This window comes from Polypterus senegalus, chromosome 9 (genome assembly GCF_016835505.1).
Source record: "Polypterus senegalus isolate Bchr_013 chromosome 9, ASM1683550v1, whole genome shotgun sequence".
In the NCBI taxonomy this organism is placed as follows: Eukaryota; Metazoa; Chordata; class Cladistia; order Polypteriformes; family Polypteridae; genus Polypterus; species Polypterus senegalus.
In genome coordinates, this window is record NC_053162.1 from 121,551,430 (window position 1) to 121,695,608 (window position 144,179).

The 144,179-nt window shown below is 38.9% G+C and overlaps 3 protein-coding genes and 1 long non-coding RNA gene across 8 annotated transcripts in view; 2 read left to right on the forward strand and 2 right to left on the reverse strand.

Annotated features, from left to right (window-relative positions):
* The window catches only part of LOC120535687 (vesicle-associated membrane protein 2-like), a 60,422-nt gene extending 56,563 nt beyond the window's left edge, over positions 1 to 3,859 (forward strand). The window contains exons 5-6 of one of the 2 annotated variants that reach the window (XM_039763669.1): positions 286 to 330; positions 2,400 to 3,859. In XM_039763669.1, coding sequence (XP_039619603.1) covers positions 286 to 302 — 17 coding nt within the window. In that variant the 3' untranslated portion in view covers positions 303 to 330; positions 2,400 to 3,859. The remainder of the gene's footprint in view (positions 1 to 285; positions 331 to 2,399) is intronic. The other variant, XM_039763667.1, reaches the window with a different exon arrangement.
* Positions 3,860 to 57,363: 53,504 nt separating this feature from the next.
* Positions 57,364 to 76,615, forward strand: LOC120535688 (von Willebrand factor A domain-containing protein 1-like). Its single transcript, XM_039763670.1, has 6 exons — positions 57,364 to 57,665; positions 59,728 to 60,279; positions 60,457 to 60,723; positions 60,858 to 61,142; positions 61,250 to 61,567; positions 76,526 to 76,615. Exons 1-6 carry the CDS (start codon positions 57,587 to 57,589, stop codon positions 76,582 to 76,584), a joined length of 1,560 nt encoding a protein of 519 aa, XP_039619604.1. The 5' UTR covers positions 57,364 to 57,586; the 3' UTR covers positions 76,585 to 76,615.
* Positions 76,616 to 82,713: 6,098 nt separating this feature from the next.
* LOC120535689 (tapasin-related protein-like) lies at positions 82,714 to 116,813 on the reverse strand. 4 transcript variants are annotated; one of them, XM_039763671.1, is made up of 11 exons: positions 116,422 to 116,813; positions 115,549 to 115,815; positions 113,207 to 113,479; positions 97,512 to 97,697; positions 95,713 to 95,880; positions 90,099 to 90,202; positions 86,874 to 87,102; positions 86,541 to 86,639; positions 86,296 to 86,339; positions 86,140 to 86,166; positions 82,714 to 85,654 (listed from the first exon to the last, which is right to left on the reverse strand). In XM_039763671.1, exons 1-10 carry the CDS (start codon positions 116,456 to 116,458, stop codon positions 86,158 to 86,160), a joined length of 1,416 nt encoding a protein of 471 aa, XP_039619605.1. In that variant the 5' UTR covers positions 116,459 to 116,813; the 3' UTR covers positions 82,714 to 85,654; positions 86,140 to 86,157. The 4 variants fall into 4 exon arrangements, with proteins under 4 accessions (XP_039619605.1, XP_039619606.1, XP_039619607.1 ...); XM_039763672.1 differs by having other exon boundaries at positions 82,714 to 85,725; XM_039763673.1 differs by having other exon boundaries at positions 116,522 to 116,812.
* Positions 116,814 to 125,861: 9,048 nt separating this feature from the next.
* On the reverse strand, positions 125,862 to 127,127 carry LOC120534986. The gene is made up of 3 exons (XR_005634835.1): positions 126,973 to 127,127; positions 126,201 to 126,301; positions 125,862 to 125,948 (listed from the first exon to the last, which is right to left on the reverse strand). It is a non-coding gene; the product is annotated as an uncharacterized LOC120534986 (long non-coding RNA).
* Positions 127,128 to 144,179: the final 17,052 nt, after the last annotated feature.

A 144,179-nucleotide genomic window follows, 5' to 3' on the forward strand; every position in this document is an offset into this window, starting at 1 on the left:
ACATACACTCCACCTGAACCCAAACCTACAGCACATGTTTAAGTATGGGTGAGAGTTGTAGAAGTAACGTCTTAGATTAAACACCATAAAAAGGGAGAGAGGGTAAGTGAACATGAGGTACTGGATTCCGTTCTAGGATTAACCAAGATGGGTCGCAAAGAGACTGATATTCCATTTGTAGTTTTAGAGAAAATGTAATGTTTACTTCACTTTCTTTAATTGTTCTTCTAAGTATTTCCTAAACAACTGTTGTTCTAAATTATATGTTGTGCTCCATTCTTTCAGTTTACTTCTGCACCTGAAACTCCTGCCATCACCATCTCAGCTTAGGTGAGAAGAGAGAAGAGAGATGGTGATAAATGTGAAAAGCTTAAATAAGCATTGTGAACATTAACATTTTATGTGTTTGTCATCTAGCACAAGAAAGCTATTTTGCTGATGTTCAATTATATGCCATTCATGTTTTATTTGCATCTCAAGTTATGAAGATATATAAGTTGGGGTGGTTTGGTTTAAAGACAAGATATATTGAAATTATACTTGAATTACTTTGAATCTGTTGTTCCCAGTCCTGGTCCTGGGAAATCATTGTTGCTGCTTAGTTCCAACAAATATCTTAATCAGAGACTAAACTAAATTAAATGTTCCTATCCTTAAATGCCATTAAGTTTAATGTTGGTTAATTATAGAATTTAAATATAGTATGTATATTTTATACACAGAAACATAATTATCTGTGTTTATTTATTATGAGTTTTGTCTTGCTTGTAGCAAAATGTGTTTGTTTAAAACAGTTGTTTAATTAAGAATCCATCTGGAAGCAAGACACAATTGGTTTGAGTTGAAATCATGGATCAGGATTTTAAAAAACCAATAGACAAAATGCCTAGGCGGAATGAACAACATGAAGGAATCAATACCAAAAGATCAATAACTTTGAGAAACCAAAGCCAAACATTAAGCTAAACTGAAACTCAGTCATAAATTGCTCTAACAGCGAATCCAAAATCCTGGATGACAGAATCATCAAAGCACCAAGTTAAATACAGTTGTGGTGATGTGTTGCAATTTCTGTAATTCACAAGATGGCAATGGAATATTGTTGCCAAAAACAAAAGGCAGGATGGTAGCAACCTCAATTAACCAAATGGTGGCATGAAAATAATAAAATGCAATGAAAAATTAATAACGTTCAAAATGGAAGAGGGGACATAAAATTCTGCTTGCTTCAAAACATTTTATTCACATCAGCAATAAGCTGTTTCTGTTTAGGAAAATTTCCATGTACCCCTCAGGGTGTCTGTGCTGTATAAATGTTTCAGCCTTAAAAGAACTTAACAGAAAGTTTATTACTATATTGAAAATAAAAATGGACACTGAGGAGAAGATACTAGTGTACTTGAAGGTTTAAAAAACATATATTAAATGCACTTCTTCCAGGTTGTAATGAACATATTTGCACACTGCTGAAGTAAGGAAGCTACTTTCAATGCAATGTCACTGAGGTTTGGGTGCAATGTTGGTCACTTCCGACACTGATTTTATTCTTCTAATGTCTGTCATCTTCTTTTCATTGGTAAGTAGTGCACTGGTTGGACTGCCAATTCACAGTACTCTTAATTTCTGTTAGCAAAGAATGCAGTCTGTGACAAAAAAATAATCTTGTTTAATAAGCTCCAATTACTCTAATATGAATTCTGAACTCCTGGATAATCCTAAGGTCATTATAGAGCCTATATAAGGGATTGTTTACCCAAACTTAAAAATGTCATAATCACTAATATATATGGATGAGAGGAAAATGCAATTTGCAGTCTGTTCAAATTATTCATAAATATTTTGTTAATAGATCAAAGCCTATTCTAGTTAAATTAAATGATATTGGGCACAATATCACAGTGCTTTCTTATGTAGGATTGTGCCTTATCCTTATTTATAAATCTTGACGGTAAACCTACAGTATAGCTTTCAAAGATTATAAATACTACTTTGCAAACTGTTGACCTCATCTTTGGTGGGTTAATAATTTAGGATCTTAATGAGCTCAATCCTAAAAATAACATATAAACAAGACAATGTGTGATAATGAGACATTAGCCTACTCAAACTCATATGAGATACCCTCACAAGGAGCTTGTCAACTAAATATGGACAAATATACTGGACTTAACTCTGTATTTATTTGGATTTTAACTGCTGCATTGTTGTGAAATCTCTTAAAATTACCTCAGAAAGAAAAAAATTGTATTTCTGGCAAAAGCAAGTAAACTTCAGCAAGGTTGTAAATGAAGTTTTAGATTGAACTAAAATATTAGAACATGGATTACAGCCATCCATCAATGATGGCAGCAGTCTGAGCAAAGCATTGAGATGTGCCTTTTCCTTGTTATCTGTTCCAGCTCCTCTAGGGGCATACTGAGGCATTCCAAGTACAGCTGAGAGAAATCTTCTCTCCAGCATATCCTGGGTCAGCCCTGAGGTCTCCTCCTGGTTGGACAAGCCTGAAACACTCCCACAACCCTCAGCTTTAGGAGGAGTAGATGAGTTTCTCCTGAATGTTTGCATGCCATAGGACTACATTTGTTTTAATAATTGTATGTTTATGAATTGAACAATTCCTAACTAATACATTATTGGCATTTCAGCTACCTTTTTTATGATTTGCTGTTCACAAACCAATAAAGTGTGAACATAAATATTTTTTGACTTTTTTGTCTAATCAGTCTGTGTTTGGACTACCTCGAGATATTAGAAATCTGCAGTTTCACACAACTGTAATGTCAATCATGTATCTGCATATAGCAGAAAGAAAGAAAGAAATATTACATAGACCTAAACATATTACTCAACAAAAATAATTTAGAAACTTCAGTATATGACAATCTCATACTTAATATTTAATCTGTAATAAAGGTTAGAGAAGATAAAAATGGTAATGAAACATCAAGCTAGTTGCTGACGTTGAATCTGAAAGAGTGCCCTTAGTGTGTGATCTTTTATCATTATGCTTTTTTTCCTTTTCCAGCAGTATATTTACTTAATGTTGTCTGTAGCATCATGGTATCTTTACTATTAAAAACATATGGATTAAAATATTACTCACATCAATGCTGTTTATTTTTCATATTGATTTTTTCTTAAATATTTTAATGAATGTGTATTAATGAAAAATAATTTTACCTCAAGAATAGCTGTATTTTCATCAAGCAGACTTTTTGTCTCTTTTCATTTAGAATTATCATAGTGCCTTTTGAGTGGTTCAGTAGGTTTATCATTAATAATCTTAGCAGCATTTTCATTGCTTAAGTGCATTATTACCTTTGATTGATAAAATACTTGAATGCTGTGTTCTTTCCAAAGTTTAATTGAGAAAGTCTACCATTTGTTAAATTCATTTAATCTTTAATACATATCATTTACCATATTAATTTTTATTAAAATACTTTAACATGCTTTAAAAAGGTAAAATCTCTGACAATGTTCAATAGATCAAATTAACATAAAAAAGATAGTCATTGTATTGAGATTACATTAAAACAAAGTGATTACTTGAATTATTGACTAACATGATAAAAGACCACTCAGAAGACAGAGCACTCTGACATCAAGATTGGTTATTAAATACTGTATAATAATACGCTATAAACATTTATATGTTACATACTGGTGTAAGCAAATAAGCATCAAAAGAGTGTCATGTGATGTATAACAATCAAACTAAAGCATCACTTTATGCCGTATATAGCTTTTGGAAATATGCAAATAAACAATGTGTCTTCAAGATAAGTGCTCTCTGGATATACATCAATAAAATGATAAATATCAATAAAATGATAAAATTGATCATTGTGTATTATACTGTTTTTTCCCCCTGCATTTATTATGGAGTTGGCATACTTTCCCTATGTGTAGGTCAGTTTGTCCTGTAATATTATAACAAAATAAGTTTTAATAAATTTGATAGAAGCCTAATTTATTAAGATAACTCCTTTTACTGAAATCAACATACAGAATACATAAAACCTTTAAAAAGATATTGTCATCAACTGGAAACTCTGTTGTAATGATCTCCGCACCTTTAAGTCATCAATCATTCTTTAATGACCACATCTCCATACAGTAGTTTCAGATGTTTCATGTTTTACATTGAAAGTGACACAATTCAATCTGAGTTGCAAAAGTGCAGTTATATATAGTAAAGGAAGCACAGACACAAGCATAAGGGTTTGGGGTTTGAGCCCTGTATACTGTAACAAAAAATAGGTCTCCTTTCAGACAAAAGCATGAAATCATAAGACAAAATGGAGGTGTTTGGACGGACAATATAAAGGGATGGACCGGAAGTGCAGTTCTTTGTTTAGCCCGGGTCGACTTATAGCGGCGGCGTTTCGTCTTTTCTATGGAAAAAGAGAGAGAGGTTAGTACGCTGCCTTCGTCCCCTGGCCGGGCTTGTTGCGGTGAGCATCAGGTCCTTCAGCTGCTCCTGATGCACTCGTGTGTGACATGACCCCCCCACCCCATCGGGTCAGGCGGACTGAAACGAGAGGTCGTGGACCCGGGAGAGAGCATCTGCATTGGCCTGGAGGCCACCCCGGAAATAAGTGACAATAAACTTGTAGGGCTGCAAGTCCAAAAACCACCTAGTGACCCGGGGATTCGAGTCCCGATGCAGAGCCATCCACTGGAGAACGGCATGGTCCGTCACCAGGGTGAACTCCTGACCCCAGAGGTAATACGCCAGTACGTCACCGCCTATTTGATGGCCAAGGCTTCCCTGCTCGACCGCCGCATATCTGGTCTCCCGGTCCAACAGTTTCCGGCTGAGGTATATGACGGGGTGCTCAACACCATTGATGCTCTGGCTCAACACGACGTCGAGACCTGTGTCCAAAGCATCCGTCTGGAGGAGAAAAGGATGAGAAAAATCAGGTGTTCTCAAAACAGGTGCCGAGCTGAGGGCCATTTTTAAGTCATTGAATGCTCGTTCCGTCTCGCTATTCCACACCACTTGAAAAGGGGCCTGCTTCTTTGTCAGTTCCGTCAAGGGTGCTGCCCTCTAGGAAAAACCGAGGTACAAACTGGCGGTAGTAACTCGCTAGTCCCAGGAAGGCTTGCACCTGCTTCTTGACCATAGGACGGGGTCATTCCAGGATGTCTTTGACTTTGGTATACTGTGGTTTTACCAGCCCCACACTAGGTAGCCCAAATACTTTGCCTCGTTCAAGTCAAAATAACACTTCCGGGGGTTGATACGGAGGCCGGCTCTCGCTAGCGTCAGGAGGACGGTGTAAACCTGCAATACATGCTCCTCCCAGGTGCCGGAAAAAATTACCACATCATCAAGGTAGGCGGCACAATAGGACTGGTGGGGCCATAACACTCTGGCTACCAGACGCTGGAAGGTCGCTGGTGCCCCGTGCAGTCCAAATGGGAGGACCTTGCAGTGCCAGTGTTCACTAGGGGTGCTGAAAGCTGTTTTCTCTTTTGCAGATGCCGTTAAGGGAATTTGCCAATACCCTTTGGTCATGTCAAGGGTAGTCAGATAACGGGCCGTCCTCCCCAGCCTTTTGAGTAATTCATCTATTTGGGGCATAGGGTTGGCATCAAACTTGGAGACCTGATTGAGGCGTCTGAAGTCATTACAGAATCTTCAGGAGCCGTCCAGCTTAGATACGAGGACGATCGGACTGGACCAGGGACTATGGCTTTCCTCAATAACGTCCAAGTCTAACATTCGCTGTACCTCTAGCTCCACCTCCGCACGTTTCGCCTCTGTGAGGCGGTAGGGTCATTCCCTGACTACCACCCCTGGGACTGTCACAATGTCGTGCTGAATCAGCGCGGTCCGCCCTGGTGCATCACTGACCACTTCCGGGACAGACCGGATCGCACCAATGAGCTCCTGTCGCTGGTGGGGACTCAAATTAGGGCCGAGGTTAAGGTGATCTTTTTCCCAGAAAAGGGAGAGGGCCGGCCCAGAGAGGGACGGCTCCTCCCTGTCCCTCCAGGGCTTTTACAGGTTTACATGCTAGACCCTCTCGCTCGGATGACGATTCGGCTGACGCACCAAATAGTCCACGAGCCCTTTTCTCTCTTTAACCTCGTACGGACCCTGCCAATGGGCCAACAGTTTGGAGTGTGAAGTGGGCACGAGCACCATTACTCGGTCCCCGGGCTGAAACTCACGTAGGGACGAGTTTCTGTTGTAGTTGCGGGCCTGCGCTGCTTGAGCCTTAGACATGTGTTCCTTTAGTAGGGGTCGAATTATCTCTAGCCTATCGCGTAATTGTGCAATATGTTCTAGGATATTGGTGGAGGGAAGTGCCTCTCCTTCCCAGCCCTTTTTCAGTACATCCAGAATACCCCGGAGTTGGCGTCCATAGAGGAGTTCAAAAGGGGAAAACCCGGTGGAGGCTTGGGTCACCACGCGGTAAACGAAAAGTAATAGGGGTAAAAGTTAGTCCTATTTCCGACTGTCCGCGCTGACTACCTTGCGGAGCATCTGTTTCAGGATCTGATTAAACTGTTCCACCAGATTACGAGTTGTGTAATCGACCATTATTAATATGTACTTTTGGCCTCATGTCGAAGGTTCCAGGGGTCCCACCAGATCGATACCGATCCTTTCAAATGGCACATCAATGAGGGGGATTGGGACGAGAGGAGTGCGGTCCCATTCCGGGCAAACTTCAGGGAATCGTCATTCCACTGTTCTCTCTTAAAGGATGCCGGCGTGAAGTGAAATTGATACTCCCACTGGCGAGGGGATCGGGAGAGACGTCCTCCTGTGACGGAGCCTCATCCGGTTGTATTTCCGGGTCGAGGTCCGATGGCGAGGGAGGTTCTCCCGCGTCATCAACAGTTGCCGAAGTGCACGGCGTGGGAGCAGCTGGGAGGGGACCTTGTCCTTCCATGATTAGACCCAACCTGGCTTTTGGAGTGGTAACAGTTCCACCACGGTTGCTTTCCGACCAGTCTTGTCCCAATATAACTGGGAAGAGGGTTCGGGCAACACAGCAACAAACATCTTTCTGGGTTCCCCTTCCCAGGTTATGTAGCAGTAGACGAACCTATATGACCTGGTCTTCCCATGTATACAGGTGACCCTTGAGTTCGGAGCAGTCCACTGTTGCGGTAAAACATAACGGTGAGCAACAATGGTGATGTTAGTTGAACAGTGCCACCACCGAGTGCCCATTAATTAACAACACTCCTATATTTTTAACCGCCAGGGGATTAGACAAAGCACAGTACCTCTCACCCCTGATCCAGCTGCAGTCCATGGGCTCATGATTCAGGGGACAGGAACTGACGATGTGCCCCACCTCACCACAGCTGAAGCAGCATGTGGTGGAGGGGAGCCTGTCGCGTGGTTTAACCGCAGCCTCTGGACCGCAGCGGGTGGCCTCTAGTATGGCCACTCGTCCCGGTCGGACTCCGCGAGCCGGCTTCTCCACCTCCCCGACTCGGTTCACCGCTAGCTGTCACTCGAGTACCTCGAGAAGACCATCCATGTTTTTAAATGGGTGTCTCCGGACCTGCTGGGTGAGATAGTCTGGCATGGCGTAAATAAAGGCCTCGCAGACTACCAGCTCGACCACCTGTTGAGCCTGGTTGACGTCTGGCCGTAGGTGGGCCATTGGGGTCACATTGCCAGTGCCGCCACTCCCTCACCTTCTGGTCGGAGGTTACGCCGTAGCCCTTAAAGATCTTGGCCTTCAAAAGGGTGTACTGGGCGGCTTCCTCCTCAGGAAGATCATGATGGGCCCGCTGCTCCGGGCCTTTCAGGTACGGGTCCAAAATAGCGGCCCACTCCGAATATAGCGAGGTATGACTCAATGTCATCCGTCTCCGAGAGTGGAAGAATAGGAGGAGGCAGCGGTCGCGTGGGCTCCAGCTTTATCATCTCTACTGCAACAAGTCGTCTCCTCGCATCTGAGAGTTCCACCTTCATGGTGGTGTGATCCACCTTGAGGGTTTGGAGTTCGCTGGCCAAAGTGTTCAGGACTGTGTTTAGATCTTGCCCTTCAGTCATCTTTTTGGGATTTCGTTATCCTGCCGACTATGCCACTGTAAAGGAAGCACAGACACAAGCATAAAGGTTTGGGGTTTGAGCCCTGTATACTGTAACAAAAAATAGTGCTCCTTTTAGACAAAAGCATGAAATCATAAGACAAAATGGAGGAGTTTGCACAGACAATATAAAGGGGTGGACTGGAAATTACACGTGATGGATGCTGGGAAGTCGTGGTGGAGTATGGGAGTTCGACGTCATCACTGTGGGACCAAAAGGAAGAAAGGAACCCGGAAGTACAGTTCTTTGTTTATCCCGGGTCGACTTATGGCGTGGCGTTTCGTCTTTTCTATGGAAAAAGAGAGATAGAGGTTAGTACGCTGCCTTCGTCCCCTGGCTGGGCTTGTCACAGTGCGCGTCGGTTCCTTCAGCTGCTCCAGATGCGCTCGTGCGTGACAATATAAATATATATATATATATAGTGGTCCCCGGCCGGGGCTGGAGTCCGGCTGGGACGCCCAGGAGGACGAGAGGAGGGCTTGTGCCTCCTCCAGACCACGAGGGGGCATCCTTCCTGGTTATGTTGGGGGCCTCAGGTAGCCCTGTAGGGGCGGCGCCCCAGTGCCTTATTATCCCGGGAGCTCGGCACTTCCACCACACCAGGAAGTGCCGGGGGGAAGACGACAAGGGACACCCGGATGGCTTCCGGGTGCGCAGCCGGCACTTCCGCCACACTGGGGTGTGGCCAGGACTAATTGCCGGGAAGCAGCTGGAGCCCATCCGGGTTACCATAAAAGGGGCCACCTCCCTCCAGTCATTGGTGGATATCGGGAGATAGTTGGCAGAGCTGGAGAGAGGACAGGAGGCGGCCAGAGGAAAGGCACAAGGACTGTGAGCCCTGGACTTTGGGGGAATTGGTGCAAGAGGCACTGGGGTTGCATGTGAGCACAAAACATTGTAAATATTGTACAATAAACGATGTGTGGGTGAACAATATGATGTCCATCTGTGTGTGTCCGGGCCAGCGTTCACAATATATATATACTAGCAAAATACCCCTGCTTTGCAGCGGAGAAGTAGTGTGTAAAAGAAGTTATGAAAAAGAAAAGGGAACATTTTAAAAATAACATAACATGATTGTCAATGTACTGTAATTGTTTTGTGACTGTTATGAGTGTTGCTGCTATCAAGGATTTCATTATCATTATTTCTTTCAATCAGGTTCGTATTTGGAGGATGTGTTGTGTTAAAGTTACATTAAGTGTTTGTCAACCGTTGTAAAGATAACAGGTTTCATTCAATCAAATGTTCACTACCCAAATCGGTATTCGTGAAACTAAGATGTTTAACATGCATTTCGGGTATTAAGTTGTGGATTTGCCTGCGAATATTTAGTGGCAGCGTGTCTATGAACTTAATTTAAACTTAAGCTTTACACCTTGCTTTCCTATTGATATGTCTACAAAGGCTTGTTCAGATTCAGAGGGTTGTTCCTTTCTTACTGCATCAATAAACAGCTCATCTTCCTCTTTATCTGAGACATCACACACTGCATGCACAGGTTTACCTTTCCCAGTTCTGCAAATCTTAGCGAAGTGGTTCAATTTACCACATTTTTTACACTTTCTTCCTTTAGCTGGACATTGACTTTTTCCACCGTGTGCTTTGTTTCCGCTGTAGCTGCACTTATAAATATGCTTGTATGCATCACTCGCTTCATATTCTTTTGCTGCCTTCTCAATTGTGTAATGCGTTTTTTGTTCAGTGCTCTTTGGAGCTCTTGTTTGTTGTCTGGGTACTGCGTTCACAGTCAGTTCACGTGAGCCGCTCGGAGGTTCTCAGCTGCGCTTGTGCTATCTCATGCAATCTTGCGATGTCCACGGGTTTATTTAATGTTAGCTCAGACCCGGCACTTAAAAGTTTACCTTGCACTTTCGCTGAGTTTGTGCCAAACACTGTTCTATCCCTGACCATCTCATCTTCGTTTGCATAAGCACAGTCCTTCACCAGCAATTTTAACTCCATTACAAAGTGATCAAAAGTCTCATTTATACCCTGCGTCTTCTCATTAAACTTGTATCTCGCGAATATCGTTTTCGTCTTAGGCATGACAAAGCCTCAAAACGGTCATAATACGTTTTCAGTACCTTCGCTTCCTCCTGGGTGAGAGTCCATGTGTTAAAAATGTCTCTTCCTTTTCCCCAGTCCACAGGAGCAGGTAGTTGCATTTCTCACTCTCATCTTTGCCTTTTAGCGGGCCAGAAAACATCAGCTCCACATGCTGTCGGAACTTTTTCCATTCTCCCGGCAGGTTAAGAGAATCCCAGTCAATTTGTGGCGAGGGAACTCCAACAAAATCCATGACTGTCCTCTATTCTGACACCATGTCTTGTTTTCACAAATTGTGAAAAATGAAATGATGGCAAGACTTTCTTTTAAAGTATGCAGGGGAACTTTATTTATTACAGCTCTTACATTCACGGCATCCGTGCTCTAAATTAACTTCCTCAATAGTAGCCTTGAGGTCTCTTTTTCTGGTGCCTTCCTGATGACATAGGTGCCTAAACCATGCCTGATAATAATACATTTCAATGACATATAAATATTACAGTGATCACCTTGATAGACATCTCGCCATCCAAATTGCTATTCGTGAATCTAAGATATTTAACAGGCATTCCGGGTGTTAGCTTTTTGATTTGCCTGTGAATATTTAGCGGCAGTGTGTCTATGAACTTGTGGAATTTCCCGCAAATATTTAGCAACAGCATCCCTATGAATTTGTGGATTAGCCTTGGAGAATTAGTGATGAGTGAGTCAGTCAGTGAGGGTTTTGCCTTTTATTAGTATCTATACTAATAAAAGGCAAAGCCCTCACTCACTCATTCACTCACTCACTCACTCACGCATCACTAATTCTCCAACTTCCCGTGTAGGTAGAAGGCTGAAATTTGGCAGGCTCATTCCTTACAGCTTACTTACAAAAGTTGGGCAGGTTTCATTTCGAAATTCTACGCCTAATGGTCATAACTGGAAGGTATTTTTCTCCATTAACTGTAATGGAGTTGAGCTGGAATGACGTGGGGGGGCGGAGTTTTGTGTGACATCATCACGCCTCCCACGTAATCACGTGAACTGACTGTCAGCGCAGTGCGTAGAAAACCAGGAAGACCTCCAAAAGCGCTTAAGAAAACATGCATTTTATAATTGAAGGCAGCGAAACAATAAGAAGCGAGCGAGTGACATATACTACCATATTCATGAGTGTTGCCAGCTCGGAAAGAAAGCAAGGTGTAAACCTAAACTTTAAATTAAGTTCATAGACAGGCTACCGCTGGCGTTTTACATACCCACAGGTAAAACGGGATACAAGTTTAATGAGAGGACGCAGGATATAAACGAGAGTTTTGATCACTTTGTAACTAAGTTAAAATTGTAGGTGAAGGGTGTGCTTATGCAAATTCAGAGACTGTGTTTGTGGGGATTGACAGTTAAAGGCGGGTGGGGAGTCACGTCATCATCTCCCCTCCCACCTCATTTTGCTCTGAGCTGAGCTCATGACTAACGCTGTCTTCCGAAGCAACTTCGTCAGACTGCCACCAAATACTCACAGAAAAATCCACAAGTTAATACACACACTGTCTCTTGAGTTTCTACACACTGAATCCTCCAGGCACTACTTACAAAAGGTCACATTGACAATCGTGTTACATTATTTTTAAAATCTTTCCTTTTCTTAGCACAAGCACAGCCGAGAAGCTTCGATGCATGTGCTCCATAGCGTTAAAAAAAATGCATTTAATCACACTTTGCATTACAAGCAAAGGGAGCTTTTGTCAATGCATGATTTCCTGGTACACGGATTACATTGATCAGCATCACGATTCATTTTACCCTCGCACCACCTTAGTTTGAGAAGAAGTATGAAAAATATGAGGTTAACACAGAAAAACAGATCACCAATTCAAGCTTTATGAATAATCGATTCGCCATCAATAATTGTTTTGGTAAAGCCATCCTCCTTCCATTTTATAATTTTTCCGCCACTAGCCATGATTAAAAGAACGGTAAAAAAGTAAGAGCAAAGCGAGGGTGACTTATTTAGGCAGGCATATATATGACAGCAACACTCATGACAATGTGAATCTTGTTACGTTAGTATTAAAATGTTTCCTTTTCTTTTTCATTACTTCTTTAACACACTACTTCTCCGCTGCGAGGCGCGGGTATTTTGCTATATATATATATATATATCATATAATATATGAATGACCTCCAAAGAGTGCTGAGACTTTTGATATCATGAACGTGTCTGCAAACTGGGGTCTCCTGCCCAGCAAAAGTCGAGCAGCCAGCGTGCGTGCATAGCTGTGCCGGCCTTTGAGACGTTGACTGCGCTTCTGCCTTAAGTCAAAGTGAGCACTTTTAATTTTTCATCCTCCCCCTGCGCTATAGCCCAGACAAGTGCAAACACGGGACCCCTTTTCTACACCACGGCAAAATAATATTAAGGCGATTCACACTTTCTTTTGCACGTATACAATTATCAGGTACTCACCTCGAATTATGAAGACACGCACACGAGTGCAGGACTGACAGTGCCATCACAGCCGATTAATGGCGGGGGCGTCTCACCAGTCTACACAAGACCCACCGCGACTGTCCCCAAAAGGCGATCATAACGTCAGCGAACATATCTCTCTATACTATATAAAAGAAAAAGGCAACTTTCCTTTCTTTACACCTTTTTCCTTTTATCCCAAACCAAAGCCTTTCTCTCTTAACACTGCAGAGGACACAAAACTAATTTTCTTTAAATGCCGGTAAGGCACATTACCAGAGGCACAAATTTGAGCGTTCACAAAGAAAATGTAATTTCAATGTACCTGTACTTCTTAAAACGTTAATGTTTTACTGTTTAATAACTTATAGACTATAATTTATTATTTTTCAATTGCACTCAGTGACCAAACCTATACACACACATATAGACACATACAAACATACACACAAGTATATGTATATGTATGTGTATATATATATATATATATATATATATATATATATATATATATATATGTGTATATGTAGATATGTATATAGATATGTAGATATGAAGATATGTATGTGTATATATGTATATATATATATATATGTATGTATGTATGTATGTATGTATGTGTGTGTGTGTGTGTGTGTGTGTTGTGTGTGTGTGTGTGTGTGTGTGTATATATATGACAGCAGCAATCCAAGCTGTGAGAAAACAGTAAAAAGGAGGCGTGTCAGACGTCGTGGTACATTTTCTGATGCAGCTGCGAAAACAACTTTGTGGCGCTGCGCCAATACACAAAACAATTACTTTGACAATCATGTTACATTATTTTTAAAATGTTTCCTTTTCTTTTTCATAACTTCTTTAACACATGACATGCTGTGAAGCTGGTATTTTGCTATATATATATATATATATATATCACAGCGACACTCATAACAGTGACAAAACAATTACATTGACAATCATGTTACGTTATTTTCAAAATGTTTCCTTTTCTTTCTCTTTTCTTCTTTAACACACTACTTCTCCGCTGCCAAGCGCGGGTATATATATATATATATAGATAGATTATGAGGGGCCGTTCAGGCGGTGCATCTTTTTTTCTGTGGGAAACAAAGAGAGAATGGATAGTACCCCACCACTCCCTCCTGGCATGTGTCTTCCCGATCGTATTAAGGTTCATCCAGCGGCCCCCTACTCACTGGCGTGTGTGACAATATATATATATATATATATATATATATATATATATATATATATATATATATACTAGCAGAATACCAGCCAGCAGCGGAGTAGTACTGTGTTAAAGAAGTTATGAAAAGAAAAGGAAAAATTTTAAAAATAGCGTAACATGGTTGTTAATGTAATTGTTTTGTCATTGATATGAGTGTTGTTCTCATATCTATCTATATATATATATATATATATATATATATATATATATATATATATATATGTATCTATATATATATGTTGTTCTCATATCTATCTATATATATATATATCTATCTATTATGAGGGGCCGTTCAGGAAAAAAAGATTGGTTTGTAAATATATACATTGGTTCAGATATTTATATCGGTTCAGATACATTGGTTTGAATATATACATTGGTTTTAATACATCCATTCAGATATATATTTCGGTTCAAATATATACATTGGTTGGGATGTATTGGTTGAGATATATACATCGGTTTGAATACATCCGTTCAGATATATACATTGGTTTGAATACATCCGTTCAAATATATACATTGGTTGAGAAATATATATTGGTTGATATACATTGGTTTAAATAGATTGGTTTAGATATATACATCGGTTCAGATACATCCGTTCTGATATATATATTGGTTCAGATAGATCGGTTCAGATATATACATTGGTTGGGATTTATGGGCAGGCACAACGCGTCACCCATGTTTAGCATCTCCCTTTGCTTCATCATTGCTTCAACACTGTTGTAATTATTGTGAACATTTTATACAAGCAGCATACGCTTGTCTGTCGCGTTTTGTTTAGTAAGCCCTATTTGTTGGGGGTCCTCGATTTCAAAGCACTTTTTTTTTCCTTTCATTATTTAAATCACTCGCGCAGATACCGCCTCTTCGCCTCTCTCCGTCCCACCCCGGGTCATTGTACCCGCCTCACTCTCTCCCTCTTGTCCCACCCATGACAGATTCTTCTCAAAAGCAGAGTTACCAGAAAGCATTAATCGCAACCACAGTACGTCCCATTTTTTCACCTCATCAGACGCTGGTTTATCATTGGTGGAAAGCCGCCCGGTGATATCTGTTATTCCGTATTGGCAGCATTTCATTAAAGGGCGATCTGCTTCAGCAAGGAACTTAGTCCTGTTTGCTGAAAGGATGTTATGAGGAAAACACTGGAATTGCTCTGTTTCTTTAAATGTTGATCAGGGATCAAAATGACCAGAATATTCCCCCATCACAAATAACTGATGTTTAACTATTTTTATAGTAAAACTAACAAAACCACACACAACACACGCACACACACACTCACACTCACAAATCATGGGTCGCACGTACTACTGATTAAGCGTATCTGTCAAGGCGATTATTTTTCACCCATAAAACAGATTCTTCTCAAAAGCTGAGTTACCAGGAAGCATTGAATGCAACCGCAGTACCTCCCATTTTTCACCTCAACAGACGCTGGTTTATCATTGACCGAAAGCCGCCCGGTGATTTCTGTTATTCCGTATTGGCAGCATTTCATTAAAGGGCGATCTGTTTCAGCAAGGAACTTAGTCCTGTTTGCTGAAAGGATGTTATGGAGGAAAACACTGGAATAGCGCTGTTTCTTCTGAATGTTTATCAGTGATCAGGGACCAGAATGATCAGAATATTCCTGCTTCACAAATAACTGAGGTCTGTTTTATTGTAAAACTGAGAAAACCACACACACGCGCGTACACAACACAAATACTCAAACTCACACATCGTGGGTCGCACACACTACTGATTAAGTGTATCTGTCACGGAAGATCATTTTTTTTACCCAATAAAACTTTAGTTCGTCAAATTTAGAAAGCAGCGAGGTGATTTCTATTATTCCTTATTGGCAGCATTTAATTTAAAGATGATTCACGTCAACGAGGTGAAAGAGTCTCTTATTTTGACAGGGCGATCTTTTTTAAGGCTTAAGCATTTTTGATTGACTTACAAAAGAAAATAGCTATTACTTACCCTCTTTGCTTCAAATTGGCTTTTTAAAAAACTTTTTGATGTAATTTGTTTATGACAGTATAAAATAAAAAAGTAGTGCTCAAAATTATAATGCACGTATCTAACAGGAAGAGGTGGTGGTAAGAGTAAGATTGCTGACTCGCAGTTAAATGATCACTGGTTTGTGTCCGGGGGGCTTCCTTTCTGTTATTTTATTTATTTACCTATTTATTTTACAAATTGCTTTGAGTAGTAAGAAAGGCGCTATAAAAACGTAAGGAATTAATAACAATTGTATTATTATTATTATTATTATACGTGTGAATGCATGATCAAATTCAGCCGCTGCGTAGTGGGGTAAGAATAGGGACAATACCACGAGTTCATTGAAATAATTACACAGCAAGGTGCACACGCAATGCAAACATAATGTGTATATTATTGAAGTAAAGGTTCATATAAATTAATTATATACAACTTTTTAACAAGTTGAGAGATGTCAGCTGGTTAAAATGCACGAAATTATACATGTATTGCTTTATAGTCCACACATAGTGTATGTATATTATTAAAATAATGATATAAAATCCTATAAAATGGTATAGAATCTGCGTCGTAGACTTATTTTGTGTCAAATTTCTTCAAAGAAGTTTTTAATTAGTTTGCTTTAAAAAATCTTACGGCAAACATGTGAACCGTTGAAAATCGCTGATCTTAATCAATTTGTTTTAACGCATGCTCCGTGCAAAATGCTGTCATATCTGTTAGTAAACATGCACGCGCAGCGATGTCCTGATGTCTGCGTTCTAAGGCTGCAGGTATTAAACGCTATTGACGTTTTACCGGGGTGCTCTGTGATTGAGGGCGGACAGTAAACTTTGTTAAAATGATATCGAAAAATACCAGTCGTCAGTTGTGTTTTTTAGTCGTTTTGGCGTGTTTACTGTTCTGTTACCAAAAAATTCTTCAACGGGGATCATCAACAAAGAAACGTGGATAGTAAGATTTAGTAAAATATCAGTAATAATAATACATTGCTCGACACCTAGTAACACTTTACAAAGACATTTAAAAGACAGCTCGTTAAAATAAATGTAGCAGTCCATTGTCACGCTATAAGTGACAGCTTGCTCTTAAACATTTACACAGGTGTTTTTTCCTGGGAATAAAAAAGGGGGAAAAAATCCACGGGAAATGTTTTGTTGTTGAACTCAAATTTCACCTCCGCCATGTGAGCCATTAAAACTATTGGAATGAAAACGCATGTCTCATCCACTGGTCGGGACGCTCGTTTTCCATGGCTGCTGTAGAGCTGTAAAATGTGTGCCCTCTGACTGCTGATTATACAAAATGAACACCGGATAGTTAAAAATATGTAAAATTGATTTTAAAAGGTTGTAGATATAGTTTTCTATATAATCTTCTCCACTATGTGTCTGCATCCTATTCCCTACAGGCAACACTCATTTCCATGGCTGGAGCAGATCCATGGGCTTGTGTGCACCCTGTCTGCTGCTTTCAAAATGAACCCTGGATAACTAATATTGTCTGAAATCCATGGTAAAAGATTGTTGAAAGTCATCTATATCACTTTCAAGTCTACTGTGTCCCATTATCCTCTCCACTCAAAGGGACACTCACTTCTACAGCTGAGCTTTTGCGTCAGAGTTGTGAGCTTCAACTGTTGCTTGCAGAATGAACATTAGACAATTTTTATTGGATTGGCTGTTTTTCATTATATTAATATTAATTTATTTATTCATTCAGCCTCTGTTAAAAAAAGAAGCACATTTTCCCTTAGAGTACAAGTTCTATCTATCTATCTATCTATCTATATGAAATACATGAGACTTGGAAAAATTCATATTATTTGTCAAATGAAGTACCAAATATCCACATTTGTAGGACAAGTCAATTAAAGAGTCCGACAAACAGCAACTGAGATATTAAAACATTTTATTGAATCTGTTCTGACAATTATAGTCTTTTAATTAAAATAATGATTATAATTATCAGAAAACGTAGCCATTTTAATGTCAGCATAAAACCAGGCCAGTAACATTTTTTTGAAATAATTTCAGCAGTTTTATAAATTCCAGAATGTACACCAATAGCACTGGCATGAACTTCCTTACAAGTATCCTTTGTCTCCTAAACTCAACAAATAACTTTCATATTCCTCCTGTTGCTCTGCTTGTCTTTTTTGACAATAGTAAAGGTCATCCTCTTGAAAAAATTATATTCACGCAGCAATTAAAAATATGGTTATAATGTAAAACACTTCAAACAAGCCTGTAAAATGTACATTTTCTTTGTTTAAGTTGACTTCTTCAATGGATCTAACACTTACAACATGGGGCACTACAACACACATACACAAATATCTTTTAGTATTGTTTTAATATAGCCTTGAAAATTGTTAGTATCTGTCCTCTATCCAAGCCACCCATTTACAAAAGAGATTTACAGGCTTGGGCCACAGGACAAAAAATGAGACGGAAAGAAATGCCAATCTAGTGCTTGCCACATTGACGCTTGCTCATACTACTACAGTTTAAAAGTGCCACCCAACCTGATGCCAACTCTTTCAGATGGGTAGTGAAACCCGGAAAATGTATCAATGGACACAGGAAAAAAGTTAAAAGACTTATTCTGACAGTGACCATGTTGGGGATTGTTCATCTGTGAAGTGGCAGTAAAAATTAAAAAAAAAAATGTAAAAACCTGATTACAAAATATATTAAGAAAACTCAAAAGGTATATAATGATTAATTTATGAAAACTCCATAGAATACTTTCTAATACATGTTTTTCCTTCAACAGTCATGCTAATGTCAGAATTTGTGTGTTTTATCACTTATACTTTGTGCACATATTGAAGCTGTTTTATGGAAAACGCAAGCACACGAGTAAATAATTATCAGCGGTTACAATTTAAATGTATATTTGCAGTATATACTGTACTGTATCCTGAAATGCCAAATTAGAAATGAGAAGATGATGAAAAGTTATATTTTGTTTAATATACTTTAAACAAACTGATCACAAAATGTCCTAATCAGTTTGACTTTGTTGGTACCCTAGAGTGGCACATATCCTGGAAGAAGTCCTATCAGGTTTATTTGGATTTAAAAAACCAAAATAATAATAATAATAATATATTACATTTATATAGCATTTTTCTGGCTACTCACAGCGATTTTCATAGACATACTTAAAAAAAGACAGTGTAAGCGCTTGATTTTTTTTTTTAATTAGTGGATGAGTAAGGACATAGTAAACAAAAAATGATATAGAAGACTTCCTTCAATCTCTTTAAATAAACTATGGACAGTTTTGTAATTCCAGTGTTAATTTACAAGCAGAAGATGGGGGCACGCGTTTCTACATCATAGACCAAGCTGTGGAAATAAGTGTCTCCTCTGCTAGAAGGGATTAAGAGACACACTCGATATGAAAACGTTATAAAAGACTGTCTAATAGACTTATTAAAGAAACTGTGCACAATTGTAACTGCCTGGTGTTCATTTTGTAATGGACCACAGCAGATAAGGAATGCCACAGGCTGCTAAAAGTTTTTTAAATACATTTGATGAGTTTTAATCTCCCATGAAAAACGGTGCAGAGAACTCCTATGTGTTTTATAGGATAATTGCACCTGCTGTGAAAATGAGAATCCTCTCCAATGTACAGGAGGTGAAAGGGTGGGTGTGATAGGAAATTTATTTATTTATTTATATAGAACTACTGTATATTTCATTCCAATAGTTTTAATGGCTCACATGGCGGAGGTGAAATTTGAGTTCAACAACAAAACCTTTCCGTGGATTTTTCCCCCCTTTTTATTCCCAGGAAAAACCACCTGTGTAAATGTTTAAGAGCAAGCTGTCACTTATAGCATGACAATGGATTGCTACATTTATTTTAACGAGCTCATCATTTTACCAAAGTTTACTGTCCGCCCTCAATCACAGAGCACCCCAGTAAAACGTCAATAGCGTTTAATTTACCTGCAGCCTTAGAACGCAGACATCAGGACATCGCTGTGCGTGCATGTTTATTAACAGATATGACAGCATTTTGCACGGAGCATGCGCTAAAACAAATTGATTAAGATCAGCGATTTTCAACGGTTCACATGTTTGCCGTAAGATTTTTTTAAAGCAAACTAATTAAAACTTCTTTGAAGAAATTTGACACAAAATAAGTCTACGACGCAGATTCTATACCATTTTATAGGAATTTTACATCATTATTTTAATAATATACATACACTATGTGTGGACTATAAAGCAATACATGTATAATTTCGTGCATTTTAACCAGTTGACATCTCTCAACTTGTTAAAAAGTTGAATATAATTAATTTATATGAACCTTTACTTCAATAATATACACATTATGTTTGCATTGCGTGTGCACCTTGCTGTGTAATTATTTCAATGAACTCGTGGTATTGTCCTTATTCATACCCCACTACGCAGCGGCTGAATTTGATCATGCATTCACACGTATAATAATAAATAATAATAATAATAATAATAATAATAATAATAATAATGTTATTATTATTATTGTTATTAATTCCTTACATTTCTTACTACTCAAAGCAATTTGTAAAAATAAATAAGTAAATAAATAAAATAACAGAAAGGAAGCCCCCCGGACACAAACCAGTGATCATTTAACTGCGAGTCAGCAATCTTACTCTTAACCACCACCTCTTCCTGTTAGATACGCGCATTATAATTTTGAGCACTACTTTTTTATTTTATACTGTCATAAACAAATTACATCAAAAAGTTTTTTAAAAAGCCAATTTGAAGCAAAGAGGGTAAGTAATAGCTATTTTCTTTTGTAAGTCAATCAAAAATGCTTAAGCCTTAAAAACGATCGCCCTGTCAAAATAAGAGACTCTTTCACCTCGTTGACGTGAATCATCTTTAAATTAAATGCTGCCAATAAGGAATAATAGAAATCACCTCGCTGCTTTCTAACTTTGAAGAACTAAAGTTTTATTGGGTGAAAAAAAATGATCGTCCGTGACAGATACACTTAATCAGTAGTGTGTGCGACCCACGATGTGTGAGTTTGAGTATTTGTGTTGTGTACGCGCGTGTGTTTGGTTTTCTCAGTTTTACAATAAAAACAGACCTCAGTTATTTGTGAAGCAGGAATATTCTGATCATTCTGGTCCCTGATCACTGATAAACATTCAGAAGAAACAGCGCTATTCCAGTGTTTTCCTCCATAACATCCTTTCAGCAAACAGGACTAAGTTCCTTGCTGAAGCAGATCGCCCTTTAATGAAATGCTGCCAATACGGAATAACAGAAATCACCGGGCGGCTTTCGGTCAATGATAAACCAGCGTCTGTTGAGGTGAAAACATGGGAGGTACTGCGGTTGCATTCAATGCCTCCTGGTAACTCAGCTTTTGAGAAGAATCTGTTTTATGGGGTGAAAAAATAATCGTCCTTGACAGATACGCTTAATCAGTAGTACGTGCGACCCACGATTTGTGAGTGTGTGTGTGTGTGAGCGTGTACGTGCTTGTGTGTGGTTTTGTTAGTTTTACTATAAAAATAGTTAAACATCAGTTATTTGTGATGGGGGAATATTCTGGTCATTTTGATCCCTGATGAACATTTAAAGAAACAGAGCAACTCCAGTGTTTTCCTTCATAAAATCCTTTCAGCAAACAGGACTAAGTTCCTTGCTGAAGCAGATCGCCCTTTAATGAAATGCTACCAATACGGAATAACAGATATCACCGGGCGGCTTTCCACCAATGATAAACCAGCGTCTGATGAGGTGAAAAAATGGGACGTACTGTGGTTGCGATTAATGCTTTCTGGTAACTCTGCTTTTGAGAAGAATCTGTCATGGGTGGGACAAGAGGGAGCGAGTGAGGCGGGTACAATGAGCCGGGGCGGGACGGAGAGAGGCGAAGAGGCGGGTATCTGCGCGAGTGTTTTAAATAATGAAAGGAAAAAAAGTGCTTTGAAATCGAGGACCCCCCAACAAATAGGGCTTACGAAACAAAACGCGACAGACAAGCGTATGCTGCTTGTATAAAATGTTCACAATAATTACAACAGCGTTGAAGCAATGATGAAGCAAAAGGGAAATGCTAAACATGGGTGACCGCGTTGTGCCTGCCCATAAATCCCAACCAATGTATATATCTGAACCGATCTATCTGAACCAATATATATATATCAGAAGGGATGTATCTGAACCGATGTATATCTCTAAACCAATCTATTTTAACCAATATATATATTTAAACCAATGTATATCAACCAATATATATATCTCAACCAATGTATATATTTGAACGGATGTATTCAAACCAATGTATAAATCTGAACGGATGTATCTCAACCAATGTATATATATCAGAACGGATCTATGCAAACCAATTTATATATATTTCAACCAATGTATCTAAACCAATGTATATATATGAAAGTATGTATTCAAACCGATGTATATATCTCAACCAATACATCCCAACCAATGTATATATTTGAACCGAAATATATATCTGAATGGATGTATTAAAACCAATGTATATATTCAAACCAATGTATCTGAACCGATATAAATATCTGAACCAATGTATATATTTACAAACCAATCTTTTGTTCCTGAACGGCCCCTCATAATAGATAGAGATATATATATATATAGATAGATATGAGAACAACATATATATATATATATATAGATACATATATATATATATATATATAGATAGATATATATAGATAGATATGAGAACAACACTCATATCAATTACAAAATAATTACATTAACAACCATGTTACGTTATTTTTAAAAATTTTTCCTTTTCTTTTTCATACCTTCTTTAACACTACTACTCCTGCTAAGCTGGTATTCTGCTAGTATATATATATATATATATATATATATATATATATATATATATATATATATATATTGTCACACACGCGTGAGTAGGGGGCCGCGGATGAACCTTAATACGATCTGGAAGACACATGCCAGGAGGGAGTGGCGGGTACTATCCATTCTCTCTTTGTTTCCCACAGAAAAAAAGATGCACCGCCGCCATGACTCTGCCTCCTATAGTTCCCGCACTGCGTTACTTACGCCCTTCCTCCGTCCTCCACATATGATGTCATCGATCCCATCATCCACCACGGCTCCTTCCCAGCATTCCTCCACTTCCGGCCCCTCCTCCTTATATACGCCTCCGACGCCATTTTCTGTTGTCAACTGTTTGAGTTTGGTTATCGACTTTGACCTTGGAATTCTGTGTTTAAACTGTGGATTATTTTTCAGTATACGGGGCTGGAAACCCCAAATCTTTATATTTGTTGGTTCTTTCTTTACAATATATATACATTACACGGGCACAGACAGGCAGACATGTTCTTTTCCACCACCACACGTTTATTTACAACGTCTATTTACAAAGATCATTGCACACACAAACCGCACAAAGTCCTGGCCACACAATGCCTTCTTCTTTGGGTCGCCTCCACACTCTCTTCTTCTCCTTCGTTCTGATTCCACCCGACTCCAGCCTCGAATGAAGGGAGGCGGCCCCTTTTATCCACACACTTATCCATGTGCTCCAGGTGCTCCCCGGCAATCACCCGCCGACACGCCCCAGTGTGGCAGAAGTGCCGGCTGTACTCCCGGAAGCACTCTGGGTGTCCCTGCTTCTCTTCCCCCTAGCACTTACTGGTGTAGCGGAAGTGCTGAGGTCCAGGGCTCTAAAGACATCGGGGCGCCCCCTGGCAGTGACCACGGGTCCCTACAGGGTTGGGCTTCCAAGCCCTCTACCCTTGGCCCCCAAAGCAACCAGGGTGGCAACCCCCACAGGATCCCAGGAGGGCGCACGCTCTCTTCTGGTCCTTCATGGCATCCCGGCCGGGTCGTCGCCCCTGGCATCCCTGACAGTGCCCAACAGCCAGCGAAGACCACTCGGGAGGAGCGGCACGTCCCGCGAGGGCAGCTTACGCCCGAAGCGGGTCCTACTCCTGAGCCACCGGGGTCCAACTCGGCACCCTGGGGCCTGCTCCTTCGGCACTCTCTCCGAGGACGCCGTGCCCCTTGGGTTGGAGCCACTTGCACCCTCCTAGCCTCCACAGCCGTGGCGACACCCCTTCGCCAGCGGAGAGTCCTTCTGACAGATGGCCCGCCTCCTGAGGGCAGGTTCCCAACGAAGCGGGTTCTACTGCTTGTCCAGGGTCCGGTCCTGAAACGAATGGAAACAAGGGGGAAGAGCCGCTGCCTGGACACCCTTCCTTGGTGTCCCTCTGCGTTGCACAGTGGCACCGCTCTCCCCGCCGACCCGTGTTGGCACCCCCCCGCGGGTTCCATGTCCCTCCTGTCGGTGAACCAGACGGGTCTGCCTGCAGTCCTTTCCTCTCCACTGACCTCATAGGTTCCCTCTGCACCCGCAGAGGGTGGCCAGGACTCGGACGTGTGCACCCAGCACCACGTCCCTTTCTATCGGAGGAACCGGCATTCACCCTTCTATTCCTCCTTTCGCTCTGGGATGCCCTGATGGTCTGAATCTCCTTATTAGATAAAAAGAGACTCCTTCCCATCTGCGTCCCTGTAGAGCGGCGCGAGACTGCCGCCGACTCGGGGCAGAGGGCGCTAGGACCTGGGGCACTCAACAGCCCGTGTCCTGCCAGCCCTCTCGCTGTCTCTCCCCTGATCGTGCACACAGCCCCTTGCATCACATCCACTGTCGGAGGTCTGCTTACTCAATGCTGATCATTGGTATCACAGCCAATTTCAGCAGACCCTCCTTTATGCTGTACGGGGACGGCTGTACTCACCTTCCCCACCGTACACCTCTGGCTGAAGAATCCGCCATCTAATCGCCATCAACAGCTCTTCAATTGACGCAACCGCCTTCATCTCCAGTACCCACAATTCTGCATGGAGGGCACGTAGCACCTGTGACAAATGCTGCTCCATGGGCTGAAGGCACGCCTCCAGTTCCAACAGAGCAGCCGGCAAAGACAGGAAGTTAACCAACACTGAGCCTACCTGTCCGTCAGCCCCAGACGCCGGCAACTTCCTGTGGGCCTCTTCCTCCGACTATGGCAGATGTGAACTTAACCCGGGCACAGACAGGCAGACATGTTGTTTTCCACCACCACATGTTTATTTACAATGTATATTTACAAAGATCAGTGCACACACAAACCGCACAAAGTCCTGGCCACACAATGCCTTCTTCTTCGGGCCGCCTCCACACTTTCTTCTTCTGCTTCGTCCTGCTTCCACCCGACTCCAGCCTCAAATGAAGGGAGGCAGCCCCTTATATCCACACCCGGATGTGCTCCAGTGTGGCGGAAGTGCCGGCTGTACTCCTGGAAGCACTCCGGGTGTCCCTGCTTCTCTTCCCTCCAGTACTTCCTGGTGTGGAGGAAGTGCTGAGATCCAGGGCTCCAAAGACATCGGGGCACCCCCTGGCGGTGACCACAGGCCCCTACAGGGTTGGGCTTCCAAGTCCTCTACCCGTTGCCCCCAAAACAACCAAGGTGGCAGCCCCCACATGATCCCATGTGGGCACACGCCCTCTTCTGGTCCTTCATGGCATCCCGGCCAGGTCGTCGCCCCAGGCATCACTGACAACAGTATCATATCATCTGCGTGTAGAGAAATTTTCTGTTCAAGTCCTCCTCTGATAATCCCCTTTATCTCTACAGTGATCTGACAGTGGCTCAATAGCGATTACAAAAAACCTTACCAGGTTACACACATATCTCCTTTCAGGATCAGATATTACATCTGATACTACAAATGAGACTGTTCTATGTATAAGAATTCCCACACCTCTAAGTTTTCTTTGTAAGGATGAAATTGGCCAGTCCAGTCTTTTTGCAGCCCGAACTGATCTTTGCTTAATAAATGGGTCTCCTGTAAAAATACTATTTTAGCGTTTAGACCTGTTAGGTGAGAGAATACTTTAAAATCAGGCCTTTAACATTCCAGCTCACAAAGTAAACTGCCTGGTCATGGAGACAATGATTTTGAGTTTTTGATGTCATTTTGTAGTCTTAACTGAAAATGAGATTACTTTGACGTAAATTTCCAATTTTCCCAGGAGTTATTGCTGTGAAGCCTATTGTTACGTTGGCTCTTATCATTATAAAGATTGAAAGGATAGATTATAAATAGCTTGCTCTCTTTCTCTCCCCACCCCTCCATTTTGTCTCCCCACTTGAGGCTAGACCACACTTCTCAAGGTCCCAATCCTCTGACATACCTAGAGACAGAGCATGTCCAAAACAAAACAAGCCTCCCAGCAGAGGCGTATGAGGGTTAAAATTGAGATATCTATTGCCAATACAGTGCAAATACTATAAGCATATAATATAGTCTTTAACAGTATTAAAATAGTAACATAGTAAACCCAGGAAATGGTTTTAAAAAGTCACCCTGGATAAGCACAGCAAGCCCTAATGCAATAATAACATTAACACTAGACCAAGGGTATGATGGTAAACAGTCACCAAAAAAAAAACAAAAAAAAAAAAAACAAAAACTTGAAAGTGACCAAGAAAAGAAAAGGATGTATAATTACAGTACCAGTTTCATTGCAAGTGGATCAGACAGCTGGTAAGATCTTCTTTGTTTTCTTAATTCGTTTTCGGCTTCCTCCGTAGTGGTAAAGATATAATGCTTGCCTTGAATGTCCACTTTCAATATGGCAGGATACAAGAGGCTGTGTCTGATCTCAGCTTTCCTTAAGTGCTGTTTAATATTGTAAAAAGCGTCTCGTTTAGCAGCTGTTGAGGGTGAGAAATCAGGGAAGATACGAATGTGGTTATTTTCAAATATAATCATATAATCTCTTGTTTCTGTCTCAGAAGTGACATTACATTAAATTTTGGTTGTCATTTCTCAAAGCGGATGACAAGCATCCTAGGTTTAGAGATGTCTGATTTAAAGTCCTCTCCTATTATTTTTGGGAATAGTTCAGCTACGAATTTCACTGGGTTTAAACTGTCACAATTCTTAGGTAGACCTTCAATTCTAATATTATTTCTTCTGCATCCATCTTTCAGAGCAGCTAGTCTGTCTCTGAGTTTTTTGTATTCGGAATTCGCAGCTGTTGCTTTCCATCAGCGGTTGATGCCAGATGTTTGGCTGTTTCAATTCGAGTCATGAATGTCTGCTTAACGTCTTCTAGCAAGTGTTCTCAGTTTAGATACATTTTCCTGAATATGTTCCTCAATTTTTTCCAGCATTCCTTTAAAGGCTGCCTCAAAGCGATTATATATATGTTTCTCCATGTCTTTATTATCCTGCCACAGCCCATGCAGCTCCAGCCGCAGCTTCTCATTTGTCTAGAGCATGCCATTTATTTCTTTCTGTATATATTTCTGAATATCTTTCTTGAGCTCATTTATGGCCAAGGCCATTGTAGCAATCATTACCTTCATCGAAACTATGCCACAACTTAACACACACTGTAATCAAAAGCTAAATGTGCTCTAATGAAATATTAAAGTGTGTGGCCATCAGTGTCAGCGCTGCATTTTATTCCAAAAAAATATGTAAAATGTATTGTTTTTCTTTCATCAGGCATGCCACGACGGTTAGGAAACACTGTTCCATATACGTCAGTCTATCTTTGTAGCAAGATGTCAAATAGTACTGGTGAAGTATAAAAATTGTCCATTGTTACACAGTAACCTTGATCCAGCAGAGCATCTATCAAAGTCAGCACCAATGACGTAGCGACGCCATACTGATTGTACATTCGGATCAATCATTGCCCCTTTCCCTGTGCGCAGAACTGAATTCAAAATATACCCTGTTTTAGATTCACAAAGCTTGTAAAGCTTTATCCCAAATCTTGTTATTTTTGATGTCATGTACTGTATCTATTACTGTCTGCCCTTATAAGCCATGAGACTTTCATCGATGCTGTCAAATGCAGGTAAAATGCAGATATTTCATAATTAGTGAATACCTACACCTACACTCAGACATACCTACACCTACACTCAGACATAATTTCTTCAAAGAATGGCAGCACTTACAGCACTTTTACAGCCCAAGTGATTCTCAGTTCTAATGCTTATGGAAGACTCATCTGTACAGTTGCCCGAGTTTCACTCGAAACTCATGCTTTTACCATGATTTTTGCAACCTGAGCAACGCTCAGGTCTAACACTAAGGAGGCTGCTGTTATGAACTCCTTAAGTAAGAATAAAAAACAATAAAGGTCTTTAGTGATATACAGTGGTGTGAAAAACTATTTGCCCCCTTCCTGATTTCTTATTCTTTTGCATGTTTGTCACCCAAAATGTTTCTGATCATCAAACACATTTAACCATTAGTCAAATATAACACAAGTAAACACAAAATGCAGTTTTTAAATGATGGTTTTTATTATTTAGGGAGAAACAAAATCCAAACCTACATGGCCCTATGTGAAAAAGTAATTGCCCCCTTGTTAAAAAATAACCTAACTGTGGTGTATCACACCTGAGTTCAATTTCCGTAGCCACCCCCAGGCCTGATTACTGCCACACCTGTTTCAATCAAGAAATCACTTAAATAGGAGCTGCCTGGCACAGAGAAGTAGACCAAAAGCACCTCAAAAGCTAGACATCATGCCAAGATCCAAAGAAATTCAGGAACAAATGAGAACAGAATTAATTGAGATCTATCAGTCTGGTAAAGGTTATAAAGCCATTTCTAAAGCTTTGGGACTCCAGCGAACCACAGTGAGAGCCATTATCCACAAATGGCAAAAACATGGAACAGTGGTGAACCTTCCCAGGAGTGGCCGGCCGACCAAAATTACCCCAAGAGCACAGAGACGACTCATCCAAGAGGTCACAAAAGACCCCAGGACAACGTCTAAAGAACTGCAGGCCTCACTTGCCTCAATTAAGGTCAGTGTTCACGACTCCACCATAAGAAGAGACTGGGCAAAACGGCCTGCATGGCAGATTTCCAAGGCGCAAACCACTGTTAAGCAAAAGAACATTAGGGCTCGTCTCAATTTTGCTAAGAAACATCTCAATGATTGCCAAGACTTTTGGGAAAATACCTTGTGGACTGATGAGACAAAAGTTGAACTTTTGGAAGGCAAATGTCCCGTTACATCTGGCGTAAAAGGAACACAGCATTTCAGAAAAGAACATCATACCAACAGTAAAATAATGTGGTGGTAGTGTGATGGTCTGGGGTTGTTTTGCTGCTTCAGGACCTGGAAGGCTTGCTGTGATAGATGGAACCATGAATTCTACTGTCTACCAAAAATCCTGAAGGAGAATGTCCGCCATCTGTTCGTCAACTCAAGCTGAAGCGATCTTGGGTGCTGCAACAGGACAATGACCCAAAACACACCAGCAAATCCACCTCTGAATGTCTGAAGAAAAACAAAATGAAGACTTTGGAGTAGCCTAGTCAAAGTCCTGACCTGAATCAATTGAGATGCTATGGCATGACCTTAAAAGGCGGTTCATGCTAGAAAACCCTCAAATAAAGCTGAATTACAACAATTCTGCAAAGATGAGTGGGCCAAAATTCCTCCAGAGCTGTAAAAGACTCATTGCAAGTTATCGCAAATGCTTGATTGCAGTTATTGCTGCTAAGGGTGGCCCAACCAGTTATTAGGTTCAGGGGCAATTACTCTTTCACACAGGGCCATGTAGGTTTGGATTTTTTTCTCCTAAATAATAAAACCATCATTTAAAACTGCATTTTGTGTTTACTTGTGTTATATTTGACTAATGGTTAAATGTGTTTGATGATCAGAAACATTTTGGGTGACAAACATGCAAAAGAATAAGAAATCAGGAAGGGGCAAATAGTTTTTCACACCACTGTATATATATATATATATATATATATATATATATATATATATATATATATATATATATATATATATATTATATATATATATATATATATATATATATATATCGTAGTATGAAATTGAGCACAGATCAGTGCATATATAGAAGATTTAGAACAGGATTTATTTTCCATTGCAAACCAAGCCAGTGTAAATTTATAGACTTTTGCTAGTTTCCAATATTTTATTTAATAAATACTTGCAGCCTAGTAATAAAGTTAGGTACTGTCACCTTTTTGTATTATGGCTGTTTGGATTTTCAGAAAAATGATGTTATAATTAGGATTAGGATTAAGGTTTTCCTCCAATTAGCTGTGAACCACCCAATCTCACTGAGACTGCTGAGGTTATGAAACAGCTGATGGTAGAGAAGGCTGAGGGGATCTGTGGTATCTGGGGTGAGTTTCTCCAGGCTGGTCGTAAGGCTGCCTCTTGGCACTGCAAGCAATCTTTGCTTCCATTTGGAAGACGGGCATCATCCCAACTGACTGGAAAATGTGTTGCATGTGTTGGTGAAGAAAGATTCACTTATCTTGACTATGCTGATGATGTGTGATCTTTGCGGAGTCAATGGAGGCTCAGATTGGGGCTCTCAAGACACTGAGCGAGGAGTCTGAGTGTCTGGGCTGGCGATTGTCCTGGTTAAAAACCAAGATCCAGGCCTTTAATGACCTCTTGGACACAGCCATCCCTCTGTGGAGAGAGTGTTGACCTTGTCAAGAGGTTTACGTACCTCGCCAGTGACAGTCATGTCTCTAGTGAGTCTTCCTATGAAGTCATTAAATGGATTGGGAAAACTATCCTCAAAAAACAAATACTACCTAATAAAGTTTATCATAATATAATTTTTCAGACCAGTTTAATCAAATTCTGGGTCATGGAGAGCTAGAGACTCTGTCGAAAGCTCCAGGTGACACAACAGTCCATTGTAGGGCCCATTAATGCACACAACAACACTTACATTCATACAGAAGCCAGTCTGAAATCACAAATTAAGCTACAGTAGTATGTGTGTTTTTTGGGATGTGACAGGTAAATGTGCCATTTGGTGAAAAACCCACAGACAAGGTAAGAACATGTATATTCCACATGGACTGGATCTATGCATGGGATTTGACCCCAGGATTTGAATCAGTGGAGCAGCCCTGTTACCACTGCCATGAAAGTGAAAAATAAGCCAACACACAAAACCCATGTGTGAAAACACATTAACACTCTTTCAGTTATGAAGGTAGCTAGTGCCAGGTGCTGTTAATATAGTGTATTTTATTATTTTCTGATTATGGATTTATAGGTAAATAGATTTATTTATAGTCGTTATTTTCATGCGGAATAGGAAGTAATTATAAGTTATGTCCTTTTATGCCCAGAACTAAAAGAAGGTGCAATTACTTTTTTACTTTTTCAAACAACTATATCTGAAAAAAATTACACACCTAGAATGTATGAGTTAGAATTGGAAACACAAACAAAACATCAGGATTGATGAAAAAGGGTGACAGTGACAGGTAAGGCAGACTGAGTAGATAATTCCCTGGCCAAATATAAAAGATGCTTAGGGAAAAAGTTAGAAATAAATGAGCAGATCAATGAATAGAAACATAGGAAAACAATAACTCCACAAAGTCAACTATAGTGGAAATTAAAAAGTAAGTAAATATAATGGAATGTGCAGGTTGTTTGAGATGATTGCTTGATTTTATAAATAGCTAAAGTGCTACTGGAATAATTGAAAAAAATAGGTAAAATAAGAATTTGTATAAAATAAGACTAGAGTGAGATGAGGTATTTTTATATACTTTGTTTAAAATAAAAATTATATTCAATTGACTAAAATGATAGAAGAAACTTGCAAATGAAATAAATTAGGAGTGCTCTTGAGGCATGTAACAGCAGTAATCAACATAAATTAAAGAGAAATAGAGCCCAAAAAAACTGATGCAGTATCAGACAAAGCTGCTAGCTTTCACTTTTATTAAAATGAACTAGTCAGTCTGCTTCAGACTCTGTTGTCCACTGTTATGTGCTTACCAATTTAATTCTAGTGCTCAAAAAGTCAACCAAAGATCATTTTTTATCCCTTTCATCCTGTTGTAGGTCATGGGAAACCGGAGTCTATCTCATTATCATCAAATATAAGGCAGGAGCCTTTTATATATGCAAAACAAATGTAAAGGTCACTGCTAATTTTGAAAATATATAGCTCATTAATTATTTGTATGACTTTACTACATACAGTATTACAAAAACAAACATTTCCAGTTTAATGAATGTCTGAATTCTTACTGTACATGACAATATGTGACATTTTCACATTACTATGTATAAAACATAGGAAGGTAATCATCTATCCTTAAAAGCCATATCTGTTACAACATTATGCTATTTTTAGGAGAGCACATTTTTGTGTTGTGATTACAGCATTTACTTGGAAACTTCACAAGTGTCATTTCAGTCTAATTTTATAACTAAGTTCTTTTTACCAGAGGACATTAATTCAAACATGTAACAAAGTTTCCATACACACCCATAAATGAGAACCCGGAGACCTATTGCTAAACTTTTCTGTTGGCTTTGGCTGTGCTGTTTACATAAATTGACCCTCTAGAAATTTGTTTTCTGAATCAAAATTACAAAAAGTGTCAAACTATAAATACAGAATCAATAAAGTAAACTTAACTGGAAAGGTTTAGTGCACTTTAAACACGACCAGCTTTTTCACACACACAAGTGATTTCAGCAAAGTAAAGTATGGAAAATGTTCATATAGTGTGTTCTTCTGTGACATTACATCAAGGTACAACTCGGGTATGAAGAGTATTTAGTTTATGAAACTAAAGGCTGCAGCTGTGGAGTACATGAGCCTATCCCAAAAGAATCAAACATAAAATCTGAACTATTTCTGGATACGGTACCATTCCATCACAAAGCCTATTTGTGCATACACATACACACATTAAAACACACAGGGCAATTTAGAAACTATAGTCTTAAACAAACATATTTATAGATGTAGGCAGAATGTACAAACTTCACAAAGACAACAAACAAGTTCAAGATTTGTATGCATCCATAAGGCAGCATGATTAATCACTGTTCTGTGTGATGCTTAGTTTATGCGTTTCATATTTTAATGATTAATCCTTGATAAATTATTAGTTACCATATAAATACACACATATATATATATATATATATATATATATATATATATATATATATATATATATATATATATATATATATATATATACACACACTAGGTGGACCAAACCCCAGTTGCGGCCAGAATATTAGTAAAATCTGTAAATGTACAAAAGAAAAATTATTTATTGGAGTCAAAATCACGAAATTATATAAATATGTAAAAGAAACATTAATTATTATTTAACAGAGTAAAAATCATGAAATGAGAATAAAATATTTACTTTCTTACTGATTGGAGTATTCCCGTTAAATTGAGCTCCACTATGCTCGATGAGTATTTATAAGAGACTAAGTAAGCAGTCCATTTGTTTTAACAGATAGATTTGTTTTAACTTATAGATAAAAAAACATTTTTTTAAAAATGACTCATTTAAATAACAGGAATAATCACATGAAAACTAAAGTGGTATGCAATGGGTCATCATAACTTTCGACCTTCAGCTAACTAAATCATCTAAATACAAATGTTGGGGTTATGAATGGATAATTTTTTTTTAATAGTTTGTTCTTGTGAAAGAAAGTCTGCTCGATCAAAAGTAATGTAATTTATTAAATTAAATTATTTAAACAAATTATTGAAATAATCCTTCCATCCATCCATCCTCTTCTGCTTATCCAAGGTCGGGCTGCGGGGGCAGCAGCTTGAGAAGAGAGGCCCAGACTTCCCTCTCCCCGGCAACTTCTTCTAGCTCTTCCGGAGGAATCCCAAGGCATTCCCAGGCCAGCCGGGAGACATAGTCCCTCCAGCGTGTCCTGGGTCTTCCCCGGGGTCTCCTCCCAGTTGGACGTGCCAGGAACACCTAACGAAGGAGGCGTCCAGGAGGCATCCTGATCAGATGCCCGAGCCACCTCATCTGGCTCTTCTCGATGCGGAGGAGCAGCGCCTCCCATAGCTCATGACCATAGGTGAGGGTAGGAATGTAGATCGACTGGTAAATTGAGAGCTTTTACTTACGGCTCTGCTCCTTTTTCACCACGACAGACCGATGCAGAGCCCGCATCACTATGGATGTCTATCTCACACTCCATTCTTCCCTCACTCATGAACAAGATCCCGACATACTTGAACTCCTCCACTTGGGGCATGATCACGCTCCCAACCCTGAGAGGGCACTCCACCCTTTTACGGCTGAGGACCATGGTCTCAGATTTGGAGGTGCTGATTCCCATCCCAGCCGCTTCACACTCAGCTGCGAACCGATTCAGAGAGAGCTGAAGATCATGGCCTGATGAAGCAAACAGGACAACATCATCTGCAAAAAGCAGTGACCCAATCCTGAGTCCACCAAACCGGACCCCTCAACACCCTGGCTGCGCCTAGAAATTCTGCCCATAAAAGATATGAACAGAATCGGTGACAAAGGGCAGCCCTGGCAGAGTCCAACTCTCACTGGAAATGGGTTCGACTTACTGCCGGCAATACGGACCAAGCTCTGCCATCGGTTGTACAGGGACTGAACAGCACTTATCAGGGGGTCCGTTACCCCATAATCCCGGAGCACCCCCCGCAGGATTCCCCGAGGGACACGGTCAAACGCCTTTTCTGGTTGGGCAAACTCCCATGCACCCTCCAGGACCCTGCTAAGGGTGTATAGCTGGTTCACTGTTCTGTGACCAGGACGAAAACCACACTGTTCCTCCTGAATCCGAGGTTGACTATCCACGGACCCTCCTCTCCAGAACCCCCAAATAGACTTTTTCAGGGAGGCTGAGGAGTGTGATCCCTCTGTAGTTGGAACACACCCTCCGGTCTCCTTTCTTAAAGAGGGGGACCACCACCCCGGTCTGCCAATCCAGAGGCACTGTCCCCAATGTCCATGCGATGTTGCAGAGACGTGTCAGCCAAGACAGACCTACAACATCCAGAGCCTTGAGGAACTCTGGGCATATCTCATCTACCCCCGGGGCCCTGCCACCAAGGAGTTTTTTAACCACCTCGGTTACTTCAGTACCAGAGATGGGAGAGCCCACCTCCGAGTCCCCAGGGTCTGCTTTCTCATTGGAAGACATGTTAGTGGAATTGAGAAGGTCTTCGAAGTTCTCCCCCCACCGACCCTAGCGTCCAGTGAAGTCAGCAGCGCACCATCCCCACCATATACAGTGTTGACACTGCACTACTTCCCCCTCCTGAGACGCCAGATGGTGGACCAGAATCTCCTCGAAGCCGTCTGAAAGTCGTTCTCCATGGCCTCCCCAAACTCCTCCCACGCCTAAATTTTTTCCTAAGCAATCACGAAGTCACATTCCGCTTGGCCTGCCGGTACCTATCAGCTGCCTCCAGAGTCCCACAGGACAAAAGGGTCCGGTAGGAATTCTTCTTCAGCTTGACAGCATCCTTCACTGCCGGTGTCGACCAATGGGTTCAGGGATTGCCGCCACGACAGGCACCGACCACCTTACGGCCACAGCTCCGGTCAGCCGCCTCAGCAATAGAGGCACAGAACATGGCCCATTCGGACTCAATGTCCCCCACCTCCCTCGGGGCGTGGTCAAAGTTCTGTCGAAGGTGCGAGTTGAAGCTACTTCTGAAAGGGATCTCTGCCAGACATTCCCAGCAGACCCTCACAACACGTTTGGGCCTACCAGGCCTAACCGGCATCCTGCCCCACCATCGAATAATGATTTATTGAAATTAAAAACCATGACTTTTTTGATATTAAAAACCACAACTTTCTTGACATTTTAGCTTATAATTTAAAAATGGAATAAGAATCTGAAAATCTAACAACCTCACATTAAAGTTCAATAAATTCTGAAACGAATGATACCAAACATATATATGTAGGTTTTAAAATAAGCGTGACAAAAAACGTGACATAAGAACATCACAAACAATCGTTGCACTTTTAGGCTTAGGATTTTATATATATATATATATATATATATATATATTGTCACAAGAACGAGACATGGACAGATAAAGAGTTGGGGCAGCCACCCGTATATTGTGGTATCCTGGCTGCAAAGTCGTTTTTCTTGTAGAAATACAGAGCACTGAAGTGCATACAACCGAGTCCAAAACAAGACTGAGGAAACAAAGGAAAGGGGGCAGGTTTTAAAGGGGGAGACAGGAAGTGAGGTCGTATGGATCTGGCACGTGGTCTTCCACCATTGGCTCGTAGCCGGAGGTGACATCAGAGGGACTGGAGCTGGTGTGGCCGAGTTCCATTGGCTCAGTCCCGAAGTGATGTCAGGAGATCCAGGTGAAATCCCGGGGATGGTCTACAGGCAAGGAGAAAAGAGTCAGTGCACTCTGCCACACCCCGGCATGCCTCGAACTGCCTTCACTCAAGCCCTTTAGCTGCCTCCCATGCGCGTGTGTGACAAGGCCCCCTTAGCCCAGACCCGGCGGGTCGGGCGACCTAACCGAGAGGTCGTGAACCCGAGAAAGAGCATCAGCGTTGGCGTGAGAGCGCCCGGACGATGAACGAGCGAAAACTTGTGCGGCTGCAGGTCAAGAAACCACCGGGTGACCCGCGGATTCGACTCCTTGTGGAGGGCCATCCACTGTAGGGGTGCATGGTCCGTGACAAGGGTGAATTCCCGGCCCAACAGGTAGTACCTCAGCTGAGTAATCGCCCATTTAATCGCCAGAGCCTCCCTCTCCACCGCAGCATACCTGGTCTCCCGGTCCAACAGTTTCCGGCTCAGGAACATGATGGGGTGCTCCACACCATCGACGCTTTGGCTCAGCACGCTGCCCAGGCCTGTGTCCGAAGCGTCCGTCTGGAGGATGAAAGGCAAAGAAAAGTTAGGTGCCATCAAAACAGGTGTGGACGTAAGGGCCTGCTTTAAGTCACCAAATGCAGCGCCTGTTTTTTCAGTCCATGCCACAATGTTCGGGCCCTCTTCTTTGTTAAATCAGTCAAGGCGCCGCTCTCTCCGAAAACCGGGGTACAAACCGGCGGTAGTACCCGGCTAACCCGAGAAAGGCTTGGACCTGCCGCTTGGTTCATGGACGGGCCATTTCAGAATGGCATCAATTTTGGAGCACTGTGGCCTTACGGTACCCGACCCACCAGGTAGCCTAAATATTTGGCCTCGCTTAATCCAAGAAGCATTTCCTGGGATTAATCCGAGCCCGCCTCACCAAGTGTCCGTAATACCGCTTGGACATGCTGTAGGTGTTCCTTCCATGTGCTGGAATAGATGACCACGTCATCCAGGTAGGCAGCACTGTATGAGTTATGAGGCCGAAGCACTTTGTCCACCAGACGCTGAAAGGTTGCTGAAGCCCTGTGTAACCCAAATGGAAGGACACGATACTGCCAGTGTCCGCTAGGGGTACTAAACGCGGTTTTACCTTCGGAGTCCGTTAAAGGAACCTGCCAGTACCCTTTCGTCATGTCAAGTGTGGTCAGGTATTGAGCCTGTCCAAGCCTCTCGAGGAGGTCGTCCACGCGTGGCATTGGATAAGCATCAAATTGGGAGACTTGATTAAGCCGACGGAAGTCATTGCAGAACCTCCAACTTCCGTCAGGCTTACCGACGAGCACAATGGGGCTGGACCAGGGACTATAACTTCCTCAATCACACCTAGCTCCAGCATGCGCTTGATCTCAAGCTCCACTTCAGCCTTTTTGCCTCGGGAAGGCGATACGGGCGTTCTCGGACAACAACCCGGGCTCTGTCACGATGTTGTGCTCAATCAGAGAGGTCCTTCCGGGTTCTCACTGACTACCTCCCGAACGGTCCGGATAACTGTTTCCAGCTCCTGCCGCTGTCTGGGACTTAAGTCCGTGCCGAAGTTAAGGTCGTGTGTGTGGCGAAGAGTGGCGGGGCTGGCGGAGGAGGGATCGGGGTCCCTGTCCTTCCACGGTTTCAGCAGGTTCACATGATAAACCGCTCCTTTGGCCGGCGATTGGGTTGACTCACCAAATAGTCGACCAGTCCCTTCCTCTCCTTAACCGTAGGGGCCCTGCCAGTGGGCAAGCAATTTAGAGTGGGAGGTAGGCACTAGGACCATGACCCGATCTCCGGGCGGAACTCCCGAAGAGGCGTGCCGGTTGTAGTACCGGGCCTGTGCTGCTTGAGCTCCTCCATGTGACTTTTAAGGACAGGCGAATCTTTCCAAATCTATCGCGTAACTGCGATATACTCCAGTATGTTTGTGGAGGGAAGAGCCTCTTCTTCCCAGCCTTCTTTCAAAATATCTAATATGCCCGAGGTTGTCGCCCGTACAGTAGTTCAAAGGGGAGAACCCGTGGAGGCTTGTGGGACTTCCGATAGGCAAAAGGACGAGGGGGAGGAGCTGATCCCAGTTCCTTCCATCCTCGCTGACCACCTTACGCAGCATTTGCTTGAGAGTTTGATTAAACCTCTCTACTAATCCGTCGGTTTGAGGATGATACACGAGGTCTTTAAATGCTTTATTTTCAGTAATCTGGCAGTCTCCTTGAACGTTTCCGAGGTGAAGGGGGTCCCCTGGTCCGTCAAGACTTCTTTGGGGATCCCCACGCGAATACCCTAGTAATTCCCGTGCGATGGCTTTAGAGGTAGCTGAGCGCAACGGAACAGCTTCGGGTATCGTGTAGCGTAATCCACGAGGACTAAAATGTACTTGTGTCCTCGGGCTGAGGGCTCCAGGGTCCCACCAGGTCGACCCCGATTCTGTGGAAGGGAACGTCAATCAGTGGAATAGGAACGAGAGGAGCACGGTCCCTCCTAGGAATTTGTCGCAGTTGACACTCCGGGCAGGAAGCGCAAAGCGACGAACCTCCTCATTAATTCCTGGCCAGTAGAAACGGAGCTTGATCCGCTCCAGAGTTTTTGGTGCCCAGGTGGCCACCTAGGAGGTGGGCGTGTGCTAGCTCGCAGACCTGCCGCCGGAAGGTACGCGGCACCAGCAGCAGCCTCGTCTCCTGCCCGTCATGCATTGCTACACGGTAAAGGAGGTCATTATCTAGCACAAAGTAGGGGCCCTGTGGCATCGACTGATTAGTGCGCTGGCCATTGACAAGGACCACTGCATTTTTTACAAACTTCAGGGAGTCATCATTCCATTGCTCCCTTCTAAAAGAAGCCGGCGTTTCTTTAAATTGGAACCGCAACACGGAGAGAGGGTCAGCGTCGACCTCAATGGGCGTGGTTTCTCCCGCTCCGCCGCGTCGTTGGTGGATGACGTGTTAGCCAGCGACGGCCCGGGAGTTGCCACGTCAGTCAGGGCGACGCCGTCTCTCTCTGCCGGCTGATTACACGGCGTGGAGGCAGCTTGAGACGGGTTATCTCCGTCCATAACGAGGCCCAAATTAACCCGGGAGTGGTATGTGTCTCACCGCTTTTGATTTTAGACCAGTCCGCCCTAGTATCACCGGGTGTGGAGGATCAGGTAGGACGCTACGGTGAGTTTGAACTGACCCTCCGTAACTGATGACACAGCGGCAGACCTGTACCAGCGGATGTCTCCGTGGACACAGGTTATACCGGTCTTAAATTTTAGCCACTGTTGCGGTTGCACAAAGCGGCGGGCAACAATGGAAATGTTGCTGCGGTCGAACAAACCTGTGGTCTTGTGTCCGTTGGCGATCACCACGCCAGTATGTGGGACCGCCAACGGATTAGCAGAGCACACCAACCCCTCCTCGCCCTCCACCTGCATTCCTCCTTGCCCCAAGCGGTTTGCGCGCGCTGCACCGCGGACGCCTCTGAGCTCCGGATTGTACAGGGAGGGGCTAGGTCTTGGAACGTACCCCGGCTGGGTTTGACATGAGGACGGTTCTGCTCCCCCAGAGTGTGAGGCCGCCCTCTGCGTCTCCATAAGCTCTATGAGCTCAGACATGTTCTTAAACCGCCGCCCCAAACCGGCTGGGTGAAGCCACGGGAAGCGCTTCCAGGAGCAGATAGCAAGCTACCTGCTCTATTATTTGGTAGGGCGTGTTTTCAAATGGCGTAGCCAATGCCCTACCATTGCCCATAAGGACCAGGCTTGTCTGTTGGTGGCCGCTCAGGGTCCAACCTCCATTTTTATTTTATTCACCTGCCAGTCTGGGGCACCCCTAGGTGGTAAATGGGGCTTTGGTTTCGCAGGGAGGCAGGCACTCTCCCCAGAGAGCATACTGAGTCCCTTTGCCTCCCTCCAGGGCAGCCCAATTCTGTGAGCCCCACCCGCACACTCCTGGCCTCTCCAGATGGCCTAGTTATGAGTGCTGGGAGCGGAGCCCGCACCGGTCACGCCGACCCGGGCACCCTCCCGCCTGAAGACTCGGCCCGCATGCGCTCCCACCTGGGTATATTGCAGGTCCTGTCCCCTTCTCTCTGGGACTTCTCCATCCTGCCGACTACGCCACTGTCACAAGAACGAGACATGGACAGATAAAGAGTTGGGGCAGCCACCCGTATATTGTGGTATCCTGGCTGCAAAGTCGTTTTTCTTGTAGAAATACAGAGCACTGAAGTGCATACAACCGAGTCCAAAACAAGACTGAGGAAACAAAGGAAAGGGGCAGGTTTTAAAGGGGAGACAGGAAGTGAGGTCGTATGGATCTGGCACGTGGTCTTCCACCATTGGCTCAGAGCGGAGGTGACATCAGAGGGACTGGAGCTGGTGTGGCCGAGTTCCATTGGCTCAGTCCCGAAGTGATGTCAGGAGATCCAGGTGAAATCCCGGGATGGTCTACAGGCAAGGAGAAAAGAGTCAGTGCACTCTGCCACACCCGGCATGCCTCGAACTGCCTTCACTCAAGCCCTTTAGCTGCCTCCCATGCACGTGTGTGACAATATATATATATATATATATATATATATATATATATATATGTGCGTGTGTGTGTGTGTGTGAGTATGTGTGTACAGTATACTGTATATACACTATTAGTGAAAAGTTTTACAGCACCTCAGTTTTTCTTCATATTTAATCAGCTGAAATGCAATTATTGGCCTAAAATGGTAAAAAGGTAAGCAGCTAACTGCCAGAGGTTTTAAATATAAAGTTTAGGTTAGCAAAAACTGAAAAAAGGTAATATTAGAATATTACAAATGGGCATTCTTCATGGAATAACCAATGGGTTACAATTTACATAAGTTCTTTAGAAATAAAAATAAATTAAACCTTGCAAGTTGAAGCAAACAATTTGTGCATGTGTCCCAACTAGTATTGAATACTTAAAAACCCTCTGTCTGTCTTAAAGCACAGTTGGTATAGACTGTGTTAATACACCCTCTGCAGTACTATTTGGACATGACACTGATATTATTATTATTTCCATAAATAAAAGGCCTGCACTTCTAAGGGTAATAATGCTTTGTCTCATCTCATTTATTAATTGCAGTTTTCTTGCCATTATCACTGGAATATTGTTTAAGTAGTACTTCACAGGCCAGTCAAGCACAGGCACTCTTTTTCTACGAAGCCCTGCTATTGTAGTCCATGCAGAATGTTGTCTGGCTTTGTCCAGCTGAAATAAGCATGGATGTCCTGGGAAGAGACATTGTCTTGATGGCAACATATGTCCTACTATTACGTTAAAAAAGTTTTCCATCATGTCTGTGTTATTCAGCTTTGATCACTCCCATCCACACAATCATTACTCTTTCTGCACACATCCTCTCTTCGTACCACCCCATGACACTCATACAGATGGTTATAATGGCAAGGTAGAAAAGCAAATAATCTATTCAAGAGCTTCGACTTTTCAATCGCCATAGAAAAAGGACGGTGTGGGATGTAAGCCGGACATAGACAGGTAGACATCATTGATTGCACCTCAACACATTTATTTACAATTATTTGTAAGTCAGTAACACACACAACCCAGTGCCGCAGCACCAATCACCCACAAGTCCAGGTCCTTACACAATGCCTCTCTTCTCTCTTCTGGCCCACCTCTACACTTCTCTGCTCTGTCCTCTTCCACCCGACTCCAGCCATTGAATGGAGGGAGGCAGCCAGGGCTCCTCAGGGATTGGGGCGCTCCCTGGCGGTGACCACAAGCCCCTATAGGGTTGAGCTTCTATGCTCTATTCCCGTGATTCCCAAAGCCACCAGGGCGGTCGCCCCCTCGTGGTCTGGAGGAGGCACAAGCCCTCCTCTGGTCCTCCTGTGTGTCCAGGCTGGGTAGCACCCCCAGCCACTCACCACAGTGTTAAGAACTAATAATGAACATCGAAAAAAAGAAAATGACAAAAAAAAGCTGTATATAAAAATCAAGAACAAAGAGAATCGTCCAATAATCAAAAAAGAGAAAAATATCCCAAACAATATTTGAACAGAAATGCGAAAAGCATTGTTAATAGAATGTAAGTTAGAGGATAAAGTAATTCATAATATTGTAACAGTCTGGAAAAGAAATTACCACCAAGGCAGTGTGTCCTAAACAGCCATGCAAATGGGGTTACTTAGAGTGCTGTGGAGTGGGGTGGGCAGAGGAGCCACATCTGCCACACTTAAATAAAGTAGCCACTGGGATGCTGGGGTGGCGGGAAATTCTTAAGGAATTTTCTTTTGCCATTTTTTTTTTCTTCTGAGGTTTCATTGTCCAGTTAAGGCAACTGAGTAATAAAACCTTTGTTTTGGACTGCTACAATCACTTGTTTTTGTAGTTTATTTCCCCTGCCTAGAAAGGGACATTAAAATGTTGCTTTTGATGAGGCGTTACTGCAATTTAAATTTTTATTTACTTTTCATTACATTTTATTACATTTTACTTTTTAATTTCTACTTTGGCTTATATATTTGTACTTTTTACTGCACTTTATTATTTAATATGTAAGTTAGGCCTTAATTTACTTCCAGGCTGGATTGCATTCTGTTTGAAATTAGGATGTTATGATAATGTTTTCTTTAAAAAATGGTTTTCATCCCTTTCTTAAGCACATTCTTCTAGGTTGACAGTCAACTTTACATTCATAGTGTAAGTGTGTGGAGCTGTTTATAAGTGTGCAGAGCAATACTCTGATATCTCATATATGCTTAGTTCCTGACTGACATCTTTATGGCAAGGATGTGCTCTGGCATCCACTATCCTTCTATTCTGTTAAGTAGATTTATTAACAAAAGGGTGCATCATGAATTTCTGAAGATGGATTGAAGCAGAGCAAAGCAGTTTGTGTTAAGGTTAATTAGAAATAGTGATTTTATTGACAGTGTGTTGTGAATGTTTGTAAATGTTATTGAAAGTCAATTTCAGCCAAAATGAAGATAATGCCCCTCTTCCTAAAAATATTTGAAAGCATGAACAAAATTTAAAGTGAAGTATTTAGCACTTTCTAAAATGAGATCATACAATGCTCATCATTTCATTTGCAGTAAACTGTTCATGGAATTCAATAGGCTTCTGCAGTTAAAGTAAGCACAGTATAAATGTGCACTGCTGGAATAATTAAAATAATTAGCCTATGATGCAGTGAGGTTTCCAGTGTAAAAGGAATCCCTGATTAAAGTTTAGAATCTCAAATAGAGTGCCTTCACAAAATATGAGTCAAAACAGACTTATACATTTTAGTTGCCATGCATTTAATCCAAACATTGGTTTATTTATAGAATTCAATATCTGGCTGTGAAATTGTTCATGTAAGGGAGGCAGAATTTTGAGGTAAGTTCTGTTTGGAAAATGAACATGGAAATATTTATTTAAATTCGGGGTGGGATTATGTAAACTTATAGCTCATACTTTGTAATTCCAACAGTTGTGCAGTGTGCACTTTGAATGGAAAGCCAAGGAGCAGTGAAGGGATATTAGAACACTACTTGCAAAATGAACTGTACAGTACACCTTAACATAGCTAACAGCTGCTCCATTCACATAGAATCTGTTAATGTTTTCATAAGCTCCACCATCTGGTTTGATCAAGAATCATACACTACAGTGCTAAAAGATTCCATTTGAAATGCAAAAAAAAAAAAAATTAAAGATGATGCCATTGGTTTGCTACAATAAATTTGTTAAAAAAGAATGAAATATGTGTAATAAGAATATAACAAATATGAGAAAAATGTTGATGGGAACAGATCATTCAGCCCAGAATAGCTCACCAATCCTTATTCACTTAACTTTTGCAAAATAATGTATCATTCAATCTTCTAATTTCTTCCCACACTGCTTGGTAAGTTATTCCACATATACATTTTCTATATGTGAAGAAAAACTTTCTAATATTTTCTAAACTTTCTAATATGAAATGTATTCTTATCAGTCTTCACTGGGTGTTCTTGTCAATTAACTAATTTACCAATAACAGCTGAAAGTCACTGTACTAATGATGTTCATATTTTTAATACCTCTGTCATGTCTCTTGTTAGCCTCTGTTTGCTAAAACTAAAATTATTCAACTAATTCAATTTTCCTTTTTAGCTCATACCCCACAGCCCTGGAACGAGATTAGTCGCGAGATTAGCTTTCTCTACTGCTGTTATGTCTGCATTGAAAAAATGTTTACAATAACCGTATACAATTTTCCTACTGTAAATTCCAGACTTTATACAATTTTTTTCCCGGATTCAGAAATGTTTCCTGCTGGTGTTCTGGACTACTCAATTCAGGACATAAAGATGTCAAGTTATTAAATGTTTTAGTAATTAGATACCGTTATGGCAAAATAAAAATGAATTAATGCATTTTTATTTATCTTCATTCCACTTTCTTTTCATTATACAATACAATACAATACAATTTATTTTTGTATAGCCCAAATTCACACAAGAAGTGCCTCTTGACCTCCCCCCAGCATTGATTCTCTAAGAATACAAGGAACAGCTCCCAAAAAAACCCTAGTAGGGAAAAAAATGGAAAAAACCTCGGGAAAGGCAGTTCAAAGAGAGACCCCTTTCCAGGAAGGTTGGACGTGCAGTGGGTGTCAAAAAGAAGGGGGTCAATACAATACACACCAAAAATATTTTAAGCATTGTTTTGGGGGTTTTAGAGGCCAAATAAATTCACTGTTTTTTTTTTTTTTTAACTTGTTTTTATAATGTTAATTATGAAATGTATTCTCCCTTGGGGTGGCACGGTGACACAGTGGGTAGCACTGCTGCCTCGCAGTTCACTTCCCAGGTCCTCTCTGCGTGGAGTTTGCATGTTCTCTCTGTGTCTGCGTGGGTTTCCTCAGGGTGCTCCGGTTTCTTCCAAGACATGCAGGTTAGGTGCATTGGCAATCCTAAATTGTGCTTGGTGTGTTGGGTGGGTGTGTGTGTCCCAAACAAATCCCAGGCAGACACACAATGCAAGCAGGTCAAAAAACACAATCTAAGAAATAGAGCAAAATGATCACAAAACCAGAAAAATCCAACAAAAAACCATACTCACTTTAAACTCCTTTATATACTCAATCCATTACTGGTATGGTAACCTTCAGATAAAAGTGGAGGGAGGACCCAGCAGTTGTAATGTCAGGTTGGCCCTGCCTCCTGGGGTTCCTTCCACTCACAAAAGACACTATCAATAGGACAGTTTATAAATATTGAATCATAAATCAACATGACAGAGGTTACATAAAAATACAAAGCATAAAAATTCCAATTTAATAAAAAGCAATAAAATACTCTATATATAAAATGAGACAGACACATAACAGCTGTAAGGTAAAGAGGAATATTTAACCCTGCCCATGGGCACAGGTGGGACTCTGATTCATAGAAGGATCAATAAAATAGGCCATAGTCATATGTGCAGTGCACAGGAAGGGAGTTGGCCCTTAAACTATGACACCCCATTGGTCCAATAGGTACAGTAAACAAGAATAAGGCCGGCTTAAATATGCCAGCATTCCAACAATTCCATGTCTCTGCCATCTATTAATGTGCATCCAGAGAATGTGTTGGATCAAAGACTAATGCCCGTACTGCCTACAGCTGGTATGCACCTCCTTGAACCCGGGTTATTGATAGTCATAGAATGAGATTAAGTAGGGCAAATGAAGACGCATCACAACGAGGGGTAGGTGTAAAAGTGCTCAGTGCATTTTATTAACAAACAGTGTTCAAAACAAAGAGCAGTGTACTCTTCATTAATAAATAATTAATTATAAAAACAGATGACTCTGTGAAAGTCAGAATCAGTCAATAAATAATCCAAAAGCAGGTTAAAATTAAAAGGATAAAGTCTGGACTTCTCTCTTCTGAGCCTTGAACTCCACCATGTAGTATCCTCAACCTAGAGCTACAATTGCTTGACCCCCCAGCTACCACAGCTGGTCACTGTTGGGGCATTCCAAGCCCCGATACATCATCCTACCACCACCCTCCAGTCTGATCTCAGAAGCCTCTCTGGTTGCTGCTTTTCCGTGGATGCTCAGCAGGTGCGACACATGCAAAAATGAAAACGCCACCTAAATTCTAGGCACATTGAGGACTACACTCCTAACCAGAAGAGCTGCTATTTATCAAGACTGCACTGTTATGGGTACATCTATTTACTCTGCTTCTGTTTCTGGTACATTAAAAAGTTTAGTTTAGAAAATGTTATTCCATATTAAATGAATAAGAGAGTAAAGGTTTTTAATCCCAATTCCCTGCTTCATCTTGGACTCTTTCTAATAAATCATGGGGTCGAAAGATAAGATAAGAGAAGAAGTATTTGAAACATAGACACAGTGTACCCTAATTCATCCAATGAAAAATCCAATTAGGAAGAGTAAAAATAGAACAGTTGCTTGTTTGTACCTTCAGTAGTTAGTTTATACTAGGCTGACCCGCCTTTTAAGGTGACCGACTTTTAAGTTGACCACTTCTTAAGGCAATTCAATATGTAGATCAATTTGATATTTTATATAAACTCATTAATTTGGTTATATTGCATTTGACCGGTATTACTTTAATACTCATAGTTTCTGTTATTTTTGTGATGAAATTTAAACTTTTTTTCTATATTGAGGTCACCCTTTTGAACCCCCCTGATATTTATTACGCGGTGAGGCATTTGTACTCCATCAACATTAATTATTTCCAGAGACATAATTTTGTCTATTTTTCCAGCGCATCGCACACAAAAGCAAGGGAACGATGGGAGCACCAGAACTCTGCTCACATCATGTCGCCTGCCGCAAGCTGCAAGTAGTAAGTCTGTGATAAGCAGAATACCGCTTCGCTTTCCACTCACGGGACGGAAGGACAATCCCGACCGCTTTTATATAGTAAGAAAGAAGAAGAAGATATCGCACAGTCTGGAGTAGAAAATCATCTTTTACCTGGAAAAACGAAACTACAAATCCCATCATGCATTGCAAAATGGATGGGGTGTGTGTGAAACGGAAGGACAATCCCGACTGCTTTTATATAGAAGGATAATAGTAGCATATTGCAGATAAGAACCACTAATGAGCTGATTAACTAGATTAAATATAATTTGCATGCATATTATACAATATTAAAGTGAGTGTTTTCATGGTGTTTTTCCAGCTTATCTATTTTGATCATCTTTTGACCCAAGGGCAATTGAAGAGGTGGAGTTCTCAGAAGTGAAAACACAACTAGTACAACAGCGTGTACTAATTTCTTTTTTTTTTTTTTCTATGACAGCTGGAGGTGTTGTTTAGATAATGATCACAGCAACTATATATTTAGGGAGAAGAAAGCATGTGTCACACACGTGCGCATGGGAGGCAGCTAAAGGGCTTGAGTAAGGGCAATTCCGAATCAGACCGGGATGTGGCAGAGTGCACTGACTCTTTTTCTCTCTTTCCTATAGACCATTCATGGGAGATTCCACTTGGCCCTCTTGATGTCATGTCCGGGCTTGAGCCTATGGTTGAAGACCCTTAGCCCGACCCCTTTGACCTCACTTCCTCTTTAAAAGCTTCCACCATTTCCCTATTCCCTCAGTTCTGTTCTGGACTCAGTTTTGTGCACAGCAGTGCTATCATTTATGACAATTTGCAGCCAGGAAACCAAATATACCGGTGGCTGCCCCAAACCTTGCTATGGCTCTTTGTGGAGTTTGTGACACATGATATAATGTCCGAATTAAATATAGCTAAAGTCTCAATAAAGAAAGAGACAAAAACACTGTGAAAGTTCGAATAATAAAGACACAGAAACTTAAATCCTGAAAACAGGAAAAGAAGAGGGCAACTTTTTCAAGTGCATATCAGTGGAAGAGGTTACTTCTAATTTTCAAACAATATATGCTGATGATGGAAAGTAACATTCTGAATTCTAGTTTGCAAAAACTTCCTTTTTTCAATACTACAAAATTGTACACTAATTAATTCAATCATAAAGGCTGCCATAATGGAGTCATGTGGAGAGGGAGCACTATTTTATCAATACTTTTGCTGACAATGACAGCAAGGAGGTCAAAATATAATATAGAATATTATTTTTTGAAAATAAATAAAAGGGGGAAAGAATAAAGGACAACATACTGTAATAAAAATACCCCAGAGCTTGTAGTCTTTCTTGGCCTGTATATACAGGTTTGTAGACTACCACCTAGGATGGCTTGCCCACTTTCCTCCAGCCACCATAAAGCACTCCCAGTGATCCTCTCTCCCTCTCCATCTGTCTCACTGATTTCTTTTCATCTTTCCAGCTCTTGCTCATTGACATCTAGAGTCTACTTCAGGGTTGACTCAATAACCCTTTGCTTCATGTGCATCATGGGATCCTTTATAGTAAATCACTTTCTGGGGCAGGCACTGTAATACTTTTTGTAACTGGGATATTTTGGGTGTAGAGCTCACTCTTATGTCCTTAGGTTTTTCTGAATCAATGATTGTTTAAGCAAGAGACATCCGGAGGACAGGGCTTTTGCTGCCTGACCTCTTCAAGGAACTTCTTCAGACTATAAATTGCCCTCTGCAGGCCTGGAGATGTTTATAATGTCTCTCAGCTTATTTCTACAAGGAGGGGTCAAGCATTCTTGGAAACTATTGCCTGCTCTTTAGTATCTTAAGGAAGCAGTATTTGTTTCATTTTAGGAAGCATTTCTCTCTCTTTTTATCTTGTGTGCTTCTGTCTTTATTTTGAACAACAACATGAGCTAAACAGTGCTTCATTTGTTTCATTGTGTCTTAGCTTTATTGCACTTAGTAATGATACATAGTTTTCTTTCACATTCAGTTATGTAAAATTAATGGAAAAAATTGTTTCACCTGGTATTTTGCATTTGTAAAACTCACTAAAAAGAGTGTTTTAGAATTTTTTTAGGGGTGTAAAGAAAGGAACATTCTGCTCTTTAAGAGTCTGGCAATATTGTGCATGCCTTATGGACCCAGAAATTCATCCAGGAAAGGTCCAAATGAAAATAACCGTGGAAAGATGCCTTTTGGTGACTCAACATGGCTAAACACATCCCACTGTGAGAAAAAAATACTTTTTTCTAAGGAAAAGATATAATCTAACTAATACACTGAAGATGAAATCCCAGATGAGATCTGATTTTTGCAAGAGATATTTAAACTTTGTTAAAAAGATATCTTCTCATTAGCTTGTTAGGACTGCTACTGTCAGCACTGCTATGAGGTTGCAGATGCAATGAAAATAAAGGATAAAGGGGGGACGTTGTTTTTTGTGGATACTATGATTACGAAACTGAATTGTTTAGTTGTTTCTTTTTTTGGCAAAGCAAAACTCATTTTGTATTGCATGTTCAATTTAAATTGAATGGCTGGCTAATCAGTAGAATAGATTAAAAGTATTTCAGGCTAGGACCCATGTGGTCCACCCAGTTCTGAAGTTTAAGTGCTGAAATACACTTATCTTTTTTGAACTGTCTCTATCTGCATTATGCTGTCAGCTCACTACCAAGTTATACTACAACAGTTAACACCCTCCCAAGGAAAAAATATGGGGGGCGCCTGAATCTGGATATGCTACATATGAAGCAACAAACTTGGAGTCTTTAAATTTAAGATTATACTCTTCTTCAATTAAAACCATTTCTAGAACTCCTCACACTCTATTTAAGCACGCACAGGGGGACACATTGTGACGGTACCTCAGATCTCTTAAGGAGCTGAATTTGATTCTTGACCTGGCTACTGTCTGAATAGATGTTGGATGTTCTCAATATGTCTGCATGGGGTTTCTTCTTCTACTCCAGTTTACTGCTATATAATAACCACATTTATATTTAGGTAACTGTCAGGCCTAAACTGGTCTTAGTGTTGATGTGTGCACAAGTGTGTGCTTGATTGTTCATGACAGTTTTACAGGACTGGTTGCTTATTATTTAACACCTGATATTGCTTTGATAGACTATGAATTCCTGTTAACCTGTAATGGAGTAAAAAACCTTGTAATATGGTGGACAGAAAAGCTGACTGCTCTCTACAGCATTTGCAATATGGATTAGCTAAGCCTGGTATTTAGTGCTTTGGTTACGTATTTGGAAACAGCAAAATAAAATCTTATGTCTAGAAGTGGAAGCCATCATATTCAAAAGAAAACAAAGAAGAAAAACAAAGAAGCAATTTTAGATGTTTTTTATCCTTATTAACAGCCTTCCCCAAATCAGCTAACCTACTCATAGATCTTTGAAAACATTCTACAATACTGGACTTCTGAAAGTAATGACATGTACAGTATTTGTACTTAAAACATTACATTTCTAAATTTTCAGCTCTGTGATGTCCAAAGTGCAAACTACTTTCTACTTTTCGTGACATTACTGGCCAAACAACAGGAGCAGCCTTCCTGTAAGGGGAAAGGGACAATAAATAAACGATAGGTCCTGTTTCTGAGAAGGCGGCCGTTTCCCAGGGAGCTCAAGTGCTTAGCTGTCGAATTTCAGTGTCTGGCAAAGAAATGAGCAGTAGACAATTTAAAATATTACTTACTGGATAAAGACATCATTGTTGAAGCTAACCTTCAAGCATTACAATGGATTTTCCAAAAGAGAAATTCAAATGATAGAAGCAAATTGTACATCTCAACTTTGTCTTTCAAGTTCACGGTTCATTTCATGCCTAGGATGGGAACTGAAGTTACTGATTGCATGTTCCAACCATATGCACTATTAAATCGAAGAACAGAGCATTGTTCTTTAAAGAAATTAGTTGACACTGGCATTTGCTGCTTTGTTCTTAAAATACTTTGAACCCAGTTTAATCTTACCTGAACAATGTCCTATTGCTTTTAGTAGAGTAGTTCTAGCCAATGAATTTGCCTCTTTGGTGTTTAAGTGTTATAATGATCTGTAGAAATGTCTAAAAAAATGAACCAAATAAAATGACAAAAACAAACATGAATGTGGGAGACTGGAGCCTATCTGCACTGACAGCAGGGTCCAAGTCCATATCTTGGATGTTGAGTGGGAGCAACTCATGACAGAAACACAGCTTGGCTACTCTTACTATGAGCCAACCATCTTTTAAGGTATGTCAATCCATTGCAAGACACACTCATATACAATCTCCTCAGTCAAATAAATTGAACTTGAAATTGTCAAATAACAATGTCATACTGTGCAATATCAACAACAAAATTTATTTATATATCACATTTTCATACAAACAATGTATGACAAATTGCTTTACAAGATGTCAAAGAGAAAGTTATAAGAAAAGAAAAACAAAGAAGATAAGGCAATAATATTAAAGAATAAGTAACAAAGGAAAAAAAAAACAAAATGTGCTAAATCTAAACGATCTTAAAAAACAAATAATTATAATTAAGTAGAAGAGTAGTGTCCTTATATGCAATGTCATGATGTAAGTCTCTAAGCACAGAAAAAATAAATCAAACCTTAAGTTAGCCTAGAGAAAAAAAAACAACAAAATTTCCAGGGGTTCTAAAACAAAAGACTGTCCAGCCCCCATTAGGCATTCCACCCAGTATAAATATTCTGTGGCAGATGGCTGGGGGTTGTGCCCAGCCGAGATGCCTGGAAGGACAGGAAGAGAGTCCATACTTCCTCCGGTCTACAAGAGGGCATCTGCCCTGGGGCCTCATGCATAAACAGTACGTACACACAGAAATGTTGCGTAAGAACGTTTCCACGTTCAAATCGCAATGTATAAAACCCAGGGAATAGCCATAGTATTCCAAATGCCATAACTGCTTTAGCGTTATTACTCTCACTGCACCATCTTCTTCTTCTTTTTCTTCTTTCAGCTGCTCCCTTTAAGGGTTGCCACAGCAGATCATCTTTTTCCATATTACTCTCATTGTACCACTCGGAGTATTTATATCACTGTATCTGAGTGGGGAATCACAGCAGCAGCTGATCGGAAAGAGAATTATCGGTATACAACATCAAGCACACGCTTGCCGTTCAGCCACTGCAAAACATTTCAAAGCCTTTCCTGTACGGACTTCACAGTTCAGAAACAGTTTCATCCCAAGAACTATAAACGCACTCAATCAATTGCTTCTTGTAGAACTGTTTATACTTATAAGTACAATTACTGTAACCACTGTAAACTTGCACTACAGTTATAATATTGCACAACCTGTGCCACTTTATAAAGCACATATTTACATATGATGATGATATCATTTTTAAGATGAAATGTAGCAAAATATGATATTATACAGATAAAACTTTAACTTCATTTAAATAATCTGTATTGTTAATGATTAAATATGCGAGGACACGGTGCCGCAGCACTAGAAAATTCATGTATTGTTCCTGCCTTGTGCGCTGTACATTTGCTGAGGCTGGCGCGACACTGGAAGGATAGACGTATAGAATAATTAAACATGTACTATGAAGATATTTCAATGTTCCTTAAAAGTTTTGAAGAATCGTCATTGTAAGCTTACAGATGGCTTAACATCTATTAGAGAGCTGATTGTGTGACGATTGGGTATTTGGGGAAAGAAAAGTAAGGACAGGAATTGGAGATTAGTACGTTTGAAAGAGACAGTACTGCTACAATAAATTATTTCATCGAACGTCACGTATGGTGCAGCAGCATCTTGTGTGAGACATGAACAATCACTGCTCCATCGTTTATTAACATGCTTTCATTCCAATCATCATGAAAATTATATCACATATACACCTCAGTATTTTAATTATTCAGAGAGCTGTAATATCACGAATGTAATAGATTCTGTGTCCTGTCTGAGGAAGAGAAAGAACGGAAGTACGTAGTGATTCACATACATAGAGCACACTGAAGATCAAATACAAAACAAAACATTTAACATGCTACTTTAGTTACGATGGGATTTGAGAAACTAGTAAATTAAATGAATTTAAGATTAAGTTTGTGATGTTCTACTTTAATGACAAAATAAAACTACATGATTAAAGTGGAAATTTTGAGATTAAAGTTGACATTTTGTGCTTTTTTCCCACTGTGTGCCTATTTTTTTTTTGTCTGTACCCTAATAAGCTCAGACAGTGAGCTACAACTCGCCTTTTCATGGAGACTTTGATATGTGACTTTTTTTATTTTGGCACTGTGTGACTTTGTGAACTTGAGCTTTCGAGGTTCTCCAACACGCTATGTCACTCAATCAACTTCCTTTTGTTGATTATACCACTGTTTAAATCAACAAATAGTATGTTTTTCCTTTGCCTCCACTTGGTATTCGCTGAAATTCTTATATTTTCCCCTGTGTCTTTTCACAGAATGCTGAGCTATTTATATCGATTTGCATATTCAAAGAGGCATAATTCTGGCAGGAGTTGGGGCAGGACAGCAGGCGCGTGCACAAGCATTACTTTTCACGCTGACTGGGATTTATAGAGCAGAAGAATGCGGAAGTTGGAGTATGCACAGATTCCTGCATCTGGATTTTTCTGTGCGTAAGCACATTTCGGCTTTTGTGCTTACGCCATGTTATAGTGCGAATTCTATGCACAGCGTTATGCATGACGCCCCTGGTCTGTATGGGGGCCACGTGAACTGAGCATGGAAGCTCAACCCTATTGGGGCCCATGGCCACCACAAGGGGGCGCCAGAGGGAGTGGAAAGCCAAAGATGCCAGCACTTCCACCACACCCGAAAGTGCTGCCGGAAGGAATTCCAGGGACACATGAAGTGCTTCTGGGTGCTCATGCAGCACTTCCGTGACACTAGGAAGTGTCACCGGAAGACCATCACAGAGCTCCTGGAGCACATCCGGGTGGCTATAAAAGAGGCTACCTCCCTCGAGTAGATGTGCCAGAGTCAGGAGAAGCTGCCTGGGAGAAGCAAAGGAAGAAGAGTGTGTTGGTGTTTTTCTTTTGTGTGTTTTGGGGACTGTGTAGGTGTAGACATGCCCCTCACGGCTGAAGAAAATAAAATCTTTTTGTTTCATTTTTATGTGCCTCCGCAGTCAGTCTGTGTTGGGTCGATGCCTATATAGCATCTTTGCCACAATTCTTAATTCACTCCTCTTTGCTTCCAAGCTTCATATCAGGGGATCTGATGAAGTTGGTCTCATGAATAGCTGAATCAATCCACCTTCATTACATCATCACAGGTGACTGCAAGGTACCTTAATCAGGTGGTGGTGGCACAAATTGTCATCACAGAATAACTAGAAAACACAGCAGAGAAAAGTAGAGGTTAGTAAAGATTGCAGATCCCTGAAGAATATGATAATTCTATGCCAATATAGTTTAATACAAGTACAACTACAATGCGGATATAAAAAGGCCATATTAAAATACAGTAATTGGTTTCTAGCAGTTTGTTTTAAATGCTTCACAGTATTAACTTGGTGAATTTCTGTTGGTAAAGTATTCAATATTTTAGGTGCATAACAGCAAAAGGCTGTCTCACCACTTATTTTAAGCCTGGCTCTTGGAATTATAAGCAGACCACCATTAGAAGATCTAAAGTTACGGCTTGGAGAGTTAAAGGACAGTGATTCCGAAATATAGGATAGAGCAAGATTATTTCAGGCTTTATACACCATGTGGATATTATTATTGAAAAATATATTTGTGTGATGGGGTATGAATTGTATTTTATGGTATTATTATTAGTAGTAGTGGTAGTAGCAGTCCATTTGAGTTAATGCCATAAAACAGTATAATAGATTCATTCCTTGTGCGCCCTGCGGTGGGCTGGTGCCCTGCCCAGGGTTTGTTTCCTGCCTTGCACCCTGTGTTGGCTGGGATTGGCTCCAGCAGACCCCCATGACCCTGTAGTTAGGATATAGTTGGCTGGATAATGGATGGATGGATTCCTTGTGCCTAAGGTTAGAATGAGGTAGACGTCCATTTAATGGATTTCTTAGGGATATGACATGTTCCAAGTATTTTGATGTTAGATCTGTTGGGTGCATTTCTCTATTCCTTTCTTCATAAGTCTGAGGGCTCCTATCACAACTGGTATTGTTGTGGCTCTCATTCCCCATATTTGTTCAATTTTAATTTTAAGGTCCTTATATTTTGACAGTTTTTCAGTTACTTCTATTATTATTATTATTATTATTATTATTATTATTATTATTATTTGTAATTATAGAAAAATGTATATTGATTTTATATACTTATACTATGAAGGTTATTGTCATTTGTTTTAATAAAAAGGTATATATATATACAGAGAAAAAGAGAGATTATAGCAAAATCAAGAAATAACAGCCATTTAGCTAGTTTTTGTGATATATGCATTCCTGGTTTCCTCGACTATATGAGGCAAGATTTTCTTTATTTTTGTATGTGATTGCAACAATTATTCCTTGTTTATCAAATGTTCTTATTAATAGTTTAGCATGTCATCTACATAACTGTTTTAGTAAAATATAAAATTAAATAAATTGATAAATTTACATCCAGGAATTACCTCTGAACTGGACTTATACAATTGGTCTCAGGGTCACCATGGGACCAGATGCTTGCTTGGTACAATAATTATGTCCCACAGTTATTATTACTGAGATAAACACAACATAAAGCACATTAACTATACTATAGCTCATATCTCTGACTGCAAACTGTGTTATGATATAAAAAGTTTCAATTACTGCATGAAGACCTCATTAAAACAGTCTGTTGTCATGGATGAAGATCACATTGTAAATGCAACTCACAATGTAACTGAAAAAAGAAAGCAAATCTTGGTGTGATGTGGGCTCAGGCACAGAGGATTAAGCTCTATAAAATACCAGAGTTGGGCAAACATATACCTTTTGAATTTAAAATTAATTAAATAAGAATAATTTAACCAGTGTGTGCTTATTGAAGAAGAAGAAGAAGAAGAAGAAGAAGAAGAAGAAGAAGAAGAAGAAGAAGAAGAAGAAGAAGAAGAAGAAATTTTTGTTTTGGATCCAGGGAACGAGTATGAAAACAGAAATGGAAAATCAGTGCAGGGAATAACTAATAAAGATTCAACAACAGAAACTGCGTTTATCTAAATGTGTTTGTTTCTATTTTACATATTTTCTTAAATCCATTCCTCAACATAACGTCCCTAGCTGTTTGCAGATACATTTTTATATTTTCTAACTTGTCATATGGATGTGTTAATTCATTGTCAAATCCCTATAATTCAGTTAAAATAAATCAAGAAAGAAAGAAAGAAAGAAAGCTTTATTTTTATCGGTTTTCTGGACCCTCTTTCACTAAAAGAACAGTATTCAGTTTAAAGTGACACTATACTCTTTCTACAATGTGGCCAGGATAGTGTAAAACTCGTGGGTAACCTCTGATTTACAGATAAAGCCAACTCGCCTTTTAAATTATTAGCGAGTACACAGCGGGATCACCAAAATTAGACTAACACTTAGAGTGTCCTAATAACTCTGATGATTTTACTGTGAACCGGAGAGTCACAGCTAAATCTTACAGTCAAAGTTTTAAAGCAGGAGCCCTCCCTGAATGTGACGCTAGTTTAGCACAGAGTACAAAAGCGCACTGTTATACGTCAAAAGGTAACGGGTCATTTAGAATCTCAAATTTACCCATGTAAGTCTTCGGTGTAAATAAGGACAGCTAGGTACCCGAGAAAATTAAGGCGGAGAAGGAGAGCACAGGTGGTTGTGCAGTCAGTCCGGATCTCGGGCTCTGTGCCAAACACTGCGACGTACTGCCTGCCTTGAATACAGCAACAAGTCCGCAATGCGCCCACAGCATTGGCCTTCCTAATACGACCTTTCCCTGGTTAGCCCAGTTACGGATGTGAAAAACAAGCGTAGTATATAGTTTGCGGAGTTCAAAGATTGTCATAGACCCCTGCACTCTGTGTGATGTCGCCGTCAAACAGCTTAATGCTTCAGGTTCACTGCTCAAGTCGTACAATACAATCTAACTAATACCGCCATTGAAAGCACAGTACACCAATTGTTAAAATATGTTAAGAGTTGAAAGTAATAAATGGCTTGCAATCGCTGCTGACGCTTTTTCCTCTCGTCTCGTCTTCAACATTTATACTTTATTTAGTCGTTTTTTCAGGGACTGCTTACACTAATTCATACTTTAAAACTCTTGTTCTTAAGATTAAGTACCCAGATAAAACTTTGTGCCAAAAGTAAATGCTTTGGAGACCGGTAAGCGATACTATTTATCTTATGTGGAGGCTTTTACGTCTAAATATTTGCATTCTTCAGTGCTAAAATTAACTTTTATGATATGAAATGAACTGTAAAGTGACAAAACAATTTTCCCTTTCAATCCTCTATTAAGTAGGCAGAGGGAGGAGAAAGGGAGGAGAATCGGAGTGAGGTGCAGTTTATGAAGCGCACCGACTCATTCTGCAAGCCATCGTAACGTAATGCGCACCAGGCTTGTTTCAAGTAAAATCAGATAAATGCATCGGCAAGCCGCGTGTCGTCTGTGCAGAAACGTTCGAAAAAGAAAAATGATGCGTGGTAAAGGATCTTCAGCTAACGATAAATAAGGTTATTATAGACTTGGCGCGACACCTGAATAAGAGTGACTGACAGGAGTTGTACAGCGAGAGAATGTGGGTGAAGGTCTTCGTCCTTCTCAGCATTGCTACCTGGGATTTGGCCTCAACGGAGGTAACAGTAGACAGCACGGGTGAGTGCCTTGCTTGATAAGTTGTCAATCCAGTAAAAGTGCATTTGTGCTATCGTAAATGTAGATAGATAGATAGATAGATAGATAGATAGATAGATAGATAGATAGATAGATAGATAGATAGATAGATAGATAGATAGATAGATAGATAGATAGATAGATAGATAGATAGATAGATAGATAGATAGATAGATAGATAGAACTATGCCACTTGACTTTCCAGCTGAGCAGTAGCCCTGTGTAAATTCATTACGCAGACTGCTTTAGTTGAGTCACTGAGGAGTCTTGGCTAGACAGCATAGGTTTTTGAGACTTCTAAAACCTGGCTTGTGACCATTGCGCAGTTCGTTTCCAGACAGCATTTTTCCCAGGAAGCTGTATAATAAATTCCACTACAAGAATCATTTGGATAATTAACAGCCCTGTGAATCCTTACATACCGTATTCACTCTGGAAATGAAATAATGTGTGTTACTAATGTATCAGGATGGTGTATACTGTATAGCAGACTTAATGAAAGACTGAATTCTTTTAAACTTAGTTAACTATTAGTAGTGGAACAACACATTGACTATTTTTTTTAAAGAAAGATATGGTAATGGTAGGGGAAGAGCTCTGCTTCATGTATCCAGTGTCGTGGGTATAAGTCCTGTGCTTGGGCATATCCCTGTATCTTTGCAGGTTTTCCTCCAGGTACTCTATGTTTCCTCCCACAGCACCCAAAATACACAGGTTAAATTAATGGGCAGTTCCAGAGTTTCTCATGTGAGAATAGGCTGGTGGTGCTGTATTATACGACTGATTTTTGCCTTGCACCCAGTGGTACCTGGATATCCCCATTCGCCTGAATTGTGAGTTTGAATATGTTATGTAATTGTATTATTTAAAATTTTATGTGAAGCCTGATCCTTTTCTCTCACGCACAGGCCCTTATGATCATAGTAAAAATTATTTTCTGAAAAAGGAAAAAAAAATTAGTATTCAGAATTTGCTTAGTGAACTCTGGCCATATGGCGTGCAGATTAGTTTCAGGCTTGCCACTTCCCTTGAAGACATAAAGGCCCAATACTGGCATAGTTCATCAAACATCAAGAATAGACTTACTGCAATCACAAGAGTATGTTATTACTGTACATTTAATTGATATGACATGACATACAAGGTATGGCTAAACGGATTATGAAATCATATGCTTAAAAGTATTACAAGAAAGGAAGAATCCAATAAAGGATAATAAATGTGTCTGAACTTGCTGATCATGCAGTGTGGTACACATAAGTGAATATTGCTGTTCACTCCAAATTTATTTCACCTGTTAACTGATAGGCCATCTGAAATACATTTCAACGAGCCTTTCAGGTTTTTTTCTCCATCACATAGCCCTAAGCAAGCCCAGATGTGCTGGCTTTATTGGAATGTAAAAGCAGTTGGCAATTTGACAGATTGCACTACTAAAAAGTAATGCTGAAGGTCCAAAGAGCTCAGAAGGAGAGTAAGTTATTTATTCATTGCATTCTGTAAAAGTTTCATGTAGATGAGCCTTAAGCAGTGATACGTATATTTTATTTAAAATTTAGAATGAGAAACAAATTTGGAGAAAGCATCAGCAAAAAGGTAATGTCATAAATGAAGAAATTAATGTTGCAATACATTGAAGCAACAGTTTACATTTGGCTAAAGTGCTGGATTACAGTAGTACTGCCTTATGATATCAGCAGCGTCACCAGCTGGACCCAAAATGGTAACTTTCCCAGATGGTTACTATAGTAACAGTACTTTCCAGTAGCAATCAGAGTGCAATGCCCTTTTACAGCCAACAGGAAATTCCATCGGCACTTTGCCAGAGTTGCTGAGTTTTTTTGGCGGAATATATAAAGGGAAGCATAAAGGAAATAGTCCAGATTGATTTGATGTGCACTTTTGAACCTGTTATCCCTCATTTATTTCAGAAACCAGCTTATTTGAAAGGTAGGTTTATGCTTGAGTATTTTCTTAGGTGGTCTAGTTTCAACTTAATGATTCACAATGGTAATTGTTTTCCTCTTTATCATCTGTTGCACAGGTTACTGCAAATCATCAGAGGCAAGCACTGATCTCATCTTTCTTTTGGACAGCTCAAGTAGCATCACACCCTGGGAGTTCTCCAGTTTTCTTTCAGTTTTCAAAAATTTAGTTTCTGTCTTGAATGTTGGTCCCAACCATGTCCAGATTGCCCTTGTGTCAGTTAGTGATCTGCCCGTTTTGGAGTTTTCATTTCAACAACATACCACAGCCCAGGAAATATTAAGGTCCTTGAGTAATGTGGAGCAAAGAATGGGCAGCACCAATTCTGGGCTTGCCCTGAAGTGGGTATACGAGATTGGCTTTACTAAGGAGCATGGGTCTCGAGATGCAGTCCAGAAGACTGTAGTTTGGGTAACAGATGGCTTATCTACTGATGATGTTGCCTGGCCTGCTAAGGTCTTAAAGGATGCTGGAATATTAGTTCTAGTGGTGTCCACAGGAAGATCAAGTCACGGTATCCAAAATGTGGCCAGCAGTGAGAGAACTATGTTCTTTGTGGATACAGACAAGTTGCTGGATCTTGTAGTGGACTTATGTGTGGCTATAGTGGGTGAGTGTCATGTTGTTAAAGCCATATAAAGACACTGTTTGGGTTAACATGGGTGCATTTAGAAAGTAGTGACATTTACATCTGATTTTGAATGAAGGAACATTTGGCATTGTATTCTTGCTTAATATTGGTTGCACAATAAGCCCATTTTGATTATGAGCATTTCTTTTACATTAGGTTCTGCCCCTCTACCAGGACCCAATATGCGTAATGAGATTCCTGATATAGCTGCTGCACTCTGGCAGCAGTCTGGCTCCCCTTTCAAAAAGCAAAATTCACTGGATATTTTCTTCAATAGAGTTCAGAGTGATATTGGGGCTTCTAGTCAAATGAATGAAGCACTGGAAAGTCATAATATGACCAGACAGTCTGAGAATATTTCTGTTCTGACATCAGTGAACACATCAGAGAGTCCCATAGACACTTCAACTAGTCATCCGCCAGGTAATTTTATTATGAGGCTGTGTGTCAATCTGTACATGCGGTGTGTATATATATGTTGTTTCTACTTTCATCGCCAGTTAATGTGAAAAACAATTTCAAGTGCTCAATTTAGTTATTTCCTTCATTTTATTTAGTTTCTCCACAGACATTACTGGTCTCAGAATCTGGTCCTCAAACCCTTTACCTCTCCATACCTCCATCTTTCCATTCTCGCTATCCCTACAAGCCACTATTTGATGGCATGCCTGGTAGGACTATTGGCTCAAAAGGTGGAGTGGCTTCGCTTGAGGTGAAAGCTGAAGGAAAGGAAGCAAGAGTTGTCCAAGTGAAAGCAAACTCATCATCCCTCATCTCCACAACTTCTCATTTTAAGCAGGGTGCCAAGAAACCTTATTCATTGAAATCAAGAACGTTTAAAGGTAAACAGAGGTGCTCCATCTCTCATATTTTTATTGTAATCATTGTTCCTTTCTCATCTCTGAGCATCTGTCTCTGATTTTCTTCCAATGCATGTCATACACTCCAGATGTAGATACAAGGGATCAACACTTTACTTCTGTTGCCAATCGATATCCGCCACCTCAGCACCTCATGCTGACTGATGTTACATCCAATAGAATAGCAGCATCCTGGGCAGAACCTGAAGATGGACAAGCAGTAAGGAGCTACAAAGTGCGTCATATAGTTGCTGGCATGCCAGCAACAATTCACACTGTGCCAAGTCATGTGAAGATTGTCTTCTTCAAAGATTTAAGGCCCCGGTCCGACCACTTGATATGTGTAGCAGCTGTTTACAAGCGAGGAAAAAGTGCCGAAGTATGCAAAAAGCAGAAAACACATGCAGGTAAGATCATTAGAAATTTGTGTCTATTCCAATAAAAATATGTGTAGTCCTCAAGATTAGTCCTCAAGATTCATTTTTCAAATAATTATCATTATTTAAAATACTCTGGATGTGTAGGAGATATATGGTTTGCTGAACCTCCTATTTCTACATGGAACATCTAATGTCAGTTAAATGAGTTCTTCATGAGTTGAACACAGCATATTTCCATATGTAAATATTCTCCAGTTCTATTAATGTACTAAGAACTTGACTAGAAATTTATTCTAGAAGTAACTTCCTTACACATCTTAATTGTTTTATGAGATATAGATCTCAAGATATAAATGATGCAGTTCAATAGTGCAAAGATCTGGTGAAGAATGAACAGTATTGATATATAGGCCACATCTTTCTCTACTGAAACACAGGTTGTTTTTTAGTGCTCTTATCCATACAATTGACCAGAAAGGCAACTGCAGATGCAGAATTGTGGATGTTGATTTCTGATATCAGTTTATACCATAACTAGGTTATTCTCTATACAATAGGTACTTATTGCAGTTTTATAAAGTTATGGGTTTCTAAAAGAGAACAGACAAAAATGTTCAAAAAGAATTGGGGATCTGGAACAGACTTCCAGTATATTGCCATCCGGTAAAGAAAACAAAAATGGAAATGTGAAATACTTTTGTCTGGTCACAAATGGTGTGCTGTCTTCAGATATTAATTTCATCTGACTGCCATGGGCTGGTTCTTTGTAACCCCCAGTAGGGGTTGAGTCCAAAGATGCAGACTAAGAGGAATTTTTGCAAGTCATTGTGCTTCCAACTGTAAAATCAAAAGACAAACGTGTGAGCTTCAGTGTAAGCTCTAAATCCTTCCCTGGAGTTTTCTTCACAAAAGTACTTGTAAGACTTGTGCTAGTGTTCCACACATGACAGAGTATAAATTCGTCATCCTCTTAAATAGTCCAGAATTGAAAAGTGCTCTGTAATAGTTTCATTCCTTATTGTAATCTGTGAGAGGCAATTGTAATCTTCAGCCATTTTGACAATGATGACGCCTAGTCACATGGACATCATAGGCTTTCCTGTCATTATATCTGTTTCATTGTTGGCTCTGTTTATCTGTCACTAAGTAAGGAATAATGGAAGTCTACATTTCTTAATAGAGATGGTCAAGATTCAATTAAACTACCTGCATCCTTTGAGATCACAGCAACCTATAACTAACACCTGTGAAACAGGAATTGTCTTTAAATTTCTACTGTAGCTGCTCATATTCTAGAATTCACTTGCTGTTCTATCATGCACACTACTTCTTTTTTGAGATGTTTGAAAATTTCAAACATGTACCGTAATTCCTTCAGCATTTCATATCAACGAAATGTTGGATAGTAAAAAGCAGTAACAGTTTCTGCATTTATTTATTACTACTACTTGGATATCTGGTGTTTAGTAGTTGCTAGGTTGAAATTTGTTTTTCCATTGAGTAAAGAACGTTAATGTTCATATAGTTTGTTGAAAAGTTAGGGGAATGAACAAGATTAATAATCAGCAAAACAAAGAGGCTCTGTGCTGACTTTTCCATCTTTCTTGTATATTGCATCTTGCAAATAATGCAATTTCACTGGTCTTTATTAACAAATGAAACTTATGGCCATTATTATTCATTATTATATTTTATAATCCATAGGTATGAGTTAACCAATGCTAATCATGCTTTTCTTCTTAAATATCTTTTCAATTGCATCCAGAATGCATGAACAAATACACACACACAAAACCATTAGAAATTAATTTGGTATAAGGCCCACCAAATATAGCAGAGCTCCATTGCTTCACTATGACCAATAGAAACTAAGCAAAACCATTTTAAGTTTGTTTAGTGTTTTATTTGTTCAAAGTTTCTTCAAAGAATTGCCTATGAATGTTCCTCACTCACTTTGTTTCTGCTATGCTTCTGCAACCCTCTCTGACAGAAATTCTTTCAATTAAGTCATATTGTGGTCACTGATTGGCTTCAGTTCATTTTATCATGCAGGCACCAACAACAGCAACAATAACATTATTTTTAAACTACATTTTTAAACACTACTTACAAGTTGTCAAACAAAAAGTTTCAAGAAAGAAAAACAAATTAAAAATCCATAAGAATAAGAATGAATGAACAACACATAAAAAGTGTACACTTAAATACCATGTAATAGATATATAATTAATAGAAAAGTAGAGTACTTAAATATAGATTTGTTTTTTTTTTAGTATCTAAAGATTAGTACAATGATAAGAGCAGATGGCTGGGGAGGAAAGGAAAAACACCAGGGGTGTGATACTGGAGGAGAAAACAAAATTTTGTAACACTTTCAAGGCCAAAAGACCATTTACCTCCTACTGGGTAATCTAATTAACATAAACATACTTTAGTAGTCCATTAGTATTTTTTAGGTTTGTCCTTGAGGATTTGATGCACTGGGTGCCATGGACAGTTAGAGTATCTGCGTTTATTCCAACATGCACAGGTGATTGTGGTGCAAAATGAAAAAGCAGAAAAAAGTCAAAATTAATAATGGTTGCAAATCCATGAAAAATATAATAATTCAATTCATGCATAGTCCTTTAGTTGTAGAACTACAATGAAGCTATGAAAAAGCTGTATTTTAAAGTGGGGTTTTAGGAGTTTCTTAATTTGTTCCATGCCGTTAGCCTGGCATACCTCTATTGGTCCTGAACACAATTAGTAAGAATTGAGCTACAGCAAGAAAGTATGAGAGAAGCTGGTGGAGACATTTGTTGTGTCAGCATGAAACAATTCTCAGAAAAAGTACAGCTATTAAAAAGCATGAAAAGCATTATCTGAACATTAAACAATTCCCAGAAAAAGTACAGCTATTAAAAAGCACAAAAAACATTATCTGAACATTAATTTACCACATTCAGACTTTGTGGGTGAGATACTTAATGTCATAAGTGTACAGATAGCATCTCTTTTTGAGCTCCTGTTTGTGCTAAAAACCATCTGGAACTAGGATATCAGCCTGGCTTTGACAAGCAAAAGCAGTTTAAGGCTGGAAGCATGTATTCTCAGTGTTGAAAGCAATTTTAAAACTGTATTTCTTAAACAGCACTACATATAGGCTTATAATAAAGAAACTGGCAGAAAAAAGCAAAATAGTGCAGAGAAAAATTAATACTCAAACAAGAGTATAAAAAGGTAGAAAACAAAGGAAAACCCCTACAGTAGTTTAATTTATATATTTTATATGTGTACATGTGCACATATGCATTACTTGCATTTAATGTAATTAATGTACAAGTAAAGCATCATTTAGAATTGCTCGAAAATTCAATGAAACTAGGGTATCAACATAGTTCTAGTTTCTGCCTGTTCCTAGTATTGATGGAAAAGTAGCATTAAAACCTTTGCTGTTGGAACTCAGCAGACAAGATTTGCTGTTAGGCTTAACTTGTGTATTATCCTTTACCACAGAGACATCATATGCTTTAAATATTCTTATTTTTAGTAATGTATGAATTTATTGAAGGGATGAGCTCTAGCTGATACAACTTTGTTTGCGCCCACTTTCACTAGTCTCATAGTGGCTGCTGTTATTAGAAGAAAGCTGCAGGCATAGTGTTTCAAGAATTCTTCAGTGAAGATTTGACCATCAAATTTTCACATTTTTTAACACTTGTTTTGACATGTAGCTCTGTGCTACTGGGAGAGCTATTTTGTTAGATTTGGAGAGCATCAATCTGTGAATAACATCTTTAAGTGTACACATTTTATCGACAATTTTTTGGTTTAAATTTTAAAGGTCACGGTGGACGCTGTTGTCCTTTTGTTAAATACTCTGGAAAATGTTTTTTTATTAATTGATAGTTCTCTATTAAAACTGGCAATACACAGTGATATGGTTTTACATTTTTCGTATTTTAATGCATTAAGTGTCAAGGCAATTTATATTTTTATAGATTTATTTCAGTTATTGGGGGGTGCTTTGGACTGCAATGAAAATGTATACTACACTAAAATCTGATGTGATACAATATCCAGGATATATGGTATGCAGTTTCACAGTGGACTGAAGACATGCAAAGTATTTAATGTTTTTTATCCTATGCTAATTTCTTATACTTCAAATCAGTAAACTGGTAAATGCTGATTTACCATGGTCTTGGAGAAAATTGACATTTTCCAGTTCCAGCATAAGCAACATCACTGTAAGACACTCACTTTAATTAAATATAATGTACACCATGATCCCAATGCACATTTTTTGAGGAAAGAGGAAATAAATTATGGAAGTGTTGCTCAGTAAGTACCAACTGAAATAAGATGTCCTCACTGTTTACGTTACAGTAATAACTATCTCACGGCTGCATTAAGTACACCAGGGGTGTCCAAGTCCGACTTCGACAAATCTGTAGGGCTGCATTGGCTGCAGGTTTTCTTTTGCCACTTTGTTAATCAGTTTCTGCTGTTAATTGCCTTCTATTCCCTTCATTTTAATTGCATTGGTTATTTAACAGTACTCTGAATAGTTTCTTTTTTCATTACATGGCGGCCAAATAAAAACGAGATGAGAAGTGAGCCAACAGATGACCAGCTAATCTGGGGGCCTCGAACTCCCACCGATTTTATGCCAGCCATTTCCTTAATTAGAAGCTGATTCATCTTGTTAATTTAGCTTATTATTTAATTCCATGGCTGGCTAGTGTTTTCATTTGCCCACAGCAGAAATTTACCCTCAAAATGTTTTGTGGACCTGAGCAGATCAACATTACTGATACTTTCACCTTTTGTTATTTTCTGATATTGTATGATGTACACAGATTGGGTGTTCGTGTATTGGTTCATTTTATATATCATAATTGTTTGACTTATAATTAAGGAATAAAAGAAACAATTACACATCTTAAATAGCATATTGATTTAAATGAAGGGAATAAAGTTAATAGGCAGCAAAAATAGGTCACTAATTAAGAAAATTGTTAGAATGAAAACCTGTAGCCACTGCTGCCCTCCAGGATTGGAGTTGGACACTCTTGATGTGCACATTATTACTATTATAAAGCACACACATTATCACCCTGCAGCTAAAAGGTGTTTGGACTAATTAATCACCCAGATGCCCCCCCTAAGTGATATAAACATAGCCCGGGACTAGAAAGGGTACTGCAGTATATATAAACCCAGAAGATCAGAGCCATGGGGTGTATAACAATGGTCATACTGTGGTGTTCAGCTTTTACAATGAACTGGGCTGATTGTGCTGTAAATTGCAAGGATGGAGCTGAACGTATACCATGCTGGAAGAGTTGGTTAGTGGTAAAATGTATGTCATAAAGTTGGGATTACAGTCTTAAGAGTCAAATTTCTTTCTCTGTATTCTGAGACTGGATATAAAATCTTTAAGGAATTGTCACAAAGTTTCAAGGTAAGATGGTTATTTAAGGTAAAGAATATAAAAGTTTTGAAGTAAGGTAGTATTTCCAGTAGGGGTCACCACTCAGCATCAAACCCCAGATCCAATAATACTCAAAATAGTCATGGATTTAAATAATGGATTCTTTAATCCAACATGTAGCAAAATAATGAAATAGAAACAATACATTTTTCTTTTCTCTTTCCATCTGCAGTTGAGTGATGCCAGCTGCCTCCTGACTCGGACTTAAACTAAATGAGGCAGTAGGCTCTCTCTTAAGGTTGACCCGGTAACTGCTTCCTATTTGCTGTGTCAGTTCTCAGAAGCACTTCTGGTTCATAGATGAACCAGGGCAGACCTCCCCTGGCAGTGACCTCTGGCAGTTCCCAAAGACCCTGACAGGGCTGCAACTCCAACTCCCATGCCACCCTGTGAGTGTCCTAAAGTGATCCAGCCATGGGGAATACTGTCACCTGTTGTGTGGGGGAATGAGTTGCTTCCAGTGGACTTGTTTACCTGCCCCTTCCATTATGGCCTCCTGGATGGGCATGAATCCTTCTTTTAACCCAGCTAGATGCCTGCTCTTCCTTCCTGGTATCACAGCAGTTATACTCTTTAATCATAACACTTTGTTAATTAGCTCTTCTTGTACATATGACAATAATAATTCTATGAATCTACTGCATTAATATTTAAAAGCATACTGGATTGTCATCTGGCACCATATCAATAAATTAATGGCTGTCTTTATCTGAAGTTTAGGATATTCTAGTGACCCATCCAACTAATGCTCCTGGGTTACAGCATCTATAGCTATCTTTAGTGAGCTTTAAATAAAAATGACTCAATGGAAATAAATACCTGGGACATTACCTTTCTGTTTAGTTTGCTAAATCTGATTAATTTACATGACAACTAATTTGTTTTCTAATTTTGCAAGCATTTGTTGCCTTAAAGTGGGCAAATTTAAAAGGAGCATGGGTATTTAGATTTGGTCCATTTTGCAATCAACTGCAGATTAGTGGACTACTGTGAGGTAATTAGATACACATTTGCAAAAGCAGTTTGTGTTGGAATTTTGTTTATTTATGAGACTGCAAACTGCAGTGTCAATCAAGCATTAAGCTGGGAACATGATTTTTGTGAGATTCATTTGGAGAAACTTTTGATTAGCTATAGACTAATCATATAACCAAAAAAAAAGGGGAAAAGGCAGTATAATTTTCTCTTTTGATCTCTGATTTAAAAAAAATAATAACTCCCATAGGACATTTCTAGCAGTAAGATGTGGAAACAAATTGATCTCACTACAGAAGCTGTAGAAGAGGCACGGAAAAGAAACACATTGAAATTATGCACAACTTATCACCACCTTGAACTGGATTAGGTGGAGTTAGGAAATTGATGGATGGATGGGTGGAGTTTGTCTGGATGGTAGCACAAAAATAGATCTCGCTTTCTGTAAGTTAATGCATGCACTTTCTATGTTAGCAAGATTGGTGTGACCATTTTACTTCTGCTGTGGGTGTGACCAAATTTCTGACTAGGGAAAAAAAAAAAAACAATTCAAATATTAATAAAATTGAGATAATCTCTTCATAAAAAGTCTCTATAAATACTATACCTTATTCTCTTCCTCAGTATGCAATGCCTAAATGTATGGAGGCTAGACATTACAGTTTTGGACAGTAGCATAGCATGTAGCATAGCTGTTAAAAACTCAAAAGAAATATGTAAACTACAAGAGGAACGTGCATATTTACAAATAATGTATTTACTATATCTGTAGAGAACCTGGAGCACATTAGGGTGGAATTTCATAAGAAACCAGACAGAGCTAGCTCCTAATGTTTAATATGATCCTGATGCAGACCTTACCATTATCCAGAACACATGTATTGTAGTTAATATATTATTTTTCAGCTTGTGTTTGACTATCCCTTTATTATTTGAAGCTGTATTTTTCATAATAAGCTTGCAAAGAACCATACCATATCCCAACAGCCAAAACCAAATGGGTTTCTAGTTCCTTACAGGCATAATTAAAACCAAACTTTATTGACAATTACATTAAGTTTATGCAAAGAGTTAATATTTGCATTGTTGGCCCTTCTTTTTCAAGGCCTCTGCAATTCGTCCTGGCGTGCAGTTAATCAACTTCTGGGGCAAATCCTGACTGATGGCAGCCCATTCTTGCATAATAAATGCTTGGAGTTTGTCAGAATTTGTGGGTTTTTGTTTGTCCACCCACATCTTGAGGATTGACCAGAGGTTCTCAATGGGATTAAGGTCTGGGAAGTTTCCTGGCCATGTACCCAAAATTTCGATGTTTTGTTCTCCGAGCCACTTACTTATTTTACTACAATCCAGGCACTTCCAGGCAGGTGGTGCAAGTGTATTGAGAAGGGTGAAAATTACACTAAGAAATGACATTATCAGTTTTGTTAAGGTTTGTTCCATTTTCTAATAAATCCCATTTTGTAACTTTAGCATGGCTTCCACTTGTAAATGATACAAGTGGCTGCATATACAAAAGCAGTACATAACCATCCATTCAAATGATTTCTTTAAAGACAATGTTGGTTTGTCTTTAAAAAATCAGTTATTTTGAGATTTTCAATAAATCCATCTACCCATTACCCATTTCTTAAACATACTTAGCCCAAATTAGCGTTGCAGTGGTACCAGACTCTATCACAGTTGCTTCAGGTATAAGGCAGAAACCATCTTCTCATGCTATCACACGCTCACTCATTCTCACTCACTTCCTCGCATACACACGTTAAGGCTAATTCAGTTTTTAGGCTGTGGGTTTAGAATACTCAGAAAGAAACTCACAAAAATACAAAATGAATATGCAAACTTCACACAGACTGTGACCAGGGGTGTACTGTTTCACAGAAGACATTTGCTTTTTTGGAAAAGATTATATAATAGAGTTTTTGCAAGATGTATAGAAAAACACAAAATTGTGAAAAAGCATTAATAAAGCACATTCTTTTAGCAATACCATGCACTGTTATGTTCATTTCTACAGATCTGCATATAGTGATGAAAAAATTCAAAATGATGGTGCCTGATCAACATACGTATCTATACTAATAAAAAGCAAATCCCTCACTGACTGACTGACTGACTCATTGACTCATCACTAATTCTCCAACTTCCCGTGTAGGTAGAAGGCTGAAATTTGGCAGGCTCATTCCTTACAGCTTACTTACAAAAGTTAGGCAGGTTTCATTTCGAAATTCTAATGGTCATAACTGGAACCTACTTACGTACATATATATGGCCATAGCCTGCAGCTCGGCCGCCGTCTGAGGCGGAGTTGCGTCCCTCATCTCATGTCTGTATAAGGCCGTCCGTCAGCAGCAATCCAATAGACACACTGCCGCTAAATATTCGCGGGTGAAGGACTGTGCTTATGCAAACGAAGATGAGATGGTCAGGGATAGACTAGTGTTTGGCACAAACTCAGTGAAAGTGCGAGAGAAACTTTTAAGTGCCGGGTCTTAGCTAACATTAAATAAAGCCATGGACATCGCAAGATCGCACGTGATAGCACAAGCACAGCTGAGAACCTTCAATGCATGTACTCCGAGCAGCTCACGCGAACTGACTGTGAACACAGTACGTAGAGAACAAGCAAGAGCTCCAAAGAGCGCTGAACAAAAAATGCATTACACAATTGAGAAGGCAGCAAAAGAATATGAAGCGAGTGACGCATACAAGCATATTCATAAGTGCAGCTACTGTGGAAACAAAGCACGGTGTAAACCTTAACTTTAAATTAAGTTCATAGACATGCTGCCGCTGGCGTTTGTCATGCCTACGACGAATACGATATTCGTGAGATACAAGTTTAATGAGAAGATGCAGGGTATACACAAGACTTTTGATCACTTTGTAACGGAGTTAAAATTGCTGTAAAAGAGTTAAAATTGCTGGTGAAGGACTGTGCTTATGCAAACGAATAGGAAAGCAAGGTGTAAAGCTTAACTTTAAATTAAGTTCATAGACACACTGCTGCTGGCGTTTGTTATGCCTAAGATGAATACGATATTCGCGAGATACAAGTTTACTGAGAGGATGCAGGGTATAAACGAGACTTTTGATCACTTTGTAACGGAGTTAAAATTGCTGGTGAAGGACTGTGCTTATGCAAATGAAGATGAGATAGTCAGGGATAGAATAGTGTTTGCCACAAACTCAGCAAAAGTGCGAGAGAAACTTTTTTACGTTCATAGACACGCTGCTGCTAAATATTCGCAGGCAAATCCACAACTTAATACCAGGAATGCCTGTTGAACATCTTAGATTCACGAGTACTGATTTGGGTAGTGAACACTTCGATGAGTGAAACCTGTTATTTTTACAACGGTTGACAACGAAGATGAGATGGTCAGGGATAGACTAGACAAACACGGAATGTAACTTGAACACAACACATCCCCCAAATACGAACCTGACTGAAAGAAATAATGATAATCAAATCCTTGATGACAGCAACACTCATAACATTCACAAAACAATTACATTGACAATCATGTTATGTTGTTTTTAAAATGTTTCCTTTTCTTTTTCATAACTTCTTTAACACACTACTTCTCCGCTGCGAAGCATGGGTATTTTGCTAGTAATAAAATAAAAGACATTCCAAAAGTCAACAAAATATAAATGTTTAGCATGTGGATTGATTAAGGCACTAATTTGCTGTTAGGCTTTGATCATCATTCTATAATGATGTGATTTAGAAATTGTTCTGCGTCACCGATTCTTCTTTTCATGAGATCTTTTGGTTCAGAAATGTGGAAGTATTGATTTACTTAACATTCTGCATTTAGTTTCTGTCTTTCAATTAAATAAAAAGAGACATCTAACAATAATATGTATGAGATCAATTATTTCTTCACAGTTGGGTTTCTGACCTTTTTCTTAAGAGTCCTGTGACTGTTGGGATTTATTTCATCCAGTTTATTCTTCAGAGGTTTGCTGGTATAATTTATTATACTCCTTAATAATTTAAGCACTCATTGCATCTCTTCAAGTTCCTAACTCACCTCAAAGATAACTTAGATACACATACACCAGCAGCAGCAAACTGATAAAGAACAATATTAAATTAAAGAGTGATAACAATGAAGGTATAATAGACAGAAAATATTTGTACAATATATACCCCGCCGGGTGAAATTGAAGAGTCGCATAGTGTGGGGGAGGAACGATCTCCTCAGTCTGTCAGTGGAGCAGGACAGTGACAGCAGTCTGTCGCTGAAGCTACTCCTCTGTCTGGAGATGATCCTGTTCAGTGGATGCAGTGGATTTTCCATTATTGACAGGATCCTGCTCAGTGCCCGTTGCTCTGCCATGGATGTCAAACTGTCCAGCTCCATGCCTACAATAGAGCCTTCCTCACCAGTTTGTCCAGGCGTGAGGCATCCCTTTTCTTTATGCTGCCTCCCCAGCACACCACCAAGTAGAAGAGGGAGCTCGCCACAAGTGTCTGACAGAACATGTGCAGCATCTTATTGCAGATGTTGAAGGACGCCAGCCTTCTAAGGAAGTACAGTTGGCTCTGTCCTTTCTTACACAGAGCATCAGTATTGGCAGTCCAGTCCAATTTATCATCCAGCTCCACTCCCAGGTATTTATAGGTCTGCACCCTCTGCACACAGTCACCTCTGATAATCACAGGGTCCATGAGGGGCCTGGACCTCCTAAAATCTACCACTAGCTCCTTGGTTTTGCTGGTGTTCAGTTGTAGGTGGTTTAAGTCGCACCATTTAACAAAGTCCTTGATTAGTTTCCTATACTTCTCCTCCTGCCTACTCCTGATGCAGCCCATGATAGCAGTGTCGTCTGCAAACTTTTGCACGTGGCAGGACTCTGGCTGAACAGGACCGGAGAAAGTACAGTCCCCTGCGGCGCTCCTGTGTTGCTGACCACAATGTCAGACCCTGCAGTTCCCGAGACGCACATACTGAGGTCTGTCTTTAAGATAGTCTACGATCCATGCTACCAGGTAGGAATCTACTCCCATCTCTGTCAGCTTGTCCCTAAGGAGCACAGGTTCGATGGTGTTGAAGGTGCTAGAGAAGTCCAGAAACATAATTCTTACATCATCACTGCCTCTTCTAAGTGGGAGAGGGATCGGTGTAGCTTATAGATGATGGCATCTTCCGCTCCCACCTTCTCCTGGTATGTGAACTGCAAAGGGTCGAGGGCGTGGCGGACCTCTGGCCTCAGGTGGTGAAGCAGCAGCCGGTCCATGGTCTTCATCACATGTGACGTCAGAATGATAGGTTGTCTGCTTACCTGGGCTGCTGTAATTGTGGGTTAGGGGAAACTCTCTCCTAGGCTGGTATCAGCAGAAGGATGGGTGGAGGGTGCAGTACTCTGAGGTGAGAGTGGGTTAGGGTGGTCAAACCTGTTGAAGAAGTTGTTAATCTGGTTTGGTCTCTCCATGTCTCTCTCAATGGTGGCACCCTGCTTCGAGCTGCAGCCAGTGATGATCTTCATCCCATCCCACACTTCCTTTGTGTTATTATTCTGCAACTTCTGCTCCAGCTTTCTCCTGTACTGCTCCTTCGCTGCCCTCAGCTGGACTCGGAGTTCCTTCTGCAATTTTCCCAGTGTTAGTAAAAACATTTTGCTGAGATTTTATTTATTTATTTATTTTTGAGATATATTTTATATTATTGATATATAATAGAAGCAAATAATTCAAATAATAGAAATACATATTCAACCTGGTTCCAAAGTCATTAGTATATATATGAGTGAAATAGATTTGTATCTAGAGAGGTCCAAAATTTTAAATACATCAGGAAACAGATGAGTATGAAAAGATAAAATGAATGTTTAAAAATCTGAAATTAGTGACCAGAATGTAAATACTGGGAGACACTCCCAGAACAAATAGAGAAAGTTACCTGGAGTCTTCACTGGGCAAAATTGGTAGTAAGTGTCTATCAATAGCCCCATGGCATAACACATGGAAAGGGTGGTATAAAAATAGTGAACACAGCTAAGCTGTAGATTTGGATCAATTGGATTTTTAGATGACAAAGTAAATGTTCTTTGACATATTAATCTCCATGATATTTTTACTTGTGTTCCAAGTGGCTTGTGGCATGTGTTCAGATTGCCTTTTTTGTCTTTTTTATTCATGTTTGATTCTTTTGTTTATGTTAATATTGCTATTTTGTGTTATTTCCAACATTGTTTTTTATTAGTTTTGTGTATTATTTAATATTTATGTGTGCATGCTTGTTCTACCCTGTTTCTTGTATTTTGTGGATGGTGCCTCAAGAGGCAAGGCCACCTGTCCATCACTGTCAAGGGGCTGCTTTCAACCTTATAAAGGCAGAAGGAAGACACAGCTTTCTTACTTTAAAATGTATGCACTGGGTGTTGTTGATGTCTCTTTGGTTATTACTGTGTTTTGGTTGAATTACTGGATTTTTGCTCTCTTTACTCTGTTTATTACCCCTCTCTCTGGGTTTATGTTTTTGGGTTTGTTTGCCATTAGATTGCTTTTTTTATTAAGGCAACTCATTTTGGGTCTTTTGTGCTCCTTGGAGCTTCTTGTGCTACAGAGCATTTTTTGAAAAATAATTGTTTTATTTTATAAAGATTCTTCATTGGGCATTTCTTTATACAAGCCTAAAGCTAATGGTGACCCTTCTTTTTGTGGGGCTATTTGCAACAGTTTTAGGGACTTAGAGGTATATTGATTAGTTATCCTTTTTGAGGGATTGATCCCTTCTTAATTTGGAGGCCCCATTTTTGGATTTCTTTAGAGGAACTCCCCAGATCACAACAGATACATGCTGATTAGAGGGAAGATTTAGGTGCCAAACTGACTAAAATGATAATGGCTGGTAGGAAGCAATATGTACTAACAATACATACAGGGATGCTAAAAGTCTTCATGTGGGTGCTATTAAGAAGAAGAAACTTAGAATGTAAAAAAAAGACATTAAAGGTTTTAGGAAAGAACTAATTTGGAAATAAAAGACAGGGATATTAAAGCAGGACCTGAAATCCTACAATGTCCAGAACCTGCTGTATTTATAAATGAACTCTAATTTGGCACCAATGTGAAGGGCCTGATTATTGAAAATTAGTGTTTTTTGATGCCATTTTGAACATTAGTTCAGATGATTTTTTGAATTCTGGATTTTTCTTTTTTTGTGAGAATATGCTTGTCCAGAAGTAAATACAATTGTAAAATCATTCATTGCACTCATTGTATCTGTTACATCTCTGTCCTAAACAGAGTTTGAAATCCTGTAAGCTCTAGAAAGCTTTCCAACGTGGATGTGAACCATGAACAAATTTTAAGATTGCCAAGTAGTGTTGTAATAAATCACCAAGGAGGAAGGAGTAGAAGTGGAAATTGACCCTAAGTGGGCCCATGATCTGAGAGAGAGAGAGAGAGAGAGAGAGAGGTTGGGAGCCTGCATTGATACAGTTTGTTGCTGCACCTACCACACAATGAACCACCTCAGGATCCCAAATTGGGACCAAAGTGCTGTCGTGCATGGGTGACACCTCAGCACCACAGGAATAAGAATTCAATGGTTTCATTATTTAAAGCAGGTGCTAATAACTGGGAGGCCAAGATATAATCACTATTAGATTGGCAGGGAGTGAAATCAGTATAAATGAAACAGTAATTATTTTTCTGCAGGACTGTGTAAGCAGAAGTAGTAGAATTAATTCAAATCTGATTCAGCTTTGCATGGTTAGCTATTAAAAATAGATGCTAGATGCTACATCACCATAACAATCAGACCAATATCGTTATCACTCTTTGAACCTTTCTTCTAATTAGCAACTAAACTCTGTTGGTCCTAGTCATGACTAAGTTTTGATACCAATAAGGAATATAAGTAAAAGAGTTACGATTTGGAATGATGCAGGTCCTCTGTAAAATGTTATTTTTAGTTATTTGTATATATTTGGTTGACACATTCCTGGAAGATAATGTATTAGACTGGGATACAGTTATATTATTTACATACATATTTTACAAACTGGGCTCAGATGAGTTAAGTGCCCACTTAGATGTAACACAATGAATCAAAGGAAAAAACTGAACTGTCGAGATTGTGATTTAAAATCCACCACTTTAGCCATGACACCATATTGCAATCTCCATTTTAATTTGTCTCCAGACCTAATCACCACCTTAACCACTTTTGTGCTCTCTCTATAGCCTAGCCCATTCGTATTGATTGGATTAAAAAGTGAATGCAAGTTTCATTACTGGTATTGCTGGCTCAAATTAACTGTTCAATTTAAAGATTAACCCATTAAAGGTATAAGACACTCAGCTATATTAAAAGCTTTTATAAAGATTACACAATTTTGTCTAAGCAATGTTATATTGCAGTTTTAATCATACAATATTAGAACGGTTTAAAAAAGACAAATTATCATCACAATCAGAAATCTTTGTTTAGGATGTGAAAAGGACAGTGGACTAATTTTTTGTGCCTTTTATTTTTACATTTTTCTTTTTTTATTCTTTTTCTTCTTAGCTCCCATCCCTCAATGGATTCACAGCCGCTGCAGAATATTCTGGTATACTCCCTGCTGAGATTTTACTAGTCTAAAAGCCTGAATCTTTGCAAGAATGCAAAAATAGATGTGGAAGAGGCTGCTACCTATGGAAGATCAAATGTGAATTCCCTTTCAAGTCACCGAAGTATGTTCCAGTTCAGCTTTTGAAGACACTGCACTGTCAGTACAATGCAAACTTCTGGCTCCATCTGCTTCATTATTTATAAGTAAATTTTGACAATGTTGGAGCTGAAATAACTAAAAGAGTGCAACTGGACGCCTATCAAGCCTTGACATGCAGATATAGCGTTCATACATATATCACTTTTTAAACTCCAGGCACTGTCTTCTGCATAAAAGAAAAACACTTCAGCAAGCAGAAACTTCAGTGACATTTCTTCACTTGCAAGTAATAGGATTCTGTAACTAAAATAGCTCTTGGGCACTGAAGGAAGAGAAATATTTTCAGTAATTAACAAGAATTTTAAGACTTTCAAAGAAATTTATATTTTAAAAGGATAAGCTCAACTTATTACCCTTAAGAATGATATTAAGCTTTGCTTATTTTATTTTGAAATGACTTGCATTTAGAATAAATGACAAGAAATAAGAAAGTTTTTTTTATCCTTCTAGTAACATTCTGCATTGGATGCTGATACCTAGACACACACTTGTCAACTTGTGTCACTACAGTTAAATAGTGCGTTATTGATTCATTCTTGCTATGTCAAAAAGACTGAGAGTGAGTACAGAATTTTAACTAAAATAACAATTCCCATTAAGTACCTACAATAAACTCTACCATTGCTCAGCCATCACTATATAAACTAGCGATTTAACAGTATTGTAAGACACAATATAAATTGTATAATTTTATTCTGTTATTCTGCTTGCCTTTTCATGCCCTCTTAATACTGTTTCTTCTTCATTACAAGATATGTGCTATGATACGTCATATTATTAGAAAAGTTGCAAGGTTGTAGGTAACTTTTAGAGTGTGACCATTTTTTTTCTTTCCAGTATAAACTGGAAAAGGCTAAGGTGGTTATTTGTCTGTTTGATCAACATCTAACAGCAGAGTGTATTGTACCTAGTGTTCTGATCTATCTCACACTCTCACGTTGTCTCATTGTTCAATTTTCCTGTCTGTTAGCCAGAATGATAAGGGGGGCGTACAATAATTTATCCACCTCAACAGGAAAGAAATGTTTTAATAAATTTTTGTTTATTTTTCCCCTGATAGCTCCATGCACTTCATCCACTTTTTCTGCAATAACTTTAACCCCTCTAAAAAAAATCTCCTGTCTGACCTTCAAACCAGGATGTCACAGCTGCCTCGATGTTTTCATCACTTGAAAACCTCTGTCCACGGAGAGATTTCTTCAAAACTAGAAATAATCTGAGGGAGCCAGGTCAGGACTGTAGAGTAGATGGTTCAGCTGCTGGAACCTACATTTCCTACATTGTCATGTGAACCAGTGCACTGTTGTGAAGAAGCTAACTTGATTTGCACAAGGACTCTCCTGACATCCTGTCTCTTGGAATGTTGGACTCTCACTGAGCAAAAAACTGTGCCCGAGTAACCTCGATGTCACAACATGCTCAAACTTGTTTCAACATGTTTGCTTCTTTCATTCATACTCAGGTAGATAAATTATTGAACACCCCTGGTAATTCAGGTTTACTGCATATCTTCTTCTTCTCAAAATTACAGCAAATATTTTTTTTTGCTTCTCATTTATTATTCAAATATTCATCAACATTCTTTTCAAAATTACAGTGAAGAAAAATACGTGCTTTATGTTTCCGGTATATGAAAGAAGTCAAACTTCACACACATTTCACAGACTGTGATGATGTGGGTTCTGCACCACGCTCCCATCGCTATTCGCCTTGAACCCAACACCGTCGATAATGTCACCGAGGTGAGCTAGACAGTGAGACAACATTTGAGCAAGAGGATGGTAAAAAAAAAAGTGCAAAAGTGCTTTTATTAAAAGACAATCAAAAACAAAGTGTTCAATAAATAAAGTGCAGCGATTCCAAAACTGTTCAAATAAATAATCCTTACAAGTCAAACGTGGAGGTAAAAACAATAGAAAAACAACCCTTTTAAAAACGAGGTTAAAACATTCCTCAGGAAGCAGTCTTTAAAAACAACAACAAGCCCAGTGCTCTTCTACGCTAGCGTCTCACCTGCCTCTCCCGACTAGGCTTTGCAGCAGGTGAGACGCTCTCTGCAGCTGCCCTTTTCAACTCACACACAGGTCTGGAGACCTCCCGATCCTGGCTTTGGTCTGGCACTCATCCCAGGCCTGAGACTTGGACTCCTTAGTCTCTAGGACGCCCACACCAAGGACTGTAACACCAAGCCTCGCGACTCCCGCTGCCTCTCCGGCCTATTGCGGCCAGTCGCCTTTCCCTGGTCACTCCCACTACCTGTTCGCTCAGCGGGAGCAACTTTCAACTCCAACGCCTGGGTGTCATCCTAGCACCCAGCTTCCTTGCAGCTGCCCACGAGCGTGCATTCGCTCGCCCACACGTTCCTTGTCTCTTTCTGACTTGCTTCCCCGCTCCCTGTAACCTCCGTCCTCTCTTTTCATTTCTCTCTCGTTCTTTCCTGATCTTTTTTCATTCTGATCCTCTTCCTAACCGACTCGCGCTTCTTTTATATTGCGAGGGGCCATAGCAGCTGCAGCACATTAGCCACGGGAACAATCACGGATGTGGGCAGTTCCTCACCTTTGCACACGGTGAGAAACGCCCACACCGCAGATCGCCCCGCGGCTTGCTACGACTACTACACCTCCTCCCAAAGCCGCGAGCGCGGTGATCATTTATTTAAATGGCCTTTGCTAAGCGAGCTGTGGACCCATAACACCACACAGACTTTCCCTTAGGTTGATGGGCCTTTAAGAAAAAGGTAAACACAATGGGATCTCATAGCATGCTAGTGCTGGTATACCTTACAGACAGGATAGTTGATGAATGTGTACACTGTGCATTGGATGCATTTAGGAGCTTGATGCTCAACACCAAGGTCATTAATACATTTCTATCATTTAATTAACACACTCTAGAAGATTGCCTTCAAAATGTATACTCCTTTTTCAATATAAATTTTTTTTTAAAAGGCATATCTATTTTCTTTAAAGAACATTAAAAATGGACCACCTACTGGGGGATTGATTGGTCCTCCTTTAAAATTCTTCAGAAAAGTGTCAATGACTTTAATCAAACTTTTTATCTAGCAGGACTTTTAAGGTTGTCATACTGCTGCACTGAGGGAATGGCTGGTTATTTTATCTTAAATTATTCATTCTTGCTTGAAATCAAGTATAAAGCTACAACAATAGTGAAGGTAAGAACATCTTTTTCTACAGTGAAATTACCCTACTGTGCCAACAGGACACTTTGCCAAAGTACAAACTTGAAGTGTTGACCATTACTTGTCATATTTGCAAAGCTTCCTTTGTCAGCAGCTATTAAATTAATCTTGAAGTCACCAAACAAATTTTCTATCAACCTGTGCTAGTTCATGGGCATGTTCAGTCATGAAATTATAGTGATATTATAGTGATAATAATCTGGATAGCATTTTAGCTTAGGTAATGCTATTAATTACTCATTTACTCTATTTGCATAGTAAAACCTTAACAAAGGCTTCTTGTAGATTTAATTATTTAAGGCACAAGTAAATAGGTTATTTACCTCTGTGCAGTATGGCATTTGATATGCCGTTAAAATTACTTATGAATGTGAAGATTCACAGGTCTTACATTTAAGTGTGTAATATCAAGAGACATGTTTCATTTAAGCTACCTCAGACCATTCAAAAGTGAAGTTATTTTAGCAAGATTTCACATTTTACCAATGAATATCCACTTTACTAATGCTTTGTTATTGTCATTAGCACCAAAAGTAGTATTTGTTAAGGTCTTGTTACACAAGAGTAAATGAGTAATAGATGCATTTTTGTAGTACTTAAACTAAAAGTGTTACCTAAGTCGGTATATTTTTGACCAAAGTTGTAGCATTATAGGTACTGTAGTCACTTCTCAAAGTGTACCCCCTCAGACACAAATTGAATCAATTTAAATTAGGGCTGAAGGTGCTGTCCTTAAAACTCACTGTAGTAAAAAGGAACACAAGGTCCAAATGTTGTTTTCCAAAGCAGTCTAGTGTTGTTTTCTGACAAAGTGGAATATGTGAGCAAAATTTTGTTGATATTGGACTAAGAGTATGGAAAAATGGTATAAAGAACAACACAAACTGACTGAGCTTTATACATTACTACACAAAGAACCCAATGTTGCCTAGGAATATTTGTAGAATGGGTTAAGGAAAGAAAGAAAACAATTTGTGTGTTTTTTAAATGGTGATCTTGTTGTTACTGCTAGCTGTTTCATCCCTCATCCACACTGCTTCTCTATCGATGTCTCTGGAATTTGTTCTTTTTACGTCCAATTGGTTTCCAGAACTGTGGTAACTCCATGCTGGATTGTAGCCATGAATGCTGTCGTGTCAGACTTGTGCCCTTAGTTCAAAGTGGACAGTTCATAGTTGTTAAATTATGAAGAAACGCTGACAAAATACAAGTTAAAAAACAACACTTTGAATGTCCTTTGTGTTGCACTGCACTTCCCCTCTACACCAAGTCTTACCTAACACCCCCTGCAAAAGTGCACTATACTTCTTTTTATATCACAGTAGGTAGAAGCAGCACATGGCTTTGCCTGAGTAAGTAATGATAAATTTTGTTCATTTTGTTTGCTGGTCTGCCTTCAGTGTGTTTGGATTTTTCACTTGCTCTGAGCCAGCAGGTGATAGTGGTGTGCAATCTGTAGTACACAGAAAAACAAAAAAAAACAAACAAGAAACACTGGGGTCCCCCTGGGTCAACATTTTGTGTTCCAAAAGTAGTCTATCTTGTCTGTATGGTTCTAGAGAGAAACTATGCAAATACTGGCCCAGATCGGTCAAAGGGTGTTGCATTGTATAGACAACATACAGACAGACAGACAGACATTCAAATTAATATATGCTATTATATTATACTGAAAAAATAGACACAGTGGGAGAATGTGCAAAACTGGTTCATTTGTTTTTGTAATATAGTTCTGATTTTTTATATCACACCATCCTGATGGCATTATTATTGATTCCCGTTGCTAAGACTACACCAGACAGACAGTCATCCAGGGCTATGCTTCCTTATCCAACTACATGAATCCCAAAATCCCAAAAACCTGAATTCTCTGCACTCTTTCTGACTTCAATTTTGTCTCATGATTCTTGGCTTAGGGTACTGATAGTTGTTCTCCTGGTTCTGACCGTCGTTATGATTAATTGACTATGTCCATATCTTCCAGTTGCCCTATGAAATCTTTTGCCTGCCTGGCATAACTAACATATTAGAACCTGGCAGTGTATCAAAATTAGTAGCAAATAACATCAAAATATAGCAGTAAAGCAGAGAAATTAAAGGGCACATTAAAAAACAGTTTTATAGTGAATAAGTGAAGATGTGAGGTGCAATTTGGTAGTTGGAAGTGAAAAAACTTCTCATACAAACATTTAGATATATCACCGCATTTATGTGGAAGTGGGTAGTGTTACTTTGACAAATGCTTCAGGAGACTGGGTGTGAATCCCATTGTAGTTGCTGTCTGTGCGAAATTTTCATCATGCATCTACATGAGTTTTTTCCTGTTTAGTCTGAATTCTGTCTACTGCTGCTAATTAAAAGGAAAATAAAACTGTGGTTATGTAGTTAAGATCAAGTTGTTTAATCGAAATTGTTGAAACTTTCCCGATGTGTGTGGATTTTTGAATCCATGAATGCCTCTTCAGGAGCATTTCTACTATAGAGTATCAAACGTCTTTGATCATGAGGGGGGCTCTCTCCTATGACTTAGAAGGGGTTTTCTCCACATTAATAAGTTAAGCATTTCCAAATTACCTTTAGCTTATGGTAAGGTTGTCAGAATTCCCTGGTAAAAATCTGGTTTTGTCTAATGACTGAAAATGAATTTCTGAGCTTTGTCACTCCAAATACAAGCCAGAAAATTCTACAGTTTAATCCACTTTTTAATGATTCCACTTCTTGGAACATTAAAAATATTTATATACAAAATTAACAAAGGAATACATTGTACTTTGTAAATATTTAGATAACATTTAATTTTAGACACTGAGTGCTACTACATGAATTACAAAGTTTTTTTATTTCACTTTTAAAATTTGAATCTCAAATTCTGCAGTATAGTGAACTGGAAAGAAACTTTTAACAAATAATGTACACATACAATGCAGATAATGAACACAAGTATCTCTAAAATAGATCTGGAGTGCTGGCTTTGAAGACTTCTTAGAAGGGAAGAGTTTCCTTCAGCATAATCTTTATTAAATCATAAGAGTTTTAAAGCACATAGTACATTAAAAGGCGTTCCCACTTGAAGAGATTAGGGACATGATTCCCTGCACAACTTCTCTTTAACTAGTTGTGACTGTCTGCAGTGGGCTGGCACCCAGCCCGGGATTTTTTCCCTGCCTTGTGCCCTGTGTTGGCTGGGATTGGCTCCAGCAGACCCCCGTGACTCTGTAGTTAGGATATAGCATGTTGGATAATGGATGGATGGATGGACAGTTGTGACTGTCATACTTGGAATATTTAGCTTAGCTTGACAGGAAATAAACCAAACATTGTTAGTAATTTACTTTGACAGTATTGTGGTTTAGGGGCCTAAAATGGTATCTATATATAAATTGCTAATGTCTCTGTGTGTTGAGTCCTTCTGAGCAATCTCACTGGTCAGTTTGGCTTTGGTCTGATTGATCAGTTTCATTGTGTTTGCTCAATCAACATAATTGAGATGGGAAGATCCAAACAAGAGAGACTGATATTCACAAAAATACAGAGGAAAAACATAGAAGGAACACTGAAAGTCACCTTCAAACACAGAAAATAAAAGAATATGAATTCACAGCAGGTAAAGAAGGCCCATCTAACATTGACGATAGTCAAACAGTGGGCAGGAGGCAAGCAAAGTGCTTTACAATGATAGAGTTTGAGAAGCAGGCCTTAAATACATGCAACTAAGGGAGGAAGCACTGCAGCTAAGACAGGTGGGGACACACCAGAGCACTGAAGAAAGGCACATGATGGGTGCTGACGGTACATTTTACAGCAAAAGATATAAAATATTTTTATTTTTTTATTATCTTTTTATCTTTAACAGGTAATATAGCCAGTAATGTATGTTTTTGGTAATATTGTTCTTTTGATAAAACAGGAGTGAAAACTTTCAATTTTGGCTGAACATTTGAGTATGTTTTGGCTAGCAGTCAATAATTCCTTCACAGAAACACAAAGAGAGGGTTTTGATATTAATTTTAGCACTGAGCAGATCATTAAGATAAATCAAAATTCCATAAATTCTTTACACCAAAGCTCTGCATTTTGTTGCATTAAATTTAGCAGTAGGTTAGCAACAATTCCATCTGTAGATTTCACATTAATATTTTAAAAATAACAAAGATTTTAAATCTACCAAGAACTACTGGAGACATTAAGTGAAAAGCAGGTGATTAGCAGCATCTTTTTATATCTAATATATTATATTAGATTATTATTATATATACTGAATATATATATATATACGTATATACAAGTAGTGCGCTGGGGCCTATTTTGCTAATAAAATAGAAATATACATAGGCATCAGAAATATCATGGGCCTCTATGCTCCTGGGGCCCCCTGGCCAGTGGCCAATGCGTCCATACGTTAAGACGGCCCCGTGTCACACACCAAACCCCAGTCACAACTCACAAGGACCCAAGTTTGAGTCCTAAAATGCACTTTTATTAAGGCACAATACCTCTTAAACGGGACACACTGATCTCCAGGTAATGCCCACATACACAAGTCCAGCATTTATCTTCTTTCTTCTTTCCTCCTTCTACTTCTCGACAGGTAAGTGGTGTCCTCTTGAATTCTCCAAATTCCACCCTTGGCTAAGACAGAAGGCTCATTTTTTAATGCCCTACCGAGGACTGCTTCTGGAACAACAGTATTGCCTATAGGAAGCACAAGGTGCCAGGAAAGGTGACGCTAACTTGCCATAGTGGGTGGGTGTATGTGAGTGTCCCCTGAGATGGACTGGTGTCTTGTCCAGAGGACTGCCCCTCTCTTACACCTTGTACCTGCTGGGATAGGCTTCAGAACCCCGCAAACTTGATTAGTATTAAGTGGCCTTAGAAAATGCCATGGTATGGGATAGAATTATTATCTACATACCTTTGAATCAGCAGGGAGCTAGAAGTCATCCTTGCATTATTAGCTGAGTGGCAGGACGTTCACCCTGAGCAAGACTGTTAATGTAAACAAGAGAACTATACAGTTTGTCCTTACCATTTCAGTCTATTATTTTAATAGACTAGTAGTCTTTTAAGGCTCATCTTTGCATTCATACAATGCGGTTCTTCAAAGTCAATGCAGCTTTTCTCAGTTGTAAGTTTCTTTGCATTTTTCCTGTATTAGGATTTTGGGTTACAATGCAGAAACTGACCTCACCCACCCATCTGTTCTATTCACACTGTGATTTTCATAAATTAAATTCCTTAAAATTAATTTCAAAGTTGTGTTCAAGTAAACAGCTTTTTAATGTATGAAATAATACAGTAACTAAAAACTCCACTATTTAAAGGGACGTAGACTTCTTGCATGAGAAACCCTTTCTACCATCACAGGTAAAACTTTTTGAGATTTTTTTTTTAACATCCTAGTAAATGATGAGGTAGATCAAGTATTATGACTATTTGCTGGGCCCCGTCAGGGCTGACTAATGTACTCATCATATTGTGGTTGGCTAACCTTGACCTTTGCACTCTTATTCTGTTGTATAAACACAGATTGCTCCATAGTGTTACTAAAAACACACAGGACGAATCCATTATACCTTTCCAAAGCCACTAAAATCCAAGACAATAACTGAATGTTTTTGTTTTTAACATTTTTGCTTATGATTTGTTAGGCAAAATAATAAGTTAAAACAGCATATCTTCCAGTGTCATTCGGTCCTTCTTTCTTTCAAGGAATTAACTTCTGCAGGCAAAAATTGGAAGCAAAAAAAAAAATGAAACAAATCCTTTACATGTCTCATCAAAAATCTTTTGCTAGAAGAAAAAAGTGCACAAGAACGTTTATTTTCATGTTTACAATATATACGTGTTCATTTGTAATTTTGTTTAGGTTTAGTTAAACTTTTACAATAAGTCAGTAATGCAGCTTTCCAATAATCATCACCATTATAAAATAAGGTTTGGTTAAAACTTTTAACTAAAACTTGTGCATATTGAGAAAATGGAATTACACATTTTAAGGATTACATGACAGAATAAAAGTAACAAAATTCAATTTCTTAATTCCCAAATTCAGCTACCCAAAAACTGCTCATACTGACCCTGCCCTGTTCAAGTGACAGCAGGCCATCATTAAACTATCAGTAGACTGCAGTGATTCAGTTAAGGCAAACTATTAAATGGAAAACACCCTGGATGAAACAAATTGAATTATTTATTTTTACCTACCTTAGATTTCCAAGTGTGTCAATTAATCTATTTGTCAAAACAAAAAAAAGAGACAATACTTACAGAAATGTATTGTACAATGATTAGGTGAAGTGGCAAGGATGAAAACAGGAATACACTCACAAATGACAATACAAGACTTTATGAGACACTTGCCTTTATACTCTTCATTGTTCCTTTTATCTGGATATTTTCATTGGCTAAATAAAATAATAAAGGTAAAATATTATAAGAAATGTGATGTATGCATTTTTATATTACTATGCTCCAATCATTAATCAGTGATTTATTTCCAAAAATGAAACATTTTAAATTTAAGCTAAAAAACAAACCCTCTACTTCATTACTGTTTATACATTTTAAATTCAATGCCAAAGGTCCCATCTTTTTACTTGTAGTACCTTTTGATGTATTCCATTGCAAAAGCAGCAGATAGACGGCAAAAAGGAAGATGAAAGTTGCCACCATAACACCAAAAATCAATAGGATTCCTGATTCATCTATAAATAAAATGAAATAGAAAAACAGTCAGCTTTGGTTAACACATTGTTTGCCCCAACTCCATGGCCGTCAAGGTTTGTAAAGCTTATTTCACTAAGAAGTTTCACATTCTACAGTTTATTCATATGATATAACTATCAAGACACCCACGCAAAAGTACTGTGGCCAAAGAGAGAGAAAACACTCAGTGTATTTCTTCAGTGGTACCTGTGGACTAAAGTTAGTTAACTCACCTGCTGACACCAGAGTCACATTAAGAACAGTTGGCTCCTCTAGTGCTACATGGGACACTCTACAAGTGTAAGTAGTTCCAACTTCAGCAGTGGCCTGGTTTATCAAGATGAATGCTGAAAGGGAGTAGGTTCCATCAGAGTGCTGCTTATGGCTGGAGAAATAGAACTGAGAAATAGGTGTGGGTTCCTCAGGTGTAGGAGATGAAGGTGGCAGTTGGGTCCATTCAACCTGAGTTAGATGGAAGGCAAAAACACAAATGAAACTGAGACGAGGATTAGATGGAAAGAGAGATGAGGCATTAAAAATAAAATAATTGGTGGGCATGTTGGAACCTACTATAATTTTTAAATTTTGTCCTGAGATAGAGGAATATTACATTCAGAGATCTTCAATAATCTATGGAAATAAATGATTTCCGTAAGACAGCTGTAACCAGAGCAGTCATTTCAAAAGCTTCACAAAGACAAAACAGTATTTAGTTCATAATAAAAAATTAATTTTCAATACTTATTCTGTAGCTGAAGTGTAGAAAAAAGAAACTCTGCAAAGAGGTTTCTCATGATGATTGTTTTTAAATATACAGTAGTCATGCAAAGAGAGATGCAGTAGATTTCAAACAATCAAAGTACTTCAAAGCAGACACTTGGGGACCTTTGAATTTGAGTCATTGTTATTTTGAAAGTGAGCCGAGGTGCTCAGTGTTCCAGCGGTTAGCACTGATGCCTCACAGTTCTTAGAACATGAGTTCAAATTGCAGCCTGAGCACTCACTGTAAGATGTATGCATATTCCTCCCATGTCTGTGTGAGTTTGGTCCAGATAGTCTGTTTTTCTTTCAATTCACAATTTTGCACTTCACAGTAAGTTGATTTTCACTGTATGAATATGTGTGCATATCTGTGTATCTAACAAAATGGACGGGCCATGCTTGACCCCTTCGTTGAGTCCAGCGCATACTCTAAAACCTGTCAGCTTGTACTGGGAATAGTAGGTTCGGATAATAGATAAAATAACTAGGTGAATAGAAATATCAAAGTTTCATTGGACTGAAATATCAGTTTTCGTAAAAATCTGTTAAGTTTAAAAAACTTAAATAAACAGAGGAGGAATTTTAATAAATACACTAGTGAAATTATAACTCTAAATCACATTATCTCCTTTCATCTTTCAGTTTTCAAATTAAAAAAAAAAACAAAACTCAGTTTAGGCTTAATTTACACAGCAGGCTATAGCGGACATGTTAGAATTGCTTGTCTGATTACTCAGGTTTATTTTTAAAATTCAACCATATCACATATTACTATATGCTGACCACACACAAATATTAACCAGTCAGTTTGAATGTAACTGAATAGGCTTCAGCATTATGGAGACAGCAGCTTATAGCGTAAGGCCTCCAATGTAAATTTAAAAATAACACAGTTTTTCTCTTTAAACATTTTTCTATTGCAAAGATATTTTCAGGGTAATCAAAATCAATGTTGGGTTCTGCAAAATGATGCTGAAGTCTCCTGCATTGATGTACTGTTGTGTTTGCGGTGCTGCTAAACACCTTCAAGGCAGACTAACAGGCATCATAATAGAGTAGGACTTATATCCATTAGAACTGTATGAATGCAAATCCAGACCTAAGTAAAGATGGTTAGATCAAATGATTGATGTTGAAAGGTTTATAGCAATGAGAGAACAATTTCTTTAAGCACAATTCACTTCATTATAGAAAGCTATTGTGTATCTGGGTGATTAACCTAAAATCTTCGGATGAATTCCACATAAACACAGGCAGAAGCTAAAAACTTTCTATGGAAGAAACCCAGAACTATAATCAGTCACAATAAAGTGGCAAACCTGTCCATCACATTGCCATTCATTTTATACTACTAGCAATTAATTTTTATTGTGTCCTACTCCTCAATCACTACCAACAGGTTACATCTTTATAACCAAGAATCGTATTTACTTTTTCCATTGCATTATAAAATAACTTGGGTGCATGAGGTTTTATTTTCTACGATATTTAGTAAAAACACTGCTGTATGATTTTCTAGATGTTTAAATGTATTAAATGTCTTCAGAGTGAGCCTGATAACTGGTTTCATTTCCATAAAATATGATCAGTTTCGTACTACTAGGTACTGTTAAAAAACCGGGGTGTAAATTACAATGTAGCCTTCTTATAAAACAAAACCATCATGCCCCCCATGACTGACATTTAGAAATGAACAGACTAACTTCTATTTAAAAACTGATACACATGCAATCTAAATGAAGAGACAGAATAAATCCCAGAATATTGAGTATGGGAATGCTAATTTTCCATGAAACATTTATTTCCACTGTCATATACTTTTAAAAGCAAAAGCATTTAAACCATTCATTTTGTTATGTGAGATGTACACTGACAGATGAGGTTAAGAGATTGATTCCAAGGTAAACATCTCACTTTTGTAGCAACTTACATGACCCTTTCAAAGAAAGAAAGTAAAGCTAAAATCTCAGGGGCAGCATGATAACCCATATTTTAACACTAGAATAATTATTATCAACATAGCATAGGATTAAAAATAAAGTATTGTGTTTATTTGCACATAATGAGTTTATTTCAGATGTCATAAAGAGGTGGGTCATTCACATTTGTTTGAGACACTGAGAACTGAGGAACTACTTGGAACCTGATACTGAGAGATATTTTAAATGCAAAAATAAGTAATAATTCTAATAAAAAAAAAAGGTTGTAAGTAATAGATATATTTTTTTCCATTTTGTACTCTCAATGTCTTCTGCCTATCTGCCATTTATATACTCCACCTAAGCAATTCAGGTTAGACATGCAGGTATGAGCCTCCTTGAATCAGAGCTGAATTTGTAAAGGTCAGAACTGTGACTCAACTGTAATATATTTAAATGTGTGAATGAAGTTTTTGACGTAAATGGCCAAAACTAAGCCACCCCACCCTAGATGACTATATGAAAGGAAGCACTTCAGCAGGTCAGTCAAATAAACCAATTACTGTCAGGAACACATGTAATGGAAAGGAATGAATGTGGTCCTTTAATACCCAGTGATTGAAGAGCTCTTAGTTCAAGGACTATTCATGACATTTTCCAAACATCTGTGACAGACTGGAAAATCAGAAATATACACACAAAAATACAAAAATATGGAAGCAAGACAAGTGTCATGGATTAGCCATGTTTTATGGGCGGACAGACAACTGAGGGTACCTGAACATCCAAAGGATAGTAGCCTGACATATCACACACCACCTTCTCCGTAGCACCATCCTGAAACTGGAGAACCTTTGGGATTAGCTGGACACGTGGTGGCACTAATCAGAGGAAAAAGGAGACATAAATTGGACATTATATAGAGGGAATATGACCTGGTAAAGCATTTAGATTAAAACTTCAATAAAAATGAAAACTGCTTGGCCTCCTGATAATATAGTAAAAAAAATACAGCGATAAAACCATGCTACGCAAATTCTGTATGGGAGCAAATAAGCGACCTGAACAGGGGAGTGCCATTTGTCCATCTCGGATGGTTAAATACAAGATGGGTCACTGAATTCTGGACCATCTGCAGCTTGAAAACACATGCAGGTACTCCTGCCAGAAACAAGATGTGACACCACCAAAGCCTTGACCAGATGTTGTGCTGCACACTCTGTAAGATAAGGTCTGATCTTGTGGATGTTGTACAATGAGATACAGTGTATTATGTTCACCATTAAAATGAAAGAATGAAGAAAGAAAAGTGGCTCAGCAGTGTACAGTACAAACAAATTATCTAAATTTTAGGAAAAGAATCCAAAGGAGGCATGAAATGTATTTCAATTATTAAATATAAATATTGTATATTATTTGAGAGGGAATATAAAATTCTCCTCATGTGTTCTTTGTTTATCTCTTAAAACATGAATACAATTTTTATTAATTTAAATAACTAAATCAACCTCCATAAAAACAAACTACATGAAATTTTCTTTGACAATTTTACAAATATTCTTTACACAGTGACTTCAATTTATTACTTCATCAAACTGGGAACATTCTGGCACAGGAGGTAACTCCTTCATGTACATACAGCAATAAATAAAATTCTGAAATATGAATATGGTTGTGTGATGACTTAATTGTATGCCATAAAAATACTATTGTAATGTTCTTGGATCAGAACAGAGATATAGACAAGTTTCTCTGGTCTTTGCGAACCATCAAAAGGGATGAACCTACATGGAGATGTTAGCACAAAAGTAGCAAGTGCTAGTGTAGGAGGGGGCGTGTGAATATATAACTTACCTACAAGCACTTTGCAGCGATTTCTCCATTTCTAAGGTCCATTGGTCTGAGTGTGTGGCTGCTGGCAAGGTTCAGGTAGGATCCTTGCATTTGCCAGGCTTATGAAGTTGAGGAAAGTATGATACTATAGACTGATCTCCAGTAACTGATGTGAAGAGGACCTTTATGTGTTAATGTGCCAATAGGAAGAAGATAGTGATTTTAGTAGCAGAAGAATTAGCGGTCTCTTTCAGGACCACCAGTCTATAATTCAATAACCAACTTGTGATAAATCTTAGTTTGAAGGATTAAAATGATTTATTGAACTATTCTTTGCTGTTGTACCTTTAGATGTTTTGTAGCATTTTTTACATTTTTGATTTATCATTATAATGGTAATGTCATCTTGGCATCATCTTGAATGGATGTTTCACATTTGTATGGTATCTTTACATTGCAGCAGTTCTGTTGTTTGTAAGAATGGTGTCCATGGCTAGCCATGCGATTGAACGATATTGTGATACAATTTGTGACAGCGGCATCCAGTCTCTTGTTACCTGTTCAGTGGATAATTTTAAGAAAAAAAAAACTACAACGATCATTAACAATAGCAAGGGACAAAGCATCTAGGCTATCTATCTATTGATAGATAGCTGTCTTCTTGGGCTGCTTTCTCTGAAGGTTCACCGTGCACTTTGCTTCCTTATCCACTCTCTACAACTATGTGAGATGAGGATACTCACTTGCAGCCATGAAGCCAGGTCCCTGGACTTTAGCAGTGGGAAATGCTTACAAACTGTTTGTAGATAAAAGCTCTATCCTGCGTGGTTCTCCCACACTGTGCACTTGCTCCTTTAATGCCAGCTTTCTTCAGGTAGCTCCACTTCTTTTGAATGTACACAACATCTGAGCAATCTGTCTCTCTTCAGTCAAACAAACAGATGTTATGATATAAACCCACAGAAGCAATGATTATGGAATTAACCGCTGGTGCCTGCAGCTTTCTGGTAGCAGTACTATCTGGACTGGACTATTATGCTGTCTTTATCATGTTTCAGGATTCATTGTGTGAACTTGAGCTCGACAATCAGTGCATATATAACAAATCTATTGATAATAACAATTTCCGATAAAGTCAAAACATATAGTACTGTAGTTAACACAGTACTAGATTCAAGAAAAGCACAAAATTAGGATAACATCATAGAAAGCCCTGATTTAGCAGTGCACAGGTAAATTAATAAAAACTAAATAAAGAGTGAATTAATTCTGCCCCTCTATACTAATTGCTGAAATTAACAGTGCCTTAGTTTTTGAAATATTACTTGTTTGCTTCATGTTAGTAGAGACACAACAATGTCAATGCAGTTTTTCATTAACAGCCGACTGACTTAATATGTACATTTGACTGAATATAGCTGGCAGTCAATGAAAACAAATGTGAGGGACAAAATTATATAAGTTTTTAAATTAGCATTGTTAAATATCCTTACAACCAGGCTCTCCTCTTAGAGAACTACATGCTAAAAACTGCTTGGAATGCAACATCCTTTGAATCTGGTTGTCATAGGTGCTTGTGACACTGCCAAAAATAACATTGAGCTAAACATCAATAAGGTACAAAATGAAATTAAACAACATTGACAAGTTAAAAAGATGTGACAACTCAGCACTTTAAACTGATGCCATGTTTGGTTTTGTTTATTCATTGGTCAAATAACTCCTGAAACTCCACTCCCTTGCTCTCAAAAATAATGTTTTTTTTCTTTAGAGTATTTCAAAAACGTCTTCTCTCCATCAGAGACACATCAATCTGATTAATTTATAACCTTCATTTCTAGTCAGTGATTAAGCCCTATTGACTGCAGGTCAGGTCAGTGAGCATGGTAATGAATTTATCTCTTTGAGGGCTGAATATTTTTTCTAAAAAAAGCTCCGTTTTCTGAAAAGCACACAAAGCAATGGTTTCACACATAAAGCAACATAATATGTCTGTTGCTGTGTGCTGTGGCTGCTGTTGGAACCTGTTTGGCATCTCTGGCAGCAGTAGCTGCATGGGGGTGGCTTGATGGCCAGCAGAAATGTGTGGCGTGTCAGCTGCCTTACTGTCTTCACACGGCAGGTGGCAGTCACAATGTGACGCAATCCAGTTTGTACCTCTAGTAATCGTAAGTGGCAGTCCTCCCAGGCAAATGTTCCTGCGGGCACATCAGCTACATGAACATGTTCAGCACCACGATCAGTTGGGGACCGATCAGCTGATGCTGGTACCTCACTTTTGTTTTTAATCTCCATCTCCAGATCACTTGTATCAAGACTGGAGTCCAACAAGTCAGAGAGAGTCCAATTCATCTATAATATGCAAAACGTCATCCACAGAGTATTTTACTCTGCGCATTCACTTTGGTCTCTCACCAGATGTTGATATCATTTTACAGGTTGTTTGCTCTGCACTTCTTATGCACGTGCAGGGAATCGAGGACAAATCAACAAAGCTAACTTTCCTTCTAGCAACAACAGTCAAACTGAAATATTCCGGTGAATTTTGTTGCAATTTACAGTTGATTACCAACCACTGAATTTCAACAAAAGTCGACATGCACCCTGAGAGAGTTAAACACCCAGACAGTGCTTTTCACCACCACTGAATTACTTTCACATTGCTATTTATTTGCTAAGCAGACACTTTTATCGAGAGCAACTTACAAAAGAGGTCAAACTAATCAAAAAAAAAAAACATTAGACTACGGACTGTTTGAGAGCATGTATTATAGAACAAGGGAATAAAATTGATCATCACAAGTGATGAGATCAGAACAAAAATCAAGCAAGTTATAATTACTAGGTTACAAAGTCTAACAGATATTAGTTAAGACAGAAACTCACCAAACAAGATATTCTTTAAATACCTGTTAGAACACATTAAGGAAGCTCGCATTTAAAACATTGGTGGAAAGCTTGTTCCACCAACCAGGAGCTGCACGTGAAGATTCTGGACTGAGGTTTAATGCCATACAGAGATGGAATCACCAGACACCATTAATTATCAGACCTTAGTAGTCAAGAAGGAGCATAGGACCTCACAAGTGTCTCTATATACAGTATACAGGTAGTATACAGGTGCTAATCCACTGACTACTTTTTAGGCAAACATCATGGATTAGAACTTAATTAGTTCTGCTACATAAAGCCAATGTATAAATCTTAAAAGAGGAGTGACATGCTAATCTCACCTGGTTGAATACCAGATGTGTCACTGCATTTTGAATCATCATCAGCAACTGCCGGTGCTCTTGCCAGTAGAGGTGCAATAGTGTAGACATGACACAACCAAAGCCTGAACTAGTAGTTGTGCTGCATACTCAGTCACATGGCCTTATCTTGTGGATACTGTATACAGTGAATATATAAGATCAAGACACCATAGCAACATGGTCCCTGAAAAACAGCATGTCGTTGATCATCACACCAAGGTTACATACAACAATAATGCATTTTTTGTATAGCCCAAAATTACACAAGGAATACCTCAATGGGCTTTAACAGGCCCTATATTTTAACAGGCCCCCTAGTCTTGACTAAGAAGACAAGAAAATTTTCCAAAAAAAACATTTCAGGGAAATAAATGTAAAAAATCTTGTGACAGCCAGTTCAGAAATGCCCTACCAAGCAGGTCGGTCATGCAAAGGGTTTCAAACAATGGGGTAAATACAACACACAAAACAAAATACAAGTTATCCTATTCACTGAGCTAGATGGCCAATCTGTCATTGCCACCTCAGAAATACAATACAATAGTACAAACTATAAGGCAAAATGCAAGAATAGATTATACCACTCACTAAAAACAGTACTATCACATATGAGGAAACAGATTTGTTGAAATACAACAAAAACAAAGTAGAAATTAATTAACATAAATTAAAAACTTTATCTGTCCATCAGCTAATTGTAGAACCATGGCCAGACTATAGAAAAGAAGTCAGATAAGCCAGACCCAGTCAGAGTCCTGGAGACCTTAGCCAACAAGTCACTTCCCCTAGCCATTCTTCAACTAAAATCAGTGGTGGGCTGGCCAATCTGATAAATAAACCCTTCTACCTGATGGTTTGAGTGATCCTTTATCTGAAATTACTTTTCCATAGACAGGGAAACAACTTGGCAGTAGCATAGTGGTACCAGCTACAACATGAGGACACCGAGAAGAGCAACAGAATGGGGGAGGAGGATTACCAACTTTGATACATTTTAAACAGCAAAGTCTCACTGTATAATATATAGGAGAGGAAGAAAGACATACCATGACATTGTGTAATGCACTTTTCTTACCCAGAAAATATCGTATTCAATCTAGAATCTAACAGGCCTTCCTCTACGCAGTAGTGCACTGATAACAAGAACATTTTTGGATGCCTACTCTTTCTCGTGACCAGATATCTGCACAGTTTTTTGAGTTTGTGTAATCATACTGTTATTGGATTACTTTGGTTCTGCCTTCTTTGAGGTGACTGTAAGAACATTATGAGATGACAAATGATGTTTCACAATGCACACTTACCCAAAACCTGTACATTAATGACCTGCTGGGCCTGGAATTGTCCATAAGTAACTAGGCAAATGTAGGCACCTTCGTCAGAAACTTTAAAATTGGACAAGGAAAGGGAGACATTTTGGTGAGTGCGCACCAAGTCCTCATCCATGTGAGAGTTGTTATGATACGCTTGGCCTGAGGAGTAAACAGCATATTAATAAATAGAGCATTAAAGGCCAAAAATACTGTAAGTATTAACATTCATCAAATGGAGTTTAACATTTAAAAAAGCACATACATTGATGTTAACATCCCATCATTAATTTAGCAGTTTTCATTTTGAGGTTCTGCTGGGTAGCAGTGCGCATTAGCAAATAACTGAGCAGTGAGAGCACTTAATAAAAAAAGTGAATTGATAGTTTTTTTTTTTTTTCTTGGGTGAAAGGGATTTAAAAATGCTAAACAAAAAGATATCATCTTGGATAAGTGAGAATTTATCAATTGACTAGACTTCCATACAGAGGCATCCATTACAGAGTTACATGAATAACAGTAGTTACAGGAAGCCAGTCATCAACAAAGGATCGGATTCCAGTCCATTGCAAGGCACACTTGTGAACATGCATACACACTCATACAACTCCAGTATACAATCAGGTATTAACCTAAGAGACTATTGACATATGAGTTCTTTGTCAATATCAATGCAATTTCTTGTCTAGAAAATACATTTCTTCTAGAGTACGTGAGATTTTCTTTGTGACTGTCACTGCTAGTCTGTTTCTGGATTGTTTGGGTTGACCTTTGAACTCTGCAGTGTTCTTAGTATATCGTTGTCTATATGTGTACATATGTAGCTTCTTCCTCCTTGGGGATTGAACGCAACAGTCTTTTTAAGCATTGGTTGATATTTTGTGAAACAATTTTTTCATGCATACATGAACTTGTATATTTCACAGTTTTGGAGTAAATGTTATGATTATCATGAATCTATTTGGATAATTTTGTATAACACGATTTAATACTTTTAAAATTGAGCCAAAATTTGAAATTTTTTTATATTCATTTGTGTTTCTGCTTTTGAATTTCAGCAAATGAACAAATGATGTTGAGACAGCTTTTAATTCTGTCATTGGGTGGTTGTAATGTAGGGCAATAACATTATTTTCTAAGATATTCTAATATAATGTACCTGATCTTCCACAGCTCCTTCCGTGCAGCTTCAATGATCATTTTTCAGCCTTGTCTCCTTCATGTACATTCATACCACTAGTGCTGCTTCATACCACTTTTCAGAGGCAACAGCATTTGTGCTCAACTTCTAAATTTGTGAACTGAGGCAATCCAAAAAAGAATCCTTCCCAAGACTGCCATCAGCCATGTATACAGACCCATGGATTTAAAAAGAAGGGTGGGTCATGTAATTTCTGCTCTTCAAGTGTTTCATCATCATCTCTCTTTTTGTCTCACTCTCTCATTCATACTCTCTCTTACACATATGAACACACACACAACCTGTCTAGAATTATCATGATGACTCTACCCTTCAGACAGTATCTCTCTCCCAGGCCTATGTATCCCCACTAGAATTTTCATCCTGAATAGTCTACTGATACAAATAGTGAACATACCAGATTGGATCCCAGGTCACCGGGGATTTGTGGCAGCTGTTCTAACAATTACATTACTTGGCTGTCCCAGACTTTGCCTGAAATCTCAGTATTTCCTTGTGCTATAGCTCATACTTAAATTATCTTTTAATCTATCCTATAACTGTAAAGCCTATTATAAAAGGCACTATGTACAAATGACTTTTATATTCTCACCTATTGCCATTACATTTGGTCCACTCTCCAAAGTAAAGATTCGCCTCCCATGACCCTTGTATTGTAGACGCCACTCCACAAAAATATCCTGGTTGTCCTCTGCTGCTCTGAACCCACAGTCCAGAAATACAGAGCCCCCAATAGCAGTTGAAACCACAGGAGCCTGGGTGAACACATTATACTGTACTGGAAGAAAAGAAAGAAGCATGCAATAAGAACTAACATTAGCAACTTTCCAGAATTATTATGTTTAATATGCTGCCTGTTATAAATACTTGCTAATAAAACAGTAAAGCTCCATATCAGATGTAATTTCCTACACTCAGAATGTTTAATTACAGATCAGAATTGAAAACATCTTAAAAGTTCTAAGTATATCAGATAACATTTTTCATTTAAAAATGTTAAATATTCAACATAGGACAGTTGAGATTTGTTATTAAAAGCAGTAATTCACAATCCATGTAGATATTTCTTTACTTGCTTAACGTCTTTAATCATTAATCTTCCAGATCCCAGCACACTGCGTGACTGTGAGTGGTTGACATTTTAAGGTTTTACAGGAATTTCTTATTGGTATGAACACATTTGTCTTGAATGATGAAAGATGTTTAAGGATTTTTGTAGCTTCAGGACATTTTACCAATCTTGTTGGTGTTATAGAGTATTTCATGAAATTTTTCATTCTGGAGCCTCTGTCCCAGCCATGAATCTATGCTGCATCACAGTAGTGGAATATTACAATTAGTACATAAAAACAGACAGAGATCGCTGTTTACTTACTGCAACTGTACACAATAGCAACTGCATAGTATCAGCTCCACATTCATAACTCCTAGTTTATTTCTGAAACACACACTTTTCAGTAAATAATATAAATCTATGAATTGGTACAGGAATGCATATCAGTTATTTGATAAACAGTGAGCCACTGAATACAAAAGCATCCACACTTGAGCACGTGGACTATTGTTAAAACATACAATAACTCGGTCATTTTCTTCTATTTAGTCATTAAGTAAACTGCAGTCAATCACTGAGCACAGAGTTCAACCTTAAATAAAATGGCTGCCAAAAGAATACCATGCCTCTCTGATATTTAACATGTGTGCTAGAGTCACATCTTTATATATGTGTGGTAACATATTTAAATTGTAAATCTTTATGAAGTTACCATGCCAACCTATATATATATATATATATATATATATATATATATATATATATATATATATATATATATATATATATATATTGTGGCAGGTGGCTGGGTTTGGTCACCAATCAGCCACCTACTTAAGGAGCCGCCGCCCTGCAACCAAGGCTGGAGTCGGGTGAGGAGGAAGACAAGGTCGTGGCAGAGGAGGCGAGGAGAGGCCCGTGTGTTGTGTGTTTCAAGACAGTGGCTATTGAGAGCCTAAACTTTGGGGGGGTTTGGTGGCGGTGCATTTGGATTTTATATACTTTAGTAAATAGTGTAAATAAACGTGGTGTGATGGATAAAACGGTGTCCGCCTGTGTGTGTCCGGGCCGCTATACTTCACAGTGGCGTAGTCGGCAGGATGCTCCACCTGGGTCGAAGTGGGGACCTGCATTCCAGCGCAACAGCGGAGCCCACCCACGTGCAGCAGGGGCGGCGTGCACCCAACCCCGCAGCAACTGAGCGCTGTATGGACCATTGGGGGTCCATTGAAGGACTTTGTGATTAAGGGGCGGCTCACCGACGCGGAGCCCAGCAAGGGGACTGCCAAGACGGTGAGGCTGGAGCTGTAGAAGCTACAGCAGCCGCGATGCTGCCCGCAGAGACGCTCTACAGGGAGAGAGGAGAGCGTGAAGGCCGACCAAAAGTCCCTTCTCAATGCAGGCACGGGATTGGACAGTGTGTCCTGTTCTCTCGCCAGCGATTGGGCAAAAGTGAGAGCAGGGAATGTCCGTCCCGTGCAACTAGGAAACCCAAGTGGGCCACAGGGAAAGGCTCATAGAGAGCAGTCCGTGGTGTGATGGATAAAACGGATCACAATATATATATATATATATATATATATATATATATATATATATATATATATATATATATATATAGGGGCGGCACAGTGGCGCAGTGGTAGCGATGCTGCCTCGCAGTTAGGAGACCTGGGTTCGCTTCCCGGGTCCTCCCTGCGTGGAGTTTGCATGTTCTCCCCGTGTCTGCGTGGGTTTCCTCCAGGCGCTCTGGTTTCCTCCCACAATCCACAGATATGCAGGTTAGGTGGATTGGCGATTCTAAATTGGCCCGTGGGTGTGTTTGTGTGTGTCCTGCAGTGGGTTGGCACCCTGCCCAGGATTGGTTCCTGCCTTGTGCCCTGTGTTGGCTGGGATTGGCTCCAGCAGACCCCCGTGAGCATGTGTTTGGATTCAGCGGGTTGGAAAATGGATGGATATATATATATATATATATATATACACACACAGTATATATATAAATAAAAGATAATGTATGTACTGTATATTCCAGCATCACTTCCGAATGATTATTACTGTAGTAACTTCTGATGCGTTTTACATATTCAGTATACACATATTCATTGTTCACGGTTAATGTAACCAATTTACAAATAATACAATACAGACTTTAGTGTACTTGTGTACAAGTAAAAAAAAATCACTGGTTCCTGCTTTCAGAGTTGTCTGTTGAGTGCCACATTATTTCGATATTAAACATAAACAAAATGTATTTAACAACAACATAAATGAGAAACATTAGAATGCAACTGAACTTGAACAAATCTCTAAAGGTATCAGTGGAAATGAATGCCTAACTGTTGGAATTTGTACTAAAAAGCTAGTCATTTCTACAAAACACTATTTGAACAGCTGTGAAAAAAATATTTGCTAATCTGCTTTGCAAGCACACAAAAAATATATTTATAAAGTGGAATATGTGTATAAAACTTTGCTGAGATTGGATCAAGGGTGTGAAATTTTAAGAACAAACACACACACACCCATGCGCCCATAATAAGCTTTATACATAAGAAATATGATATGATCATCACTGACTACATTATTTATCTTACCATGTGCATGTTTTAAATGTATTCCCTGAAATGTATATTTACAGTGACCAACAAATAAATGCCAATTAAAATCAATGTAATTTCAAAAATGATAATATCAATGCCACATGTCTTAGTAAATATCAGCATTATTCAGGATGGTATCATTTACATAAACTGTCTAAAGCTGCCTTTATACCATTTCAAATCAAATCTGTCACAAAATCACTTTGGAAGGGTTATAACATTTGATCTTGTGAGATTTGTACACTCCATTTGTGCCAAACATTTGTGGATGCCTGACCATGGGCATTATTAAGGAGTTGCTCCTAACCTCAAACAGAACAGCCTCTTCTGGAAGGGCTTTCCAAATGATTTTGGAGTGTGTCTGTGGGAATTTGTGCTTATTCAGCCAAAAAAAAAAAACATTTGTGAGGTCAGGTATGAAGCTGGATGAAACGACCTGGCTCACAATTGGTATTCCAGTCCATGCCAAAGATTTATAATAGGGTTGAATCTTCTGAAAGACAAAAAGGTCCTTCCTGAAACTGTTGCCACAAAGTTGGAAGTGCAAATCAGTCTAAAACGTCTTTGTAGCATTAACACTACTTCTTACCTCTTACTAGGGGACCTAGCACAAACCCTAATAAACAATGGTATTGCCATTTTCAAAAATATGAGGCTTTCCTTTTGATAATAAAAGTAGTAAAATCAGTAGATTTCAGATTTATTGTTATGTGTAAACACAACAGTGGAATTCCTATTTGCATGTTTGACCAAGACTCACCGTTGAATTTGTCCAGAGGCCTGAATCTCATATCTTAGGTTATATAAAATACCATACCATACAGTTTTCTAAGCCCACTGAGTCTTCAGCAGTATTGCAGAGGTTGGAGCCAGACCAGCAAGCATAGGGCTCAGAGAAGGAACAATCCCAGGACAGGCCACCAGTACATCGCAGAATGAATGCAGATGGATGGATGGTGTCTGTGTGAGTGTTTGTCCAAAATGCAGTTGCATACCAATGAGATGATCTCTGCCACATTCTGAACAGATTTTTCTTTAATACAGGGGAAGATTGTAGACTATGCTTTGTTCCAAAATTTAGTCAGTGCCCACACCCTGGGCTGCACTGTGTACCCCTGCTTGTATTTCTCTGGTATGCAAATCCACACTATTTACACTACAGTATCTCTATCATGTTTTGCACAGATTCCCCATTTTTATAGGGGAACATCATAGGCTATGTTTTATTCTGAAATTCATTTAGTTCTACAAATGTATGCATCTTTGGGTACCCTGCCTGGTAACATTTAAGTTATTTATGACCGTCTGTTAAACCCAGGTAACACAAAGGAATGCCCCCAGAATACTTCCAGTGAAACCTGTGAGAACATTGCTGTATTTTTCACTCAAAAAATTAATGATATTAGAGATAACATAGTATATCTCCCCAACACTGCAGAACCTCCAAAGCCCCGGTACTCCGTTATAAACAAATTAAATGCTTTCACCAGGATAGATTTACCTGAATTACATAGTATAATCTCTCAACTGAAACCCTCCACCTGCGTCCTTGATCCAATACCAACCAGGTTTTTCAAAGAAATATCAGGCGTTCTAATTGACAATATTCTGGACATAGTTAATTCATCATTAGATACGGGGGTCTTTCCAGACTGTCTTAAGACTGCTGTAGTTAAACCCCTTCTTAAGAAACATAATCTTGACCCCTCTGCCTTTGAAAATTTTAGACCCATTTCTAACCTACCCTTCTTAAGTAAAATTCTAGAGAAGGCAGTCATTATGCAGTTAAATGACCACCTCAATAAACATGCTATTCTTGATACTTTTCAGTCAGGCTTCAGAACAAATCACAGCACAGAAACTGCACTTGTTAAAGTAGTAAATGACTTGATGGTAAATGCAGACAGAGGCCATTTATCTGTTCTCATCCTCTTAGATCTGAGTGCTGCATTTGACACCATTGATCATAATATTCTTAGAAATCGCCTTAGTCAATGGGTGGGCCTCTCTGGCAGTGTCTTAAATTGGTTTGAATCCTACCTGGCAGGGAGAAAATTCTTTGTGAGTTGTGGTAATCAAATCTCAAAGACACATGATATCCGATATGGTGTTCCACAAGGCTCTATCCTGGGTCCGCTGCTCTTCTCAATCTACATGCTTCCGTTAGGTCAGATTATCTCAGGTTACAACGTGAGCTACCACAGCTATGCTGATGACACACAGCTGTACTTATCTATAGCACCTGATGACTCCGACTCTTTCGATACACTAACACAATGTCTTACTGGTATTTCTGAATGGATGAATAGTAATTTTCTCAAACTAAATAAAGAGAAAACTGAAATTTTGGTAATTGGCAATAATGGATTCAGCGAGGTTATCAGAAATAAACTTAATGCACTAGGATTAAAAGTTAAGACGGAAGTAAAAAATTTAGGGGTAACCGTTGACTGTAATCTGAATTTTAAATCGCATATTCATCAGACCACTAGGACAGCATTTTTTCACTTAAGAAACATAGCTAAAGTTAGACCTCTTATATCATTGAAAGATGCTGAGAAAGATGCTTTTGTTTTCAGTAGACTAGATTACTGTAACGCACTCCTCTCAGGACTACCCAAAAAAGACATAAATCATTTGCAACGAGTGCAGAATGCAGCTGCTAGAATCCTAACTGGGAAAAGAAAATCCAACACATTTCTCCAGTTTTGATGTCACTACACTGGTTGCCTGTGTCATTCAGGATTGACTTTAAAATACTGCTTATGGTTTATAAAGCCTTAAATAATCTCGCCCATCTTATATATCGGAATGCCTGACACGTTATATTCCAAATCGTAACCTTAGATCTTCAAATGAGTGTCTCCTTATAATTCCAAAAGCTAAACTTAAAAGAAGTGGTGAGGCGGCCTTCTGCTGTTATGCACCCAAAATCTGGAATAGCCTGCCAATAGGAATTCGCCAGGCAAATACAGTAGAGCACTTTAAAACACTGCTGAAAACACATTACTTTAAAATGGCCTTTTTATAACTTCACTTTAACTTAATACTGATACTCTGTATGTTCAATTCTTCATAATAACTATTCATGGTGGCTCTAAAATCCATACTGACCCCTACTCTCTTCTGTTTCTTTTTCCGGTTTTTTGTGGTGGCGGCCTGCGCCACCACCACCTACTCAAAGCATCATGATGCACCAACATTGATGGACTGAAAGCCAGAAGTCTACGTGACCATCATCATCAGGTCCTTCCATGAAAACCCTAAATACAAAGAGGACTGTTTGATTTATGTTAGGTAGATTGCCCAGAGGGGACTCGGCGGTCTTGTGGTCTGGAACCCCTACAGATTTTATTTTTTCTCCAGCCTTTGGAGTTTTTTTGTTTTTCTGTCCACCCTGGCCATCGGACCTTACTCTTATTCTATGTTAATTAATGTTGACTTATGTTTATCTTTTATTGTGTCTTCTATTTCTCTATTCATTTTGTAAAGCACTTTGAGCTACATTTTTTTTGTATGAATATGTGCTATATAAATAAATGTTGATTGATTGATTGATTGATTGATGTAATAGGCTTGTACGATCTTTTCATTCAAGTATTTTACCATTTCACTGTAACTTTAGATAGACAAGGCTGTCTGGTGTTTTGTTTATGATAACAAAACTGACCATCCATAAATTTTCAAAGCCTACATTTTATGTTATAAGTTAAAATAGGGAACCAGAAAGTAACCAGTTATGGATTTGATCTCGGTCCATCACAGAGCACACTAACTCACAATCACATATCACTCTAACCAGGCCAATTAAGAAATAAAATTTAACCTCTCAGTTATATGGAGTATATGTAGATAACAATTAGAGAACAAAGCATAAAATGACTGCAGAAGTATTTTTTGTTTTTATGTACCAAAAATGTGGAATATTTTACCACTGGTAATATGAAATCAGGCACTGAAAAATTGCTATGTCAAGTATATGGAAATAGGGGGTGTCTTGTTAACCAGCTGTTATTTAAAAAGAATTTTTGATGTGGTGCATATGAGTCCATAGCAGTGTGTGTTTTCAAACAAAAAAAAAAAAATGAATAACACTCAAGGAGTGTGGGTGCACGTGATAACCTACTCATATGTCCCTGGGGTGCTCAATAGGGCAATTGGCTAATTTATATGCAAGTGACTGGTGTGGCCATTTTTCTCATTGACACTCTTTGGGACGTAATCAAAGCACTGGCACTCACACGCATAATAGGATAAAAGAAGACTGACGTTAAAGTGAGGGTGAAAGGTTAGAAACCTTCCACAGAGAAGCAAGTGTTAAATTGTTGATTTTCTCTTTTCTAAGAGCACTGTTAAAATGCTTTGGGGATCTGAAAAGATCAGCATTCCTGAGACCGTCTTTCTTTATTTTCAAATATTCTATGATGGACACAGTTTGATAAGTCATGTTTTGGTTCATTTTGTATCTCGTTATTGTTTGGCTGCTGATTAAGGAAAAAGAATCAAGGGGTCTGAGTCTTCAAGAACAAGTCAATTAAAATTAATTCAAAGCAAGTTAATTAGCAACACAAACAGGTCACTAATTAAGAAAAGGGTTAGAATGAAAACCTGCAGCCACTGCAACCCTTCAGGACTGGAGTTTGAGTCCACTGTACTAGACCAATGTCAGGTGGTAGGACAATTGAAGACCAGCTCCCTGCACCCCAATGGGTATTGCCTGAGGTGGCTGGGATGAGAACCAGGGAGAGAGACAGCAGCTTTCAAGGCCAAATAAAGGTGACGAGGAAGAAAGACATGCCGGAATACTGTAGAAAGGGACAGAAGTAATATCAGGAAGCAAGCCAGGATTGTGGCAGGCTGAAAAGCATCTTTTGCTGCAAGGCAGACCATGAGGGTGAGCAGCAGAAATGGGAATAGGGTTTGAATAGTAGGCACTGAAGCTTATGGATTTAATGAATGGTTACTGACAGTGATTTACCACAATTTTAACTTATTTGTTAGAGTATGTATTTAATGATTTTAACCTTTACCATGAACACTGTATTTATTGGAATTAATTTATTATTTATTTGAGGAAGGACTGCAATGTACTTTATTTTTGGAACACTGGGATAATAAAACCAGTAGGCACTTTTTGCACCGTACTCTTGTCAGTTTGTATCCTCATTGACCTGGCTCTTCTTGGTACAGGACTATTGACGGTCCTGGATTTATAAGGGTTATGGCAATGACAGCGAAAAGTCAGATGTACTTCAAGTCCTTGATATACTGAAGACTAGCAAGACCCCAAGACCTGATGGGATTTTATCAATTATATTGAAAGATACGAATGGCAACATTTATAAACCCTTATTAGGCATATTTGAGAAGTCACTTATGAAACAAGAAGAACCTGAGGATTGGGAAGTTGCAGATGTGACTCCGGTCTTCAAGAAGGGAGACAAAATGGATCCAGGTAATTACAGACCAATAAGTCTTACTTCTGTACCATGCAAAATTATAATACAAAAATAAATAAAAATAAAATAACAAATAAATTAGAAAAGTACCTATATGAAAATATTGTAACATGCTAAATAACAGCCAGCATGTTTATGAGAGGAAGATCCTGCCAAACCAAACTTTTAGAATTTTTTGAACAGGCAACTGCAATAATTGACAAAAGCAAAGCATCCAACATCATTGAATTGACTTTCAAAAAGCCTGTACTATGGTCATACAGCAAAGATTAATTCTGAAGCTGGAACCTGCAAGCATCAGATGTAACCTACAAAACTGAATCTTAAGTTGGTTAACTGGCAGGAGGAAAAAAAGAATATAGATAAGAGAAGAATACTCCATGTGGAGTGAGGTCATCAGTGGAGTCCCTTTGTCTGGCTGTAATAATTTTTCTGATTTATATTAATGCTATAGTTTAGGATTTTTACTAAACTTATGAAATCTGAAGATGATACTAAAATTAGTGAAATGACAGGAACTAAGGAGGCAGTTAACACAATAAAAAATAACAATCTTCAAATATGCATAAACACTTGGAAAATACGGGTTTAATGTAGAAAAGTGCAAAGTGCTACATGTGGGCAAAAGGAACGTCAATTAAAAACACAAGATCAGAGACACGGTCTTAGTGGAAGCAACTGCTGAAAAGGATTTACCAGTTTGTGTTGACATCATTTTCTTCACCTAAACTAGGGGGCTTCGTCCCCTGCTCACTTTGCTCGCCAACACCCCTTTTTGCTTTTCCGGATACACACTTTTAAGATTTTTTCTTTCTTTGAATTTTTGCTATTTCATTAGCTTCACTTTTATTTCAGAATTTCTGTAAAAATAATATTTGGAATCTTTCGAGTCCCAATGTGCTGAATCTTTTAAAAGAGGTCAGTGAGACATGTGTTTAATGACTTTGTACCATAATTCAGGATAGGTTTCTCTGATTGGAATTTCAGCACAGACAAAACGATCTACATCATCAGCAGCTAATAAGTTATTTCTCCTAGTAATAATTTCTCTTTCTTTGCGCTAATGCGATGTTTACTTTCTTTGTTTTAACACTCTCATTTTTTTCTGCTTTCATATTCTGTATCTTGCTCTGCATGTGTTTCGCGCCTACGTTTTTTTGAGTCTTTTGAATTCCAGCTTTCATTATCTCTAACCTGCTCTGCATGTGTTTGGCCCCCTTGTTTTTTAACCTGTTTATGACTTTTTACTTTGTTTTCTACTCTGTCTTTTATTTCTGACCTCGCTTTATCCTGCTTTTTTTTAATGAAACCTGGCCCGTGGTGATTATTTTCCCTTTTTCTAGTAATAATTTCCATTTGTTTGCGCTACTGCAATCTTTACTTTCTTTTTTTTATACTTTCTAATTTTCCTACTTTCATATTCTTTACCTTTTTCCACATGTGTATCGCACCAAAGCTGATAATAACTTTCCTTATTTTCTGAATTTGCACCTAGATTATTCTTTTTCTTTTTTGTCTCTCCAACGCTTCAGAATCTCTTTTCTCCACGCTGCTTTCTTCCTCGCTTAGTGGTCTACGTTTCATTTATAATGTATTGTCCTTATATGCTTCATATATGCTGACAGTCCTGGATCTGTGTGTGCTCAAAGCCAAAACATGACTGAGTGTGTTGCTGCCCGTGCTCTTATTTGATTATAAGTAGGGCGCATCTTGCAAGAATCTCATATTCTACGTCATCACGAGATGGTCCTGGGTCAATCTCTTGGCACAAAGTCTCATGTTTAAGGTCCTCACGAGACGCTCCGTGGCCAATCTCTTTCGTCTCGTGGGTCTTTTAAGTGTCTTCTGTGATCTTAACATGAAGATCACGTCTCGTCGCCCTACTGTTTCTCTCCAGGATTTTTTTTTACGATATAGAGACAATGCACAGAAGCTATTGAAAAGGTTTAGTGTATAATGAACTAATGATACTGGGGCATTGTGTGCAGTTTTGGTAACCATTCTACAAAAAAGAAATAGCAACACTCAAAGTTGTTCAGAGGACAGCAACCATGTGCATCGCATGACCTAAGAACATGTCATATTCTGAGAGACTCAGAGAAATAAACCTGTTTTGTCTCAATCAGAAAAGACTATGTAGGGACCTAATCTACAGTGGTGTGAAAAACTATTTGCCCCCTTCCTGATTTCTTATTCTTTTGCATGTTTGTCACACAAAATGTTTCTGATCATCAAACACATTTAGTCATTAGTCAAATACAACACAAGTAAAAAACAAAATGCAGTTTTTAAATGATGGTTTTTATTATTTAGGGAGAGAAAAAATCCAAACCTACATGGCCCTGTGTGAAAAAGTAATTGCCCCTTGTTAAAAAATAACCTAACTGTGGTGTATCACACCTGAGATCAATTTCCGTAGCCACCCCCAGGCCTGATTACTGCCACACCTGTTTCAATCAAGAAATCACTTAAATAGGAGCTGCCTGACACAGAGAAGTAGACCAAAAGCACCTCAAAAGCTAGACATCATGCCAAGATCCAAAGAAATTCAGGAACAAATGAGAACAGAAGTAACTGAGATCTATCAGTCTGGTAAAGGTTATAAAGCCATTTCTAAAGCTTTGGGACTCCAGCAAACCACAGTGAGAGCCATTATCCACAAATGGCAAAAACATGGAACAGTGGTGAACCTTCCCAGGAGTGGCCAGCCGACCAAAATTACCCCAAGAGCGCAGAGACGACTCATCTGAGAGGTCACAAAAGACCCCAGGACAACGTCTAAAGAACTGCAGGCCTCACTTGCCTCAATTAAGGTCAGTGTTCACGACTCCACCATAAGAAAGAGACTGGGCAAAACGGCCTGCATGGCAGATTTCCAAGACGCAAACCACTGTTAAGCAAAAAGAACATTAGAGCTTGTCTCAATTTTGCTAAGAAACATCTCAATGATTGCCAAGACTTTTGGGAAAATACCTTGAGGACTGATGAGACAAAAGTTGAACTTTTTGTAAGGCAAATGTCCCGTTACATCTGGCGTAAAAGGAACACAGCATTTCAGAAAAAGAACATCATACCAACAGTAAAATATGGTGGTGGTAGTGTGATGGTCTGGGGTTGTTTTGCTGCTTCAGGACCTGGAAGGCTTGCTGTGATAGATGGAACCATGAATTCTACTGTCTACCACAAAATCCTGAAGGAGAATGTCCGGCCATCTGTTCGTCAACTCAAGCTGAAGCGATCTTGGGTGCTGCAACAGGACAATGACCCAAAACACACAAGCAAATCCACCTCTGAATGGCTGAAGAAAAACAAAATGAAGACTTTGGAGTGGCCTAGTCAAAGGCCCAACCAGTTATTAGGTTCAGGGGGCAATTACTTTTTCACACAGGGCCATGTAGGTTTGGATTTTTTTCTCCCTAAATAATAAAAACCATCATTTAAAAACTGCATTTTGTGTTTACTTGTGTTATATTTGACTAATGGTTAAATGTGTTTGATGATCAGAAACATTTTGTGTGACAAACATGCAAAATAATAAGAAATCGGGAAGGGGGCAAATAGTTTTTCACACCACTGTAGATCTTCAAAATTCTCAAGGGCATTCATAAAGTACATCCATCTTAATTCTTTCCACTTAAGCAAGAATCACATACTTAAGAACAACAGTGGGAATTAAATACATTTTCATTTAGGAATGAAGCCAGGAAGCACACCTATAAACAAGGTGTTGTGGGAATCTGGAATAAACCAAGTCATGTAGTTGCAACAGAAACCTTGACAATCTTTAAGAAGTATCAGGATATTGGGACATTTTGGTTATTCATGAATCAAACAAGCCTGAGGGACTAAATTGACTCTTCTCATTTTCCAAATTCCTTATGTTCTATAGAAGTCTTTGGTACTAAATACACATTTATTAAAAAGATACCTCTGTAACACAGGGTTTTCCAACATAATTCAGCTCTATTCCTTCTCTTTCCTCTCCCGAACTTTATGACTTCTCCCAACTCCATCTTGCCAGGCAAAGGAAAAGTAGCTCCTTTTAAAACCAGACCAAAAGACTCCTGGTACCTTAGAAGTGTAGCTCAGAAGTACCAAAGTAACAGTGGAGCCTTCTCCTAGTTTCTCCTTCCAACAGCTCTGATAGACTCTAACAGGACTCCCTCTTAAGACTACTATTCCCTGAGAGTGTGGAAACAGAACTACTTTCAGAGGGATGCTGCCAGATGTCCTGTAGGAATATATTTTCCCGGGAGACACCTGTTCTTCCCTCCATCCAATCTGCCCAGATTAAGTACTACCAATAATTCCACTGGAGTGCCACCCCATCCATGTCATTCATTACAATATTATATAAACATCCTAAGTGTAATTTGTACTGCATTTATTTATTTACTGTATTTTCTCTTTTTCTTTAAAACCCATTGAGCTGAAATCAATGTGTGAAATGTGTTATATAATTAAATGTACTGTATCATTATTATGACAAATTCTTCTTCTTTCTGTGTGAACGTGATAAGTACATGTATTAACACTGGGACAACAATTTTGCACTGGAGTGGATTAACAGACTTTGCTTTATTAAATGATGGAATGAATTTCACTTGAAAGATTCCTAGATAATTATTGGAACATTTCTACAGTGAAACTTGAGGCTTTTTCTGTACTTTTTCAAAAAAATCAAAAAATTTATGATACTAGAAATAATATAGTACATCTCCCCAATACTGATCCTCTTAAATCCCTGCACTGCATTATAAACAAATTAAATTCTTTCACTAGGATAGATTTACCTGATTTATATAAAATAATTTCTCAACTGAGACCATCCACCTGCATCCTTGACCCAATAACAAGTTTTTTTAAAGAAGTATCCAGCATGTTAATTGATAGTATTCTTGACATAGTAAACTCGTCATTAGATACAGGGGTCTTCTCAGACTGTCTTAAGACTGCTGTAGTTAAACCCCTGCTCAAGAAAAATAATCTTGATTCCTCTGCTTTTGAAAATTTAATACCTATTTCTAACCTGCTTTCTTAAGTAAAATCCTAGACAAGGCAGTTATTATGCAGCTTAATGACCTCCTCAATAAACATGCTTCTTCTCTATAAGTTTCAGTCGGGTTTCAGAACAAATCACAGTACAGAAACTGCACTCGTTAAATTAGTAAATGACTTGTTGGTAAATGCAGACAGAGGTCATTTATCTATTCTCATCCTCTTAGATCTGAGTGCTGCAATTGATACCAGTGACCACAATATTCTTAGAAATTGCCTTAGTCAATGGGTGGGCCTTTCTGTCAATGTCTTAAATTGTTTTGAGTCCTACCTGGCAAGTTGAAAATTCTTTGTTAGTTGTGGTAATTACACTTCAAATACACATCATATTCTACATGGTGTTCCACAAGGCTCTATCCTGGGTCTGCTGCTCTTTTTGATTTACATGCTTCCGTTAGGTCAGATTATCTCGGGGCATAACGTGAGCTACCACAGCTATGCTGTTGACACACAGCTATATTTATCAATAGCACCTGACGACCAGACACTCTTGATTCTGTCTTACTTGTGTTTCTGAATGGATTAGTAATTTCCATCCACCCATCCATTATCCAATCCGCTATATCCTAACTACAGGGTCACAGGGGTCTGCTGGAGCCAATCAAAGCCAACACAGGGTGCAAGGCAGGAAACAAATCCCGGGCAGGGTGCCAGCCCACCGTTGGACGCACACATACACACGCACACTCACAAACCAAGCACATACTAGGGACAATTTTTAGAATCGCCAATGCACCTAACCTGCATGTCTTTGGACTGTGGGAGGAAACCAGAGTACCCAGAGGAAACCGACGCAGACACGGGGAGAACATGCAAACTCCATGCAGGGAGGACCCGGGAAGCGATCCCAGGTCTCCTAACTAGTAGTAATTTTCTCAAATTAAATAATGAGAAAACAGAAATTTTAGTTATTGGCAAAAATGGATATAATGAGGTTATTAAAAATAAATTTGATGGATTAGGATTAAAAATCAAGACAGCGGTAAAGAATTTAGGGGTAACTATTGACTCTGACCTGAATTTTAAACCTCACATTAATCAGATTACTGGGACAGCATTTTTTCACTTATGAAATATACCACAAGTTAGACATCTTATAACACTGCAAGATGCTAAGAAATTAGTTCCCACTTTTGTTTTCAGTCAGCTAGATTACTGTAACGCACTTCTCTCAAGACTACCCAAAAAAAAAACATCAATCGATTGCAACTAGTGCAGAATGCAGCTGCTAGAATCTTAACTAGGAAAAGAAAATCCGAGCACATCTCTCCAGTTTTGATGTCACTACATTGATTACCTGTGTCATTTAGAATTGACTTTTAAAATACTGCTTATGGTTTACAAAGCCTTAAATAATCTTGCTCCATCCTATATTTCAGAATGTCTTTCACCTTACACTCCTAATCGTAACCTTAGATCTTCAAATGTGTGTCTGCTTATTATTCCGAAAGCTAAATTTAAAAGAAGTGGTGAGACGGCCTTCTGCTGTTATGCACCTAAAATCTGGAATAACTTGCCAATAGGAATTCAAAAGGTACAGTGGCACACTTTAAAACACTGCTGAAAACTCATTAAATTAAAATAGCTTACTCATAGCTTCATTAAGTTTAATCCTGATACTCTGTATATGCATTTAATTATCAATATCATTCCTGGTGGCTCTGTAATCCATACTAACCCCTACTTTCTCTTCTGTTCTTTTTCAGGCTTTCTAAGGTGGCGATCTGTGCCACCACCACCTGATCAAAGCACTGTGATGTCCCTACATTGATGGATTAAAGGCCAGAAGTCCACATGACCGTCATCATCAAGTTTTTCCATGTGAACCCTGAATACAATGAGGACTGATTGAGGTCATTTATGTTTGGTAGAATGCATAGAGGAGGCTGGGTTGTCTCGTGGACTGGAACCCCTGCAGATTTTTCTCCAGCCGTCTGGAGTTTTTGTTTTGTTTTTTCTGTCCTCCCTGGCCATCGGACCTTACTTTTGTTCTTTGTTAATTAGTGTTCCCTAATTCTATTGTTGTATTCTATGCTATATAAATAAATGTTGTTGTTTTTTTTGTTACAGGATCTTAGGTTTTGTTTCAGTACACCACAATCAGGAAGCAACTTACCAGACATCAATATGGTTCCAGTTTCACTAAGCGGTAAGCCCAGTTTCTTTTGTTTCTTCAGTAAAACATCTTTTGTTTCAACCATTGGCTGTGTCTTCATTACAAGAGTCAGACTGATTCCACCTCCTGCTACCTGCAGGCTTCCAATAAACCAGGCCTCATGTTCAGAGTTCTCGCCACGTGGGTAAAACTGACTTACTTCACAGGAAACCTCCTGCTCATTGCAGTCAGCATGAAGCAAGACATCAGCTCCCGGAATCTGGACTGATGAGGCTAAACAAGGAAAAAGATTCAGATGACAGAATCTGTACCAGCACTTCATACTGATGCCTACTTCTCTCCCCTCTCCATGAAACACAATAGATGAGGAATCCTAATTGAAAAACTACTGTAATTTAGCACAGGAGCAGGTAGATGTCACCCTTTGCAATATGAGGTGTATTATACATATCCATATATCACTGAAAATTACATTGCTTTTGGATACTTTGTATTGTTTGGTATAATAACATTTTTCAGTTTTCTTTTACTGTATATGTTATGAATTTTAAGGACTACAGCAAGAAAACTGTATAGTACTAAATCTTAAAAAAGTGTAATTATTACTTACATTTTTATTGTGTACTTTATACTGATTGAATGCACAAATTAGATTTAGCATAATAGTATTTGGGGTCTGCGGTGGGCTGGCACCCTGCCCAGGGTTTGTTTCTTGCCTTGTGCCCTGTGTTGGCTGGGATTGGCTCCAGCAGACCCCCATGACCCTGTAGTTAGGATATAGTGGGTTTGATGATGGATGGATGGATAGTATTTGGGGTAGCTGCTGGTTATAATTTCTGTCCTAGATATCATGAAACCTGTAGCTGTTTTCTGCCTTACATGGAAAGTTGCAAATGCAAATAAACCTTGAGACACCATCACTACGTTTTTCTGAACCCACTTTGCTCTAATTAAGGGTCGTGGGGAGCCATAGCCTGCACGCATGCTATTAGGTACATGGCAGGAACAAAACCAAGGTAAGAAGCCAGTACTGTACATTCTAGGGCATACATACCCATACCCTAACATTTAAACATACTAAGCCAATGTAGAGAGGTCACTCCCTTTAACCTACACATATTTAGGCTATAAGAGAAAACTAAAATGCTATGAGAGAACCCATATGAATCTATGGAGATCTGGAAACAAGATACAGAAACTGACATGGCCATGATTTCAATCCAGTTTCCTTGTGCTTTAAAGAAGTAGTGCCTACTAGTGGACCAGTGTGACACTATTAAAGTTTAAAATGAATGACAATAAAATATCTCACATGCTGTTTCCCAATAAATATATGAACTGTCTTATCCAAAAACTTTTACTCTTTATGCTATTCTAGCTGCACCTATTATCTATAGTTTTTAGATAATCATTCAAGTGTATCATTCTGTTTTAAACTGCTTATATTATCTTTTTCATTATGAAATACGGTACTGTATAATCTTGATATAAAATGTTTGAATACTTAAAATATTCTCCCTATGGTTCATGGTAGTCATATTTCAGGCATTATTGACTATAATATTAGAATAATTTTGAGGAGTATCATTTTCTACTGTAATGGTAGTTGCTTTATAAGCCTGTTTGCCTACAATGAGATTTTGTGCTCTTATAATATAATTAAATCCAGTGCAGGGATGCTGGGAGCTGGAGTCTATCCCAGCAGTGGTGAGAGCTAAACAGTGCCTGATTTAGACATAAGCTAAGCAAGTACAGCTTACGGCATCACAATACGTAGAAGCCTAACAAACTTTCTGAATTTATTTAAGTCAATTCTATGTGTACTGTAGTTTTTAATATGTAGTCAGTAATTTCATACGTTTAAAAAATACTATGCATTTTTCACTTTAAATATATGGTTTTCATTTGTCAATGTTTTGTGAAACATTCTGGTATAACTTGTTAACAAGGGGCCTGCAAGCTTTATATAGAATGGAACCTCATGAAGTATGAATGTGACACTGAAGCTAGGAAACATCCCTGGAAAAGGTGCCATTTCATTACATAGTCCATTCACTTACACACCCTCACCTCCACTCAAATATGGCCAATTTAAAATCATCAATTAATCTAAACCACGCCTCTTTGGGGGTGTAGGAGAACATCTGGAAGTGAAAACACATGCAGACACAGGGAGAACATAAAAGCTCCAAAATGATAATGACTGCGTCTGGGATTCAAACCCAAGATGTTAGATTTGTGATGCAGTAGTGTTAACCACTGTGCCTCCTTAAAATATGTAAAAGATTTATTTATTTAACTTAGAAATTATTTTTTCAAACCATATACAGAATGATTTTCACCTGTAACCTCAAAGATGAGGGCCTCCTCATCAAATGCTGGTGGCTGAAATTCTGTAAAGCTGTCTAGGGCTTCATCCTCTGGGACAGGGATCTTCCGAAGTACAAATGTGGCCTTTTCCCGTGTGAAACTAGCAGCAAACATTCCCATACGTCCTCCTCCTTCTTCCACCAGGTAGCAGTCCAGTACAATATCAACTAAATGTTCTTGGATGCTAGGAGGCTGAGTGGGTTCCAAGAAATCAGCACTGTGAGTGAATGGCAGGGACCCTGGTGTAAATGAAATAAAGACCAAGAGAAAAATCAATGATGAAATAGATTTTGCAAATTACATCTTTAAATATTTCTTTAGATTATAAATATATAAATAGATTTTGCAAATTATATCTTTAAATATTTGCATATAAGTATATATATATATAATACATATATATTTTTTATATGTAATGTTTTATATAAGTACATAAAAATGTATGTACACTAAACAAGAACCTTATTGCAAATATATTTATCAAAACTGATAGATAGATAGATAGATAGATAGATAGATAGATAGATAGATAGATAGATAGATAGATAGATAGAGAAGCTTCACTCCTAATTAAAGAGCAAGGTTAAATGTAACTTTCACGACAGACATGTACAAGTTTACAGCAATGAGTGGTGTGCATGTAGTGATTTTATTGTTTAGATACTCCTGGTGCATCGACATACATCACGTTCGATTTTTGCTTATGTTATTATTAAAATCTGGAAAAATAAAAACACTTGAGACATAACGAAGTGAATAAGTGTTTATGTCTGGTGAATCACCAAACATCATAGCTAAACGCAGCGCTTTCACTTTTAAAATCAAATAACAAACACTTAACTTACCGACGTCCAATAAAGTAAACAACACAAACGAAAACATTACGTTAGCTTATGAAATTGAAAAATTATTAAATTAAAAATATGAAATTATTGAAACGAATACTTGTACGGAACCGCCAGATGGATTTAAGGGTCGATGAATCTTAAGTGTTTCATCTGTGTTTTTCCTTTCACTTCCATTTTCGTGACGTTCAGACGCTAGGCGGTGCTCTTTCCAGTCACAGACCAAATCAGACCTAACTTTTCGCAACGCATTACTTTAACCTTTGATTAGAATACCAAAACACTTATCTACGGTTAATTCCTGCTATTCCGATTACACCGTTCTCTTTTGTTTAAACTCCGATGCAGCGACTTTCCACGACTGCAAAGAAAAAAAAAGGTCTTGCTTAGAAGAGCATCGTCCAATGAGAAAGGTGCGCATCACAATTTGACAGGCAGAATAGTCTGAGTAAGCATTCAATCGGAAGTCAACATGCTTTTATATCAGATCACGACTTTCTTTGGCTATTCCAATTTTACCACATCCTGGAATGAACCACCAAACAAAAGCGATGAAAAAATATTATAAAATCAATGCATATGTTCTGCTCAATTTGTGTCCATGCTTTTCAAATCAGCATACCATGTGCTGGGTTGCTGGGAAGCTGCATTAAACCTTTGTGTTTTAAGGACAGTAGGTTTAAACTGGTGCATCTGGAGAAAGCCCGCTGTGACACAGAGAAAACATGCAAAATCCACATACGGAGCACTTAGGACATGAAACCAGGTCTCTCTATTGCAAGGTGGCAGCATGCTACATCTGTGCCGCTCTCAATTTACTTACATTATTTTATATAGTTCCTTATCTTACACTATATACGTGTGATCAAAAACGGTGTGAAACTTTACATGCGGAGCACTGAAATCAAAGTTTCTTATTTAGTTCATCTTTCATAGCCAGAGTGTGGGGTGAGCAGGAGTGCACAGTGTCCAGCAAAAAGGAGTCAACATGCCTGCTCAATGAAAAATCAGTAGAGATAAAGCTCTATTTTAGAATATGGCTCATCTAGCATCTAATCTAAGAAGTAAGTATATCACAGTTGTCCTGGGAATGTCTAAATAGGTGTTTATATACAAAAAAGTAGATGACCTTTGACACAGAAAGCAGTCAGGCTTAGGGAAAACAGAGGACATCCTTGTTTCCATTTAATTATTAAGACTCTGGAGCTAAAAGTATAAAGTTAAGAGACTTTAGTGTTTTTTTATTATTATTAATGAAGCAGCTTTGCTCCTTTTTCTTTGTAATTGTAGTAAATGGTCTATTATTATTATTATTATTATTATTACAAAATAACATACTATACACAACATTTTCAAACCTTTTTAATCTAATACTGGGATGTGGTGGTCCAGAACCTGTCCAGGAAGCACTGGGCACAAGGCAGGAGTCAGGCCTATACAGGATGCCAGTCAAACAGACCCACAGTCACCAATTAACCTAACCAGGACATTTTTGAAAATATGACTCAGATCAGTTTTTGTAATTATCAGTGCTTGAAGTGGATACACTCTACGTAAGTGCCAGTACTCTCTGGCCGAGATTTACTAATTAATTTGACGTTGCAGATCTGAGCGGCACAATGTATTAACATTTGGTTGACAAGAGAAGGTGTGTGTGGTCACACTCACAAATCCTCACAGTAGTGACACTAATGCACTGTAAGCAACACTAATGTACACAATAAAACAGATTATAGATTTTTTAAACTGTTAAAGCTTAAAAAATTGAACTGACTGAGAAGTAACAAATCATATTACTTATAATATCACTTCTTTTTCTTCTTCTTCTTCTTCTTCTTCTTTCGGCTGCTTCCGTTAGGGGTTGCCACAGCGGGTACCTTAAAATACTCACTTGCGTGCCTTCTGTTGCACAAAAATCTCAACGATGTTTGGCACGTCAAATTGTGTGACACGCTCGTTTTCGATTGAGAGTTGGCCTACAGCCAAGCCACTACGTTTGTCTTGCTACGTGGTGCTTCTGTGGTTGTTTTGGATGAGTTTTCACTTGAAGAACGATCATTCACACGCAGCAACAGCCACTGGTGTAGTAAGTCATGCGAACGTCACGGGAGGTAGACGACAGTGCTCAGTGATCTATCAGCCACAGTTCAGATACTTCGAAAACAGTCGACTTAAAACATGCACGAAATGACAACTGTGCGGAAATCGCCAGTTAAATGTCGGCGCTATAGCGTTCAACGAAAAGATCGGCAGGAGACTGGAGCCCAATTCGTCGTCACCAATCGAGGTCAGAGTTGATGGTAACAAGACATTTCAAATGAATGAAAATGTTGACGTGAACAGGGCACAGCTGAACAAAGCAACTCAAGGATGGCTTGTCCCTGAGTGGTTTCCTTGGTGAATGGTACAGAAACAGTCCAGGATCGAGGTGTACCAGAAGCTGTAGAGCCACAATAAGACGTTTCTCCATCTTGAGAAGAACACGAGCATCTCCTTCTTGGCGGTGATATTGACCCTATGCAGATGATGACCTAAAGAAAAGTGACCAGACAAGTTTATCCCACTAAACATTAGACGTCGTATGGACGTGCAGATCATGTCTATATTATGTCCGTCGGTCCAAGACCAATTCTCGACTTCTACACGACGTGCAAACTATGTCTGCTATTTGGACGTCGATCTATGACCCCACTTAGACGTCGATAAGACGTTAAACATCGGACGTAACTTTTTTGGACGTCATGGGGACGTCTAACACAGGTGCAGGAAATTTAATGAATTAAATTAAATTTTAAGTTTTTTCATTTTTATTTTTATTATTTTTTTTACATTTATTACAAATATCAGCATTGTAGTTAATATTATTAATAAAAAAAATTATGGTGGGCATGATTTCATCCAGTCAATGCCACTGATTTGCTGAGGCAGCGTGTCATCATATCCCAACGCCACTCTGATTGGCCGAGGCAACACCCCAAGGCATTCGGCGCGAATCACAAGTTTTCTTTGTTCACTCGGCTCTGCTCAGTTTGTCTTGCAACAAACGGAAGGAACGCTCGGCCAGGTGAGTTAATTGTATGTTTATTCATGTATTGACAAAACAGTGTGAGCTGTTTATTTGTGTTAGGGTGTTACTTATTTTTTGTTTCGTCTTCTACTATGTTTGTTAATTGAGACTTATGATCTGTTTGCGAAGAAAGATAAAAAAAGTGTTAGCTGTTTTAGCTTTGTGGCCCATTTTGCATTGCCTCTTTGTTAGCTTACATTAGCGAAACATTGGCCATAGTTAAAATGGCCGATGATACAAGATGGCATTGATAATTTGGTCAGCATAGCACAAAATCTTAAAGTTTGTAAATATAGAATGCAAAAAAATGGGGAAAATTGATGAGATGCATCAATATATCGAATTGTGAAACATCTAAACAAAGTCAAATCTGTCTCTGGCTAAATTCTCTAAGCTAGCAGCATTCTTTTTTTAACTCTATTTGCAATCAGATCATTACAAATTCTCAATTGACAAACATAAGAATAAAAAAGAAAAAAATATGTAACGCACAATATCAGGGGTTCATAACACAAACGGCCAGCTGATAGATGAATCACAAAAACCAAGTAGATATATTCACTGTTTTGATTCACTCTGATTGGCCGAAGCAGCACGTCATCATAACCCAACCAGTAAACGCCACTCTGATTGGCTGAGGCAGCGTGTCATCATAGCCCAACAAGTAAACGCCACTCTGATTGGCCTAGGCAACATGCCAAGCATTTGGCGTGATTCTGAATTTTTTTTTAAGGCGTCTAACCCATTTTTTTCCCTATCCCTCAGGTGCTGTGAGGTGTGTCTTCTTTAAAATTTTGAACTTATTCATCTTTCCTTGGCTGCGGTAATTGGCCAGTGTTTTGTTTTGTAAGTGAATAGCCAATCAATTTTTTAACAACTATAGTCCTATATACTATAGACTATAAACTTAAACTCACATCTGTATCTACAGATGGCTCTGAGAATGAGACGATGGCGAAAACGGAAAAGAGAACTCGATCTACTTCTACGTTATTCTGACAGTGATGAACACCAGGGCACTGAAAATAATACTGACAGTGTGCCTGGGACTCTGAGTAGTTGCAGCAGTCAAAATGTGCCTGGTACCCCACATAGTTTCAGCAGTGACAGCGTCCCTGTGACATCAGATAGTTTTGACTTTGCCACTGATGTGGACTATTGGTCTGCTGACTCAGAAAAGGAACCACACGATGAAGCTGAGGTGACCAGCAGCTTTGAAGATGACCTGAGACAGTGGGCCTTGGAGCACAAATTGATGCACAGAGCGCTTAATGGTTTATTGCCCATATTAAGGGGGCAAGGTCACCTATTGCCTTTGGATTGCCGGACACACCACAAGTTAATACAATAGAGCCTAAATGTGGTGGGCAGTACGTGTACTAAGGCTTAGAAAAAGGGATCTGTCATCATTTAAGTCAGATGGACAGTAATGATGTGCACCTCAGTGTAAACATTGATGGCATACCACTTTCAAAAGTAGTAACACTAATTCATGTGTTTCAGCCTCTGAAGATGAAGCCAGGTCTGTGGACCGTGACAGTTCTCAGGGCAGCGAAATGTCCACTCCTTGTGAGTATTTACTTCTCCCCTCGCATCAACCATCCCATTGAACAAAGTTAAAAGTCCATTCAAGATGGTGAATTTGTCACTGCTTCTGAATTGAGCATAAAGGGGAAGGGCTAAAAAGAGGGCTTAAGGGTAGAAATGGGATTCAGCCCAAGTGTCCATCACAGCTAAAGGTCATCTTTTTGTTTCATTTCAATAATTTTGCACCTTTGAATATTCTTTGTCTTTTTCAGGCCCTCAAACTGCAAGCACAGCACCTCGGCGTGGAGATCTGTCGACACCTAGTGAGAATTCATCTCATCTCACTTTAAACAGTCACTTTTTTGATTTTATCATCTTTGTGTAAGAACATTCTTTGTGGTTTTTCAGGATCTTGACATGCAGCAGGAGGTTGTCCCATTGATGGCTATCACTCTAGGTAAAGAAACAGGATAAGGCACAGTATTGGCTGGCTTCTACTGGTTGGTCTCCAGCACATATTGTTCGCCAACCAGTAGGTGTTAGTCTGTTTCCGTGTTATGGTATTATGTCCAAGTGATTTAAAATAAATTTAAATGGTACTAGGTCCAGAGGTAGGTCCAGCAGAGGATCCAGACACAGGTCCCGGTCACGGCACGGTGGTTCGAGGCACACGGACAGGCATGACGGGTCACACCGTACTGATGCCTATAGATGTGATGAAAGATCCCAGCACAGTGATCTTACCAGCCCCCCCTATGACAGGCCAAGGCATGGTGAGTTGTCCAAAGGCCACAATTTCATCAAAACACTTTGCAATTCAGTTAGTCGTACTGATGAACCTGTAATTGTTTTAATTACGTTATTTAAGATTATTTCTCTTCTAATCCTGCTCAAATCTGTTAAAGTTTTTCATTTGGTAATTTCTAAATTAAACTTTCTGAGTTGCAGATGCAGTGACAGATCTAAAATGGACATTCCCATTGCCTACGGATGGTAAGTATTTGATCTATTGACAGTGTGAGATGAGAGAGAGAGAGACTTAATACTACAACTTTCTCTCTTTGTCTACTGTTCTCTCGGTCTACACAAACTGCTTTTCAGTTATAGTAGTGGCTTGTTTTTCTACCATCAATTGTAGGGTGGTTTCAATCATATTATAACATTTGTTTGAACTTTTTTCTTTCTCCAACTCTATCTACTGCATTGATAAACACTGAAACTGATTACAAAAATAATTTTGAACCAGCTAGCTAGCCTTGCTATTCTAAGATAATCATAGTAATCAACAAATGTATTTCAGTGTTTCAGAAAAAGGTCTTAACCCTGCTGTTTGACCTGCGCGATCAGTACAAAAAAGCAGAACCTGCCTCTTCAGCCGTGCACATTTTGAGGATGGAGGCTATGGAGGATTTTGAGGCAGAGGAGCAACGCCTCTGTGATGCGCAAGCTTTTGATACCCTGGTAGGTTTTACAAGTCTGAAAATAATGGAGTCTTGCATAACACAATACAATACGGCGCAACACTGTTCGGCTCCTCTGAGGAGTGTCAGTCAACTTTATAATGGACTTATTCCAACAGGTTCTGCAAATTGCACGTATTGGAGGGAAGAACACCAAGGACTGTGTCCACAAAGTCCTTGACCGGTATGTTTCTACATACAGTATGAATTGTGGGTGGGTGGCTGCCCTGCTTGAACTTTTTTATTCTGGGTGTGGACCAGCCTATATGTTTTCATTTGCCTTTTTTCTTGCTTAACCCTTGTGTGCCCCGTGATAAATTTTTTGCATTTCAGTTTTTTATGAAATTTTGAATCTTGGATCTAATAATAGGACTATAATATACTGTAGAAGAAAAAGTTCCATCTTTTACCCTGCAGACATTTTTTGCACCATTGACTCCCATTAGAACATCAATTTCTGTTTGCATAAAACAATGTCTGAGTATGTCATAATAGATAAAAATTAAGTGAAATTATAAATTCACAACGCATTGTGGTCTTATAGACCAGCACCAGCTGTTCTGAAAAGAGGGGGCCAACCTAGGGTACACTGATCACACGTCATAAAGCGTTTATACTACATTGATGTTTTTCCTATGTATATCATTCACATTGATTTATAAATGTCTTTTTTTTTTAGGCTCTTCAGTAATGCCCTGATGGCGAGGTTTAATATGAAGGGGAAGGGGAAAAAGGGCAAGAAACCTTTGGAGAACACAAAGGTTTACAGAGCAATACAAGGTAAGGCCATATTTCATGTTGGCTAAGACTAGAACATTAGCCCTTGCCAACCTGTAATAATTTGATTTATAGCTTGATTTCCGCCTAATGTCTACTAGCTGTGACTATCTTTAACATTTGCAGACATGCTTTTGTATTAATCCAGTATTGGTAGTGGATGCATAGACAACCTATTTTTGCTTTTTTAAATATGGGGACTTGGTGTATGACTGCAGATTACCTTCATAATTCTAATCACTTGTCTTTTTCTACTCGTGCAGATGGAGTCATGAAATTTGACCCGGCAGCCACAGAGGGCTTTATAAGGATGTGTGCTTCAGAGCATTTAAAGCATGCACCACAAAGATGTGGAGGTCAAGTGGACACACTCATCTCTCATCGATCATGACTGATTAACTTTATAATTTTGTTTGTATTCAATATGGTGGATGGAATTACTAAAAATGGAAAGAAATGTGTGATGAGTGAATTGTGATTTTTTTTCTTATTTGAATAAGAATATGATGACTGGAAATGCATACAAAAGTGTAAAGCATTTCCAGTTCAAATCGGCTGCTGAGCCAAACGAAGCTACAGGAAAGTAAACTGGTACAGTAAACAGGTCCTCCACCTTCTGGAACTACAGTATGCCACCTTCTGAAATGGAACTACAGTGTACAGAGAATAGAAACAGTAGACCTGTAAAAACAATGTCTTAAATGAGTTTAAATATGTTTAAATTTTATGTCGAGATAACATTTTTATTAGAATTAGCATAACATGCTATGCTAATTCTAATCCAAACGTCCACATTTGGACCTCACAACGAACTCATTTCGACTAGAATTAGCCCTTATCTGGAGGTCCTGGGGACGTCAATACTTGACGTTCGGAAGACGTCGAAAAAAATACGTCGTCATCTGGCGTCACTATCTGCACCTTCAGAGGACCAAAATGGTACGTGCAAAAATGACGTAGAAAAGACGTCGCTTCAACATGTCTCTGCACAGTGGGATATGCCGCCTAAAAACATATTGCACTATCAGGTTGTATGGTTTGCATCAGGCACTCACGTGTGACATTGTTTAACTTGCAGTGCTTCATGTGTATAGTCAGCATTTAATAATTCATATCTTAGATTTTTATATGCTTCAGTAAATATTGTTAAATACGACGTTTCCTTTAGCATTGACAACTGTAATTCAGTGGTTATGCACACCATCTAGTGGACACTTAATGGAACTCATTATTTGTTTTATCAATTTTTTATAGTTCAACGAAGCGCAATGCATTCATTAAAGAAAAAATACTGGGGGAGTGGGGTGGGTCAGTTTTCTCGCAATTATGACTTGGTATCTCATAATTCTTGTAATTACCTCATAAAGATCACGTAATTATGTAAGAATTTTGTAGTCGTGTAATTACCGGATAAGGATATCATATCATAAAATAAGATCTCGTAATTACGATATAAAATCTCATAATTATATTAGATATAATCTCATATGATTTATGCCTTACACCAAGTGCTGCTAAAATAATAATGACGAATTATTAGGTTATTATTGTTTCGATTGGACTACGTAACACATGTCGCTTTCAAGATTGTGTTGATCAGTTTAGCAGCTGAATCTTCAGTTCATCAACATATTTAGCGATTTTTGAAATATTGAGTCAGCTATTTTAGCAAGGAGAAGGAACAAATGCGATAGTCTTAACATTTGTCTTAGTTAATTTATATCTGTTGACGCTTCTGCCTGTGGCTGCTGAAAGCTTATGCGAAACTAAGCAGGCAAACAGGGTGTAACGGAATTTATAAACGACTACATAACCGAGTTACACACGGAGAAATAAGCTCGGACATTACCTGGTTTCTCAGAGGCTAATACTATCATTTACTAACCGGACTAAGTGTTTAAAATAGCTTTTAAAAAAAAATTGATTTCTATGGATAACAGATTATTAAAGCGAATTTAACCGCACGGAGACCCACTGCGCAGAGACACGTTGAAGCGACGTCTTTTCTACGTCATTTTTGCACGTACCATTTTGGTCCTCTGAAGGTGCAGATAGTGACGCCAGATGACGTCTTTTTTTCGACGTATTCCGAACGTCAAGTATTGACGTCCCCAGGACCTCCAGATAAGGGCTAATTCTAGTCGAAATGAGGTCGTTGTGAGGTCCAAATGTGGACGTTTGGATTAGAATTATCATGGCATGTTATGCTAATTCTAATAAAAATGTTATCTCGACATAAAATTTAAACATATTTAAACACATTGTTTTTACAGGTCTACTGTTTCTATTCTCTGTACACTGTAGTTCCATTTCAGAAGGTGGCATACTGTAGTTCCAGAAGGTGGAGGACCTGTTTACTGTACCAGTTTATTTTCCTGTAGCTTCGTTTGACTCAGCAGCCGATTTGAACTGGAAATGCTTTACACTTTTGTATGCATTTTGCATGCATTTCCAGTCATCATATTTTTATTCAAATAAGAAAAAAAATCACAATTCACTCATCACACATTTCTTTCCATTTTTATTAATTCCATCCACCAAAAAATTAAAAAGTTAATCAGTCATGATCGATGAGAGTTGAGAGATGAGTGTGTCCACTTGACCTCCACATCTTTGTGGTGCATGCTTTAAATGCTCTGAAGCACACATCCTTATAAAGCCCTCTGTGGCTGCCGGGTCAAATTTCATGACTCCATCTGCACGAGTAGAAAAAGACAAGTGATTAGAATTATGAAGGTAATCTGCAGTCATACACCAAGTCCCCATATTTGAAAGCAAAACTTGGTTGCCTATGCATCCACTACCAATACTGTACAAAACCATATCTGCAAATGTTAAAGATAGTCACAGCTAGTAGACATTAGGCAGAAATCAAGTTATAAATCAAATTATTACAGGTTGGCAAGGGGTAATGTTCTTGCCTTAGCCAACATGAAATATGGGCTTACCTTGTATTGCTCTATAAACCTTTGTGTTCTCCAAAGGTTTCTTGCCCCTTTTCCCCTTCCCCTTCATATTAAACCTCGCCATCAGGGCATTACTGAAGAGCCTAAAAAAAAAAGACATTTATAAATCAATGTGAATGATATACATAGGAACAACATCAATTTAGTATAAAGGCTTTATGACGTGTGATCAGTGTACCCTAGGTTGGCCCCCTCTTTCCAGAACAGCTGGTGCTGGTCTATAAGACCACAATGCGTTGTGAATTTATAATTTCACTTAATTTTTATCTATTATGACATACTCAGACATTGTTTTATGCAAACAGAAATGAATGTTATAATGGGAGTCAATGGTGCAAAAAATGTCTGCAGGGTAAAAGATGGAACTTTTTCTTCTACAGTATATTATAGTCCTATTAGATCCAAGATTCAAAATTTCATAAAAAACTGAAATGCAAAAAATTTATCAAGGGGCACAAAAGGGTTAAGCAAGAAAAAAGGCAAATGAAAACATGCTGGTCCACACCCAGAATAAAAAAGTTTAAGCAGAGCACCCACCCACCCACAATTCATACTGTATGTAGAAACATACCGGTCAAGGACTTTGTGGACACAGTCCTTGGTGTTCTTCCCTCCAATACATGCAATTTGCAGCACCTGTTGGAATAAGTCCATTATAAAGTTGACTGACACTCCTCAGAGGAACCGAACAGTTTTGTACTGTATTGTATTGTGTTATGCAAGACTCCATTTTTTTCACACTTGTAAAACCTACCAGGGTATCAAAAGCTTGCGCATCACAGAGGCGTTGCTCCTCTGCCTCAAAATCCACCATAGTCTCCATCCTCAAAATGTGCACGGCTGAAGAGGCAGGTTCTGCTTTTTTGTACTGATCGCGCAGGTCAAACAGCAGGGTTAAGACCTTTTTCTGAAACATTGAAATACATTTGTTGCTTACTATGATTACCTTAGAATAGCAAGGCTAGCTAGCTAGCTGGTTCAAAATTATTTTTGTAATCGGTTTCAGTGTTTATCAATACAGTAGACAGTGTTGGAGAAAGAAAAAAGTTCAAACAAATGTTATAATATAACATGATTGAAACTACCCTACAATTGATGGTAGATAGATAGATAGATAGATAGATAGATAGATAGATAGATAGATAGATAGATAGATAGATAGATAGATAGATAGATAGATAGATAGATAGATAGATAGATAGATAGATAGATAGATAGATAGATAGATATACTTTATTAGAAAAACAAGCCACTGCTATAACTGAAAAGCAGTTTGTGTAGACCGAGAGAACAGTAGTCAAAGAGAGAAAGTTGTAGTATTAAGTCTCTCTCTCTCTTTCGCTCATCTCACACTGCCAATAGATCAAATACTTACCATCCGTAGGCAATGGGAATGTCCATTTTAGATCTGTCACTGCATCTGCACCACAGAAAGTTTAATTTAGACATTACCAAATGACAAACTTTAACAGATTCGGGCAGGATTAGAAGAGAAATAATCTTAAATAACGTGATTAAAACAATTACAGGTTCATCAGTACGACTAACTGAATTGCAAAGTGTTTTGATGAAATTGCGGCCTTTGGACAACTCACCATGCCTTGGCCCGTCATAGGGGGGGCTGGTAAGATCACTGTGCCGGGATCTTTCATCACATCTGTAGGCATCAGTACGGTGTGACCCGTCATGCCTGTCCGTGTACCTCAAACCACCGTGCCGTGACCTGGACCTGTCCGTGTGCCTCGAACCACCGTGCCGTGACCTGGACCTGTGTCTGGATCCTCTGCTGGACCTAGTACCATTTAAATTTATTTTAAATCACTTGGACATAATACCATAACACGGAAACAGACTAACACCTACTGGTTGGCGAACAATATGTGCTGGAGACCAACCAGTAGAAGCCAGCCAATACTGTGCCTTATCCTGTTTCTTTACCTAGAGCGATAGCCATCCATGAGACATCCCGCGTGGTGCTTCATTGTTGGCTTGTCTCTGCCTCTATCTCACCCTGACAGTCTCTGTGCCTGACGGAGGGGGTGTGAGCAGAGGGGCTGTTTGCCTATTCGATACGAACGCTCTAATAAATGCCGCTTTATCGCGGTGCTTTTGGCATATTTAAAAGCACAAAAGCACACGATTTGATTTTTTGATTGTTTGCTTTTCTCTGCGAGCGAGCTCTCTCTCACTCTGAAATTCTCTGCTCCTGATGCAGGCACTCTTTTGAAGAGAGATATCTGTCTTGTCGAGCACACTTTTGACTAAAGGGTGTTATTTCATGTCTAGAGGGCTCTAATAATGTTAACAGCGTGGGAGAGTTTATAAGGGCTTAAAATATATAAAAATAACCATACAAACATATGGTTTCTACTTCGCGGATTTTCATCTATCGCGGGGGGTTCTGGAACGCCCGTGATCGAGGAGGGATTACTTTAAGATTTTCTGCTGTGCTGACCAAATTATCAATGCCATCTCGTATCATCGGCCATTTTAACTATGGCTAATGTTTCGCTAATGTAAGCTAACAAAGAGGCAATGCAAAATGGCCACTAAAGCTAAACAGCTAACACTTTCGCAAACAGTCTCAATTAACAAACATATAGTAGAAGACAAAACAAAAAATAAGTAACACCCTAACACAAATAAACAACTCACACTTACAAATACATGAATAAACATACAATTAACTCACCTGGCCGAGCATTTCTTCCGCTTGTTGCAAGACAAACTGAGCAGAGCCGATCGAGTGAACAAAGTGATTCGCCGAATGCCTTGGGGTGTTGCCTCGGCCAATCAGAGTGGCGTTGGGATATGATGACGCGCTGCCTCAGCAAATCAGTGGCATTGACTGGATTAAATCATGCCCACCATAATTTTTTTTATTAATTAACTACAATGCTGATATTTGTCATAAATGTAAAAAAAAAATAAAAGTAAAAAAAAGATTACCTTTTTTTTTAATGAAAAAAATTAAATTAATTCATTAAATTTCTTGCACCTGTGTTAGACGTCCCCATGATGTCCAAAAAAGTTACGTCCGATGTTTAACGTCTTATCGACGTCTAAGTGGGTCATAGATCGACGTCCAAATAGCAGACATAGTTTGCACGTCGTGTAGAAGTCGAGAATTGGTCTTGGACCGACGGACGTAATATAGACATGATCTGCACGTCCATACGACGTCTAATGTTTAGTGGGGAGTCTCATTTTTGTTCTTTTCATTCCAGCTTTTTTTTTTTTTTGAGTGCGCTTTTTGTGTGAAATTGCGATAAACATCTTTCTATATATTTGTATATGTGTCTTTTCACAAAAGCTTTTTGTCCACTTCATAAAGTTAATTTCAGTATTTACATAATTTAAAGCTGCGCGACTCCCTGTTTTAACGTATTCTACATTAATTTTAAAAATGGCCAACAGGTACTTTTATTTTTTACAAATATGTTTGCATTGGTTTCCCAAGTCGGAGATATATCTTTCTGATTATCCATATTAACATTCTGCTTTTTCTGTGTGTGTAAGATTAGTTTTCTTAAGTCATTTGAATATGAGTACGAAAAGACAAACATTAAAGTGAAAAAGTCAATGTGATGAGCATAATTTTCTATTTGCTTCTACAGTTACTTTCTTTTTTTTAAAAAAAAAAAAAAGTAGCTTTGTACGCTTAATTAAAGCAGCAGTTGTTTAGGAAGAAACATTTTTTTAATTACTTTTGAAAGATTTTTTCCACATAGAAATCGAAAACTAAAATAATGATTAAAAGAATGCAAAGGCACATATTAAAGAGAACAATTAGCCTCTAAGAAATAAAAGGGTTTGAGCTAAAGAGGCTGCAAGTGCTTGTGTGTGTTAAATCACTGAATCCTCACTACCTTAGAGACAGTAATGGCATCTTAAGGAAAAACATGCTTTTTATATTCAGTTTCTATAGAACACAAGTACTGGATTCCTTTTTTATTTTTCCCGCTGTCATTTTGGTTACTATGCTAGTGTTAAATGTCTCATTCTTGTGCTGTGCCAAGGACACATCCGCCATTTAGTTGCATATACGATGGTATCTGTATGCTATAAAGCAATTTTTAAGGGTGAATATTAAGTGACCTCTGAAGAAGTGTTATGCCCCAACTCCAAATTCGCCCAGTATCTTGAGCCTTTTATGAAGCCAACAGAATTAAACTGACAAATTGTTTGAATTTGAGTGCAGAGTAGAAAGAGTGTACTGGGGGAGTAGTGTTGGTATAAAGTAATTATTAATCTATTAACTATTTTTTTTCTAAACTTTGTAGATTATCATTTTACTGCATCTATTGATATTTATTGTTTCTACTAATTAGCCTATTACAGATTATTTTAAAATAAAACATAAATTGACCTTTGAATTGTGCACTTCAAAAGCTGCTCAAAGATGCTTAGAGTGGGACCACAGACATCAGGGCAGTTTCAGCTTAAACAACTTATGTTTTAGTTAATAACTTCAAAATCTGTTGAAGCAGTCTGTTCAACACGGAACATCTCTCATTTGTTGTATGCAAAGTGCCTATCATTTCTAGCATATACTGCTGAAAAAATGGCCTAAAAATTGTTCCTAAGCATCAACTTTTGGAAAGTAAACCACACCAGGATAGTCTTCACTATGCATTTTATGATCGAAATAGAAAATAAAAACAGCTGTTAGGTTTGTCAATTAGAACTATAGTAGACACACAGAAGCCCCAGTGTAGGACATATATTATGGCTGTATGTGCAACGAGTGAAATAAGGGTTCACTCATTAAAAATAGCAAAGGTTCTACCTTTGTTATCTCCTTTCTCAAATCTATTGAAGGACTGGTTGGCATCAGCAAGGAGCTAATTTCACTTTATGGCCCATTTACCTATATCATTAAGTGAATACTTTATTTCCTTAGTATCAGTTACATGGGATTTCATTTGATGAAGCTCATACAAATAAAACATCAATATATAACTACAAAATAAGGACATCAGTAATCATCATTCCGCCAAAGTGTTAAAGTCAAAATGTTATTTTCATACATCTCACAGTTTGTGAGTGAGTACTTTTATGAAGATAATTGTCAATACTTATGTAAAATTATGTTTTTGGACTTTTCTAGCACATTCAACACCATCCAACCTCTGCTCCTTAGGGACAAGCTGACTGAGCTGGGAGTAGACTCACACCTGGTGGCATGGATCGTGGACTATCTTACAGACAGACCTCAATATGTGCATCTTGGGAACTGCAGATCTGACATTGTGGTCAGCAACACAGGAGCGCCGCAGGGGACTGTACTTTCTCCGGTCCTGTTCAATCTATATACATCAGACTTCCAATATGACTCGGAGTCCTGCCACGTGCAAAAGTTCGCTGATGACACTGCGATTGTGGGCTGCATCAGGAGTGGGCAGGAGGAGGAGTACAGGAAGCTAATCAAAGACTTTGTTAAATGGTGTGACTCAAACCACTTACACTTGAACACCAGCAAGACCAAGGAACTGGTGGTGGATTTTAGGAGGCCCAGGCCCCTCATGGACCCTGTGATCATCAGAGGTGACTGTGTGCAGAGGGTACAGACCTATAAATACCTGGGAGTGCAGCTGGATGACAAATTGGACTGGTCTGCCAATACTGATGCTCTGTGTAAGAAAGGTCAGAGCCGACTATACTTCCTTAAAAGGTTGGCGTCCTTCAAATCTGCAATAAGATGCTGCAGATGTTCTACCAGACGGTTGTGGCGAGTGCCCTCTTCTACGTGGTGGTGTGCTGGGGAGGCAGCATAAAGAAGAAGGTTGTCTCACGCCTGGACAAACTTGTTAGGAAGGCATGCTCTATTGCAGGAATAAAGCTTGACAGTTTAACATCTGTAGCAGAGCAACGGGCACTAAGCAAACTCCTGTCAACCATGAAGAATCCATTGCATCCACTTAACAGTGTCATCTCCAGGCAGAGGAGCAGTTTCAGTGACAGATTTTTGTCACTGTCCTGCTCCACTGACAGACTGAGGAGATCGTTCCTCCCCCACACTATGCGACTCTTCAATTTCACCCGGGGGAGTAAATGCTAACATTATTCAAAGTTATTGTCTGTTTTTACATGCATTTTTATTACTTTTTAATTTATTATTATTTTTTTTTGTATCAGTATACTGCTGCTGGATTATGTGAATTTGCCCTTGGGATTAATAAAGTATCTATCTATCTATCTATACACCAAACCCAGCTAGTAAATTTAGACTTAATAGACCATTTTAGCTAAACACTGGATTAAATACTGTATGTTAAGAGGTAATAAGGCCATGTGGATTTTATTTCAGTGATGGGGAAGATCAGACCAATTTAAGATGAAGTAATTGCACCTCAAGTCAACTATGACAGTCATGATATCTGCATGGGATAGCTTAATCAAGATGCTCCCTCGATCCATTTCCTTATGGTCAGGATAAGCAAGACTGCACACATGTTGCATGAAAAGCACCATCACAGAATGAATTTGCTTTTGTTAACAGAAAGCACTTTCATTCAATTAACTTACTCTAATATGTAATGCTCAAATGTGTCTGAGTAACATTGTTGTGAGGTTATCTCGCTCAACACATCATTCCTATATTTTATCAAACAGTAGTTGTGGGCAGCAAATTTCAGGGTCATACAGTGTGTGATTGTTGGCTTCTTGGAAAGTAAGCCTAATTCTTAATATATTATTTAATTACCTGCACATTACAAACAACTTGTTTCAGGTAATACTGGCTGCACCACAAGGGAGGACATAAAATGAAAAGCATTCCCGCACATGATCGATGATAGAACCGATATGTATATACAGGGTGGCCCATATTTACCATATATACTCGCGTTTAAGTTCTCCCACATATAAGTTGGGGCTTCATTTTACTGTATAATTTCTGGCATTTTATAATGACAGTCATATGATTCAAATGCAGAAAACTCAAGCTATTGGTCCAAGAGATTAGGATATGCTAACTCCCACCTGAGAGTGTAACCACAAAGCACATTGCCTTATTTTTCTGTGTATTGTGTCTACATGACCACACGGTAAACCCAAACTATTCCAAAGTGATGTTTGCACTGTTTTGTGTTTTTTGTATCTCACACCCTCATACAACTTTATCATAAGAGCATCCCTTATCTACAATGGAGCATTTGATCAGAAGAAAGTATGAAGCTGGTTTTAAATTAAAAGTCGTTGAAGTGGCTAAAGAAATTAGTAACTGTGTTGCTGCAACACAATTCGATGTATCTGAGAAAGTGGTGCAAGATAGGTGGAGGCATGAAGATGTAAAAAAAATAAATAAATAAGTGTCGTATTTTTGAACGGGTGTATAAGTCAGGGTCTGATTTTATGATTGATTTTTCAGGTTTTAAGACCTGACTTATATGCAGGTACTGTATGTATATGATTGAAAAGGCATTATTGTCAGAAAATTACCAAAGTTATTATTAAGTTCGATAATGGAACATGAACAATAGGAACCTTAAATGTATTTACATCCCCTGTTCTCCATGGCGTGGTCTACCAATGAACCATCCAGATCGATACACGGCTGAAGAAGAACCCAGCTTTGAAAGGCAAAAGAGCTGTGTTGGCATCAGTACGCACACTCCTGGGCCTACCTGTTTCCTTCGCTTGCAAAAGAGTACCACTGATGTCGAATTTTGTGTTTATTTTTGAGATGGTTAACACACTAGGGTCACTGCCTCCGAACTCAACTGCCATCCTCTGTTTCACCACCGCATAGTTGTTTGTTGTGGAGTGTAAACGCACACAATGTACACGCTGCTCTGGCGACAATCAATTTGCTGCCATTCTGAATTCAAACATAACAGGGGTTGCCCGGTCCAGCACATTGTTACTCCCACTCTCAGGCTACACAGTGATGCCATTATCGATACTTTTTGTGAAGTAGTTAAATGTTACAGCCTGTGAAAAGTCATATACATAAATATGGGCCACCCTGTATATAATATATTGTAATGACCCGGCAGTCAGCGCTGACAGCGTGGTACATTGTGGGTATATTTCTGTAACGTTTACTGTTTGTACTGGGCAAGCAAGGTAATTGATTTCCTGTTCTATAAATGTTACATGTGTTTATGTTTCAGTTGCTTGGGTAGGCTTGGGTCATTTGAAGCCCAGGTATAAGTAAGTGTAACAAGTTACCATCAGTGAGAGGGATGTTTCTATGAATGACCTTGACAATGGCCTTGCAGTGTGTTTAGCTGGAGCTTTGTTTCTGACTATCTGCTCTAATAAAGAGATACAAAAGGACAGAGCTGTGTGTTGCTAGATTCCATCTATGCAATTATGTACGGAGACACTCGGGGTCGTGCGGTGTATGGGACACGAGTGTTCGCTTGCTTAATGAGCTAGGTACAGCTGCGTGCAAGGCGCAGCATTCCGCTGGCCGACCAGCTTGGGGGAAGTGCGCAGTAGAGTTCGGCTCCGAGAACTTCAATACTCAACCACCAGTCGTTACATTGGTGTCAGAAGTGGGATCTCAGGCTGTTTAGAAGACGCCGTTATGGATCAGAGTATTGTCGAATTGGAGCGTGCCATCCAAGAGCACAGCAGAGAGGAGCTGACTAACCGACGCCGGCGTGAAGGTGAGAGCGTGGGAGCATTCGTAGCTGACATCAGGGTCGATGCACGGACAGGCTACCCTACTTTCCCGGCAGCAGCGAGGGAGGAGCGCAGCCTCCATGCTTTCCTGCAGGGCCTTACACCGGAGTGTCTCCACCAGCATGTCCATCTATTGTCACCCCGAGATCTGAGTGAGGCACTGCGGGAGGCTGAGCGGGCTGAGGAGGTGCTACAGGCTGGGTCAGCGACGGGTCGATCGCCACGCCTGCACCAGCTGACGAGAGCAGTTGAACGAGGGATGGAAGGGGACCAGCTTGAGGAAGTGGGGGTCAGTCGCGTCCAACCAACATCAACCCCCAGTCCAGGGAAGCAAATATGCATCAGACATTAACCGCTACAGACGCTACCCACGTCGCCAAGGTCCTCCACGAAACTATCAGCAGAATAACCACAGTAGATCTCCATCATCCGCCCTCAGTGTCGAGATGGACGGGACTCAGGACTGAGCCATAGCAACGGGTGCTAGAACGTCAGGAGAGTCGAAGCGTGTCCGTCGTCGGCCAGGACATTTGTTGGATTTTTATTGTGGAGATTGGGGTTGTGGGGACACTAACCCTCTTGGGGGGGGCTGTGTAATGACCCGGCAGTCAGCGCTGACAGCGTGGTGCATTGTGGGTATATTTCTGTAACGTTTACTGTTTGTACTGGGCAAGCAAGGTAATTGATTTCCTGTTCTATAAATGTTACATGTGTTTATGTTTCGGTTGCTTGGGTAGGCTTGGGTCATTTGAAGCCCAGGTATAAGTAAGTGTAACAAGTTACCATCAGTGAGAGGGATGTTTCTATGAATGACCTTGACAATGGCCTTGCAGTGTGTTTAGCTGGAGCTTTGTTTCTGACTATCTGCTCTAATAAAGAGATACAAAAGGACAGAGCTGTGTGTTGCTAGATTCCATCTATGCAATTATGTACAGAGACACTCGGGGTCATGCGGTGTATGGGACACGAGTGTTCGCTTGCTTAATGAGCTAGGTACAGCTGCGTGCATGGCGTTGGCATTCCGCTGGCCGACCAGCTTGGGGGAAGTGCGCAGTAGAGTTCGGCTCCGAGAACTTCAATACTCAACCACCGGTCGTTACAATATTATATATTATAACTTGCTTTGTATGTTGTCTTGGATAAAGGTGTATGCTAAATTAGTAATAATAATAATAATAATAATAATAATAATAATAATAATAGAAAAACCATTGATTCATTAAAAGATATGTGGCAGTGTTTGGACTGGTCAGACAGGACACTGCTGTACAAAGGTTCGCATCATTGTCATGGCCTGTGCAGTACTGCCCAATATAGTGCAGAAATTTGGACTGCTTCTGTCACCTGAGATAGACCAAGATGAGCAAGTGCATTGATGACCCAGACTTTGTTCCTCAGGAAATCAATGCTTAGGCAGTTTAAAGACATTTGGATGTTGCATATTGAATCCAAAGAGGCTTGTTTGTATTTGAACATTGATATTAACTTTCAAAATAATTTTATGCTGTTATAACTTCAGTAAGAATGTTCTTAAAGTATTGGTTTGGTATTTTTCCAGTTGAAGTTATTTCAGTCATGGTATGTACTGTATCAACTTGCAAAATGAAACTGCATTACATGGTGAAGTATATTTTATAAATCTAAAAAAAGAACAAACATGCTTTTGTGCTTTATAATGGAGCTAAAGGGTACTGGACCTCAAACCCTTATAACTTACCAAATATGTCCAAATTCATGCTGCTGTGCTTTTCTGAATGTAGAATAAAAGATAAATAATACCAGCTAATTAAATGAGATCAGTGCTATCAGGTGTTGTCACTGATTAGGAATCTGTTTGGAACAAAAACCTGCAGCCACAGTGGTCCCCCAGGGCTGAGTTTGAGAACCCCAGCTATAGAATGTAAGCAAGTGTCAGATTTATAAAACTTGCAAACGCACACAGAGAGGGTTGACAGTTGCTTTCGTAATTCTCCATGCAAAGTCAGGATTTATAAAAGAAAACTTGACTGGAGAACTTGTGTATATAATTACAACAACTCTGACCCATTCATAGGCAACATTTTGGAGAAACCAGGAAGCAACGACACCCTTAGTAAAGTAGTGAAATGCTATCAAATCAACTAAATGATGACTCACGTGTATAATAATCCATATCACTGAGCTGTTATTACAATGTGCATTGATGTGATAAACATACTAAAGCTCAAAAGAATATGATGCATAGACTGTTTCATATCCTTTTTAAGAGAGCCAATGCTGCATATTTGCAATGAAGAACATTTTGATTTTTTTTTTTTTGTTAGTTTAAGGTATCAACTGTCACTTCTCAGGATTAGAAACCAAAGTGCAATAAAGACAGGAAGTGTTATTAACTCCCTGCATACATAATGCTATAAACATTATGTCCTATAACTTTTTCATAGTCTAATCGTTTGACACATTGTGGCATGTTTTCTTGGAAACTATCCAAACAGTCATGTATGAAGAAAACACGTTTTTAAAGAAATGCAGAATTTTTTTTCCATAATGATGTCTTTCTTATGAGCTAATCTAGTCTACTAAGCACCATTTTCTTTTCTTAAAGTAATTGGGTAATAGCAATAAATGTACCTAATGAGAATGATGCTGCTTTTAAACAGCGAGCATTGACCTTCCATTAATATATTATTCATTTGTAATGCCAAGTTGAGACTGACTGACAAACATTGTGGCTCAGCAGCCTGGATTAACCCATGATTCATTTATTATGAGGCAAAGTAAAGTTGGTAGAGGACTTGCTCATAGTGCTGCTGTAAAGATGCCAGTTTTTGTACTTTTGGGTCTTTTGAGTATAATGCCATAGTTATTCAAGGAGTAACACAATCTCTCATATTGACAATTTATAGATTTCCAAAATATAATGTGTCTTTTACCAAGGCATTCTGAGGCTAATTATTTAAATTAATAACTAACTATGACATGTTGCTAATTGTAGACAATTTCAGTTTTCAAATGAATAATCAGTGTGACCCTAAAGCAAGAGAATTTCCGAATTTACTGCACTTTTTTGATCTTAGTCAGCATGTCAGCCAACCAAGAGATAAGGGAGGGCACACACCAGATTTAATACTTTCAGAAGGATTAAAAGCTGACATGAGACAGGTATTTTATTTGATGTAAAAATACTGATAGCTACAACTAAAGAGAATCGAATAGTTAAAAAACATTATTTTGATTCATGTGAAGACTTAGGGCTTGCTAAAATTCTAAATAATCAGTCTGAATGTAGTGTTTACCCTTATACAGCTATCCTTGTAAACAGTAAAGTGGAAATTTGAATGCAAGGTAAGGGCTGCAGCTGACATCGTGAGCCCCAAGAAATTGTTAAGAAATTCTCCAGAACTAAAATACCTTATAACACTCGAATAGTGTCTATTTTAAAGGGAAAATGCTATACAGCTAAGCGTAAATGGAGAAAAACTACACAACCAGTCTACTATGAAATATTGAAGGCACATACATATAACTGAATATAACAAAGTGGTCCTTGTTGAGAAATAGTCCTATTTCATTAAATGGAATGCCTCTTGAAAACTACTAGCAAATCTTGAGAGGCTTGTGCAACATTTTGTAAACACACGAAAAAAATACATATAATGTGTCCCACCAAAGTTAATTCTGTTGAACCCCAACATGCTCTTTCAAGTGACTTAAATTCCTTTATTCAAATGGATCTACTTGAACTCTGTAGTAGAATTTCTCAAATAAAATCCTAAATGTGTGGCCTTAACCCAGTCCTGAAAGGCTTTTTCAAAGAAGTCTCTGATGTGCTTATTCATAGTGCATTTGGCATAGTGAACTCGTCATTAGATACGTGGATCTTTCCAGATTATCAAACTTGTTAAACCCCTGCTCAAGAAAAATAACCTTCCTTTCTTAAGTAAAATTCTAGAAAAGGCAGTTTTAAGGCAGTTAAATGAATATCGTATATATGCTCCAATAGAGGCCCCCGGCATTTATTTGCAAAACTAGCCGCGGCTCCCAGCGCTTAATAGAGACCGGCTGCTATTAAAGACCAGCCATTATTAACAAAAACCTTCAGAACGCAATATTTTTTTTGCATGTGTCGGTACAGGTAGGTACACAAAAATATCGGTTAATATTGCAAACAGCTACTTTATTTGAATTTCACATGCTGCATAAGACTGTTAAAGATAAATGGCAATGTCTTTCTGTATCTTTCGCTGTTATTTGTCGTCCAAATCCTCAATGACGGCTTCTTTGTTGTCCAGTTCACAATCGTCTTCCTTTTTTTTCCAGGTTTGTCCGTATTTTGGTCAACCCAGCACGAAAATGAAGCAGTTTTAGAAACCAGTATATCCGTATTTCTTATATATGCAACATGCTGACATGCACATGTATTACACACGTCGATAAATATACAGATACATACAATGTACACTAGTAGGCAAATATTAAAGACCCGGCTACTATTTGGCCGCGTCCCCTCTGAAGCCCTGCGCTTATTAGAGACCAGCGACGATAAGAGACTTGGCGTTTATTGGAGTATATACGGTATTACAACAAACATTCTGTTCTTGGTATGTTTCAGTCAGTTGTTTTAGAACAAAGGATGTGCACCTTTTAAAGTGGTAAATGATTTGCAAGTGAATGAGGAAAGAGGCCACATTATTGTTGTTATTCAGTTAGACTTCAGTGTAGCATTTGAAACCACAGACTACAGTATTCTAATTCATTGCCTTTGACAATGGGTGGGTCTCTCCAATACTGTTTCACTTTTTTTTAACAGGTAGAAAATGATTTGTTAATTGTAGTGATTATAGACTGTGTACCACAAGGAACTATTCTGGGCCCACTGCTTTTTTTCAATCTACATGCTTCCATTAGTTTGATAATTTTAAAACATAAGGTGAACTACCACAGCTATGCAGATGACACACAGCTTTATTTATCTCTAGCACCTGATGACCCTGATGCTCTGGGCTCTTTGATCCAATGTCTTACTTGTATGTCCAAATGGATGAGTAGTAATTTCCTCAAACTAGTTGTTTGCAGAAATGGAAATAATGAGGGTAAACTCGATCCCTTACCATTAAAAATCAAGGCAGAGGTAAAATCATGGATTCTGACCTAAAGTTTAAATCGCTCAATAGTCAGATTACTAGGACTGTATTTTTTCTATTAAGGAGTATTACTAAATTAGACCACTTATAAGATTGCAAGAGAAATTATTTCACAATTAATTTTACTCAGCTAGACTTAAATAGGACTACTTAAGAAAGACATTAATCAGTTGCAGATAGTGCGGAATGTAGCAGCAAGAATTGTAACTAGAAAATGAAAATCTGAACACATCTCAGAAGTTTTAGCTTCATTACACTGGTTACCTGTGTCCTTTAGAATTGATTTTAAAATACTGCTAATGGTATTAAAGCTTTAAATAATCTGTGTCCTTCCATATCTTGGAATGCCTTTGCCCCTACTCTCCAAGTCATAACCTTAGATCTTATTCTGTTTATTATTTCAAAAGCTAAGCATAAAAATAGTGGTGAGGCTGCATTTTGTTTTTATGCATGAAAAATCTAGAATACTTTACCAAAAGAGAAATGCCACACTTAAAACCCACTTTATCATAGCTATATTTTAGTTGTATTCTTAATAGTCTATATAGGCATAGAATTATGATATTCTTCAGGGATTTGCAAGCTTTACTAATCTCTACTTTCTCTGCTTTCATTTCTGGTCTTTCTAAAAAGCCACTAGCACCTGACTGAGGCACAGTACAGCCATCTGTAATGATCTATGTTATTCTAATAAAAGTGGGTGCCTCGCTGTCCGTGAGACCCACTGCATTGATTCCTTTAGGATGAAGCCTAAAAAGGATGATTAATGGTATAAGCACTGTGATGTCTATCTATCTATCTATCTATCTATCTATCTATCTATCTATCTATCTATCTATCTATCTATCTATCTATCTATCTATCTATCTATCTATCTATCTATCTATCTATCTATCTATCTATATATCTAAAGGTTCCACTGTGTTTTCAAAGAGTGATAATGTAACAAAGGTTCATATTTCCTGTTTATAGTGACACACATTTAAATTTTCAATGGTGCATTAAAGCTTTTTTGCACAGCTTCCATTCCAGTTTACTTCTATATGATGATGCAAATAACCTCAAATTATATTATAGGCGTTTTGGTGGCTTTCAATGACATAGCAGTCCACACCTCAAATGGAATGACACAAGACAGACATCTTAGTCTTGCAGGGAGTGTAATTTGTAAATTGATTGATTGTTGTCTTCACTTTTGGCAATGTCAGTAAGGTTCCACTTTATTTTTCTCTTATTTAATTCTCTTTATTCTATTCATGTACCTTCTGCAACCAAATATTTTCAAAATTCCACTTAAATGAATTAGGTAAAGCGAAATAATAATGGAATAAATTTGTCAACATCCATTAAAAATTGGCTCTGACTTGTGTTTATTTAATTTCTATGTGAATATATATATTTGTGACGTGTGCCTGCCAAATTAGAGTGAATGTAAGTGCTTGAATTTTTGTCAAGCTGGTGACCTGAGGCTCCCTTTTAATTGGTTGCTTTCAAATTTTTCCAGAGATGCAATTCTCTGCACCCAGGACACTCCCACATTTATTCGCAGTGAATTAGTGTTGTTTAAGGTTTTTTTATTCTAATGTAATTTGACATTTATTGATGCAGTCTTTCAAGTTCACGTTAGTGGTTAACAGTTTGCACCTGCCATTAACACAACTACAGATGACCAAAAGCTGTTTTTCGGGAGCTAGCAACTTAAGAAATCAAAAAAAAAAATTGGTTATTTCTTTAATAAAACACCCCTTCATAAATTGTGATCGAGGAAAAACTTATACACCAACTTTTTCTTGCTTTTGTTTTGAGAAACGGAGTTGGCTAACTGGATGTGGTGTAAGTAATGCCTATTGTTTTTTTTTTTTGCGTTACCTGTTTGCTGTTTCAAAGTGTTCTTACTAAAGCATTGTGGACAACAACCAGGAGGCCTAAAACATCTTTCTGAAATATGGAAGTGTAAAAAAAGTAGCTGCAGTCATCTAGGCCAAATTTGTACAAATTATTTTGGTTATTATTGCTGAACAGGTAGATTATGGCTACAGTATTGGTATTAGAAGACATGCCGAAGTGGCAACCAAAAATTGATACATCTTGTCTAGAATAATGGACTTTGAAATTTTGTAGATGATTTGAATTTACTTTGCATGGTCATGATGAGAGTGAGAGCTCCAATAAGTCTGAGATTTTCCATGGGTTGGTGGTTTTTGTTGCCTGTCTCAATAGAGTGTTGAAAGAGCATCTGGAGAATACCACTGTATTTAAACGAACTTCAAAAACTGCACAGAATGAGCTTTTGAACCCATCAGAACAATTAACGCCATACATTTTCTAATTTGATTAAAAAAATAGCATCTGTTTGGACTGGTATTTGGCTAGCGCTGTTACCTGCAGGTGTTTTTTATATAGTCTTTGCTCTGTATTTTGTTTTAATATTTCATTTTATTCTAAGCTTTATTATTCAGCACTTCATGACTTTTGTTTGTGATAGGCGCTTTATAAATAATTTTTACTTACTTAAAAAAAACAAGGTATTTGTTTATTTTGCCAGAAGTCCAATATATAAACCAAAAAAGTAATTTCAATATTGCTGATAGAACTAGTGTAACTTTTCAGAATTGCAAATTTTTAAACATGTTATTTTAAGTGAGATTTGGGTTAGATTAACTTTTTATGAACAATTTTTGACTTGTGATATGTGATATGAAGTAAATATGTTCAAGTTCTGTTGTGTGTCCAAAAATATGATTTTTTTAAAAAAATGGTTAATCTGCTATCCATTAAGAAACCTGCATTTTAAGCACTTAATCTGCTTTTTTTCCTGCAGCCTATCAGACATTAGAAATGTACATATTTTTCTTCATATTAGGAAGTTTTTAAAAAGTACATAAAACCTTTCTCAGAAACACCATGACTCAGGGGAGGCTGAGTGGTTGGCCATGCTGTCAATGGAAAAGAGTCTGGTGACTGAAATGACTCAGTTTAACCTGAAAGCAATTGAGAAATTTTCAGGCCTGAAGAAAAAGAGTGTGACATTTATGTTCAACTAGTGCTACTGAGCAGTGTATGGCCATCATTACAATTTGTGTTCATCTTTTCTTTTCTCCTGAGCTATGAAGTGCCCCTTCAGTTTGGCCCCCAAAAACTGTACCCCTGCCTAAATTTTTTTCATCAGCTGCCACTGCATCAGAGGCCCGATGTGGTAAACTGTTGTGAGTTTTGAAGTACGCGCTGAGGAATCATCAGTCTCAGAGTCATCATTACTGACTAAAGGTCTGATAGAATGCTGACTTCCAAGAACTGTTTCAGTTGTCAGTAGTGCCTCATATGCAAACTTAGATGCACTTAATGAAAAACTTTATATTTCCGGACTGTAGTACATGTCAATATTAAGAAACTTTTAAGCTCTGATTAGAATATCGCTGTTACAATTCAAAAGAAACAGTAATGAGGGCAGTTGTGGGGAACTGTGACAATGTGGGTTCTGCTCCAGGCTCCAGTGTTCATTTTGGGAGCTCATGAACCCGACACCGTTGGTAATGTAATCAGATGAGCTGATTAGTGAGGACATCATGAAACAAGGGGATGGTGCAAAAATGTGCAAAGTGCTTTTGATAAGAACAACAAAATCAACAGTGTCCAAATAAATACAGTAGAGCAGTGTCTCAAACAGTCCTTAAATAAATAATCCATTAAAAACAAGTGAACTGTGGAGTAGGGCTGCACCGATTAGTTGACATAATTGACGACGTCGACTACAAAAAATCGTCAACGCGGATTTTTTATTGTCGATGCGTAATAAACAGAACCTTCAGTAGAGGCTCCAGTCACAAAGAACCACATTGGTTTTTGTAACTGCAATGCACTACATGAATGTCTGCGGGCAGTATCGTTTGTTATTGTATGTCAAGAATGCACACAGTCCTACCAATGAAGGTCTGAGGAGAAGAAGAATATAGAGAAAAATAAACGTAGTTGCAATGGCAAGTCGGATAGAGAAGGAGAAAGGAGATGGAAAATAAATTGCGACAGAAAATTTATATTGGCTCCAGCAGACCCTTGTCACCCTGTAGTTAGGATATAGCAGATTGGATACTGGATAGATGGATAGAAACTTTCTAAAGTGAGGGAGCTCACAAACGGAGCTTTCTTTTCACAGTAGAACTACCGCGATGCATGAGCATCTGAAATGCAAGCATCCTGGAGCAGT

Bases quoted from the DNA above. Each gene is read 5' to 3' on its own strand.
- LOC120535688 (XM_039763670.1), top strand. From the start codon at position 57,587: ATGTGGGTGAAGGTCTTCGTCCTTCTCAGCATTGCTACCTGGGATTTG. The intron at 57,666-59,727 runs GTGAGTGCCTTG...TCTGTTGCACAG, and splicing joins GGTAACAGTAGACAGCACGG to GTTACTGCAAATCATCAGAG. The intron at 61,568-76,525 runs GTAAGATCATTA...TTTTCTTCTTAG, and splicing joins AAAGCAGAAAACACATGCAG to CTCCCATCCCTCAATGGATT.
- LOC120535689 (XM_039763671.1), bottom strand. From the start codon at position 116,458: ATGTTTTCGTTTGTGTTGTTTACTTTATTGGACGTCG. The intron at 115,816-116,421 runs GTAAGTTAAGTG...CATTTACACCAG, and splicing joins GTTTACTTTATTGGACGTCG to GGTCCCTGCCATTCACTCAC. The intron at 87,103-90,098 runs GTACCCTCAGTT...CATCTAACTCAG, and splicing joins ACTATCCTTTGGATGTTCAG to GTTGAATGGACCCAACTGCC.